General features: G+C 37.4%; 2 long non-coding RNA genes across 2 annotated transcripts; one reads left to right on the top strand and one right to left on the bottom strand.

Moving 5' to 3' along the window:
* Positions 1 to 33,310: 33,310 nt before the first annotated feature.
* On the top strand, positions 33,311 to 109,775 carry LOC124155057. Its single transcript, XR_006864114.1, has 3 exons — positions 33,311 to 33,382; positions 101,413 to 101,513; positions 109,737 to 109,775. It is a non-coding gene; the product is annotated as an uncharacterized LOC124155057 (long non-coding RNA).
* On the bottom strand, positions 72,770 to 74,264 carry LOC124155056. The gene is made up of 3 exons (XR_006864113.1): positions 74,178 to 74,264; positions 73,917 to 74,044; positions 72,770 to 72,796 (listed from the first exon to the last, which is right to left on the bottom strand). It is a non-coding gene; the product is annotated as an uncharacterized LOC124155056 (long non-coding RNA).
* Positions 109,776 to 121,896: the final 12,121 nt, after the last annotated feature.

Genomic DNA, 121,896 nt, shown 5'->3' on the forward strand with positions numbered 1-121,896 from the left:
GTTACGCCGCGTCGCGCGAGCCGCATCGCTAAGCGCCACTGTTGGCGCCAGGCTGCACGGGCCGCAAAGCCTAAATGGTGAAAGATACGTAAAAACCGATGACATTTTAGACATGTGGGACATAACCTACCCTGATTAACCGTGTATCCTTGTGTAACCGCCTATCCTTGTATACCCGGGGGTCATCGAAATCCGGTTGACGATTTTGAAATTTTAAAAAAATGTTTTTTTTTGGGACAGCCTGATGGGCTAGCAAAAATGGGCTAATATCCGTAACAGATGCATTTTCGTAGGTCTTTGGTGGTCCCAGAGGAAACCAAAGCGCCCGAAAGTACAGAGAGGTAGTGGAAGTGAGATTATATTGTGGCCAAGGGGAGTACATTGTATAGAGGACTCAATCCGTACCAAAGAAATTTGAATAATGCTACCACTTACAAATCGGATAAATAGGATTTAGATTAATCCCATAGCTTATGTGCATGGTGTGTGCTGGTGATGGTCGCATATTGATGATGGTTCTCACCCTGCCAAACATCTCTGCAGGTGACATGAAGGGTCATGCGTAGATGTAGATCGGTTTTCAAAAATGTCGCTACGATGACCGCTGAGCGATCCATTTTTGCGTAAAGTTTGCAATACAATATCTACACTCGAGAGGGTTAGCTTCAAAAAGCTACGAATTCGAAAGAAAACCATCCCAAATATAAATTTTGATGAACGGGTAAGTAAGGCATTATCCCTACTTTTCCCGTTAAATTCGGATCGCATCGCCGAAAGCGACGCGAGCGGTGAGGCTTTAACGCCGCGCGGCCTTTGGCGAATTGCTTGCCGAGGGCTTCATATTACATTCCGACCTCTTTGCCTGCTCCAACTAATAATTATTATTATTATATATTATAATTGAAAATAAAATGGATCAACCGAGTTAGTAACGAGGAAGTCCTAAGAAGAGTGGGAGAGAAGAGAAGCCTCATGAAAACCTAAACAAGAAGAAGGAACAACCTTTTAGGCCACATTTTGAGAAATGATGGCCTGATGAAGATAATTTTCAAGGGACAAGTGGAAGGTAAGAACGGAAAAGGAAGACCTTAAACAAAATATATGGAACAAGTGAAGAAGGATGTGAAAGATAAGAGATGCGTAGGTGTGAAAAGATTATCTGATAGGAGAATTGAGTGGAGAGCTGCGTCAAACCAATCCTAGGACTGTTGACCAGTGATAATGATGATATTACAATTATAATTGGCGCTGCTACAGAACAGTCGACGCATAGCTGAACACTTCCCTTCCTTCGTGGTCGCCGAGGCGCATCCTCTTATCAACTATAGGGCGACAGCAAAGTTAACGCCTGGAAGAATTTTAAGAGGACGCATACCTCCAATTCAAACGGACGCATTATTTATTCATCCTGACTGAATGTTTGTTAAAACTCATGGTATCAATGGTATCAATTTCAAAATTTCATGTTGCATAATTTACCCTAGAATGTGATCATAATTATTTTTTGTCTGAGAAATTCCGGCCGGCCTCGGTGGCTGCGGGGTAAAGTCCTCGCCTGCCAAACCGAAGGTCGCGGGTGCGAGTCCCGCCTGGGTAAGTTACCCTTATCCAGGGCATGGATGTTTGTGATTGTTAAATGTTATCAACCCCGATGTAAAGGCCGAACAGTGCTCAAAAAAGGCTATTCGGGCTTCCAGCCGGGTGGTCTCCCTCCATTCTGCCGACGTTTCGGAACACGAGTCGGGTTCCATCCTCAGGGCTAATGGTGAGTGGATGAAGTTTGCCAGCTTGTTTTATAGCCCGAATAGCCTTTTTTGAACATATTCGCCGGGAAAGCATCAGATTTTACTTCGCCGAACAGTGCTGTTTTCGGTGGTGTGTGAAATAAATAAATAAATAAATTCTGAGAAAGCAATTTTAATTTTGGCAAATGGACAATTCTCGACAAGGCCAAGTCAAAATTTCATAGTATATAATTTACCCTTGAATGTAATCATAAAAATGTCTGAGAAATTCTGATTAGCTATTTTAATTTGGGGAAATTATAAATTCTCGACAAGGCCTTTTCCAGGTAAATTAAATGCAAATTTATATTAGTAATTGGATAAGGAATAGGACAGGTTTAGTGGGAGTGGTGCATCGTCTTAAAGCGCGCAAAGACTCGAAAGTCTAAGAATTGCACTACCGCAGCACTGAGGATTAACGGGAGGTGGCGCAGTCCCTTGTTGCTAAATGAATACCTGGTACTTGACTCACTTTAACATCACTCCGTTATTTTGTACATTATATCTCTAGTAGCTGACCCGGCGAACTTCGTACCGCCTAACAATGAATTTAATTTAAAATTTAGTTACACCATTCATAAATCAAGAGCGGCTGTATCGTTTTTAATAATGTTTAATTTATTATATTAAAATAAGGATACAAATTCAATTAAACTTCGTAAATGAGTATCAAAATTTCTTGTTAGGGAGACATTTTCTTTATTTAATCTACATAGGGTAGATCGGAGCACGTTTACGCGGATTTTTTCAATGAATTTTCTCACGTTTTAGCTTAAGAAATTTTGGGCATTGTGGTTTCATAAAGCTGTCAATGAAATAAAAATTATACGGATTCAGTTGTTGGCTATTTGTGTTATTAACGGTAAAAATATTTTTAGGTCCAAGCCTGTTGCGTAAACTTGGCCCGTTCACGGGGCAGGTTAACACAACACCAGACTGACGCTTGACTGATTCTCAAAATCGTGTAAGAAAATCCCCTATGAAGCAGCATTCGTATCAAATGACTTTATAGGAGCACCAGTTATAGTATCTCTGCTTGGAAAAAATGCACTGCGTAAACGCACCACGGTTTGCCCTACACATTCGGGTCTTGCGTCAAGCACCTTCTGATAAACAACAGTTTTTGTTTTGTTATCAGGTGCAAGATAAAGCGGATGAAGCTCAACAAATATAGCGAAGCGAAGCAGTGACGCAGTGAGGGGGGTTTTTGGGGGTTAAAAGCACCCAAAGAGCTCAGAGAACTTTTTTTATGAAGCTTTTTCTAATATTAGGGGGATGGATGAGTAACAAACAAAACATATTTAACTATTCACACAGCCGAAAAACCCAGTATTTTGAACCATTTATCTTAAAAAATGTCAGGGGGAGGGCCCCCACACCTCTCACTTACTTTAGCGAGTTTTCTATATTCTACAGACTCGTAGTATTAGCTGCGCCTAAAACCCCCCTTATTTCCTAGCTTCACCATTGAAGAAATACAGCGGATGGTTTACCGACTCGTTAATATACCAGGTTTAATTGACAATGAGAAAATCATGGGTTTTCATTAGCACATGAGCACAAACATCACAAAAACTGAAAGACTGACCATGCGATTTGTTAATCGTTATCACGAATGCAGCACGAATTGGAAATTGAATACGTTTAAGCTCAAAAGGGCGTATAAGTTGGGATCATGGAATCTTCGGAATGAGAACTTCCTCATCTTTGAGTTTTCTTTTGAGTAAAGTCGCATGAGTCACATTCATTATCAATTTTATTTAATCACCAAACGCTTTCCGTTGGATAGTTTTGGTTGGTTTAGGTTTCGAAAGATCATGAACACAGAGCCTACCTTTAGCTGTAAATCGTGCCGTGGTAAGCCAGGTACGTCCAAGGACTTAAAATATTCAGGTAGATAGTTGGTGATTTCGTCTTCGTTTGCTACACAGTTAAAAGATTTGAATTCATGCAGAGTACCAACTATTTGATCCTTATTTACCTAGTTTGAGTAATCCACATCTTCGTTCTATGCCATCAAATTTGTATGCTCAATCAACCAATTTTGATTTTTGTGGTGATCAATCATATTCTGGAACACTTTGTTGATGAGCACACCTTCCGATGAAACTAATTTTCAAACATTCCGACGAAGTGAAATCAAACTACTCGATTTCTCGACAGGAACACGGACATTACCATTTGTCAACAGTTGCTTGGAGATTTGTTTACAAACACGATAGTAGTTACACAAGAGTCAGCTCGAGCTAGGCTTACAATTAGCTCGAATAAAATTTTTAAATGCAATTTCAATATTTTGAATATATTTAGTAATTAAAATGTTATATTGATACGAAGTTCAGTTATTAAATTGGTAAAAACAAAACAAATAACTTTATTTGTAGTTTTGACTGACTCATCAATTGTTGTTGCGGTAATAACTCCTAAATGTCCTATATGTTATGGGGCTGAGAAGAATCCAAGGAACCTAATATCATTAAAATCCGTGCAGCCGTTCTCGAGTTATAAGTGTTCTAACTACTTAACACAATTTTCGACTTTCTTTTATATATATAGATTTTCATTCTTCTCGACACCACCACATCTACCATTAAACGGTATTAATCAAATATGCTTTCAACGAAAGTCATCACCACTTCCCAATGAACCCCAATATGCGTATACATTAGGGGACTCGCAAGTTAAATCATAACATTTCTATTTACATGGTCAAAATTCTTAATTGATAATAAAATATGCATATGATGTATCCTAATATCCTATCATTATCTGATATTAATTTCGCTGAATGTAACAGGTATACGCTTCGAGCATTCAATGATTGCTATGTGAGGCAGTAGATAAGGTTGACAAGACTGGATGGGAGACAAGTTCTACTTTTTTCCAAGATATAAGTTTTTTCGCGGTACTTACACTAATTGTAAGTTAGCATTGTTCATGTTTTCCATCGAGGTAGTTGTTCCATAGTGTAAAGTAAACATTGTAGACTTACATTGCTGGAAAAATCCATTTTATTCATTTACATAATAAATTTTTGCATTGTATAATAAAACTCGCGTTGTTGTAAACGTTCTTTTTATTCATCAATATGGTAATTATATCGAGGATAAATAAGTTTTAATCTTAATTTTTGTGTAGTTACATGCACTATAGTTAAACCAATAAATGCATCTCAAGCAATATTGTATCCTTTAATGTGTAACTTTTTTTGTTTTCATTGCAATTATTTAACCTCTACGCGTACCTTCCCTTTTGAGCTAGCATATAGATGAGACGTTTGCTTCTGCCCACTGTTATCCTCGCTGCCCTTTATGGCCGCACAACAGGAAAAAAGAAAAAAAGCCGCGTTCCTTCCGCGGCTGACATATGCCGCGTGAATACTTTAGCGTATTGTCTGCTCCCAAATCATCTCCCCTTCATCTACGCCATCTCATTCCGCATGCAGCTGTTATTTTCATGGACTCCACTCCTACTGCCTTTTCTCCTCCATTATTCCAACGCTCTCATATTTTTCCCCACGTTCCTGATTAGTCTCATGCCTTTATTCCACCTGGCTTTCCTAAATGCCATCTCCGTTGCGGCATGTGAGTTTTTTTTTCTTGCGTGGAAGTAGAGGAATGTCGTCAAAGTTTAGCTATCCTTTGATCAAATTCCCGTCAAGGGAAAGTTAACTCCTTAAGTATGAATATCCCTTGATATATTGTTTAAATACCCTACTTTCACCTATCAGCTTCATGGTTTCCGTTGCATACCAAATTGATTAGTTATTTTGAAAATATGGACAAAAATGTCTGCATGTGAATGCGTACCGCTAGGAAAGCATTGTTACAAGTTGTGAGGCTAAAAACAGAACATTGCCATCTTTCTCCAAGTATTAATATTTGAAATATCTTAAAACCCAGATATTATTTATGCTCTCCAGTTTATCTTGAGCAGACCACAGCAAATTGTTTCCGTTACAACCTATGGAAAAACTACGTTTAGCTATTTTTTGTTCAATCAGCAAATTTTATATCACTAAATTTCGTTCGACTGTAATTAAAAAATTAGTTAACTTCTATCACCTCTTTTGAAGATTCTTAGACCTAACTCCCAATTTTTTGAGTCTGTGCACTGACTTTAAAAAGAGTCCAAATTATTTAGATAGTTGTAAATTACAATCAATATTCTTTAAATATTGACTTTTTCTTCAAATGTTGTCATTATCTAATTAAAACATCTATATTTTTCTTAAATTCATACCTGCAGCATTTACAACTACTATGTTAACTTTAAGATGAACAGTTTTGTCCTCTACGATCCCAGTATCAACTAATTATAATTTATGACGCGAGTCTTTTTCCACGAAATTTCATCGTGAGATAAAATAATTCTATTTTCTTCGAGGACTATAATAGAATAATTTTGGGAGTAACGTCCAACAACATTCCCAGAAGAAATTTTTTAATCGTTTCCTACGAATTATTCACGTTCTCAATAATTACCTCGCAATGGTAAAGTATAATGCATCATTACTCCGTCAGATTTGGTAGCGGCCGACCTAAATTTCATCACCTTGCTCGTCCACCGGGCTTATATCCCCTCAACGGCCGTCCCCTGCTTACGTGCTCGGCGCGAAAGCAGGGGATGGAGAGGGCCGGCCCCTCACCGCCTATGCTCACAGCTTTCGTGTCCGTAAACTCCAGGCGTCGCCGGAACTCGCGTGCATTGCAAATGAATAAGGCCGGACGCCCTCAGCGTCGCGTAAAGAGGACCTACGACCTGATATCCGCTCTCCTCGTGAAAGTGCAGGAATACGTGACGAGACGTGCAAGTATCATTTCTAATTATGTTCTAGCAATCTTTATCTGTAATAAATTTAATAAATGTTTTGCTCTTCCATTTCTTTCAGGAACAAATATGGAAAGTAAGTTTGTAGAACACTACAATTTCAAAGATCCGCTCTACTCGTGAAAGTGCAGAAAAACGTGACGAGATGGGCATAGATCCTCTATAATTATGTTCAAGCAATCTTTTTATGTAACATATTTAACCAGCGTGTTGCCCTGCCATTACTTTCAGGAACACATTCTTTTGAACATGTATAGAAAACTGCGATTCTTCATGCGTAAACACTATATTTTTAATTTTGTCGATCATCGCTGGAGACAATCATTACCGATGTACAACAAATGATATTTTGATCTAAATTTAATCGATTACTCTCATAATTTTTAAACGAACATGTCTCCATCAAATATTTTCGAATTTGAAGTACCCACCCTACGCGTTCAAGGGTGAAAATTGTGTCACTTTATTAGCATATAGGTTTTTTTAGAATTTAAATCGAAGGTTTTAGTATTGTAATTGTATAGGCAGTATAGTCCCTCATTGTGCCATTTAAGAGATACGTTTACAAAAACGTCAATTTTTTGCCGAGTTTAATGTGGTCTCCTAACTAAAACTAAATTTCAGCACACAAGCCGAAATTGCCTGAATCTATGGAATAGTAATAGCAATGAATCCATGGATTTTTTAAATGATAAATCAGGAAAGAAGAAAAAATTATAATGGCCATTATCCCAAAATAATAATCATTCAGGATGTTTACACACTCACTCAGTTTTTCACTCTGAACCATGATAAAGGTTGGTTTAGATGATAGGGTAGAGCTCACCGTAGGTCAAGCCAAAGTCGTGAAATTGTTACACACTCATGGTGATGAGGCCAGTTGCAGAAAATTTTCCTACGGTACCCATAGATTTCACCCGAAATTTGGACCTGGAACCCTCATAAAAATGTCCCAAGGCTCGATCAACGTGGCTACCACTTTCCTTTCAAGTATTTGTAAGTAAAAAACGTTATCTTATTACTCCCTATATATTATTAAGAATCAACATGAGAAATTTAAGAAAATTAGGAGTATCTAAACTGTGAAATTGGGCAATTAATTTCTGTTGAGGACCGTTTTGAACTGCTGAATGGATTTTGGAGCGACTAAATGAATATGAAATGGCAAATAGTATTACATTAGGCAGTGTTATTAAAAAAAACACCAATCTACATACTTCAAAAAATAAACAACCCGTACCATATGATTTTTGGGCAACGTTCCAATATAAAATAGCATAGAATATTCCGGGATGTCGAATCAGTTGTCCCCTAACGTGGTCCCGTAGAGGCGGTGACGGTGGGAGACGCATCCAAGGCGGTTTTGCGACCCAATGAATGGACTTTTCGGCAGCAGAGTAGCAGCACCATGAGCCAAGAGTCTAGGAGGGCGGACGGGAGAGCTGGTGTTGCAATAAACTTCAGAGAGATTTATGTCCCAGCTTCCCTTCTTCTCTTTTCTTGTCTTGCTCTCCTCCTCACCGATCCCTTGAAGTCGGGGCGGGGTTCTTTCTTGGAAGGTGAAGGCGCACAGCGACGCATCTCAAATGTTGGTTACTCCCTCTACCAGTGTCCGAAAATAGAAACTTCTTTTTTAATTACTGCTGAAGTGAAAGCGCGCCTCTCTCCCCTCCATTATCACCGTCTTGCATGGCAGGGGTCTCCAACCCCCCCTGGAGCCGGGAGTAAGACTGAAAAGTTTTTGCCTCTAACAGGATATCGCATAAATTTTTTAATGCAACCCTTAAAGAATATGATGTGGAAAACGGATGGTACATCTCTCATTATGAGTTCAGACTAAGGGTATTATTCATTATGTGCTGATTGTTAATTAGGGTGATATATGGTCGGGAATATTTTTGATGCCATGCTGGAATTTAGGGTTTGAGTTTGCAAATGGTGGTAAGTACCTATTTTTGCGAGGGAGAATGATTTATTGGAGGGCGAATTTTGCGTGCTTAAAAGCTAAAATGAATGGAATAAAAATGCTCATGAAATGCCTTTAAATTATCACGTCATCATTTATTTGATAGCTTTAGTTCCTATAATATTGTTTTGAAAAATGCATCTCATTGAAGAAATCCGTGATCGGTTGCCAAAATTGATTTTTTAACCAAAATTTAATGCCCAAATTTTTAACCAAAATGATTTTTTAACCAAATAAATTTTAACCAAATGTAATTTACTATCAATGTTCTTCAGTCCAGCCAAGCAGCACTCACCCAGTTGTCTGCCACCCAGCCAGCCTACCGTATATAAGCGAGGTAGAGACCACACGCCGATACCTTCGACGTGAATATAATGGCAGGATAGCCAGCAAAACTGTTGTCCACAACCCAAATGACGCGGAAGAAAACCCGACACAAATGCAGAGATCGATCCATCACCCTGGGAACTTTCGTTCTAACATTTCTGAATTAACTTAAAATATCCCAGCAATATATCGTAGACCTTTGTAAGCATTTGCTTACTTCTCATATATAAATAATTCACCCCATTATTTTCTCGAAGGTAAAATTTGTGTTTGAGAAAAAGGGAAACGACGACTAGAGTGTAGTTTACCTCTAATGAAAATTTAAAGTTTTGGTGCAATTTTAACGTGAGATGTACAATTACGTGTGGAAAGCAATCATGGAAGGAAAATTCTCCCGAGGGTGATCCTGAGATAAATACTTGGGACAGATAAGGACGAAAGGAAAAATAGAAATATGACGGAACTGAAGTAATCGTCTTGGGAAAGGGATGAATGGAAGACGGCAGTTCCACTACCACCTCCTATGGTATAGTGGTAGTATGTTATAGTAGTATGATAGTATAGTGGTTCACCACCTTAAGACCGTATCACACTAGCGACTGCGACTGCCGCTGCGACTGCGATTTCGGCTGCGGCTGCGACTGCACCCGATCACACATTGCGGCCGACGCCACGGTCGCGCATGCGCACGTATGAACGTTTCTGCTTGTGGCTTGTTTGTTTACGAAAGCCCAAAGAATGGATAAAGAGCAGCAATTGTTGAAATTGTTCCTAAAATATGTTAAAACGTACTTCATTATTAGTCACCTGTGTACTCGGGTCCAATATCTAATATGCTGGGCTTCCATCATCACTTTAAAAATCCGAAATTATCTCAGCGTTATCTCACAACCTTCTTGAACTTCCCTCGCTACGGTAACCAAAACAAACACGTCTGCCGCAAGCGTGCGAGATATAAATAGAGCTCTCTGATTGGCTGCGACTGCGACTGCCTCGCTCTGATTGGTCGACGGGCCAGTCGCAGCCGCAGTCGCGGTTGCAGCGGCGGTCGCAGTCGCTAGTGTGATACGGCCTTAAGAGGGTTTAGGAACGTATAATATCGTTTCTTGCTTGCGTGGAAGATCGACATATCCATTATGAAAGAACACAAATGGTATTTTCCAGACTTCTTTATTTCAAAAATAAACAACCGGCACAGGGTTCAACACATTGTGTCATTTTCAAGGTGATATCCCGGATGGACTTTACAATGATATTTTATTTTGTATTGACTCACTATTGTTAAAGTTAAGCATCCCCATGACGTCAAAACCCTGACCTTCACTCACGCTCCGCTTATTGTATGTTTTCTGTTATCGGCCTCAATTTATTTTTTCACCCAAACTTTTTCCCCTCCCACTCCCCCCACACCAATTCCATATGCCCCCACCTCCTACTTTGACTTTGGTATGAATACTGAGAGAATGCTGGTTATATCACCTTGAAAATCACAAAATAAGTTGAAACCTGGGTCGGTTGTTAAGTTTTGGAATTAAAAAGTGTGGAAATTACCATTTGTGTTCTTTCATCAGGGTTCAGGAAACTCCATTATTGGAATAAATACAGGATGTTCCGGGAGGAATATGCAATACTTCAGGAGTTGGCAGGGGAGACAATTTTAAGCATTCTTTGTCCTATAAACATTTGCTCGAAACTCCTTAGTTTCTGAGCTATGGCAACGAAAACAATTTTCGGAGTTACCACGAGAACATTTTTACTTTAGCTTTATCTAGCTTTTTCAACATTTTCTTTAATACTCATGATTTTTAAGGACATTATACAATTGTGGTTGTACGCAAATGTGCGATTATAATTGTCAGAAAAGATTAATTTTTGAGCTAAATTAAACGAGAGCTTTGTGCGAGTATCAACGATGCGATTGCGCAATCTCATTCATTTTTAGATTTTATGAAATGCTTAAAAGTGTTTCCACTCCCTGAAGTATTTGAGATTCCTGTGTATGCTTATGAGTAGAGTCGTATGTACGCAATTGTGCGACACGAAAAAATACATAAGACGACCGGTGGGGCGGGAGTTATGCGTCTTCTTAAGATTGATGTTTCACTAGGAACATCTTCCTTCCTCTGTATTCTCCGTAGTCACATGAGCTGCGTTCTCTGTTGTCCCTTCTCATGGAGTCCCTTTTTTCAGCTCGCGTTCCAGGGTAGTCGCGTATACTGTGCCTCGTCGCCATGAAGGGTCGAAAGGCCGCTACCGCCGCCGCCGGAAGCAAGGAATGCGTTTGCCCTCCCGCGACTTTCACTTTCTCAACTTGACCTTTCAAAGTGCCACCACGGAGGCGTAACGGCTCTCTCAATGCCACCAGGTAATGTGGGGATGCAACTCGCTTTCGATGATATTTTTCTCGGTCCATGATTCGTGAGCGCCACAATCAGGGCACATCCAGTGCTCGAGGAAGCTTCCTATAGATATGCATAAAGGATAGTTCATTGAAAAAATAACAGTAAATTTAACAATAAAACCTATACTCCTTACATGATGTATACTCCAGGAATTTTTGTTCGTTATTTAAAAGAGGTGAAGACAAGAGAAAAAAGAAAATCTAATTCATTTAAGGAAAATAAAAGAGTGAACTTTAATAGGTTCACTGATATCTTTTAAAAGCAAGTCCCGGCTTTCATTACATAGTTACGTCGTCAAGTTTTTCCTTGTGTCGTGCTTTTTTTAAACATATTAGTTAACCAAACAACGTTTATTCTTTCATTTTCCAGCTAAGCCTGAAGTCATCAGTTATGTAATAAATTTAAATAAATTATCTTTTCAGCTTTTAGTCGCTTAGAGCATAAAAATTAACGTATACTCTACGTCATCAATCTATCTTCTGCAGAGTTATGAGAGTAAACGGCCGTACATTGAGGTATTGAAATTGAGTTGGGCTGTTTGTCAGCCACATCAATGTCTTTTACAGAGTTTATCCCTCATTTTCGCATTATATTCCCGTTACTTTTGAAAACGAGATGTTTCCTTCCACGACTTATGACTACAACTAAAAAAATACGAACGAAAAGGGAATAAATAGTATGATTACTGCGTATTTCAAAGTTTCACGCTAATTATCTCGTTCATTAGGAATCAACCATGCCACTTAACTAGATTTCTCACAAAAAATTTTTCTGAAGCCGCAGAAATTGGCATAAAATTATTCGTCATATTATAAGTCGCGTAATAAGACATGAGTCGCGGGAGGGTGCTAAATTCCCACGTTAAGTGCTCCCTACGTATATTTTGTTGCTATTTTTTTCTTTATTGACTGGCCTTAATAGAGGATGCAACTTGTGGTGGAAGGTTAAAGAAAAGGAGCAGAGGAGACTAGTGAGCACGTGGTAGGCAGAATGACCAGGATAGCGGAAAAGCGATGCGGTATTTCATCACCATCACTGGTCAACAATCCTAAGATTGTTTTGACGCAGCTCTCCACTCAATCCTTCCATCATCCAATCTTTTCATACCTAGGTATTTCTTCTCTTTCACATCCTTCTTTACCTGTTCCAGATATATTTTGCTCGAGGTCTTCCTTTCCCGTTCTTGACAGCCACTTGTACCTCGACGATTGTCTTCATCAGGCCATCATGTCTCAAGATGTGGCCCATGAGGTTGTTCCGTCTTCTTACTGAGGTTTTCATGTGGGTACTCTTCTATTTATAGGTATACGGAACGGATTCGATAATTAATTATGCGAATGCATGAAAGAAGTATCCACGTCGCATCTCCGCCACTCTGTCATAAGGAACAATACTGAAGCTCATAAAAAACCGCAGAGAACAACTGATGACATTCAAATTAATTGAAAACATATAATCAATTTCAAAGGCGATGAAAATTGTAAATTAGAGCACACCACTGGTGCTACCGCTCCACCCACGGTAATCGGTTAGAGATTAAAAGTTCCCAGTTTCTAAATCACCTATGCATGATGACATAAGTTTTATCGAAAAATTTCCATTTAAGATTACATATGTAAAGATAAGAATGTATTAATGCCGTCATTAAAAGGCCCTGAAGCAATTTTTGGCAACAGTTTTCATACAAATCTGTCCCCGTGGGCGCTGTAAGCGCTATCAGTGTGGGCGTTCATGGGAGGACGAAATTATTGTATGATGGCATGTAAAGGGTGTTATGTAGGGCCAGGACTTAGAAAAAACAGTAAAAATGGCCAAAATCGCATATCCTATTTTTTTTTCGCAATGGTCCACCACCTAAACATTTTTTTCTAATTCACTAGCCGAAAGGTATTTAAAGACGCCACCGGAGAACATTTTTCTTTGTGGCCATCTCAAAAATATTTTTTTAACACGCGTTACAAATTTTAAAATCGACGTCATTTCTAATCATCTCGTTCAAAATTCTTGAAAGCAAATGGACATCTGCAGTATTAAAAAACCTATGCAATGCTAAAAACATTATTGCCGCATTAAAAAATATGTTTTCTAGTCCGAGATATCTAAAAAACAGCGAAAACCGTATTTTCGAGCTAGCCGGCCCTGGTGGGCCTCTGGTGGGCCGGAAGTGTGGGGACGGGGAGGTTAGTCGTATTTGTTCCCAAATGGTATGACCTTAGTACGGGAAAAACCCCGGGGGAGGAATTTTCACCCTCTTATTCAGCTATACCCTTTGGCGTTGAAAATTGTAAATTAGACCCCATCGCTGGTGCTACTACTGCATCCACGGTAACCGGTTTGAAATTAAAACTTCCCAGTTTCGAAATCGACTATGCGCTATAACATAGGTTTTATCGAAAAATATCTATTTAATATTACATATTTAAAGATTAAAATGTATGAACCAAAACTAACGCTTTTACCCAGCTTTTCAATAAATAACCATGCAGTACCGGCACTATCATCGATGATCAAGTAATATCTACAAGTACTGGTCATTTACTGTTGAATAAAAACAGCATAAATTACTGTATTTATTATGTAAAATGTACATTATTTAATATTTTAAGATATATATTGAGGATTTCATAGATGCTTACAATGTGTTATCGGCTATACTCAACGTATTAGTTGCATTATTCTTTGACATATTATGAATGCAGTTATATTGAGTTAGAATGAGGTTATATTGAGTTTTCATACAAATGTCGAGGCTAAATCGTTGATATTTATTTTCGTGAGAAACGCTTACTGTGTATGCAACGCGCCCAGTACCTATAATAAATCAGTAACAATCCTGAATACGCTGCCTCTAGACCAGATTTAGCTTTTTTAAATACCTCTCATGGGAACTACAAGATATATCCTAATTGGATAGTGCTTTCCGTGATATGTTTCATCACTTTGAAAATCCGAACTGATTACATTCAGCATTAAATTCGGAAGCCGTGCTAATATTCTTACATCGAGATGTGCACCTAACGTGAAAACTGGTTAACGTGAGTAAATGATGTCGTGCTTTAGCTCCCTTCTCCGGCTCTCAGTAATTCAAGGATATCAAGGATAACCCACCCTCGACTAATGCTTTAACGCTAGCGAGATGGGAGTGCTTGGAAAGTTGAAAGACTTGGAGATGACTGTAATTGGTGTGGGCTAATAGGATGAGGGATGGTATTCCGTGTGCTTCGAATGTAGGCCGTGAACGTGTAACCTCTTTTGCGTAGGTTTCCGTCGAAAGGGCCACATTTCTCATGAATCTGTTAGGATGACATAATCTCCATTGCTTCAATAACTTCTATTCATCGTTTTTCATTTTATAAAAATTCGTCTTCCTTTGAATTTAAGTCACTGGAGCTCTTTCCCCATTAAGTTCTAATTTCTGAGAATTTAGTCCCTCTAAAACTACTAGATCTAAAAACTCATTCTCAGCAATAAAGTCAAAAAAGTTAGTGCTTTTCACATTTTTCTCAGGGAATTTGATGGTTTAAAAGAGGTCATTCTTCTATACTCAGATGCTGTATTTTTATCCTCTTTTTCATTTATTCACATTACATGTTAGTAGTTTCAATAAAATATATAATCTGCATATTCAAGAAGATAGTAGTGTACTTATTAATTCATTTCAGAAATTATATGGAGCGTATGTACTTTCAGGACACAGAAATTTCCACTGCGGCAAAATTATAAAACTCCTATGTCTTTCATTTTCTGTAGGTACTGTAAACAAATGCGCAACTTCATACGAAATCATTATAGCACTACAGTTTTTAATCAAGGCGCTTTCGTGAAAAATCTCAGAATCCCGGTTTAAATCGGCGTTCACTTCAAAGTATTTCTATCCAACGTTATATTATCTTGAGCAAACTACAAGAAATTTCAAGCTGCCTAATTCGACTGACCACGCTTCCAATAAGTGATTTTTCTTTAAATCAAATCTCTACGGTATCCGTGTAGTTATTCATATTTATTTTGCCCTCACTCACTAGTGGTATGAAGCAGCTTTAAGAAGTTCAACGAACGCAATAAAACTTACAAAATTCTGCTAACTGAATAGGTTAAAGATTTCTTTCCAAATAGCTTGATTTTATTTCCTTGAATATATGAATAATTTTCAATCATTTAGAAAAGTTCTAATTTGAATCGGAGCCTACATTAGTGTTCTGAACACATATTGCAATATTTATGTCCGCATAAGGCTCAAATTGCATTCTTTCAATCTTTAAAGATATTTCAGAGGTTTACTTCCCTTTTCTTTCTATTACCTTCCTAATAAACTGATGTGGCCAAAAACGTATGACATACCATTATGAAACATGATGAAGTAAAAGAAAGATTCTATTTCGCGATCGTCAGGCCACAACTTAAATGGGTAGCGAGCATACGGAATTCGGCGCAGAAACACTTAATCCGTGAACTTAAATAAAACTCATAAGTAATTTGCACGACTCGAAAAAAAACGGAAAAGAGCGAATAATAAGCGCCATGAAGCTTTTATACTTTCTTAACCTTGTGCCGCTAGAGACTTGGAGGCTACATGCAAGGCTTTGATTGCTTGGGAAATTAAGAATACATATTTCTCATAGGGACGAGGAGAATATCATCTCACAACCACACTATTCTTCAAAGTCTGACAGAAACGATAAATTAAGGGAGATATTTTGCAAACCGAACAGGCGAAGAATTTAATAAATGACTTAAACAAATAATGGGTAGAACTCAATACGCGTCTCTCCATGTTTTCCAATAGCTAATGTCCAAATACACGCCGCGACACGCCTGTTGGGGATGCTGGCGGGGTAAAGCGTAGATGTAGGAAATAAATCTCGTTCACCCATTTATTTTTACTATTCTCATGAAACTATAAGGAATAGGGTGGTTTCCTTTTATTTTTTTATTGCCTAAATCGAAATATTATCACTCCTGGAGTACGTATTTCACGCTTTTAGATTTTTGAATGACGATATCTATTTTTCGCGATTAAATGAAAAGTGAAAAATTTCAAGCGCGCGAAAACGTGACGGCTAAGTATGAATGCTGGGAAAATCCCGTCTCCTATCTACTCGTTTAGAAACTAGGCCCCTGTGACGTCACGTGGAGTGGCATCGCGTGGGCGCCGATCTGGCCTTTTTCAAATGAGGATAAAAATGGACCATTGCCATTCGTCTAAACTGGGATTTCTAAAACCAATTAATTTGTATATTATGAATGCACTAATGGTGGGTAACGAATCGCAATCAATGCCTTTCGTTTTCTTTCATGAAGGAAACTACCCTATTAAGTTTCTATATTCATAATAGCTCTCAATTGAGGCCTTTCCTCCTTCCACGTAGAGGTATAGATTCTAGTCCAATAAGTAGAACTGAAATCATGGTCATTAACACGCCAAATTATTCTATTTCTGAAGGTTTAAAAGGCTCCTTGAATTGGTCCATCGGAACTCTTCTAGTTTTCATGATTGATGCTCGTTAATTACCGCAAGGACGAAAGAAATGGCGGCAAGAACTCCACGAGTCTTCACGAAGTTGCACCCTTGAGAATTTCCAGAATCACTTTTATTCCCCTTAGGCAGAGAAATTTATTGAATTTCATCGCGCCAATCATTTATATGAGCGATGCAGAGATTGAGATCAATCTTCCGAGTTTACTTGCTTAAAAACTTTTCCTCCAAGCCATAAATTCATCCTTTTTTTCGTTATTTATCCATCAAACAGTTTCTTAGAATTTCATAAAATATGCCCGCTTAAAAGGTTCACGTGGCGATAAATTTTAATTTAAGCCGCGTTAAGTAAATTGGGAACAAACCTCCAGGGGATTCTTTCCACACTTTTTTAGATTATTTTTCAAAAATAAGGGTCAAGTATGTTTTTAATGTTTATTACTCTTCAAATTTCAACTACATTTACTCTCTGGAGGTTATGCCTGGATAATCTATTTCCTCCCTCAATTTTTTCCTCACAAACGCCTGCATTCCCCCAGGGAAGACTCTTCTAATGAAAGATGAGGAACACGCTCAAGCTCTGGGATGTTGCTTGAATAATAGTTATTTAAAAAGTTTTCGTCAAAGAAACTTTTCCGCACATCTGCGGAGGAATAGTTTCTTGACTTCGGGGCGCAAGAAATCCCGAATAGTAAATATGCGCTTTACTCGGCTGACGAGAAGAAGAATTGAACTTTTCTTGATTTGTTCCATTATCTCACAGCGTAGGATGAGGATCAGGACTATGGAAAACGCCTCTTCCGCGACAACCACCGAGTCATCCTGCTTAGAAAATTAGCTGATTTACTGATTTAATGTCTGGTTCTTTCCCGGCGAGCAATGTAAGTGAAGATTTCTCAGCTCTCAAGCCGGGTAAGGCCCTCCATATCTCCAACGTTCCGACAAGCAACTCGCCTATCATCTTCAGAAATCCAATGAAATCCAAAAGGGTAGTTTCCTTCATCAAAGAAAACGAAAAGCATTGACTGCGATTCGTTGCACGCCATTCGTGTATTCATAATATACAAATTATTTGATTTTAGAAATCCCAGTTTAGACGAATGGCTATGGTCCATTTTTATCCTCATTTGAAAAAGGCCAGATTGGCGCCCATGCGATGCCACTCCACGTGACGTCACAGGGACCTAGTTTCTATACGAGAGGATAGGAGTTATACATCGTCTGAGGTTACCAATGCATGCATGAGGCACAGAGCTCAGGGAAACGTCTCTTAATAATCACCTATTATAACTGCCTATGGTCGGAAAGTTTCCTTCGTTTGATAAGGTATTAATAATCCTTATTTAAGCAAAGTGCTACCTGATAGCAGGGTAGTCTGCTATCTGTTAGCATCCTGCGTCGTATCAGCGCTCAAAGCCTCGCCCCAAGGTCACCTCACCTGCGGCAGCGGAAACCAGAACGACGTCACACGGGGTTTTCCCAGCATTCATACTTAGCCGTCGCGTTTCGCGCGAAAAATAGATATCGTCATTTAAAAATCTAATAGCGTGAAATGCGTACTCCAGGAGTAATAATCTTTCGATTTAGGCAATAAAAAAATAATAGGAAACCACCCTATTGCAAGCCCGAATCTCTGAAGACGATGGGCGAGCTGCTTCTGGAAACGTTGGAGGGAGATGTGGAGGTCCTTACACGGTTCGACACCCGAGAAATCTTCACTGCTTCAATGATGTCCTCCAAAAATACCTCTCGCCATATTTATGAGCGCCCGAAAAAAAGTAGCCAAACGTCGCGCCTTGGCGGAAGGCTCCTTACTTCTACACTTTATTTTTTCTTTGTTCTTCAATTTTTTCATTCTATTTATCACCCTGCAAAAACTCTTCCTCCCTCTTTTCTCATTGAATCGGCTGGGGAATACATATATCTCTCTCCCGGGCTGGCTCTAGCTTCTCCTAAGCGGACGTCCGCGACCGGATTTAAGAGGCGCTTGTCACTTGTGCCCCCTGGCAGCGAACAAAAGAGATGCGGAATGCGCGGAAGTGGTGACGTATGTAACACTAGAAAGGGCGGTGAAGACTGGAGATAGGGTGAGGTGGGAGGCAGAGAGCGTTTTGAGTAGCCGTACGGTGGAGGAAGAGATGGGGGGGAGAGTTCACAAACGTACGCTTTTAGGGTTTTTTTGTGTACGCTTCTTACATTATTTAAGGTCAAGAATCAGGTGGGAGGAGAGTCTAAAGGTCAGAAAGTCTGAGGGGGAATGGAAGGGAGGACACGACGAGAAATTTGCATGTTTTCAGTTACACACAGTGTGGGAGGGGGCAATTAAGTAGGTGCACTATATTTTCCCCAACAGCGAGAAAACTTTCAATACATTTCTACATTGTTTGTACTTTCAAAACTTTAACCATACCTAAAAATTAAAATGATTTTTGCTGTGTACCTGCAGGTACACAGCGAATATCATTTTAATGCGGTCTGTATTAAACTTGTTCGTTTAAACATTGTTGAAATGAACCACGGGTTATTTTATTTAATAAAAATTAATCCCCTCATATTATAAGACCCTCAATTTTTTATCGCAGAAAACTATTTAGATTGACCGAATTTTATATCGAGAGACCTTTGCTTCCATTCACAAGATATTATTTCCATCGAAACGTCCTATTTCGCGAGGGTTATACATATAAATACACCCTCCGATCGCGTCGCTGATTGGATCTTAATGAGGAGCACGTAGATCAGGGAATAGACTGTTTAATTGTTGTAAGCCGTGGCGAAAAGAGGGATGAAAGCTCTCAGGTGGGAGAGAGCGATGGGAGATTTTCGCTGCTGTATCCCAGCGTCACAGGATATTTAAAAGATTTATTAAAAATTATTTTTATTATTTATTTATTTTAAAGATATTTATTTTTAGGATATTTATATCTAAAAGTGTCGCTAACAGGCTGTCTCAATAAGTTGGCAGTAATCATCTAAGAGGACTTTGGTAATCTGGTCCAATCCAGTTATTCATACTCTAATATTTACATTGACTGTTGCTGATAAGTGATTTACATGTTTCGGCCTAAACAGAAATAGTTTATTCCGCGTCAAGTCTTATCGATATTCCCACCAGTTAATTCGTTGCATATCGCCAACGTTTCAACGGACAGCTCGTCCGGAGGAAATTCCGAGAAGATTTATCGCAAATAATTCGCCGGGAAGTAATTACTTCATATTAAAAAAATTATTTTTCTCCTTTTAGCTCTATAATAAGCGCCTCTTTAGATCTTAAATGCTAACCAGCATCTTATTTTCCTTTAAAGCTGCGCCCAAAATATCTTTCCGATATAATTTTCCACTGCAGCCCTTTCGATCTACATTTGTAAATGTGCTGTGCTGAAAAAAAGACTTAATTGTTTACGATAATAACAAGTTAATTTTTTTATATTTAGACGAAATCTCACAAAGGTGGCACATTGAAAGAAACCATTCACAACTTCAGAAAATGTATTACGTCTTTCTTGTTTGTTCAACTGAGTGGAAACTTTCAACACCATGTTACATCAAAGCTCAAATATCACGTAAAACCTGTAGTAACTACATTCCTTAGTTAAACATTAGCACGAATTGCGCTACACTAACACACCAGTCGAACTAATATAGGGTAGTGTGGCTGGTTTGAGGAGAGATTGCGCGTGGACTTGACAAGGGAACCCAAAACGGTCGCAGAGACATGAGGCGTGAAAATCGAGCACAATTCGTCATCGTAATCGAATGGCGGTGCTTTTGTTAAGAAAGACCTTATATTTTATCATCTCACCATCCATCAATCTACTAACTGCAAGAGATGGAGTTTTTGCCCATTACGAGATTTGACGTCTGATTATTTTTGGAGGCTCTTTTCCGCTGAGGTTTTTCCGATCTAAAAGCCAATAGGAATGACTGCTAAAGAAATATTATTTGAGGATTGATTAGAAGCTGCAGCCTCTTAGCTACTACTTCCATAGCGAAAAGAATTGATTGAACTATAGCTGGTCCTCGCGTCCTTCAAACGCAACACGAAACCAGGGAACTCCCAACGCTTGGGATCAACGCTTGGATTGCTAGCGGAAAATAATTAAGCGGAAAATTATATTTCTTTCCCGTGAAGAAGATTTTCTTTCATTCTCACCTATAACACTACTTATATATATTAGGAAATATAATTAATCAATGTATGAGAAACTCATGATACATTCACTGTGACTTCGGGAGTGATTTCCTGTAATTGACTTAATATAATGAAAAGTAAATCTTAATAATTCCAAATAAATTTATTGATGGACTACCTCGGTTTCAACGTGGTACGTCAACATCAGGTGATGTAAAGTTATTTTGGAAACAGTTGATGATGTGCCACGTCGAACTGATGGTCTTCCGTTAGTAAATATATGTGGAATTAAAAATATTTACTCCTCATTATATATTCATTGGTTTTTTCTACGAGCACCAGTACGTGATAATGGATCCAATTTGCAAGAACCTATGAAATAATGGTCCGCATATTCCCAATAAAGTAACACAAAAATTGAACCCCAGTCTGACTTCTAGGACGAATGAAAAACTTTCTGTGCGTATGCTTACTATGATGATCCTAAAAGGGTGCGCATAAAATAAGATTTACTTTTTTCCCTAAGACATATTAGGGAAATATTTGCCCGTCACATGGTTGTGATGCATTGAATATGGAGCCTCACCGTTTATTGCGGAACTCCTGCCGTAGCTCTTTGATCTATTTGCAACTTCCCCCATGGATGGAGATGGAACAAATTTCGGGACGCGCGAACTGAGTAATGCGAGCGATGGAGATCGCCCTGGAAGCTCTTTTTCCGCCGAGTCGCGGCGCCACTGCTCCCTGCGTCTGATATATTCGTCCAACGCGGACGATATAATTTTTACATCTTCCTCCGGGGGAAATATGCATCTCGAATACGGGCTTGTGAGGCGTGACTGCGGTTTATCACCAGTGAAACAGAGCACGTTCAGAAGTCGAATTTGTGAACTGAAAAAGTTAAGCTTCCAGCTCTAGCTCACTTCACTTACGGAATATCTCGTGGGCCTGAGAGATATTCTCTCTTTAAAAATTTTTTTTCCAATTTGGTAATTTTTTATTATTGTAATGGAATACTATGGGTTTTACACGTGACACTATTATGAACATTGAGTAAAGAATTATACTAATAAAGAAGAGTAGGAGAGAAGATAATCTTCATGAAAACCTATTTAAAAACCTGTGTATTTATCAAAATTTTCATGAAAACTTTACCTCGCCGCCACATTGTAACATATAGAAGTTAATTATGTAATTTGAAGCATATCCGCTACCAGCAACTTACTCCTACTCAGGGGGTTGAGATTATACAAGAGAGAAAAGATTCCCTTATGGGACAATGATCGGTAAACTATGCTTGATCATCGTTCAATGATGAGGTAGGTAACTCTTTCTCGAAAAAATATTAGTGACCTCACCACCACCAAGGTTTTCATGAAAACTTTGATAAATAGACGGAATAATCTAATCGTCCATATCTTGAGACATGATGGCCTGACGAAGATAATCGTTGAGGGACAAGTAGATGGCAAGAACCGAAAAGGAAGTACTCGAACAAAATATATGGAATAGATAACGTTGAATGTGACAGACACGAAATATGTAGGTTTAAGTATATTAGCTGATAAGAGAATCGAGTGGAGGTCGGCATCAAATCAATCTTACGATTGTTGCCCAGTAATGATGATGAGTGATAAATAAAGAGATTTTGATTATTTTGCAGATGTTGTAACTAGTCTCAGTGGTGGTGAGGTCATTAATATTTTGTCTTGAAAGAGTTACCCCATCATTGAACGACGATCAAGCATAGCTCACCACTCATTGTCCCATTAGTGAATCTTTTCTCTCTTGTATAATCTCAACCCCCTGAGTAGGAGTAAGTTGCTGGTAGCGGATATGCTTCAAATTACATAATTAACTTATCATCATCATCACTGGTCAAAAATCCTAGGATTGGTTTGACGCAGCTCTCCACTCAGTTCTCCTATCAGCTAATCTTTTCACACCTACGTATTTCTTCTCTTTCACATCTCTCTTTACTTGTTCCATATATTTTGTTCGGGGTCTTCCTTTTCCATTCTTGCCTTCCACTTATCCTTCGACGATTGTCTTCATCAGGCCATCATGTCTCAAGATGTGGCCTATAAGGTTGTTCCGTCTTCTTATTAAGGTTTTCATGAGGCTTCTCTTCTCTCCTACCCTTCTTAGGACTTCCTCGTTACTAACTCGGTCGATCAATTTGATTTTCATCATTCTTCTATAAGTTACAATGTGGCGGAGGGTAAAGTCGCCTGCAACAGAGGTCACGGGTCTGAGTCCCACCTGGGTAGGTTGCCACTATTCAGGACATAGATTTACACGTGCCTTTGATTTTTTAATAAAAAAAAAACGATATAAAAGGCCAATGAGTCTCTTTTTGGTGGTTCAGGAATAAATAAATAAAATTGAAATAAAACGGCTATTGTGGAACTTCAATGAAATCTAAGTTGGCAAACGTTTATTCTAGTATATTACGGTGAGAAGACAATGTAAGACCACATTGAAATAATACTGGTGAAAGGAAAGTCTTCCGCAAAACAATTTCCTTTTGAATAGGAAACTATCTTCGGAATACAAAAAGGGAATTTGTATCTTTATCGCACGAGGAAAAGAGATGCGAAAAAGAATTTCCGCCAAGAAATCATACATTTCATTTTTTAGGAAATTTGGGGAAACAGGTTAAGTTACAGATGTATTGGTTCTCCATTAGAATAAAATTTCCTGATACGAACAAGTAGACACTGAAGTGTTCCATAGTACAAAAATACTAATAAAATAAGATTCAGAAGTATAATTGGGTGGTTTCCTATTATTTTTTATTGCCTGAATCGAAAGGTACCTTGAGTACGCATTCCACGCTTTCAGATTTTTAAATGACGATATCTATTTTTCGCTATTCAACGAAAAGTGAAAATTTTCAAGCGCGCGAAAACGCGACGGCTAAGAAGGAATGCTGGAAAAAGTCCGTGTGACGTATTTCTGGTTCCAGCTGTCGCCCTGTGAGGTGACCTTGGGGCGAGGCTTTGAGCGCTGATACGACGCAGGCTGCTAGTAGGCGGCAAAGTACCCAGCTATCAGGCAGCGCTTGGCTTAAATAAGGATTATTATTGCCGTATCAAACGAAGGAAACTTTCCGAACTTAGGTAATTTTAATGGGTGATTAATAAGAGATGTTTCCCTGAGCTCTGTGCTTCATGCATGTATTGGTAATCTCAGACAATGTAAAACTCCTATCTACTCGTATAGAAACTAGGTCCCTGTGACGTCACGTGGAGTGGAATCGCATGGTCGCCAATCTGGCCTTTTTCAAATGGGGTTAAAATTGACCATTGCCATTCGTCTAAACCGGTATTTCTAAAACGAAATAATTTGTATATTATGAATACACTAATGGTGGGTAAGGAATCGCAATCAATGCATTTCGTTTTCTTTGATGGAGGAAACTACCCTATTAGTGAATGTTTTCTATTATTAGCGAAATAATGCCATAATTAACTTCTAACTGCACTAGTGTGCATATTGACATCGGGAAAGAGATTATCTGAACACAGGTAAATAATCGGTGACTTATCCACGTTTTACTCACCCTAATTTTCTTTCCTTGATGGCATCTTCAATGTTCAACATTGAAATAATGGTACACAGAACGCATCAAAAATACCTAATTTGGATGTTCCGTAGGGAAATCATAATGAGTGTAAAGAAATATAAAACCTAATATGAAAACTGTTTTTTAGGTTGCAATACAATCTTAGAAGGTAGCATGTAAGAATAGCTGGTTTCTTGTATTAGTTTTGAGGCGTATAGTCACTGTTGAATCGCCTTAAAGTAGAAAGCGGTTTCGTTTCTGAGCGGGCAGAGGAATCCTATGGGAGGAGTACGTCGTAAAAACGCAAGCGAATCAATGGCAAGACAAACAGTTTTATGATATCATCACCGAGGCATTGAGAAGGAAATGAAAGGACAATACGGCCTTCCCATCTCTTTTTCCGTCTTGCGTCTTCGCCGCTTTAAGCACCTGCGCGCGCAAGGGAAGCACAAGGGTTCCGCGGCGAAATTGGATAGTCCCTGGCCTCTTCTCCTTGGGGGTGGGAGGGAGGCGGGAATGGACGACTTTCGGAACATGGGAAACGAGAAAAGGGAAGAGCGATAACGAACAAGGTGGATTGGGGAAGGGATGAGTCTGCTGGTCGGACAAGGGCCGATTATTTTATTGGTCGAACTGTTGCAGTGATGAATGCGAAGGAATGCTGGAGCCAATTTAAACTAGGGGAAATTGTAAGGGGAACAATAGTTCCTTTATTAGGACCTCACTTAACAATAAGAATTTTATCTATAAAAACATGCTTTATTTCAGTTTCAAATAGTAAAGAATACTTTATTTGTTGATCTTTACAATGATATCCACAGTTGGATGAAACTCGTCCGCTATCAAAGACAAGTATTAGCGACATTCGTGCACAAATTTTTACTATAAACATGAATAGCAATAAACGTGATGTATTCAATTCACGTTGTAGTGGGTGTAAAGGTTTTTTAATTATTTTTAAATATTGCATAAGTAATTAATACTTGTATCAATAAGGTTGTCCATTTTTTTAATTTTATATAGATTCCTCGCTTCTACTTTACACCTTCACATAGCTCGAGAGAAACATATGTAAAAGAAATGTACTAGAATAATTGAGAAAAATCAAGCATCAAATTGAAGGTTCGATTTTGATTGAAAGGGTGAAAAAATAACAGTATAGTCTTAGTCAATATAGTCTATGCTGTAAATAAATCCTAAACTTGATGAATCTTTTTAATTTCCATCCTCGATCAAATCTCTTTTCAAGACACTAAGACACCAAAGGCAATAGCTCCCAAAATAAAATTATCGGTATAGCCTAGTTTGTTCATTAAATTAGTTTAATGGAAAAAATACAATTAGGTTTACTGAAAGATACATGCGCATTTTTTAAATCACATTTGGAACTAGCTGTGGCTTTTAATTGGGCATAAAAGGATATTATTTTTAGACAGACTATCGTTGTGGAACGTAAGAATTATATAGCGAGTCTATAAGTATGAAACTGGGAAAATTCGAATAGGTAACTGCTTAAATCTATGCTGCAATAATGCCTCAAATGGTAGTTGCTGCTATCGATCGCGTAAGAAATTTAATGATGGGACTTCAGGTATTCTCATTTCTTTTCTAAGATTTGCATGTTTAGAAGCTTAAGAGAAACAAAATTTTTACTTCATCACTTAATAAAAAAATCAAGCATCAACCTGTAACTTGGACTTTAAATGACATGGTTTATGTATGTACACCGCTGGTGAAAAACATGTAAAAAAATAATAACAGCCTAGTGCCGGATTTTGTCTTTGCATTTTCGAAAAGTAATGGACTATTTATTTTCCATGCATCCAAATCTTATTTTATATACTTATTTTTGTAATAAGACTTAATCAAGAATTCAATTTAGTGTTTATTTTTCAAATGCATTGGCATTGCGAATGAGATGACTGGCGGATTGGCGTCCGTAAAAGGCGTTCCTGGATGGCCCTCTAAAAAGTTTTATCCCGTCGTTTCGCCAAAGTAGAATCTACTAAGGAATAATTTCGTTTATACTGCCTTACATCTGCGAATAACGACAGATAGTGTAATCGGGCACGCTGCGAGGCATAAAATCCGGCAGCGGACTTTGATATTTGGGAGAATGGACTGGATACAAAATGAGGAAGGTGGACGGCTGATGGAATATGTTGGAGATATAGCAGCGCGCAGAGGCCTTGGACTCGGGAGGTATGATAACGCTGGAGAGTGGTGTCTTAAATTTAGTTTGTGAGGAAGATCTTTAATGTGACCATAGAATTTTAAAGTTTCCGTATATTTTGTAGATATGGAATATTTCTAGAAGATTATATGTCGGATACACTCAAATCAAATTGAAAATTCGACCGTAATTAACTTGAAAAGTTATGAATATCAAATAAAAGCTCATTACCTTTATCAATATTGTAAAAGCATTTGTCACAAAACTTTAAAACTGGTGAATCTATTTTTTTAACATTTATTATGATATTTTTATTTTACTTCGAAATGAATAAAGAGCTCGTAAATTAATTTTGTTAGCTTAAATGAATAAAACACTAAGGAAGCGTACATATATGGTGAATTCACCATAGATCTAATTGACTGGATTTTATATGAAAATTGTTCAGTTTACCCCTTTCTAACCCAGAGCTGTTTCTGGGAAAAATCAAATTTCAAGATTTTTCATTTTGAAAACTTGAAAATTTTACACTCAATGATAATTGTCCTGGCAGCTAAATATTTCGTCATTAAAATTTGCACTACAAAATAATATTTAGTTTAGATATCTCCTAATAAGAGCTGAAAGTTTAAACATTTTTGATGATGCTTAAAAGCAACGTTGGTTTATAAAGGGTTTAAGCAATAACAACATTTAGTATGAAATACGATAGAACTTGGATAATTCGAACATCAAGAGACCAATTAAAAACATTTGTTTTTCCAAAAAGTCGAATTAAAGAAGTCCTTAATAAATAAGTCCAAAACAATAAAATTCATACTTGCCGTTAAACTCTTTATTAAATTGACACTCTTGAAATATAAATACATTGATTAATGCCTATTAACAAGATTAAAGTAACCTTAAAACAGACATATTTATTTCAACAAGAAACGAAGTAAAGTATAGTAACATTTTTATTCTAACCTTAAAATCTCCTCAGCAACATCTGAACTGCTGTGCACTACCAACTTAACTCGTAATGGTATACGTTTAGACATGACGTCATAGCATAGTACAGTGCGATAGAATCATAATGACCAAAGGGTTAAAAACATCGAATAGGTACTTCATTGACTAACAAAATATTGAAATATAAACATAAAGCTCCTGGGATAGCAACCATAAAACAAAACCTGCTGTTTTTCAAAAAAGTATGAATTTTTTTTCCTGTTTCCTCGAATTAAGTCTCTCCTAATAATTAAGGCGGGAGGGGAAGGGTGAGTCATCAAACTCTACCCTGGCACGCATTTTGTCTAACACAAACCTTTTGGCAATAGCATTTAGTTAGTAAAGCATATTTTCCGATGGATTCACAATTATTTTGAGTTGCAGATTATTATGTACACCTTAATTTGGCAAACCGAAATTTAGAATTATCCAAAATAAAATTAGAATTATCCTCGATTTTTTAAGCATTGTTTGAATACAAAATGCTTGGGACCAAGAGAAATATTCGAATCAAAGAATATTTCGAATAAAAGAAGGTCGAATCAACCAGGTCCCACTATTAAACTTAATTCAAAATAAACAAATAGCTCGAAATTTTATATTTCTAGCTAAAATCCATAAAACCCTAAGGAATCTTACAAATATGGTAAATTTTACCATAGATCTAAATATATAAAAAATTCTTTAAAATCAGCCGCAGATATTCCAGTGCATATTATCGTGGACGGAAGCTATCTAAATTAAGGGGAGAAAAAAATACTATATTCCGCCTCGTGTCGATTATGGCAAAGAAGAGTACGAGAGAGGGATGCTAGTCGAACAGGAAGAGGTAAAGTAAGACGGACTCTTAGCCCAAACGATGTCGAGGAAGTTTCCAAGAAGAGTAAAGGCGCCTCCTCTTGAGGGATAGAGCCGTTTGCCGATGGAAGTAGTGAGACGCAGAAAGCCTCCCTTGCTGGTCTTCCCAAAGTTTCCTCGAATATTAAAAAGAACTCCGAGCGGAGGCGATTATGTCGAATCCCGTGAGGAGGGAAGATTTGCCGGAAAGCCCACTCCATCCCGATTTTCAATGAAAATTAATTCAGTTTCTCCACCTCGCATCTTACGTAGGGGGGATTGGAAGCTGTGGGTTCCCTCATGCGGCGGTGAATATAATACATATTTCCTCGGATATAGGTCTTACGAGTGGGTCCTTATCGAAGACACTGGCCAAAAAAGTCCGGAGCTGCTTGGAATGCCAATGACCGAGGATCATAAAAGTTATTATGGGTCGAGCGATTTTCGGATTCCAAAGATTTGGATTTCATTATAACAATTATAAATTGGTTTGGTTTTAGAAAAATAAGATTTGGAGATGTTAGTTTTATCAAATAAGAAATCATAAAAGTTTCATCCCCTTATAATCCCACAGAAAATCTCCAAAATTTGCTTGCTCCAAGTTAATACACCTGCATCTAAATACTTCTTGTATCTGTACTAGTATTTCTAAAGTAATGAGAAATGGTTTGACTAATATTTTACATCTGGAATGTGATCAAAAGTACGATAAATATCTCCAAAACGTGTAAACTTAAATTTGCACTCAGAAATCAATAGTTATTCGGTTGTACGTAGGTGACGAGGATTGCTATATTATGTAGTACCCCAGCCAGCCATTCACTTATTATCTCATACGCGTATTTTTTATTTATATAATGGCCATCTGTACGGTTTGGAAATGTAAATGTGTAATTTTTTAGTTAGGAGAGTGAATTTATCTCATAACTGTAACAAAGACCGAGCCTAGAGTCCGAAGGATTAGGTTTTTGAAGTACATACTTTTCTACTATAATAGATTTTAAAGTCAAGTTAATCATAAACCTGATTTCGTAAGATATTTCTTACTTTTCCCTAACTCCGTCTCTTTTTCTATTACCTTCTATCAACTAAGCTTTAATGCTTGCAAATTCTTGGTGATAACCGCAATGAATCGCAAAAAAATAGCTTAATACTAGTCAATTTCTAAGTCACCAACCTTATCTACAGCAGATATTATGGGTTGTATTACCAAACGACGATTTAATTCATGCCTTTAAAATTCTTATATACACATATGGCTAATGAAATATCATGTCTTTTTTAGCTCTGAATACTTAATAGTAGAACTTAGCATCTATACCGAATTGTACGGCCACATTGAAATCTTTTTAAGGAAAGCTCACTGCCTATGGAAGCGTAAAACTCGAGTGAAATAAGATAGAAGAAAAGCGCTATGATGACTTTTTAAGTAAGCATGATAGCAGTCTAAAATATTTTACGCATAAAAACTTTCAATTTAAGTGCAATTTTTTCATAAACCCCGAATAAAGGGTCACTAAACAAAGAATCTGGAAAAAGTCCCGTCGTGAAAATTCGTATGCACCGTACTGTAAGTTATATTTTTCCGTGGCGCCCTGGTGGATAGGGAACTAGCCTAATAATCAAAGAGTCCATGATTCAATCCCTGGGTCAGACCTTCGGACAAAACCAAATAAAAATCCGAATACCGGAAAATCCATCGGTGACGGCGAAGTAGAGGCCTGCTATCCCCGAGGTCTCGTGTTTGATTCCGCCAGGGTGGGTTTAGGGATGTGATAAATTTGCATGTCCAACAGGGTAAATGTAAGAGAGGACTTCATAGATCAAATTTCACCCGATGTATAAAAACCAGATTACTATTACTACTTTCACGGTATCGGCTATCCAGGGTTAAAACTTATGTTAGCGAAACAATTTTTCTCCACACTGTGCATCCGGGTGGAAATCTCCCTGTGTATGTGGAGAAAGGCCGATCGACTGACGAAGATCCAGGATTTACATTCGTGCATGTGTGTCAGCGGGTGAGAGTGTGTTTAGTTGGGGATTGTTTTCGTCTTCAACCGCCGCAATTGATGGGCATTCGACAGAATCTTCCCTCTATCACCTGAAGAAACAGGGCCCAGGGGGGTGTGACTGCGAGAGGGGGCGACAGATGACTGTGAGGGAGGGCGGCGATTGGGACGATCTTAACGGGGCAGTCCCGGATGGAACACTTGCGCCCCTCTCGGGAGGGACAAGACGTTCCAGGGAAAAGTGTACGGCCCTCTCCACTCCTCTTCCTACCAATTCCCTCTCATGCCACGCACGCCGGGGAACCAAAGTATCTTCACAGAATGACAGCGCGAAGTGGGTTTAAATCGAAAAAATAGCCGGCCAAAAATCAAAATTCCGGCATTTTTATTCTCGCCAGGATTTGAATAGTCATATTCAAGGAATTCCATGGAATGTTTAAATAGATGTAATTTTTTTCTAAAGAAAATATTCAGTTGATGCAGTCTTCCCGAAACCAATAAAAATCAATGAAATCTGAAGATTTCATGCTGCTTTATACGAGATATTTCGAAGTACGCTTTCCCCGGGAAATGGGATATCATGAAGAATTTCGGAGATACTGTCATAGTAACATTGTTTTTGGAGATATTTCAATAGTAAAATTCTTGTAGATATTGAGGAGGTTAACCATTTTGGTCAAACCTTTATTATATTAACCTTATGATATGTTTATAATGTCACTCTTTTTCGCCCACGATGAAGTTTGCTTCTCTCCTTTCCCTTCCAGTCCTTTTTACGCCCACACGCTGGGGAATCTATTGATAGCATGAAGTTTATTCCAACAAGTGAGGGGAGGATATTCTTCTGATATTTACTGATTGTATTCCAACACGTTAACATCAGCAAGCTACGAAATAGCCAGCACAAATTTTTCATCGCCTTTTATGCTGTGTGCGTTCATTCATAAAAATTTACCTACGCGGGCCATTAGTTATCCATACCACGTTGGTGATAAATGATTTAGAGCTATATTATGAAGAATTCATATGCATCCGTACTCGATACCAAAAGCAAAGTCGATTTTTCTGTTAACCTTCTACGACCATCCTCTCATTTCTCGCTTGCCGAGGGCAGAAATGCAGTTGAGAAGACAATTCTCTACCATATTCTAAGCTCGGCCCTAGTTTGGTGAAATTATCATGTAATTAATAAGCTCTTCTATAAGTCATCATTTCATCATTAGCGTTCCTCAAATATTCCTTGAAACACATCCATATTAGGATCATCTCCCTATAAACTCAAAAGATGTATACTGAAAGCATATACTTGGTCACATAATCATGCTCCATATTACGTTAATAACCCTGTGTGATGCATTCACGTCAGTCTCGCACACTATGTACAGTATGATAAATATTTGGAACCCTGAGTGTTCTAATTTCCTTCTGCATTAATAGTTCATTCCCCAAAGCTTCTTATTTTTCTGTCAAGCTTGTTTTTATAGAGGGAAATAAATTGAGGCAGTTGAAATAAAATTTCTCAAGAAATCCAAATAGAAACCAATTTCCATTCTTTAAAATTGAGCGTACAATTTTTCCAGGGATTTTAGAGTTAAATAATAAACCTACTGAGAACTGAAAGAAATTTGGAAGGATGGTATTCATTAAACGTAGAAAATACTAAATCATTCATAAAGGTTCAAAAGAAAAGTTTTCCTTAGCAAATAATGTAAAATAATATTACCTCAGCTTATTCTCTCGCTCCATTTGAAAGACTAGTTAAAGTGGAGTTGAGCCCCCCCTGACTCCATCTATTCCAGTAAAATACCAATATGAAGGCTAGTTATAAAGTATTAAATTTTGAAAATCATTCAAACTCGTCAAAGGAGATGCATTCGATATAAGTCAAAATGTTTTGAAAAACTTTTGAACGATATTTCATCAGATACAGCGGATGCGAGAACATTGGCAAACACTTGTTGCCCCACGTGAAATTCTTATAAACATAGACAGTCAATAGTTATCTATATCCCAATTCCAAGATGTTAAAAGTTAAATTTAACAAACTTTGGTTCTCTCCCAAGCATTTACTTGTAAATGAAATGGCCATCTCACAATTGCAACTCCTATCATGAAGAACTGTCTTAATTAGGTATGAAATATTTGATTTCATTCGTATATACATATTTTCAAGAATAATAAGTGGAGTTATTGTATATTTTCTGACTTTTTAGCTAATTCAACCATCTTTATCCTTAAAAGCCGCTAGGAAGAAACTACACTTGGAGTAATGCATACGTTTGAATACTCTGAGCTGTGAGAATTCTGATGCGGAAAATGAATTTCTTTCCGTAGAAATAGCAATGACGGCACGGTGTGTGCCCGGGATATAGCCGAGGCAATATTGCACACCTTCATCTTCCTCATGGGAGTACTTCCATCCCTCCGAGCACCCTCCAGAGAGCGAAGGAGGGAAGTTTCAAAAACACGAGCCAGAGGCACAGGGCATGCAGCGGTAAGAGTTCAATCACGAGGGTAAGTCAGTTACTATCCGTTATAAAATTTTACGTGCCAAATTCTACACTGTTGCTTAAGAATTTTACATACAATTCGTAGGAAGTATTATGTAAAAATTCGTAAGAAAAATCGTGACATATTTTCAGACGATATGCCACTTTGTCAATTGTTTGGTCTTCGCGCCCTAAGTCTATTTTACTTTTTGGCCCAAAGAGGGCAGTGAGGGACTTGCCCCTTATCCCGACACCTGCCGGAGTATTTCGTTGATATGTATTGCTTACCTGGGACCATGAGGCGACGAACCCGGCCTCACTCACGGACGAACCGTCGAAAAGGTATCACCATTATCATCCAGAAGTCTGACGGTGGAGCTTATAGCCTGGAGACCTGGGGTAAGTCACTCAGTGCTCTCCTGTAGGCCCATTATCTTTTTTTCTGTTTTTTTGTTTCATACAGTCCACTTTTCTTTCCGTAATAATTATGAAATGTCCGGCCTATCAATAGCTCACTCGAATTCCGCCCAATTGCGGACGGAACGAGAGACATATTATTATGGTCCTTCGGGCCGGATATTAATTATCGTGTGAGAGGCTTATCTTGGGAAAGGCAAGTTGGCAAAGTGGCTTCAGATGACGAAAGGCAAACAAGTGAGTCCCGATCTAATCGTACGATGAGACGGCAGTTTAATATCTTGAAACAAAGACGCGATGTCATAGTTAGAACGATCGAGCGGCTGTTAAAATTTCATCTAAGGACTTAGAACAAGAGAAAGAATTATCTATATTTCTAAGTAGATTTTCATCTTTGCAAGATGATTATAAATCTTTTCTTGGTCTAGCTAAGGAGTTGCGCGAGTTATCATGCCACTTTAATTTAGACGCTGAGGCATCTGAAGTTGATATCGAGGAACGAGTTGAATGCCAATACTATAAAATCAACGCGGTTGCGAGTCGAGTGGTAAAGGTGACGCCTGCAACCTCTCGTGGAGGCCAATCTACGGTACCTCCTCCTCTCCGCCTACCGAATATAAGTATTCCGTGTTTTGATGGGAACTTGGCAAATTTTAAGCAATTTTTCGATGTATTTACGAGTATGATTGGCTCAAACGAAAGTCTTAGTGATAAAGAGACGTATCATTATCTTATATCTAGTCTCAAGGGCCAGGCGTTAGCTCTAGTTTAAAGTCTTCCTATAATTTCAGATAATTATGTGATTGCTTGGCGGACACTAGTCAAGCAATTTGAAAATAAAATATTGCTTGCTTTTAACAATTTCGATAAACTCTTCACTATGCGTGTTCATAGTGATTCAGTTGACGCTTTGCATAACTTTTTTGATGTCTTTTCGGAAAATTGGAATGCGCTAAACGCGATGAAAATTCCGAATTTGTCTGAGTTTGTTTTGTTTTATGTAACGGCAAAAGCTCTTGACAAATCAGTGAAAAAACAGTTTGAAATGGAAAATCATGGCATTGATTTCCCCTCGATATCACCCCTGTTAGAGTTTGGACGTAAATATGTTAACATTCTGAGGACACCTGGTTGCAAGCAAATTAAATTTGATTTGTTAAAGAATTCCACTTGTACAAAAGGAATGTCTCAGAAAACAACATTATTCTCAACATCTCAACCGGATCGTGAACGAAAAATAAAATGCCAAATGTGTGATTCACATCATAGGCTCCATCAATGCCCACAATTTAATTCTTTAAGGGTATCGAAAAGAAGGGGCTTTATTAAATCCAAGGGCATATGTTTCAATTGTTTAGCCGGTGTTAACAAATCAGCAGATTGTGCGTCCAAGTACAAATGTAGGCACTGCTCTTCTCGGCATCATTCACTTTTATGCACAAAAGACAATCCAATGCGAGGTTCAAATTCCAAGTCAGATGAAGGCAGTGGAGTAACTAAGCACACGCATACTTCAAGAGAGTTTGTTTTGAGAGTCTGATGAGGCTCAACTCTTTCGCGACAAATAATTCAGTTGTGAATTCGATGTCTTGCATGACTAATTCTCATGCTCAGCCGACCGCGGTTCTCTTAGGCACCGCTCTTGCACTCGTTCAAACACGATACGATGAACCCATTCGAATGATAGTTGACCCAGCGTCACAAGCTAGTTTCGTGACAAATGATTGCCAGCAGCATTTCACGCGAACGGTCAATGTTTTCTTCATTAGTGGCGGTAAACGGTCGTCCGGCTTTCATCGTGTGTAACACTTAAGCGACCATTTTTGGAATGTTTCAATCCATTCCTAGACACCGAAAGTCTCCGATGAATGTTGGCTCCTGATACAGCTTCGGAACACAAAAAACGGATCTCTGAACGTTACTCTTCTTTGGCACAAATGGACAGCGGAGTCGCCATGATCTACAGCGCGGCAGCGATAACGAAACTAACCTCGCCGTTTGAGACTTAAGCAAAGGCATAACAAAAAATAAAGTAAGCATGCGTCATGAACGTAAAACGACAGTACTACCAAACCAAACAAAAGTATAACTAAATTGTGGACAATAATTGATTTATCCTCGTATTTAAGCATGAGTGTATCATGGAACAAGGGAAAACGATAGATGGAAAGAGAAGTAAGGAAGATGAAAAAGAGAATAGCGGAAAGAAATCCATTATTCAAGGATGATGCGGTGGCATTATGCGGACGTGCAGTTGAGAGTCACGGCTTGATTTCACGCAATGGGTTTAATAAAGGACACCGGGGAGATAAGTATAATGCCCGGTGCAAATAAGGGGTAGAGAGGGTAGAGAAGTAGAGTATCCTTCCGTTCAAGTGCTCGGTGGGAGAGCTGAAATGAAACTATTTGCGGTCAAGAAGCGGCGCCAAGTCGCAAGCCAGCGGGTGGTCCCGCAAGCCGCCGAAAAAGAAGAGTAATGCCTTGGACATGGGAAGCTTACCAAAATTTTGACCGAATTTGCGGTTCGCTTAGTATCAGCGTCGCACCGTGGCCCATTTGCTTCGAACGGAAGGCACTGTCACAGTTTTTCTTCCAGTCAACAATCACTATTAACTTTTTAAGGATTATTTGGGATTGATTTATAAAAAATTATTGATCTAATTGGGAGGATGGCCAAAGTTATATTTATCTATTTTCATAAATCTCGGTGATTTTTGTATAATTTAATGCCAGTTTTTTTCTGCTTATACCGATGTTTTAAAAAGCGTATGAAAAACAACCTAAATAATTTTTTTCAGTATTATATAAATTCTTGTTCAAGGCATGGCCCACATTTATCACATATCTTGTTACTAACATTCCTGCGAGCTCCTCCATATTTGGTAAAAATAAAGAAACAGTATATTAAGCTACCTCATAACTAACTCATCTCATTTCATTAAATTAACTTTTATTCCGTTCTAGTCGTAGGATAAATTTATTGTGTATTGTCCAGAAAAGATTCCTAGAAAAAAGGAAGGACATATGGATAAAATATTTTACTAAATATTTTTATAGTCGTAAATTTGAAATGTGGTATTAACTCAGGTAATTCTGCGATAAAAGAGTTCTTTGATCTAATCACGAATGGAAATGAAGTTCTCGTGTGCACTGAACCGTAAAAAAAATTAAAAAACCTAAATATTTTATCCTTGAAAAGCGGGAATATAGGGGCTCATGCCGTTTCATTCCGCTTGTTCTGCCGCTGCTCATACTATTTTCAAATTCAAATTAGTTCCTCGAAATTCCTGCACCTGTCACTAAAAAGAAGGATAAGCTGACATTAGGAAAGTTTGCTTTTAAAAATGTCATTTGGTGGAACCATAATATTGCAGCTCATCTAAATAGATGCATATGGTAATCCGCTGAAAAATTAACCCACGTGCATGTTGAGTTGAGGGAGAAACTACGCGAGAAAAGGCTTACGGACATTATCTTCTGGAATAAAAAGGATGCCCGCATCTCTAATTGGACAAAGTTATTTATAGAGCCTGATGTATGTTGCCATATTTTTATAAATTTCATTTCATTTACTGAGCAATAATATTTTAATAGTGACTTACGCAAAATGGAGAATTGCTCAACAATGGCTCCTTATAGTTGATCTATGCGCTAGATATAAATTCACAATTTGAAGACCACTCCTAAATTTGTCACCTTGATTACCAAAAATAATCATGACACGACTGTGAATAAACGCGAATAAACATTAATAGAATTTTTAAATTCATTCGGAGACGAACATAAAATAGAAAAAATAGAACTTACAGATTCATTTTTTCCTTAAAAGGGGCAATTGCAACCACTCGTTTTAAGAAGATGAAAGGCAAAAGAGTCAATTTTCAAGCCTCTGTGTCTTATATAACATTATAATCATACGAATTTTTATGTTAATAAATCGTTATAGCAATCAAAACAACTTTATCCTTCCTGTGCTATCCCAAACGTGTTAGTCTCCTGAGGTGAATTAAAGGTTAAGCAGTTTTGGTTGATTCAGGTTTGCTGAACTTTTTGTTATTATTATGAGAACTTGATTTATTAATGCATAATTATTTTTAAATAGTTTTTCATTATGATAATTTTCATCGCATGCGATGCGAAAATATTGCATTTCATTTAAACACACGCATTTGATAATAAATTGGTTAATAAAATAACCTTCATCCGTAATGAGCCAAGTGAAAAATACTTAAGGATTTTACGAGGAGCGCTTTTTTAAAGTAACTAATTGAACAAGGTGGGTAGACCAATATATTTAGTTTTAAGACCCCACTATTTCCTATTTTTCGACACCAGTTTTTGAACTGATTTGAAAGTCATTGATTTAAAACGCATGCTTCATGAAGATCTCCCCAGGTTCAATTCTCGCAACTAATCTATCCACTAATAATGATATCCCGAAGTGCATTTGCGGGTTCTCATAGCTACCCTACCGATAGGAAAGGACACCTCTTTTCTCCAAGATCCTTTATTCCAGTCGATTTACGGCAAGGAAGAAAAGACGAGCCGGGCGAGGACATCGGAGGCTAAGAGCTGAATTAAGGTCGCGGAGATGAGAGGGTATGCCTAGCATAGAGAAGGAGCGGAAGAATTTGCCTAGGAACAACCTGCGCGCTCCCATTATTGAGGAGGGTAAGGTGGTGTTTAACCCCTACCTTTCCCCCATCCCCTCCTAGGAGTCCCTTCCGTACTGCCGTGGGTAATTACTGCGGACAACGCATTAATTCCTAGCCTCGGCCGAGGACCGCAACCTGTGCACAAGGGTTCAAGTCCGTGCTCCAAGAAGCCCATTCCCTCCCATTACTTCCTCAGACATCCTTCTTCACTTTGCTCGTCGCATGGATTTTACCATTCGGTCGAATCCCCGCCCACCCGGGTCTTGATCCCACTTCATCCGATGCAGCCTCTGCGGTACTTACGAATGCAATCCGCTCTCCTCACGCCGCGCCGGTGTGATCACGGCGATGCTGGGCGAAGTTCTCAACCCTGGCATTACTGAAGAAGTAACCCACTTGTAACCTTTAGAGTGAACTTTTTAAATAATTTTGTTCCGCAAATGAAGGTATTATACTGAAGGGGGCGTATTTTTTATTGAACAATATTAATTATATCCAAATATTTTTCAGATTTGATCGCATATAATATCCAAATATTTTTCATACATGATCGCATATAATCCGTAAGAGGAAAACTTGGTCTTTTTTAACATTAAAAGTTATATGCGTGGCAATAATTATCGAAGCTGAAAGCTGAAACAGCTTTGAAACAAATATTTTCGCCATTTTTTTATCACATTGTCGGCCGTATAGTCTACAAGATCAAATTCTCGTGTTTCAATAATTTTTCATTTGTCCCTTGAAATCAACAGAGCTCTCATTGACTTAGCAATGGAAAAGAGACCACTGTACAAGAAAAACTTGTCGTGATTGTGGACTAAATAGCTATTCATTCAACTTATGATAACGTAGGTTTCCCATGAAGTAATTCATCCCACTTTGTTTCGTAAATTATGAGAAAAGATAATCAAGACCGTTTTAACTCGGTTATTTTTAGAAAAAAAGCCATTACAGTGCATGATTTAACTTTTTAAAGACGTTATTCAACTTCGAGCAATTAGCTAATTCTGTTTTGCCGTAGAGTCATAATCTTGCAACGGCTCTGGACGGTCTATGCCTTACTTTTTTCTTGCTAAACTAATGACAAAAATGACGCCACAATATTCAATCATATGATCACGATCGGTGAACACCTGGATTCTCGGAGTATTCCAGTCACCGAGCCTTAAGTTTCAATATCTTCGAGCAGTTTTGGGACCTCAAATGACATCGTGGAAATTCGCGATTATTAAGAGCTGCATAATGGATGGAACAAATTCCAAGATCACATAAGTTATCAATCCAATTAGTAATGTTGCTCTTTTCTCTTTTTTCCTTTGACTTAATCCGCTTCGTCCATAATAACCACATGTTTCTCAGTAACGGTTACATAAAATTTGAAACTATTTAATTTCTTATTTCGTCGTAAATTTTCCATTTGCGTAATTTTGTAAAAAGTATGGCCTGGTGTGATACAAACATATACCAAATGGTATAAAATGTATGACCTGGTATATATTTCTTAGTAAGATTTTTTGAACTTTTGCTTGAATTGAAATTTTATTCAAGGAAGTTATGAGCCAAGCAATTTTCACGAAAACAAAGCCTCGTAAAATTGCATCTTTTTGAAAGATATGGTCTAAAAATGAGATATCAGATATAATGATGATGATTTTATATTTTAAGAATATTTTATCGGCCACTTAAAAATACATAACTCATAAATAATTTTCAAGTTATGTAACTTTACGATATTTTTATAACTTACGAATCCTGTCGAAATCGTCGTCCAAGAATACGTTGCAATTATTATTGCAATATTTATAATGAAAATCCTTTCTTTCTGTAGTTTTCCAATGGGTAAAATAAATTTATTTTACATGGTTAGTAAACGCGAATCTGTCTATTTCCTGTGAAAAGTAAAACCTTTTCTAATTTTAGTGTTGCAAAAATGAAAGCTTGATGTAGATTAAATTTTATATACTTCAGAAATATTATGCAGTTTCTCAGAGCTATCAGCGTTACATAAAACTTGGAGTTCTTAGTTATGGTTGCTGACTTGAAAAAAAAATACACTGATGCACCTTGAGTTCATGAATAAAGTCAACCCATGAAATAGTACGTGTCGAGTTTAAATGCCGTATCTCGTATTCAAGCCAGTGATGCACAAAAATCCTTTAATACAAGCGCCGAGCGCGGATTTATTTACTTACAGTTTCACCGGAGATTTCTCCTGGGTAGGGATGTGTAATTGTATTGGCTGACCTGAAAGAGCTAAGACCCCAAGACCGCAACCAAAGCTTAAGTACCCATGTTGAACCATGGTTTTCAGCACGCTTCCCTAAGCATTAGCTAAGCTTAACAAAGGTTTCCGCGTTCCTGTTCCCATGTTTACTGTACCGTGAGAAGAGATAACCTGGAAAATTAAGCTGCATGATTAAGCTTAATCGTTCGGTTATTTTCAATAATTTATGCTCCAATCATGAAACAATCTGAAAGCTATGGAAATATCATATCTGTTACCGTAGGTAAAAATGATATTTTTAAATCAAAATATAGATCAAAAATTGTGTACTATTTCACAATTTATTTCATTATCTCCGTTAAATCTTGAAAAACCTTCACCGTATGTAATGCTAATAACTTAATCGCCTGAAAATACCTGACCTGGTCTAGTTTTCTTCAATGTGAAATAGGAAAAAGTTGTACAAATAAATATCTCATTGTTATCCTATGTTTTCTGTAACACGAGTAACCAAAGAATCAATTAAATTTGTATAAAAGCTGGTTAAATAAATATTTCGCCTTGATTTCTTTTTACTCATAAACCGATGTCTATATTGAGATATATTTTCATTACGGGGACGTTTTAAAAGCTGAAATAAGCGAAACACGTTCGTTAGGAAATTGTATAATTTTCTCTCTAATCTGGTCGTAATTCCTGGAACTTATGATAAATACGTGTCATGTTTTATTCACTTGAAGAGTCTGGAATATTTTTTTATATTTTGAGATATGATTGCGAATGTATACTACGATAGTTTTTCAGACCTATAGTTAGTTTTTGGTGCCGATTCCGGTTGATTACATCACGTGATGAAACCAATTAAGTCTTATATTTACCGCTTGAAGCGAAGTATCCAGGCCGCTCCTCAAGCGAAAATTACCGATAATTTCACCAAATGTAGCGCTCACATTTAAAGCCACTTACAAAATGTGTGTCAGTTGCTTGGCCAAAGCAAAATTGTTGGGCAAAAAACCATATTGAAATTAGCCATATTTTTAATTATACATAATCTATGAAATATTATAAACGGTAAATTCGAAGTCCATCTCAAGACTGCATGATATCATTGAATATCGTCGTGGGGTATACAGGTTTTACAATAATTGGTTATATTTTTACATTTTGAAGTAATAATTTTAACGATTGCCGCTTTCTTAAATTTAATTAACGTAAATAAGAAGAAAATATCTTCGATTGAGGATCATCCAGTCTTTTTTCAGGGTTAAAAATCATATTTACATTTCATTTCGCCGATGATACTCATATATAATGCTATTACTGCCAAGCGTGTTTCGAATACAAATATTCGCCCTATCGAGGAAAGTTCTCAGACTCATTCATTAATTTTTAAATGTATGCCTTGCACTTCATTGAAACGAGAAATTTGTATATCGATTCTGGTGCCTTATCGGAATGTCTCGCGCCCAGCCCCACGTACATTCGGTATTTTTTGCGATTCTTTGCTTCAAAAAAATACATTTATCTCACGAGTGCCTCGATTTCAGTTTTCGAGGTGATTAATTTCGGAGCGATTCACATTTTGCGGCCAACTTTCCATTAGCCCCACGGTTCCAACTCGCAGAAGTTGGTCCGCGGTTTTAATTTCAATGCAAATGCATCTCATAGGGAGCGGCGTCCTGTAACTTTTTCCCCACCGACTGCCGAAGCGCATTGGACGTCGAAAGCAGAGGGTGGGGGAATTCTAGGTCGCCGGATCGTTAATTAGTTCAGTTCCGCCGAAGGGATGCAATTCATAGCTTGTTGACGTGTTTGGTCTAAAGCCGTTTGCCAAAGAAATTACAGCGTTGTATGCATCTATCTATGCCTGTTGTCATCCACGTACCAATGTAAGTTACTTTCTTGTTCTTACATGTATCAGACTGCATGGAAAAATCGGTCATTGTGCGGAATATGAAGGACTTTTAACTAAATTTTGGGAAAACTACTGTTAAGTGGAATGTTCCAAGAAATGGGAGTTTCAGCGTAAAAGCTAAAAATTCTAGTTAAAATTATTGTTAAAAACCGAAGTTGCAGTGAAGTGTAGGAATCACAAAAGATAAGAGTTATTTTTACAATTGGCTGCATTGATACGGAAGGTTTTGCATTATCAAGATAAAGCCTCTTGATTTTAAAGTGGCATATTTTCATATTTAAAGGCATTTTTCCCTTGAAATTTAACATAATTTCAATCATAGTGTGACAATTTTTCTATTTGTCGTTTATTATTATTGCCGTTTTGATTTCATCAGTCATGAATTATAAGTGAAACAAGTGGGAAAGAGGTTACGAACATTCTGTTTGGTGGATCCGATGAACAGGGAGTTATACGAGAAAAGCCTCAGATGAATCATAAGATGCACTTATTGCTGAGGCCTTTTTACCCTCGTAGATTTCCATTTTAGTTAGAAAATATAACAACTTTGCTTTCAACAAATGAATCTATAATCATCGACTAGTTTCAATAGACGAAGAAATTAGTCTTATAAGGATACAGAGGCCTTGAAAATGATACAGTTAATTGAAACTAGTCGACGACAAAGATTAAGTTGTTAAAAGCAAAGCTGTTATTTTTCCTAACTTGGAACCATCGGAATCAAACATCAAATGATGCTAAATTTATAGATCCTGATAGCTATTTGGGTATGTATTTTTTATCACCTTTAAATCAGTTCTAATGCAACCAAATTCTTTTAAAGGTAAAGTTCATCATTATAAACGTATCATTTCAGTGTCAAATTCGTACTATTAAGTAATTTATGAATGGGTTACGGATTATAACGAGCCGAGGTACTTTTTTCGTGAACGACCGATGGCTTCTTACCTGTCCTCACCCCCGGAAGGCATAACTCAACCGTTGAGGGTGGGCGAAGTGCACGTTATCACTTCCTAGCCAGACCCTCTTTGAACCTCACAATCTTGCTTTCAACGCCTCATATTTATTTGCCACCTCCTCCCAGAATATCCAGAGTCACGGGCCAATCCCCTTTCATTCTCATATCTCTAAGCCCTCCGCACCATTCCTTGGCATCCTGCCCCGCAAGCGCTCCCGATTCGATCCTCCGCTAACCCGACACCGTAGTTAATCACCGAGTACCGCGGCACCTGCGCCCTCATCGGGAAAGGTAAATGGGGACGTTGTGGACTCGTATGGACGATAGGGTTTCTCCTTGGTTAAGCAGTATGTAGAACGAAAATCTTGCTGTCAACGCAGAAATTATATGCTCTTGGTTTTTGATTTGAATTAGAAAAAGTAAAGAAAATATAACAGAATAACTCATTTCACCGCGGCTCTCCTACTTAATTCTACATTTTGATGCCATAAAATTCACTTCTTAAAATCAGGGATGGCAAGCGAAACTAAACAAAAATGTTTCGTTTCGATCCGGAGGGAAACGAAAATGCTAAGCCTAGGTTTAGTTTCGTTTCCGCACGAAATTGAAAACACCAAGGAGTTTAGTTTCGATCCGGGACGAAACTTTACTTCCGGAAACGAAACTAAATTGATCGAAACTCCGCTGCACATAGTTAAGTTTCGATCCCAGAAGTTGAGTGGAGGGGGATAAGAGGGAACAGTTTTGACTCATTCCGTTTGACATACGTGTAGAGAGGTTTAAAACATTGAGCTCACAAGTTGAATGGTCACCTTGCGTTCACCGTTCTCCTGTTAGTGGTAAAAATATGAGTGCCCCATGCATCTAATGGCGGTAGGCCGAACCTGTAAGTCATTCAACCACACTTTATATCTACTGGGTGTGTGGGTCGGAAACTAAGTATTTGAAGGTGAAGCACGTGTTCTTTCCAGTGCGAAACATAATCCACGTCTCGTTTAGTTCCAGAGCTTTAGTTTATTTTCGGCCCGAAGTAGTTTTGACTCCGATTTCGTTTAAACCCTGAGTTTAGCTCCCCGGGTTTAAATCCAGTTCGTTTCTACATTTCGCACCCGGGAACAAAACTATTGAAAGTTTATTGGTTTTGAGTTTCGTTTAGTTTCCAGTGCCATCCCTGCTTAAAACTCTTACAAGTAGGAGTAATATTTTAAATACTGCTGCGAGAACGGCGGTCAAATATACATGAATTGCCATAAGAAAAAATTCCGCCATTCAGGTTACTAAACGTAAGCTTTCCGCGCCGTAACAGGATGCAGGCGCTGCATATCGTAGTGGTCTGCGCAGTGGCCCGGAAATCCATAGGTTCGTGATTCGATTCCCGGCCCAGGGCAGTTTTTTCTCGTGGCTAATCATGTATCATTTTAGTAGTTGTTTTCTCAATTGTAACGCTCAATTGTAAAATTGCTTGTTTCAGAGGGTTAGCAAAGCATCTGCACTGGTGACCGATAACTTAAAAAACAAATAATTCTATTTCAATCAAGTGCGCCACAACGAGGATGGAACTTATGGAGATATCACCACTTCAAATAACCATTTTGGGGGCGGTTATCTCCTCTTCTCAGAAATCAGAGGCTGTGGCTCACTTTTATATGGACTCCATCCTATTAGCAAAATGATTTGCCTGCATCCCTAGCAACTCCGCTCTGGCTTCGAACAAAGCATAAAATTTTATATAGAAAAAATAAAGTATCCCTCTCTTTCCCCCGAGCCTCCTTAGAGAGATTGGAAATCAGAAAAAATTATTTTCACTTTTATTTTATCCACGGGCAGATGAAAGTATTACCTATCTCCAATCCCCTGATTATAATCAGAATTAATAACTTGATATACATATTAAATGCTTAAGCATTGGATGCCTATTTCTTCCGAAAAAAACACTTTTAAAATGTCACTTCTCTCGCTCTGAGTCCCTTGTAAACATAAAGACATCAACAACCATTGAAAAAAATTGTCTTTGCATACCATATTCACCTTAAATCCACTGAGATAGTTAGTAGACAGAAAAAAACTTAAAACCGTCTGTGTATACAGCAAAAAATAGAAGTGAAACACTAACTTGCATTATTGGAAATTGCTTATTAGTAACTCAGTGGGCATCAGAATGAAAACGCTTCAATAACTGAAATTCTACCACGTCCCAGTCCCGTTACAATGCATCATACACTACCTTGTCCTGAAATGGACATTATCACTTTGCGTGCTATGGGCGTAATATTGCTCCACGTGAAATACTTCCAATTTTGCTGCGGGCGTAATATTACGCCATCCGTCTTTTGAAAAATCGTATTAGGAATTTTTATAACAAAAATGTACCAACCTATAAAAAAATAAAAGGAAAAAAAAAACAAAATAAAAATTCATTCTTGAAAATGATACTAAGCATCAATTCCTCGCATCAAAGATTGGTTGATAATTACTGCGGTACAAATCTATAGTACTAAATTCGGGACGGCGTGTTATAATAATAATTATTAATAATATATATTTTTATTTAATTAAATTAAAAGTTATTAAATTGAATAATTTACAAAAAAATAATAAAAAAATTTAGCATTTAAACATCATGGATACAAAAGCAATTTTGGAGCTTAAGGTGAACCCGGCCTGTTGCCTGTCGGAGGGATCAGTTCTTGACATTAACTTTCAGATTTCATGCTGATCAGTAATTTTATTACGTCTTAAGTACTTAATTTTGCAAAATGTACCTAAAAATTTAGGCAGAATGGAATGATATATAAAGTTTCTCTCGGAGAAACGTTAGCCAGTTAGCACAGCACGGTGAAGTAAAAAAAAATCGGTGCGATAACAGCGACGGTTCGAGTCACGCGATTATCTCTGGCGTGAGTACTTAATGCCAGTCCACCGCGGATTCCCAACCAGGATTGCATTTTACCGAAGCGCTCTCTTCTCCCATCCTAAAATTGAGCTCGCTTAGCTTGAACACACCGCTTGTGAAATGGAGGCCAGGTACATTTCCAGCCGAAAAAGGACTTAATCTCCTCAATCTAGCGTGCCTGTATTTTCATTCTGGGAAAATGGCTTATTTCACCATGAGCTTGGCAGACTATTTAAGGACCTAACTCACGTACACCCTATTTTGCGGAGTTCTTACCTTATATACCTCGTTAAGCGAAGTGAGAACAAGACTTCCGGGCTAAGGCGGTCACTCACCTCCGGCTGGAGCTTAAAAGATATTACAAAGTTTTGCGTAATGTTGTCATTGGTGACTAGTGTTATCTTTATTAGGTCTTCAACCAATCGCTTATATTAATATGTTTAACTGTTGATTTTTTATGACTTAAAACCTTAAATTCACTCAATTTGTAAATACATTTTTCTTTAATTTAATTTGGTATTGCATATAGGATCCCATTATTGCATTGGCTGTAAATAATTACAGTGTAATACAGTAAATAATTACACTGTAATTATTTACAGCCAATCAAATAAAAGTAAAATTTTACAATCCTTATATAATAAACTCTACATATAAACCGCAAAGTATACATATCTAAATACTTAGGATGTTACCATAAGCACTGCCTGATCAGACAGTGAATCAGACTCAAGAATCAGAAGTTTTAATTAAGCACTGATGTGAACAATAGGAAAATCAAATTTTTTAAATCCAAAATATAAAACGATTTTTCATATCACCAATAATTTCATTTCCATGGTTAACTTATTTATTTATTGATTGATTGGTAAAAATTTAGAGTCACAACCTGCAATTTCACACACTTTCAATCAAGGGTTTACATCCAAATATTTTTGACGGATTTTTTCTATTCGGTACTTAAAGATTCCTCGATATTAAATCAGGAGATGAGATCAAATTATCTTTCAACTTATAAGACAAAGATTGTTCAACGCCAAACACGCAAAAAAATTTAATTTCACAACAACATAATTTGAAACAGATTCTCATTACCAAGATGTTTTCCCGGGAAGAATGCACATCCTTGAAGTAATAAATCGTCTGGAGTTAGCTGCCGACTTGTTCCTCATATAACCCACAAGTGAAAGGGAAATCTTCCAGTTCAATGGTGACTGGTCCGATTCTTCTCCCATTATTTTCCCCAGGACCACGCCTATTTCTATTTCTTGCCGGTTTCTTGGCAGCTAGTTCAGCACATCCCACACTCCATTACGCTCGACAAAATCTTCGTCTGCCTCGAGTACAAACATTTTCCTGAGCATAGTCACCAGACCTTGCAATTAACAATAACTGCTTTAGAAAAAAGCAATTTACTCAACCTTAAAAGTTTACGGTAAACTCTTGAGTGGATAGGACATATTTATAAGAAAACGGTATAATCTGATGTTGTGGCTATTTTCTAGTAAAAAAATATTTCAAACAAAATCACAAGAAACATATATATCTTTTATTAGAAAATATAGGTATCTTCTATTATAAATATAGATAATATAAAAAAAGGAGATATTACGTAGCTCATAATCAAGGGTTTCCTTCTGCTGAGATATTTGAAAATTACACTTCACTACACTCACCAAATCATAGTTTTGTAGGGGAATTCGGTGTCATCATTGGTATCTATCATCTTGATTAGGGCCCCTACATGGAAAAATGGAATAAGGTGTGAGAAAGGCAATCAGCTTGTTTATCTACGTTCCTTATGGAAAAACGAAATCATAATTTTTGCAGGTGAGTGGTCCATCCTCAAATGTATTTACTGGCGCCTTTTGGACAAGACTGATAATATGTTTTAAAAAGTACCGGCTTATTTTTCCACGTTTTTATGTGTGTAACAAGAAAATAATTGGTGGGAATGGCACAGCTGCATCGGCTAGTGGAATTAAATCTTTTTTGGGTCAGTTTTCAACCTTTCTCCGGCAAAATATTAAATATATCGGTCACTGGTGAGGAGGATATCTGTTGAACAGTACCGTGGAGCATGGAGTAGGATTACATTAAGGTTACACTAGCCTTGGTTGCGAATGAGAGGTCAAGAAAACATTTCCTTGAAATTTCATCAATTGGGCAGTGATATGTGTTTTCAAATACCTTCCCTTATGTCACAGTATTACTTATGGCCCCATTCTATTAATTCAATAACATATACATCTACATAATACCCTCCGAGCCGCCTCTAGGGTGTTTGGCAGGGGGTGATCAATGATGGCCTGATGAAGACAATCGTCGAAGGACAAGTGGAAGGTAAGAATGGAAAAGGAAGACCTCGAACAAAATATATGGAACAAGTGAAGAGAGATGTGAAAGAGAAGAAATACGTAGGTGTGAAAAGATTAGCTGAAAGGAGAATAGAGTGGAGAGCTGCGTCAAACCAATCCTAGGATTGTTGACCAATGATGATGATAATAATCTCTTATTGATCGTGGAAAAAATGACATTCGGAAATGTCTATTCTACAATCTATCTCTCTTATTTTATTTATATGATCTGATCTTCCGTAGTATGTTGGCGTCCGTAAGATATGGTTAACTTCGTCAGAAAAGACACTGCTCTTGAATTTATCTAAAAGGTTTAGTCTATTTTTCAATCTACGGTCCGACAGAGATTCCCATCCGAATTTATCTAAGAGGTCAGTTACACTAACAAGTCTATCGTAACGACCTTTCACATACCTGGCAGCTCTTCTTTACACGCGTTCTAACTCTGTTATTAAGGATTTTTCATGAGGGTCCCAAACACTGGCAGCGTATTCCAAATGTGGTCTAATATACTTCTGGTGCGATTTAAATAGAGGGAAGTCTCTTAAAAAACGCATTCTTATTTGATGACTGGAGAAGTGGCTTGATAAATCTATGGTTCTCCCACCGGTAATAATTCTGGGTCCCAATGTATATTAAACATAAAAAGGGCACTTCGAATCTCATAAAAGATCATGCGGCAGGGGTCTAGACTAGGCGTGGAGGCTCTTATTATTTGAGTCTCATTCCGAGTCTCTCAACGTGGCAACATCAAAATTTTAAAGTCACCGAGACAACAAATATATAAATTGCCCAGGAAACGGTTTGATTCTCGTCACGCCTGCAGTATGAATTTTGCTAAATTGCCGGCGAGTGGCCAGGAGATCCAAACGGCTTACTGCCAGTCGCACCGCGACATTGCGTGCCGCGTTTTAGGTGCCCACAAACCACCGCCAAAGTGCTAAAAACGGTGAATCCGTGGCTTAATAGTCTCATATATGGCAAGATGCACGAAAACTTTGAGCTGAATGGCCGCAACTCGGTAAAATCTATTAAGAAAGGCTCTCAAATCCTCTGGAGTTTTACAAATCTCATAAAGGCTCGTGTGATGGGGGTCTAGGAGAGACGTAGAAGTGTCTAATTATTTTAGACTCGTTCCGAGTCACGTCACCGATTTCTTGTATGGGATAATATCCCCGACAAAATTGACTTTTACGATGCAGCCTGATGTATTTAGGTCTGTCGACATTGACGTCGATGGAGGTCTGTGAGGTACCCGAAGGAGGAGACGCACTTTGCCGAGGAACCAGGGATGGCAACGGAAACTTAAGGAAAGTCAAAACCAGTAAAATTTCAATAGTTTCGTTCCCGAGAGCGAAATGTGGAAACGAAACGAAATGGATTTAAACCTAGAGAGGGGAGCTCAACTCAGGGTCGAAACGAAATCGGAGTCAAAACTACTTCGGGTCGAAACTAAAGTAAAACTCTGGGACGAAACGAAACGCAGATGTTTCACACCGGAGGGACCACGTGCCTCACCTTCGAACGGTTTAGCTTCGACCTACACACCGAATACGAAATGTGGTTGAATGAAGTCGAGGCTCGGTCTACCGCCATTAGATGCATGGGACACTCATATTTTCACTACTAACGGGAACGCAAACTGGTCATTAAATTTTTAAGCTCAATGTTTTAACCTCTGTACACGTATGTCAAACGTAATGGGTCGAAACTATTCTCTTTTATAATACATTTTCGTTTCGTTTCACTTGCCATCCTTGCGAGGAACCGACAGTTGACATCCGAGTTGCCTTGGAGTGTATGGGGGCACGCCAAATGCCACACGAGTGACGGAGTCATCGCCTTTTGTTGGAATAAAACATTAACTACCTGAATGGCCCATACCCCATTTCTAATTGTGGAACACCTATTCAGCTGTTACGCTCCCATAAATTCACTAAAAAAATTGTGAGGAATCAACCCCATGGATGTCCGAATTACTCAGCCTAGGGAGTAAATATGAGCGTTAAGAATACGCATCACTCCCGCTCAAACAGTATTTTTTTGCGACTCACTACTATGTAAAAACCTAAGCTGCTATCTAAAAATTTCAGGATACACATATCAGATGCGTCAAGCCAATATTAGGAGGGCGTCATATTAATCTTGTGATTGTAGACCAGTAAATACGATAGATCAGACCCATAATCAATACCTGCCAGAATCTCGAACTCAACAATGCAACCTTAGTTTTTTCTTAGGTAACTTTTCTTTTATATTTGAGAAATAGGCAAGTGTTGACCAAGTTCAACTTCAATTAACAACAAAATTTTAATATGACTACTGACGTTTTTAACAAGTAATTCGTCGCGTAAGATAGCATAATACGATTGGTCAAGAAGGAGTGATATGTCCTCCTAACAAAATGAAAACGTATTTTAAGAATTGACTTGTGCGATCCCATTAGTTCTATCCGCGAATCTTGGCCGAGCAATTGCAATTTCCGTTATTATTTTTTTGTCAAATATCACTTATTTAGTAAACACCTTGAAATCAGAAAATTTTATTACTTCCAGTTTAGGTGAATAAATGCTCCATCGCTCCAAAAGGAATATTTTTCATTAAAAGTCAGGAAAATTTCAGGTAAGTCAACATACTTCTTTTTACATAGTCTAAAAATAATCAAGAAAAGCCACATGTTTTATCTAAAATAAACTTGTTTAATTTTCCTGTTTTGCTAACAATTTTGTACAATACATGGTAGAAAAACAATGCCAAGAAATATTCAATTGCATTTAAAGTGTCATTAGAATGGAAATATAAATTATTAAAACCGTTTATCGACGATAAATCCCCATCAGTAATTATATGATTCTGTGCAGACATCACGAAATTCTGAGAAATCTTTTCACTCTTGAAAATAAGTTTAGGGCATGATTAAATTAAGCAGTGGAACTGGCTCACTCTTTTATACTGAATATAAATCACAGGGTAAAATGAGGTCCAAGTTGTTTCGATAAGGTTTCGTACCAGCAGCCTCAGGAAGTCACTTTGTAGACATTTAAATTTGAATTACCAAAGTCAGTCATTTCCAAATCACCGTAGGACTCGTTGAGTAAGAAGTTTTCCTAACCTCGGTAGGAGACGCATGAGTAGATGGAAACGGCGGTATGGTGAAGCACCACGTCCATGTAGAAATTTAGAGCCATTAATTTTAATGGGACGCGCTTCTCAGAACTTGCGGTAACTTTGCCTCCCTCAAATCAAATGACCCTATTTCATCTTATATACGCATGGACGCAAATTTTGGCGTACTTTGAAAGCTCGACGGCTTTCTTTTACTCATACTTCGTACGAGGAAGTAATTCGGCTTTCAATTTGAAGGGTAAATTTAAGGGTCTACATGATGCGATGCATTGATGGTTTGGCGTATAATACTTTTTAAATACAATATGCAAACACCGCCTTTTTTCCCGTCCTTAACATCGTATCTCTTACCGAATGTTCTCAAGAGTTTCTGTCTTGCATTTCAGTCAGTACCTGCGCTGAGTGCTCTGTATACATTTCATCTAATGGAGAGCCAATTACTCTAATAATTATAGGTTCTTTTATTGCCCCATGAGGAAAGTTGGCGAGTTTCAATAGACTGCTCTGTTGTGCAATAATCATGGTGAAAAAAAGTAATCGAAGTATGCATATCAGTATTTTACAACACATCTCTAAAATGAATTAATTAATTCCACTCTAAATTCATAAATTATCCGCATGACAACAAGGAATATTAAAAGAGATTTGTAGTGGATTTCAGCATTGAAGGACATAAATCAAAGGCATGGAGACGTAGTTTAGAATAATCAGAAAATCAGTATAAAGATGGAAAGAAGAAATGGTTGATTGAAATCGAAGTTTAAATAGGTATTAATCCTCAGTTTATAGCTACCTTAGCTGAAGAGTATTTCCTCTTGACTTGAGTATAGAGGTTGTCGAAACTGTTCCGAATACAGCTGAGCAGAATAGACAAGTTTATCAGTATATTTATTTATCAATGAGCAAGTTACACAAAGTTAACTCGCAAAAAATTGAATAATGGTATTCACTTTGACAAGTCTAGGTAAAGGTTTACGTTAGAAGCCTTTGGCGTTTTAGCGCTTTAGCGTTATGAGTAGCACCACCATTTAAAAAGGGAATCAGGATTTTGTTTAAAAAAAAGTAGTGATCATACCGGATTAAGAGTAAGGTAGTTTTCTTTAGTCATTTGCCAAAATAATTTATAGAACTCATTTTTCAACGGATATAGAATTTAAAATTTTAATGGCATTATAATAATAAATCTTTCAGAATGAAAAATAGGCCACTGCTTATAACAAGAAGTTGTAGTTATTTCACTCGACTCTACGGCACATAAAGTTACCTAAATAGGATACCAGTTTTTAACAGACGATTGCTAACTCAGGTATTTATTTTCTTACGCCCAGGAACATTAAAAAATTCTTTTGAACGGTTGCTTCTTAATTTATGTGATATCTACCGCGGGAATTTATGGATACGAGTATGCTTATGAGGTTTTAATTCATAAAGGCCTTATGTTTCGCAAAATAAATTATAAGGACGCCGTCTCGCATCATTCCCTTTTCAAGTTTGCATACCCCATATTTTTAGCGCATTATTATTTTTTCGTAAAGGATATTGTTATGCAACTAGCTAACTGAATAGTAAAAGGACTTGCATTTCTTATGGTGTTCGACTTCAAAATATTTTTGTCACTAAAATATAACTCTATCTGTAAAAAAAATATTTTTTATTCAATGACTTTTAGAGAAAATACGTATTCAATACTTAATGAAATTTTGGCATCGAAATTCGGCATAAATGTTGGTCCAACTCCACAAAATGGTGCTGGACCAGTGGATTGGGGTTCGACTCCATGTTGTAGCGTATGATGCACCACATGTTCCTGAAAAACATATTCGATAAAACTCTTTTAAAACAAAATACATTTCTAAATTAATGAGGCATGCTAGGTGGAAATAGTAACAAAAGTATTAAAAATATAGGAAAATGTTACATTTTCTTGCATGCGACTAAATGAAATTAATTCTCGAAAGAATTAATGCTTAAATGTTCAGGAATTTCTCCGATATTCCGCATGAACTAGAGCGATGATGCATCTGGGGAATAAGGTTTAAAAGGCTTCCTCACTGCAATAGTCTTTCAAGAATCCTCTCTATTGGATTTTCTCTATCGGCACTTACGCCCAAGTTGGACGTTTAAGCTTCTCAGCATTGATTTAACCCGAATTTAAACATAATTCCTCCCCAGTGACTTAACCCTCTTAACATCGTATTTGATATGGAAACTTCGTTATCTGTCAGGCTCGTGAAATTCATCCGAGCCTCATTCAGCGCCGTAATGGACGTGGAGGGATTTTTAAGCCGTAATCGATTCACGTGATTCGCTTCACTTACACGCTTAGGATTATTACAGACATTCTACGAGCTACAATCCTATCGGCTGCGATTTTTCGGCTTCTGCCGGAATTGTGACCAAAAAAATAACGTTTGAAGTAAAAACGTGTGCTGAAATATAGGCCACGCGGGTGCTCGTGAGAGTCTCAAGCTTATAAGGATATCTTCATTCGTCTAAAACGATATCTAAACTCTAGTTCTTAATTCTTAATCAATGGAAAATTTATATCTAAGTCCCTCGACAAATTACTTGTTTCTCTCTCGCTATTCTTAAATATATACTTGTTACCGAGCGAACCATCTCTACAGAGGCGTAACTAGGAATATACTTTGGGGGGATTGAGGGATACCACCACAGACGACGAAATCTCAAAGCCGAAATAAGGGGTCTGGAAATTTTTTGAAAGATGACATGCCTGTGAGTACATCATTTTGGTACTTTAACTTTAAGCAGATGCAGCTATCACATGTCAAAACTAGACGATAGTTTTAAATAATATTTTATTTTCCTGTGTGTCAAAACTAGACGATAGTTTTAAATAATATTTTATTTTCCTGAGGCTTTGGGTGGGATCTATCCCCTTAGCCCCTCCCCCCATAGTTACAGCATTGCATCTCAATGGTGTTCGGCAGGGAGGGAGTATTAATTCCCAACAGACACTATGCTGTATGTAGGTGCTACCACAGTTACACGTACACATATGTGGTAAGTATTGGCTCTCACTTTCCATGCCTCATTCATTCCACCACCTGCGCCAGTATTTAAGTTAAGAACTATATGCGTCACAATCTTTGAGAATGCTAGTTAGCATATTCCACAATTTTAGTATTACCTACAGTTTTAACTTAAAGAAGATATAAATCATGAAAATTTCCCTTATATGGTAAATGCGCTTATATCGATATTGGTGAACAACTTAAAAATGGATGTTTTTACATGCATGAAAATCTATTGATTTATAAGCGTTTCATTGAATTTGAGGCGTATTTCACGAGTTTAAGAAATATGTTCCTATTGCATATTTTGTAGCAGACTGCACTGTTAGTACTACAAGGTATACAATACGGTGAAATTGAGTGAAAAATAAATTTATTATTAGTTGCTAAAATTTCGAACGAATGCCCTGTTTTTTTTGTTTCTCTCACACGCGTAGTGATATTTTGTTATTTCATCGCTGAAGGCTAAGAGAGGAGGCCCTCATCTAATGAGTGTCCTAACTCATGTAATTGATTCGGCTAATGGGATTTTGATTGTTGGCTTGCCTATGGGCTAAGGTAATTTCACCCGAGGGAAGCGTTCACTCAGGCCTGTGAGGGCATTAGTATTCATGCGCCCAGGTAAGTCTAAATTGATTTCCTACGAATTTAATACTTTATCTATATTCTATAAAATCCCCTAACGACCACTCATTCATTCATTCATTCATTCATTCACTCACCTATACAAATGTTTGGGGTGAACGAGACGAGATACGGCAAAAAGTCTAATGAAGAACCCCTCTAAAATTGTCTGAAACCCCAGGAAAAATTATGAAAACACTAAATTTACAATTATTTATCCGTCTATTCAATTAAAAGTGAGTATAGGGATTAGTTCAAAAAATGGCCACCAAATTCCAATGGCGGCGCGGCAGTCATACAAACGAACAATCATAGCAACATATTTGTTTATGCAAACAAGAGGAGCTAAATTGGGAAAGAAGATAAAGGAATTAAAACGAAAGGATGATAAAGATAAGGAAGGAAATTAAGAAAGTAACATTTGAAGCGTCTATTTCTTTGCGTCTTCTTTCCGCAAGAACAAACATCTGTTTAAATCAAAGCGCATTCAAATCAAAAGCGGAGAAATATAAGGTAGGAAATTAGTTATTGTTTTTGGTATATTACATCGAAAGTGTGGTGGTTATTAATTTCAAAGTTAACAAGTACACTAAATGCCATTTTAGAAATAAGATTCGTGCTGTTGACTATAGTTCGTATCTTGTTGGCGATTCACGATTGTGGTAGAAAGACTTTTAAACAAGTCTTACATAATATAGGTAGGTAAAAATGATTTTATTTTCATTTTTTGTGATGGTGATAACTTATTATTTTTGTTTACGTTCTTTTTTCCGTTAATGTCCTTTTTAATGTACAATGTTATCCGTGAGCTGCAGGAGAGAATAGGCAGTGAATAATACAATATGGAAGATAAGGGCAAATAAAGATATTTCTTATTCAATTATTTGTCTTGCGAAAATCACGTTTCCTTGAGTGACTAAGTTGTACTGTAAAAATTATCGAAATCTTGACATTCACAATGTCTTGTACACCAAAGGCAGTGATCCGTTACTCACCAGATTTATTGCGCATTGCGTTGGATATTAAAGCTGAGATATTTGTGTATCCCGATTCATTAAAACTTTAAATAGAGGTATTTCTGAAGTGAAATCATTCGCGATCACGATAAATAATATTTTGATAAAATTCGTTATACTAGCCCCAATTCATGCTAAGGCGCATTTGTTTCTAGATATTGATATTCAGTCCCAACGTAATTCGCTTACGAAGGGGAACAGCTGTTACATCTTATTCGTATATCAAGAATTTGGTTGAGTTTTGTGGAAAATAATTAATAAACACGTTTTTCATTGTAATTCGTTAAGTGGTTATGTTATGATATTACGTATGCATTGCGTGTTACAGTGGAATGTGGTCTCAACGTTTTTTGTATTTGAATTGAATAAGTTAGAGAAACTCGTAGAAATTTATTTTACTTTTTTAGCCCCTCAGAAAAACGTTTCTCTTTATAAATATTTACATTCATATTGTAGCCTACGTACCATGCGCTCGTTTTACGTGAAAGTGGAAATATTGCTTATACCTAAGCTAGCCAGCTTAAAAGTAAACGATCCTTAAGTAACAAGTAGCAAACAAAAAGTGTAAGACCCCCCACAGTGAGCATAACAGGCCGCAGGCCTTTTTCGGGGGGGCCTAGGGGGGGCAGAGCCCCCCCAGCGAGCAAAGCGAGTAACAATACATAACACTGTTCTGCAAAAAAAAAAGTTCAAAAAATGCCCGGCTACAATTTAGGGTGTTTCTGGCTAATTTTGGGTCACTGAATCCGAAAATGACCTCCGTTTTTTTCTATCACCCTCCATTTTTACGAGCAACCCCTAAATTGGGGAAAACAGCCCCTTATCTAAACTTATCGCTTTTCAAGGGACTTTTACTAATGTTCTGCTTCTGATTGAAAAAACTGACCTTTTAAGGCTATCAGGGTCAAGAGAGAGACAAAGTTGAGTGGGGTTGAAAAAATTTAGGGGGTGAAAATTGAAAAAAAACTTTAAAAAACATTTAAATAACCATTTTTCATCGCTTTTTATTGCATATGATATGGTAGCTAGTAGAAAAGTTTTTAAGGGATGAATACACAAGTTCCCTCCCCATTTTGCAAAGGATTAATATAACATAAAAAATAAGAGGAGAAGGGGGGTGTACGAGTGTTATCGGAAGTGGTATAAAGAGCTAAATTATAATTGATGAATCACGCTCTCAACATCATGCACGTAGTTTTATTAGTTTCATTCCTTACTGTTTTCACGAAAATTTTCGTAGCGCAGGATACCAATGATGAGGATGTCTTTGTCCTGAGCAAGGGCCAAAACAGTCGTTGAAGGCGAGTATATCTTGATAGGAGAGGGATTACGAAACCCCTGACACTCATAAAATGACTCGCGGCCTATTTTAATTTTTAGGAAATACCTAGTAAAGATCGGATTCATAAAATGCATAGGTTATATTTCGAAGCCTTACGCGTGAACGGCGGTCAAATACGAATGAAATGTCATGAGAAAATATTCCCCTGAAATCGAAACACGGATCGAGCTTTCCGGGCCACTGCTCAGAGAACTACGCTATCCAGGTTTTTGGATAGGTAACAAATATATTTTCATCTAAATATTTGACTCATTGCCATTACTTTTAATCATGCAGCCGTTCAATTTAAATTTTATGTTTCATATTTCATTAGAGATAAAAATTCTATGACTATCCCAATGTAATACTCTCTTTCTTCACTCCCGACGTATTTTCTTAAAGTAGAAGTGTAACCCCCTTGTTCATATTTTTCCTTTCTCAGTTTCTTCGACGTGAGTCGAATGTATCAAAATCCCCTCTCCCTCCAATTACAGGTGTTTCGCCTCGGGCTGGATTCCCGAGGCTCAGCCCAAGCGATATACACATTCCCCACTTTTCCTTCTGCTTCGTAGCTCGGTTGAAGAGGAGGATTTCATCTTCTCCAAGCTCCATCTCCCTCCCGTCTATCCCCTCGTCCCTCTTCGTCTTTGCTTTTCTAAAAAGGAAAGAAACGTTGACACGTGATCGGCCGCCCGCCCGCTCTATTCCGACCATTGTGGGTGCTCGACAAAAGAGACGGTCGCCTTTCCATCTTTTCCTCCTGCTCGTCTTCATCTCACCCCTCTGGCGAGACCCTCTTCCCTTTCCTCAATCCCCACTCTTTCATCTTATTTTCCTCCACCAAGGTAAATGGTCATGCATGAGCAGAATCAAGGAGAGTGAAAATTTTGCATCAGCATAGAGTGAAAGTTATCATGAAGGAACCTTTTGTTTTTTTACCTCAGATTTTTCGACTGTCCCATTATTTTTAACCATGCAGCCGTTCAGTGTAAAAAGATATGCTTCAAATTTGACTATAGGTAAAAAAATTCTATGATTATTACACTGGACAACTCTCCATCTATACTCCCTGTATCTATCCAAAATCTCCATTCTTCCGGTTGTTTCTTGATGACAACAGTTTCGCTAGCACTGCTGCCAGCGTCTTCAGGTCGAAGATGCCGGTCCACGATTTTTGTCCTCCTTATTTAGGGGATCAGTCCCGCCAGTTGTGACTGCTGCTCTCCGATTGGTCCGTTTGATTAGTCTCCTCCAATTGGCATCCAAGTGGTAACCATCGTCTCTATTGAAAGTGTCCGTCCGGGCTATTTCAATTGCTCCTCGGATAAGTCTGGGATAATATCTGCCTTCTTTTACTATTATCCTGGCTTCGTCAAATTGAATGTCATTCCCCGGGGTCCAGGCATGCTCCAATATGACCGACAGCTGGAATTTCCTATTCTTCGTGGCCCTTCGGTACTCTTGTATTCGTACCGGAAGAATGAAGATTTTGGAACCTCGAAACCGCGGAAATCTACGTAGTCACATCCCGATATCTATGTATTCCTCTCACTTGAAAAAGATGGGCTGCGTCCCATCGAAAATTTGTATAAACAACCTTTCCCCTTAAGTTCCTCACTTTTATTTTATTTTTTGTTTTTCTATCAATCTTTAAGTTTTTTGTGTGCCCTCCCTAGGGCAAGAAGAAGTTTCTTTATATTATTTATAATGCTCGTGTGAGTTTATTTCAAATTTAACCTTTTGTTTTTTATCTCATCCGGTGAAGAATGAGATGAAGATGAAACTTGGTGCGTTCGTTTTGAGGGAAATAGAAATCTCGCAATCCAGTACGCTGGCCGGAGCATAGAATTTAAAGGTAAATTTCTGGGTTTTCCGATCCGGATTATGGCGAAAATTTTCCACTAAAATATAGTGAAAGTTTTCACCTTGGTGGGTTCGAGTTGGCGGAAATAGAAAACTGTCAACCCAGAACACAGGCTGAAACCGGGAATGTACAAGCAAATTTCTCGGTTTTCCATTTGTTCAAAGGAGTTATCTCCGACAAGTATCGGCAGATTACTCCACTGCAGTCTTCCGGGATCCATAATTAATCTCTGAAGGCGATTGCAACGGTAGCAATGAGAATTGAGAACCCTCTTCAGGGATACCAAATTGAATTAATTCAGGTATTTTCGAAGTTTACCTCTGTGATAAATTAATTTTGTGATATTAATTTATTGCCAGATATTTAAAGAATATTTTTGAGAAACTCCTCCCCCTGCGAGGTGGTTTAGGGAAAAGGAATGGATTTCTATCCTGAATATTTGAATTTCATGTCTTAATCCAGGGTGAGCTCTATTCCTCGCCAATCCATCCCAATCACTAACGGAGTGAGATTTTATGACGTACCCTGGTAACTCAGCCATTATATGCCTGTATAGCCAACGTTGTTTAGCTTAAATTAAAGGCTTATTAGTATTTCAAATTTCTAGCCATATTTTTAACCGTGCCTTCCTTCATTTCTCCACTAATCCAAGGCAGCCAACTTCATATCGCCCAACTTTCGGCTGGTGAGAATGGCCCCCTCACTTTCTATCTTGATCCACCGCGGAAACCTGAAAAGTTCCACACTGCCATTTTATCCGCTATTACGTCCCGCTATCCAGCGTGAGCGGATCAAAACGGAGAAGAAAGTCTTTAAGAGAAATTCAGAAGGAAGGGATGATGCTTCTCCTTCGAGATATCTACGTTTTATTTTATTTTTTTAAAAAAAGGCTGAAAGTTAAAAGAATTTATTTTCGCCACGAGTAGTAGGTATCTCCATTCTCTCCCTCCATATCACTCCTTCGAAGACATCGTCGGGTTGGAAGAAAGTTTTTCTTCGGCGAAATCTTCCCCAGTATGGGATCAATACTACTTCCCCTCTGTGAGAATGTGTCTCTGCCGGTGAAGGAAGAGATGAAGTCCCCGGAGTCCACCCATTTCTCTCTAAAGCTTCTTCTTCCTGCGATTCCGGCTGAGAAAGAAAAAAAAGAAGAGAGAGACGCGTCTTATTGGCTCCATCTGGGGGATTTCCCTTCACGCCGGGACATAATGATGATTTCAGTATCTTAAAACGCCGTATCTTAAAATACTGTTCCGAGAGCGGAGATAACGTCGTTTGCTCAGTCGGAGAGGAAAACCCCCCTCTTGAGTCGAAACGGGATTTCTCAGCCTGTTACGGGAAGATGCGATTTCCCCTGGAATGGTACAGTGACGTGAGGGTTTCTCCCATGCCGTCGGGAGTTATTCTACTATTACTATTACCTATTTACTTCAAGTTCCTACTGTTGATGGTTCGGCAAAAGTATCTGATCTCTCGTTTCCTCGGCCGGTTTAGGTGGCGACGCGAATTGAGCAGATATAGGAATGTGATAGAAAAAATTATAAGATAACGGCAAGCTAACGTTATTCCAATTTATGTAAAAATCATAAAAAATAAACATCTAAACTTTGGCAACGCAAGGGCAACCAGACTTAGTAAGAATTCTGACCTTTGTTAAAGTTAAATTATAGTATCATATCAAAATATGATACTTTTTCATCCTATAAATACATTAAATAGTGTAAGCAGATATAGTACCTATCTGCAAAATTTTCCAAGAAAATTGAAAACAATAAAAGTTTTTGACACTTTTTTTTCATGTTTCCAAAAAATAACAAATGCATACGACAAATGACTTTTTTGGCAACTGGCATGCCTTAAATTGAATAACATCCACACTTTGGTATGTCCGCAAAATTTCAAGTATTCATCTTTACAATTTCGTTATTATAATTATTATATTATTATTTAAATAATTTTACAATTATCCATCTATTTCGATTAATCTGTGCGGAGGAAAGAAATCTTCGTGTGCAGAAAACAAAGCCCATAGATTCAATTCCAATCTGCCCGAGGAACGGGACTGCGGATATTTTTTCCTAATTTGCATTACGTGCAATTAAAACGGCATAAATCGATAGTAAACTCGTGAAAAAAAAGCCTTAAAACGGTTATTTCTGACAAACAATACCTATCCCAAGCCTATTAGTACGTTTAATGACGAGGTTATAAATATACCTACCCCTTTTTTTTGCATTTTCTCTGAGAAAAAAAGTAATGTTTTGTAGGTTCTCTCCACCATACAATCAGCCAGCCAAATTTATAATCATCAATTCATAAAAATCTTGAATTAAATAGGAAATTTATAACTCATATTGCGCAACTCACGTATTTATTACTCTTTTCTTTATATTTAGAATGGATGTAATTACTCAACAATTTGACAATATGAACGTAAATATCACCATTATTGGTTAGATTTTAGGTCATACATAAGTAAAAAGGAGTTGAAGTAGACAGATGGTGATGCCTTTTGTAGTATATCTTTTGTATTTACATTTTTTCGTTCGTCATATAAATTTATACACACCTAACCTGTAAAAGCTATAACAAAAGTTTTCCTCATGGATTAACTGCGAATATTCTCTGAAAGGACGAACGCCAAAAAATTGGCATGGGTGATTCCAGGTTAAAATGAGTATCCCCGGAATAAAATCCAAAAATATATTTTATTTCGTTCATAATATTACTTCTGGAGCATTACTGGAAGAACTGTACATTATTGGCTCTTTGTGCCTCAAAAGTTGATGGGAGTAAACATATATTTTGTTACTCATGAAATAGATGTAATTCTGAAAGATGTTAAAAAGTTTTACGAGATAGTCAAAGCATATCGTAAAATTTTTTCCATAAGTATTTTAAAAAAGGAAGCTGTAAATTGTTTAATTCCAAGTCTTTCGTTTTATGACATTTTATCAAATTTTTAGATGAGACCGGTGTTCTAAATGCCCATCTGTGTGTCATATAGCCATTCATTTTATGGAGATAATATTCATTTTTTGGGGTATCCATTTTTGCTTTTGACTCTCTATCCATTAATAAAGTAATTAATATGGCTTAAAGCATACACGCATGTTAGTGAAGTAGGGTAGTGAGATTTATCGGGCATAAATATTTAACTTACACAAAAAATGCTATATGTCCTCTGTTTCCTCTCCAACCTCTGCAGTCAAATCAGTCTCAATCATATTATAGCTGTCATCAACATAGTCATAAAATAATATTCATTGAATAGCAGTGTTATTCCTAAAGTTACAGAGGCCAGATATATCGGACATTCATTTCAATGTCCACTGTGTAACACCTTCATCAATAATACTTGAAATAGAGCCTACTCATCGGTGCAATAGCATATATTGCAACTGTATATATTGTCTTCGAGAAAATTTACTTGACTACAAGATATTCACACTTTGATATAAAAAAGGCTTTATAAGCGTACCCCACCCGTTCGAGCATCTTTTCAAATGAAAGATTTCGTGAATAATTTGCAAATGAAACATATTACGCACAATTTTGCGAGTTGGCGGAATATTCTAAAAACAAGATTACTTTGGTCTCAATTTTTTTAATTGTATTCTTCGAGTCTTTTTACGTATCCATCCTTCAGAAACGACATTTGCATCATAAAGGTTGACTAATTTTGTTCATACTATGTATCAAATAAGCCTAGAAATATATGACGATTACAATTTCATTTAACTTTCAAGGTAAACTTTGATTTTAAAGATGTTGCAAACATTGCCATAAAAGGCGTAATTCTCTTAGTGCCATATTCATAGGCAAACATATTAAAAATGGAATCTTAAAAGAACTGAAGGAAATGAAACGAATGGCATGGTGAATTATAAAAACAGAGACCTACTCTTAAAAACATAAATTCATCAACTTCATAGTAATGATTCATCAAGAGCATAAAATAATAAGATCATTCGTGACAAATGTCTGTCCCTGAGATATACGTTGGTCCTAAGAGGTAGGCGACTAAAAGGATGGATTTAGGGCGGCACCGGTGACTCAAAGGCGAGCGAGAAAAGATATTCCTCGTAGGAGTTCTTTAGAGAAGGGTCAAAGGGATGAAAAGGGATACAGGAGGCCTGAAGGTTCGCCTCATTATCGTGGCTTTTTTATATCCCTTCGGTTTTGTCGGAGCAGTACTTAAAGCGGACCCAGGGAAGAGATGTTTTAGGCTGGAATAAAAAATGTCCTTATAATTATTTTGAGGCAGAGATGAATAGAGGTGCATAATTATTTTCACATCTATCCCGAGACGTCCTCGGGTTTATGTTTCTAGTTATAGGAATGAGCATGTCTCAAAATCCGTCCTCATACATTTACCAAGTTTCTCCACTCTAAGTCTAAAGAGTACCCTTTTTGTTAATTCATTTTGTGCTCTTTTTGTCGATACTTACCATAGCTTTGAGAGATATTACTGAGAAAAAAAGTATTTTTTTCTTAACACTCATCATATTAAACAGCTCTGAAATTATATTCGTGTGAGAAAGGTAAAACCTAGTTATCTATGACAAAAACACTGCTAGAATGAATTTTGTTAACACCATTTAGCTATTATATAGTTCTAATTATAAATTAATCTACCATTGTGTATGCTTTTATTTTTTTAAATGTACCGATCACTCTAAAATGAAGAAAATAATTTAGAAATTTGCCATTAATTTGGAAATATTTTTTTTCAAATCGGTTATAAAATTGATCCGTGGCTAACTTGCTTGAATACTATAAACAAAAAAATGGATGGATTTTGAATTTATTTAGTTTTTATATATTTTCTTACTCCAGTTTTCTCCGAGTCTTCAGTCAACTTAAGTATAGTTTACAAGAATGAGTTGTCCAACCTACCAAATTATCGAAAAAATACGTGTGGCCATGTATGTCCACGGAAGCTGGACTTGTTAACACAGTTGATGCCTTTCAACAACGTGTGCATTATTTTCGAATCTTCTGCTCCATAGTAAATATTCTCAGCGATGGCTTGTAAAACTTTGGCTTTAAAGTCTGGTTATACACACAAGTGTATCTTTTCTTTCAACCAGGAAAATGGAAATTATTAAAATCTTTCCTGATAATAAAACGTTTAAATATTTTTCTTCTATTTTAAGTTGAAATAAACATTTATTAAAAACAATTGCACTAATGTGTCAATGAAACAGTTTTTCAATGCCTATTATACAAATATGCTACAGTAAAAACTGTATTTTACATTTTATCATTCAATTCAACATATTTAAAGATGAAAATAGTTTAATAATTGCAGACATCAAGTAAAATTATTCAACGATCGTGTCATCAATTGCTTAAAAAAAACTAAGCGCATTGCACGCGGTGCAAATTGATGTTTCAGTGTTAAGGTGGAGTCGATATTTGGAGTCCACAAGAAAATGAAATAGTAGAGAAAAGGGGAAGAATAGAGAAAGGAAGAAGAAGGATAATGTATCGTATGGAGAAGGTAGGAAGGAGGCGGGGGGATAATCCCTCTCCACACCTCATCCCTCGTCCGGCAACGCAAGGAATTTTCACTCTCCCGGGAAAAAAGGGTCGACCGTTGAGGAGACTAAAAATCCTCAACGAGGTGTGGAGAACTTTCTAAAAAAATAAAAAGTTTCTTTAAAAAAATTAGGGGATTGACCGGCTTTAAAAGTGGCCTGGCCGGAGGTAGGCAGTCAGGCAGGTAAGGTTGATAGCAGAAGAAGAATGAACAGACGGCCTGAACCGTGAGGGGAAACGAGGACAAATGAATAAGAGAGAGGAATCCGTCCATTGAATAGTGCGGAGCTTTCAAACGAAGCCCCTAAATTAAAGAATGGAATAAATCCACTCCTCTCCCTCTTTTCCGCAACTCACACAACTCCTCCGAAAAACGAGCACACTCCGTCTCCTTTCCCGCATTGAGTGGGCCCCGGGCAAGGTGACTTCCCTTTCGTAAAGCCTTATAGCGCATATGCCTACCTACGCCTTCCCATTGGACGTTCCCCGAACGAATAAACGGGCCGCGCGGCCCAGGTCTACTCTTCCAGCTGTATTTCCCCATTATTCCTCATAACTTTCGCCTACGCCCCGGATGATTTAATATTTGGTTCCCATTTTTTTTCTCTCCTCGAAACCTTATTTCACCCCTTTCACGTCTTTTCTCCATCTCTCCCTCTCTCTCTATTTCTTTCTGTGTATCTCCAAAAGGGATGTCCTATAAAATCGAGCCGCGTTGCCTCACCCTTCTCTTTCCCTTTGGAGAGCACAGAGGAGCTTCCGCAAACTCCTCCTTCAACAGGTCCCTTTCAATTCTTTCCCTCTCTTCCAATCCCCATCATCCTTTAAATTACTTCCTATAACGATTCTCCCGTCGTCTCCGCACATTCATTTCTCCTCTTTCTTGTCCTTTAAAAAGTTTTTTATACTCTTTCTTTTTTGTTCATTGACTCCATATAGATCAGAGATCGCCACCAATCGCCCGTGGTACGAGAGCGTTCACAGATACATGACCATGGTGTCCGCAAAAGTGTAAGCAGCAAACTATTTTAGAACAAAATATTAAAACCATGATAAAAACAGAAATGGTAATTTCCACACTATTTAATTTTACACTCAACTACCGACCATAGTTTCAACACTTTGTGTCATTTTCAAGGATGAAAAACTTTGAAAATGACACAAAGTGTTGAAACCATGGTCGGTCGCTGAGTGTTAAATTAAATAGTGTGGAAATTACCATTTCTGTTTTTATCATGGATATAGCAAACTTCCACGAAATCGAGCTTGAAACGATTTTATACGAAAATATTATAGTTTTTTACAATGAAATGCAAAAAAAATCGTAATTCCACATAAATTTAATTTTGTGCGACCAAGGTTTCGGCGTCGTTAGTCATCTTCTGGTAAGTACATTTGCATCTAAGACGGAGAATAATAAGTAATAATAATTTTCGATTCAAATGCACCATATGATGACATGCCACGTCGAAATCTAAGTCGTGCAGTATTAAATTTATGAAGGATTACAAAGTTTTTACATTTCACTGTGTTAAGTTGATTCCATGAGACAAAGAAAGACATAAATGTGTCACTTGAGAAGGCATATTAGTTATTTAGCATTATATAGGCGTTTAAATTTGGGTATTTTTGTCACGTTTAGCTATAAAAATTCGATGTCCCGGGTGAGAAAAGTTTGCCGATTCCTGCCCTGGCCTGGGATGTGATTACATCTTGAGTAAAAACGTACACAATCCCACATTTCGTTGCATCAAAATATATGCTTGGTAACTGTCATCCTTATAACATATAACTAATATATTTTTATAATATTTCGTAAAGGTTTCTTCATACGTAAAGTCGCATTATTATTGACATTTCGGACTAAATATAAGCTCTGCCAAAAACGTTTCAGTAGACATGTAAGTGATAGTGGGCAACCTTTCATATAATGAATGACACTTTGCAATGAGTCCTAATTTAGTTCTCATTCATTTGAAGCAATATTTAAGAGTTATAAATTAGATTGAATGTCACTGCGATTCTCCATCAATAACTTTATTTTTTGGAGGTTTTTCTTGCTTGTTCTCGACGATCGTTCTTCGGACCTCGTTTCCGTTCGGTGAAAATGTCACAATGTCATCCGTTTTTCTACTATGGGGTCTTCAACAGATTTATATCTTGCTGAACTAAGCATGATCTTCTGAGTTGCCCTTTTAGGATAATAAAACGTAATTTTCCGTTCCAAGGACGACGTTACGACCTTTTTTCCTCTCAAATAGAAATGTTTGGACGAAATTGCCCACCTCAATATCCTTGCTTTGGTTTTTTTAGCTTGCTCATCCTTTTCTTCATTTTTATGCCCATTCAAACAATCAAGCATTGCATTGGTCGCATCTCAAGGCATCCACTTCTCTCTACATTATATATTTTTAATTGCAAATTATGATTTTTTATCCACTGAATTAATACAAAAATTAAGATCTTAACGCTTTTTTTGACATTGAGTTTCGATAATATGACTATTTTGAGTCATTAGCGTCAACTTACTCAAACAGTTAAGTATTAACGGTTACTTACTTCAACAATTACATAAAAAAATGTGAAATCTTTCTTGTAGTAGTACCAACTTAAGTTTACCTGTTAAAATCAAACATGCTCTGTGACTCCTTTGCCATGTCTTTTTTTTTTGTATTACTCTAAGCTATCTCTTGCGTTGATTTGCTCATTAAGAGAAAGATGGTCATAGTTTTCTAAGATTCACTTTTTCACATCAATTCGCCCCATGCAAGATTTTCTGAGCTCTTATGAGGAAAACTCTATCTCAAACATACTTTTCCGAAAAATTGATGGCATGAGGCGTGATTGGGTGAATTTCTGCATGTCGTTGAAATGACTTTGTAAATTTCACCTTGTATAATTCATTTATGTGAAATTCTTAAGACTTACTCCGTGTTAAAATGCAGTACTCAGGATTATTTTTCTTATGTATTATCCTCAAAATAACCCAAAATAGCCTAATTAAACTCAGTAGAGTCATCTCCGAGCCATTTACCTCGTAAACTTCAAAAAGCTTGAGTGGCCAGTAAAGGATAATATATGGGGTGTATTCAGCGTTGAGAGCAACTATGATTGCTTAGTCACTCCTAATACCACAAACTGATGAATAATACTGCGGAACAAATTTAAGCTTATTTTCTGCTGACTTCAATTTTTGAGTTGGTTTAGGATAACATAGGCATGCTGATTTCAAAAGTATAGTTAGTTTTCTTCAACTATGTCAAGTTTTTTTTAACTATTCCTTGTGTAATTGTGACACTGCTTGATTGAGCGTCAGTCACAGGCGGCATCATTGCTCTCCAATTGGCTGGCATTAACCTTATGCGACTGTTGCCAGGTGACTGACAACGTAGGAGGCCAGCGAAAGATGCATATATCTCTCGTTTTGCAGGAGATATTACAGTGAGATGCAGGCACGTATCCGAAATGTGCTCAAAAGGGAGCTACAATGTCCAGCGGGTTGCATACACTGATATATTGTAGCCAATTCATAACCATATCTTTCAATATATCACCAATAAATTTCGTTTGAATATTGCTTAAAGTTAAATTCATCGTTGGTTATTGGCAGGCACTATGAAATGTAACTGTATCAAAAATTGGAGGGTCAGGGACGTGCTCCTGGGCTAGGTTCTGACGTGGATTGTGAGTTTTTCCTTCTGAGCAGTGTTTAGTTTTTACTTTTACCATTATGACCTTAAAAAATTCCTGTCTTAAATATATTTATTTCAATATGGAAAAATTCCACCTCATCAAGCTTGGGTCTTCGAATTACCTGTCTGCCTGTGCGAGTCGGAATCAAATGACAAACATCAATGCAGTCGTCATGCAAGCCAATTTTGCCTATTTCAAGGTGAAAATTGCATCAAGGAAAAAATGATCAAGATAAATCAGGAGCCCTGCACAAATTGAACAAGCAGTATTTCAAGAGTAAACGGACCTAGAGGAAGGGAACACGATATATTTCTATTTAATATACCCATGATTTGGCGAGACCCCAATGATCACTCATGTTGCTTTTTAATAAAACTAAAGTCATTACACAACAGGAAAATAATATGTATCCCAGTATACTAGAGTATCCCAGTTAGTTATCATCTTTATTCCCAGCGCTTCATCTAGCTGAAATCCCACTGCCAGTTTTCTAAGTATTTCATTTCATCTCTTTGCGAATACAGGATTATGAATCTGGTGAAGACCGAAGTGAATCCAATGACGAATATATTAAAATTTAAGGTGATTCCGTTTGTAAGGGATTTGCCAAGCATGAGTCGAAAGATTTGGAACGAGATTTGAGTGTCTCTCAAATAGATTGTCACAGATAAATTTCCACGGATTAAGCAGTCCAGAAAAAAAACTAGAAGCGAAAATTTTTACCTTTATATTTATATATAACATTGGTAAAAAAAGTCACCATTCAATTGATCGAAATTTTAACTTGCAGTAACTGTATATAAGCCTTGTATGAATTAAATCATTCAGTATGGGCAGTGTGTAAGGTCAGATTTACCTTTAAATTTCTTCATATCCAAATTTTGTATAACATGTGAGACAATAAGTTGACTTGGTATGTAAAACTAAGGCTTCTTATCCAGAAGGCAAAAAATGTTCCAATCCAAGTCTGAGATTTTAGAATACAAAATGGCTACCTTTCAAAGTATTTATTAATTACGGGAAAAATTATTGATTGATGAATGATGTGACTACTTATTCCATCTGTAACAAATTTAAAACTTAAGGCGAGTTTAGAGTATCTTTAATCAGTGAATACGTAAGCGCCCTCCATGAAGGCTTGACATTCGTGATTTCCTCCATGGTTAAATAACATTTTAAATCGTTGAAGAAATAAATCGACCATAACTTCTGAATCATTACTAATCAAGATACCTACATAAATTTTACGAAAAAAGTCTCCCATGTATTTTCCTTGACTCGTGAAAGGCAGAGACCTCTAACCTTTTTTATTTAAAACACTCCACATTCTTTATGTCCCTTTCTCTTGCCCAGCCCACCAAAATACATTCTCTTGTTCTTTCTCCCCGCGCCATCGATTTTCGTTTGTTTTACGCCCGCCGAAGTAATTCACGATTCCCTTAACGACGATACGCATTAATGGTGTTTTTGTTCCTCATTCAGTTCTAAGCTACAGCGCAAATGTTTCCTTTGCACCCGCGTATAATTTATGTCCGGTCCCTTCCATTGTCCAATCAAGATCATTTCGTATATTATTCCTCTCTCACTATTCGGAAACCAAATCACCACTAGCGGCGCTGTCGTCGCTGACGTCATAATCCAAATTGGCCGTCAGTCCGGGTATACTTCTCGTGAATAACAACACATTCCAATTGCAATCTCCGTGATTCTCCTTATTGCTGTGGATTCGATTGCGCATATCGGCACCGTTCTTCCTTTTCGGACTAAATTGTATTCTAAGGAACATGAGTAGCAAAGTTTTTGTGACCTACTAAGAAATTGTGCGATATTTGGATGAAAAACGAAATATCTTTGAAGGGGAGAGCGTTTTAAACGTGGGTTTGGTGATCACTGTGGGGTTGCACCAAGGAAATGGCTGTCAATTAAAAATAATGGCTCTTGTTCTTCAAACAAGTGGCCTTACCAAGGAACCGCTTCAAATAAACGGTCTCATTAGCCTAACAATTGATGAAAAAATCGAGATCCGGAAGTTTGATTGTTCTCGCAAAGCGGGAATTGTTTAGGAATAGGTAGAAACCATTCGTAGACAACCCAGTTACATTAGTAGCTATTAATGGTTAATAATTTTATGCTACATAAATTTAACCTTATTATTCATGAATAATAATGCAAAAAATGCAAAAAAAGAAGAAAGCTAATATGAAGGAAAGAAATTTAACAAATAAGCAGTCATAAAGGAGAAATTTCAAGCTTCTTACTAATTTCAAAATAAATTAAATTTACATTAAAATTGTTTTTGTTGGGATATAACTGAATGGAGAAAACTTTTTTGTCAGGTACCTTAAAGAGGAGCTGTTTTAACCATAGACCACGACCTTTTTGGGCTACACTGACCTCTTTCTCTGGTACATATCCTTCAATTCTCTATCCTATGCCTCGAATAAAAATAATAAATGGAGTTACAGCTTTGATTAAAAACTATAATCAAGCCGAAAGATAATTAGTTAGTTAGGTATTACCTAAACAATTCACTGGTCGTATATGACTGCAATTATACATGTAAATACTTAGATTAAGGATTAAAATTGAAAAATGTACAGAACTAACCTACCTGTATGAAATCATCAATTCATCATAAATGACAGCAATACAACCACATACTGACTCATAGGCGGATTTATCCCCTCCCTCCCCAGACCCATGAGATACCAGCAGCCTCTTTAGCTAAGACCAATTATACCCCCAAAGGTTAGACCAATGCTTTTCCATAATGGCATCTGTTTCTCAGAAAATATGCGCAGATAAAAAGAAATTCATGTATTTTATGTACGCCCATTGTCCCTGCATGGAATACGTACCTTCTTCCCTCAAAAGGAGTATGGAGTGAAAAGATGTCATTCACAGTAAGCTATATAGAGAACATAAGAAATACATTCTAACATGCAAAAGAGGTAACCTTGGTGACATGGACAGCAAGCAACTGGGGTCTTGAAGGAGTTAAATGAAACAAGATAACAAAATTTATATCAGTCGATATATGTTTTCCAAAGAAGTCGGAGACATCAAATGGGAGATGTATACAAAGATAATACACAAATGACATGATTAGCATTGACAACATTCATTCATTCATTAATGGTACACTTGATGCGGAAGTACGTGGTTTAAGTACATTATGAAACCATGGAATAAAAAAATATAATACAAAGCAATACAATAAGTAAAATATGCCCAAGTGGTGTAATATCCAACAGTTGTAGTCATATCTTGGATGATTTGCAATGTTCAAACTAGATTTAGATTTTAATAACAGCCAGTTTGCAAAATGGAATTAATGATATTTATCCTTCTTTATAAGGAAGGCAAAACAATGCAAAAAAATACATTTGATATGGAAGTTTGTGGTACATTAATGAAGGCAGAATGACAAAATATATAATACAGTGCAATACAATAAGTAAAATATGTCCAAGTGGTGTAACTCCCCACAATTATACGATGGTAATATCTGGGCTGATTTACAATGTTCAAACTAGATTTAGACTTCAATAACAGCCGAGTTACACCATGGAACTAATGTCATTCATCCCCCTTTTTAAGGAAGGCAAAACAATGCAAAAACAAATAAAATTACACTTGATATGGAAGGATGTGATACAAGTACATGATGAAGCCATGGAATGAAAAAAATTATTATATACTGCCATACAATGTGTAAAATATGTGCCAACACGGCAAAGGATAAGTTTAGCTTCATTTTCGTGAGCGATAAAATTATTTTGCACTTGTTGTTTAAGAAGTACCTCATGTTGTCAGGCTGAAGTTCCGAAAACAAAGTAAATAAACTGGCTAATTGCAGAAAGGAATCGAGGCCAGTCATCGTGTATAGGTTCCTCTCACTGACGATCATGTCAGCCACCGTCGAGTGAAAGTCACCACTAGTTACCTGGCACCCAAAATCCCTTGTCTCATTCACACATTGAGTGCCAATACTACATTGTACACCCCTAACATCTCCATTTCCAATGGATATCAGGGCCTAAGCAGCTGCAACCTCTTGAGTTTACCTCGAAAAATCTTTAGTGGGCTCATCAATGGGGCTTGCAATAATCTGGTGGATATCGGCCTCATCACACTCAGCAACTGCCTCCACAAACCCTCCACTTTGGATCTAAATAAAAAATAACCAGATTACAATGATTCAAAACAGTACTTGGCATTGGTAAAAAAAACAATAACACGGAAAAGATCCCTCATAGAAGAATGGTAAATGACAAATGTCCTCAGTGAAACTCTTTCCAAATCTCTATGAATTCGGGCAATTGAGACAACTAAAAAGATGAGGCCAAAACGAAAAATTTCCTGTTCCCCTTCCTCATTGTTTAAGGTAAATGACGCATTAGGGACTTTTAAGTATAAATTCCATAAAATTAATAAAAGCTTTTAATGATCATCATTTGTAAGTGAAACTGAGTTTGTTACTGTGAGACACATGAAATGCTAACCATCTTTCAGTGCTGAATTTGGTAATACTTAGCTAAGATGGACCAAAGAAACGACTGAAGATTTAGTTCTCTACAGTAATATGTAAACTGATCTTTATCCAAATTATAAGAGATAAAACGATAATATAATATATGAAAACATTTTTTCAATCCGATAAGTTGATGCCATAGAAATTTGGCCAAGAGGTAAACAACCAAGTGTATGGCCTTAGTGGAAACTTTATTTTTGAATAACCATATATACCATAATTTCTTATTTTTCTAACAATTTCTCTAGTGTTACTCACGCAATTACTCAAGATTGACCGTTCCCATATTTATCTAAATTACATGCCTCTAGTTGAAAACCTAAAATATCTAAATATGGTGGTGGACTGCAAGATTTCAAATCCATATACATTTTTTTCAATAGCTGCATCACATCACGCTGATATAATGCAACCTTTTGCATGATGTATGCACTTTTATTTATCGGCAGCGTTTTTAAACATCTGTAAAAAAATAGGGCTGCACTTCCAAGCCACATTTCATTCGAAAAAATCACAACTTATGTAGTGTCCCATTATACTACCACAACCACTAAATACGAGAAAGATAGCAAGTTTTAGCACTCTGTAACCAAAACAGCTAATAGCCACTTCCTTGTTACTACTCAGTTAGACAGTTGGCCCACCTATGCTCGCATTAGTTTCAGCCTTAACTATGGTTGCTAATCAATGAATTTTGATTTTTAATATACGGCTGAAAACTACAAGATTAAATAATACATTCCTTTGAAATACCTACCTTAATTGGCTCTCCTCGTCGTCCATGCCGTCTGTGTACTCAAACTGGAGATTTTTATATCGACGATATTGGTGAATTCATAGACGGGACAGCACATCTCTTCAAAAATCGATGTCTTGCTGGAAAATCTATTGAGAAAGAACACGTTAAAACATAGATAACTACAAGGAGGTTAACATTCGCATCGACTCCAGAACGTGATCTCAGCCACGTTGAAACAAATTAAGAGAAAAAAAGTGAAATAGAAAAATGTATACGTACCCGGTAATATATAATCGTTCTTTATGAAGTGCAAAGAACACACCACCATGCTCTTCGTCACGTTTTTCCCGATTTTCAGCCGGTGGATCCACAAATTCCGTCGATCGACCTTCTCCATCTCACACCAATCATTCCTGCGATAGAAAACATCGCCTGGCTTTGGACATTCGTGAAATCGAACTACTGTGTCCCTACAGGCCTTAAAGAACACTGTGGCACACGGCAATTCTTGTTAGATTTCCCTTTTCTTGGATAAAAAGTCATCGGAATATTCTCCATCGCAAGCAAACGACACTACTTCTCCTCAGAAGAACCTTTTCAGAATGAGCCGTGCGCAAAAGTATACCCGGACCAGTGATTCTACTTTCGCCCGGTAGTTGGCGTGTAGTTGGCTGGAATCACGAATAACTCACATCCGGATCGTATTTACTATTTTAAGTTAACCGCGGTTTCGAAATTCCATTCCCATCTATTCTCACTGGTTCGGAAACATTTAGTCCCCACCCCATCATTCATTTATCGATCGGCTCCATGAAATATACTTACAAAACGGGTGCCGGTATATTTCGTATAGAGAGGACGAATTGAGACGTGAGCCGTTTAAGTGGCATGCCCTTTTATTACGCTCAGAGTTTATTATTATTATTATTCATAGAAATTGTCCTATTCCTGTGATATGAAGTCAATTGAATTTTAATATATTACAATGATCTTTAAATTGATTAGTTAGGCATTTTACAAGATAAAGAAAACTGTGGCCACATTTTAGGAACACATTATCAAAATATACAACGATTCAACTTCAAAAACTGACTGCTCTATAATTATCAAGCATATTATTATGAGAAAGATACTGCAAATTAACGAAATTTTGTAAATACTTATAGAAATATTGATTCGGGTATTTAAGCCGAAAGATAGAGTGAGAAAAGTGGCTACTTCAAGTCCAGAACACGCTACACTCGTGACCATTCTCACGGTTATGAGAGTGAATGGCTGATTTTCTTTAACTTCCTAAAGCTGAATTTTGATGAATATGTATTTTTGCACCCTTTATTAATGTATTTTATTTTATTTATTTATTTTTGGGAAAAATCCTCAAGTATAAGCGCAGCATATTTTGCAAAAGACATTCCTCGAATAGAATGTAAGGTAAATTTTATTGCTCATTGCAGAAATTGAGTTTGCTTCCAATAATTGGAGGAATAAAAGTATGTAAAATTCTCTATTTTAAATATACTTTTACTATAATCCGAGGAACAAAATTCTTACACAATACTAGCCAAGAAGGTCAGATTTGACGCTGAATCGGCTGAACCATGCCTCCACATCGGAAAACATCTAATCCACCGAGTTGGGGAGCAAATCTTCGGAGCGGGCGAAAAGGAATATTGAGGAAGGGAATTTGACCAGAAAAGTGACTGTTTTGTTTAGGTGCTCACGAGTCTTGGCCTCTGAGTGAGTGTGAAATCCTCACGGAGTGAATAACAAAGTAATCAAAATATCTCATTTCCTTCACGGAAAGCATTTTTGTATGTACTGATGGGCGGGGCATGTCAGAATACAATAGCAAAGCCATTTTGTTGCAGCGATGAGATATGTCATATTAAATACTTCTAATAATGCCCTCACTTTGTGGAATATCTGATGGCTATGCTTCATCTCTCATAGAATCTAAATTTTAGTAATAGCGACCCCTTAAACAAGGGCTTAATATAAGGTCATACAAGCGTGTCCAAGGTTCACCTGAGAATTTTCAACTTCTTAAGCAAAATTCCAAGCTTTTTGTGTGACAAAATGTATCTTAATGTAGTTCTTATTATTTTTTCGGACCTTGAATTATGCAAATTCACACAAATGGGCTAATTATAATTTATTTCCGTTCTCGTCACTTGCCGTTACAAAAGAACCGTTTGATTTTTTACTATTTCCGCATAAATATCTTTTTCAATCTGGCTTTTTTTTCTATTCAACTTTAAAAATGAGGACTTTGCATTCAACATGTTTGAGTAACGACGTGGATGAAATAGCTGGAAAAATTTAGAACTGAATATAAGAGAATGGAACAACTTTTTTGTGGATGTTTTTTTTAATTAACTCGCCTACGACGTAATTTATTTTTGCGCGTGGAGAGATTAATGGAAGTGCGCGGAAAATTATGGGTTTGGGAAGTTAGGTGCGAGTTGCTCGTTGAACCAGTAGTAAAGGCAATAATAGCCTCAGGTGCGAGTTGGGTGTGTGAACATATTTAGGGGAGAAAATGAAAGGTGGGAAGGGAAGAGGGTGAAACACTTCCACTAGGAAATGCTTTGAAGATTGTCAGTTCGTGCCAAAAGTATTTCTGCCAAGAATTTATTTCATGAGATCACCCCCTTAGCCAACCTTATGTGGGTAGAATACACAATCCACAGCATAAATGAGCTGCAATCTCATCGAAACCATTTCAATGGCACCAAACTGGTAATACTGACATTTTTGAGAAAAGAGAGAAGACAAAGTTGCAGATGTATACATATGAAGTTGCTAAAACACATATTCTACGTGACAGCAAGTGGGTGGCGAGCATCTCACTCAGTATTTTTTGAACTTCTATTATTTTTAAAATCATTCATGGAAAATTACTCATAAGCTTCAAAAAAGATAAGTTATATTTAACATATCCATGCCAGTATAAGTTAGCGTGAATGCATCGAATTGATAATTTTTTAGCTTCTTAATTTTAAACTAAAAAATTTTACCATGTCGTTCAATTTTTTTATCGCAAGTTAATTGTGTCATGCTGGCATGATGTTACGAATTTTTCCTATCCCTTGCAATAAAAAAGGAGACTAGTCGTTTGCAGCGAAGTTGAGTTAGAATGGCCTTTTAATCCCCATTAAATATTTCCATTTGATAATGCAAATGACCTTCTTCCTGTAGTCCCCTCTGATCCTCCTTCAGCTTCACTTCTTTTAAAACTGTCATATTATTCTCATTAGGTGCTAGGATTTTTGAAAGGATATATACATTGGAAACTGTTCATGATCCCTGGTATTGTGAAAAATACTGCCAAAAATAATTACTTTAGCTGGAATGGAATGGAGACAGATATTGCTAAGACCCTGATCGTTAAAACCCAAATTTTGAGACGATTTGACGACAATAATTAAACTTTTGGGAAAAACAAATCCTAATATAAGCAATATCGCAATCGATCAAATTATCTACCTATTTCCTTGGCTTTACTAGCAAAAATTAAGAAAGTAAGTTAATAATGGTCAATTATTTAAGCTCAGTGGCCATTTTATTTGGAGATAATACCAACTGAGGTCCTCGGATTAATTTCCAATGATAAAAAAGTATTATTCATAGCTTTACCAGGAAAAAACACAGGGATTTTAAATGTGACTTTGTTCTATACAACAGTCATGTTTCCATAATTGACACATTATTTTGTCATTGGATGTTCATTTTTTGATGAAAGAAATAAATTACTAATCTTGCATATTAAAAATTTACCATCCCTTTGATTAATCATGTTTGAATGAATAATAATCATGCGCACTCGCTAAAAACGATGCCCTTTGCCAGAAACGCTGATGTAATTAAGCGTAATTTTAAATGCATGTTAATATTCGCGAATTTGACGCAGCATTAAGTAATTAAAAATTCTAGAGAGCATGTGAATTCTTTCCATTCATGGTATTCCTCTTATTTTATGCAGCTTGTCCACCCTCGTTCTGCTGAAGAAAATAAAAACGTAGTTTAGCTCTATGAAGCTTATGATAGCCTTTCATTTGGTATTATTTGTGATGTGATATAGGCTGTGTTACTTCAATACTTTTATTTTCATATTTAATTCATGATATCATGAGGCTTAACTTTTGTCACCTCTTCAACGGCTCATGCTTTACACTATGAGTTCTATACATAATAACAGTTGTAAAAGTTATTCAAATAATAACTAGAAATTGGACATATAGAAAAATTTCGGTTCGGAATAACGCAGATAATTTTGGAAGGGAAAACATTAATCGAAAAAGAGGATGTTGAAGTAAAAATAAAATTTGATTGGACCTCATTCTTGGTTTTTAATGCAAGGAATTGTATTTTTCTCACACCACACTCGATTTTTTTATGAGGTACGACGTGAAAAATGCCAAAAAAAGTCGAAGTCAATAAAATATTTTACTCTTGGGTTGGTCGAAAAGATTTTCCCATTGCTCATGTGTTCCAATTCGAAATAGAACTGAAGAACTGATTCATAGCATGAAATTAAAATGTCATAATGGTAATTGTACAAGATTGAATTGAAAATCACAAAGATTTTCCACATTCACGCTTCATCGTGTATTGGAGACTGATATAAATGGATCTTTCATTCTCACAAAAAATAGCAATTCTTTAATAAAATTCGGTAGATCCAAGGGAATGGTGACTTATGACGAAAAAAAGCTTTCCTCATTCAACCATCCTCTCATCACTTATAAGAAAAATTGTTAAAATTACCGCCCACTTTTCAAGAGTTGCTACGTTATAATAGTTCCAGCTCATTAACTCGTTCATGGTGATAAATTCTTTGAGGAAAGGAGCCGCTCACAATTGTGTACAGAACAACAAACTTTCACTTTGTATGACCTGTGACATCATAGGGAGCCATAAATTACTCACGATTCAAGTTTCATATTTTCCAGGGAGAATATCAATTAAATTTGGTCCGACAGAAACGATGAAATAAGAGGAATATTTTGCCCAATTCATTATGGATTGATCCCCGATCAATAAATTACTTGAATAAATGCTAGGGTATACCCGTAAGCAAATATATGTTATGTGGACTCAAAAAATATAATTTTTTATATTTGTTTTAATTTAATTTCTTTATTTAACGGCTGTATTCTAGTTTATTGAGTGGTGTTTAGATTTATATGTTAGCGAAATCTTCGTTTATTTTCTAGGAAGATGCCCGAGTTGAATTATTAATGACATTATGTCGATATGTCACTATGTGGAAAGAAAAATGAGGGAGTTAAGAGGATGGGTTGGAGCTAAAGCTCGCAAGTGAACTAAGATTCCCTTTGGGTGACGCCCACTCCCTGGAAAGCCCAACTGAGATCAAGAGAACCTTCGGCTGGGAAGGCAAGCGCCATGACGGCCTTCGCCTTGGGTCTTGGCCAAATACTCTTCTGGGATCAAAATAAAATATTCTATCGAAATCGCGTATTTACCAGGGATGCATAGCTCACTTTCTTCGAATGTGAGTGGGAGTAGATCGGAAACGTGGATATATTTCCTAACAATGAATCTTCGCCACACCTGCTAATTTTTACTGATAATAATAATTTTCCCATTTAATTGGTGACGTGGATGATAAAAAAATAGCGTGCGAAAGGCTGAAAGGGTTTAATGAAAGGAGACTTCTGTATACCCTTATTGTTTAGAGTTTTTATTATTATTATTATGGTTTGATCTCGTTGCACGACTGAAGGCATATTAATAACATACCGTTCAAATTCATGGGCATAATTTTCATCGTTACATAGCTACGATAGGGAAATATTGGGAAAGCGGTAATTATAATTTCATAAGCCATACAAAATTTACACATGACCGTCTTTGGTTATAGACCGATGTCGACCCATAAAATAATTTAACTGCGCAACTCGGCACAATGCGCTACGAAATATTGAACGATGGTTAGCCTCCATAATACATTAGATATGTTGTCACGGACCTTTCTATTCTCTTCACAATTCATTTTTTTTAACATAACATAACATCTTCAATCATTTTCGTGGTTTTTCAGGTCATCAATTTTTAATTCCTAATAATAATCAGCCAAGGTTTGTTACGATACCGCAATATTTCCATCTTTTGATAATTATTTGTCTTAATTACTAAAATGCTTTTACTTTAATTAATGCCTCTCACCACATAACCAGCACATAAGCAATACCTTCGTAAGGTTACAGGGAAATATATTAATTTATAGCCAAGATTCAAATTCCTTTACTCTATTTGTCGTATTTCGTTACGAGTGAATTTCATTTCACGTTTCATCTTTTCTTCAAAGGATCAAGCTTTCAATCGCAAGTTAATGTCCACAGATGTTCTGGTGTATGTATGAGAATCTGTTAGTCTTTCGAAGATAAAAAAAGTGTTTCTGATGGACTTTGAAGATACATAATATACTACTCTCACGCTGAATTAGTAGGGCACTCCAGTTTTTCGGAGTGATCCGCATGTCACTGGAGCCAACTGAAATTCGCTCTAAAATGTTTTTAGCGCTTCTGCCATCGCGGACGCGCGCTACTGTGAGATGAGAAGTCTCTCTCTACTGGACTCAAGTTGAAAGCTTTTGATCCTCAAATTTTTAAGAGAAAATTCCGTATGTCATGGAGAGGTGGGTCCTGTGACGTATATTTAATCCTCTATGGGCCGTAAAGAGCACCGACACTCTGTATTCGAGGCATAATCCGATGACATTATCGGAAGTCGCTGACCCAGTCCACCAAACTGTCAATTCTTGGTAGCAAATAAAAATACAAACATGCAGATATGAAGCGGACTTACGTCGGTTCATGGGGCCAGGATTTCTGCCTTTTGCCTGACGACACGGACTGTGATCACAGTTATGTTAGGGAGGTGACGAATGCACTATAACTCTCGATCAAAGGGCATTTATATATGCCTTCCCTGAAGGATGAATCAAAGCCCTTTGTAGCGTGTGCCGAGTGTCAAGTTCGTGTGCAGCATGAACCGAGGCACTCGAAGTATTTGACTGTGACAGCCGGGAATGAATTCGTGTAATTTTCTTGCGTGGTAGAGACCTCTGTCGGAGCAGAATTTGCGTTCACTCTGACACAGCAAGATCTGCCATAACAGTTTTTTTACGATACAAGAGGATAGATTCACGAGATTTGAATCGAAGCACCAGTTCCGTTTGTCCATTGAACTATTTCGAAGCGATAGAGCAGGAACAGCGCTGTCAATCAAGTGAGGAATGTGCCGGAGTGGATGCTAGTATCAATTCTGCGGCGTGGGAACGTCCTTGGGACGTTATTGAACGTTGATGTGAACTTGGAGAGAAATTGAGAATGTTAGGTAGAGGTGGGAAATGCGCGGACGAAACTAAACAAATTCAAACAATTCATTGCAGTGAACAAATTGAACAACATACACTATTCTACTGGTGAATCGCTGTGACCTTAAACTCCATTTTATGCCCTCAAGTTGTTTTTGGATATTATTTAATTTTTAATCAGAAAAAAAAACAGTTTAGACTGTGATGGTGACACTAGATTATTAAAAATCTTTATCTTTCATATCTATAGTTTAATTTCATATCTCTTAAACGAATTTTAATTCAATCGGTGACATATATAATTTCAAATTTTAAAAAGTATCAATTTAATCTTAATTGAACTTTGTGCATATATTAAAATAAACTCCTGCACTACGCTGATCATATTTCAAACAGCCACAGGAATGGTGGTAGAATTCACAAAAATTGACAAGATTAAGAAAACTTCGCTGGACTGAGAGTCGAACCGCGGACGGCTTAACGGCCCACGCGCAATACTCTTTAAGGTCTCTTTACTCCCATAAAATAGTTTGGTTCAACTGGTTGACCAATCCATTGTAAGGAAATTTGTGATTTATCCTCTACTTCCAAAGTTGTGAGTGATCAGTTTCAGCTTGGAAATTAAATAAATATGACCATAAATTCCGGCATGAACAGTTTATGAATGATGAGGTTATCTACTTTTTCTCTAGAGATCAGCATGTAAAGATCGTTCAGTGCCTGAACGATAACGCTTTATATAGCTTAGGCAAAAGCTCCCCATTGTTTCCCCTGGAAGATTCTCCTGCCACGGGAAAGTTGATGCTGACATCTAAAAAAGGTAGCCAAAACCCCAGAAAACCTATGTTTTACGCGGAAGTTGAAACTTCTCATGAACATTATATACTAATCTGTTCAAAATATTCAAGTGACTTCGTTCCTTCTTCTTTCAAGCCATGCGTCTAAGAGGGCCCTGTTTGATAATTAATAGAATAAGGTTAATTAGGTAATTAATCAAATTAACGGAATCGAGGGATTTGAAGAGCGTTACCAATAACAGGGTTTGTAGTGAAATTGAGTGATTGTGTGTATGCATTTTCTTGTGAATATAAACTAAATTAGTACTTTGGTTAGGGATACCTAGTTTAGTCAATTTATTCAGTTAATATAACGCTGCATTTACAGTGGTAAGTGCATTTCGTGCGTAATATTAATTTACAATAGACTGAAGGACTGGATAGGATAAGCTTCTTTCTACCTCCAACGAATGCTGATTCTTAAGAAATTCGTAAAACTTGCTCATCTTACGCGAAATTCACAGGATAACACTCCCTGCGTGTACACTAAAGAGGTCATGAATGCCAAGCAAGATAAATTGAATCAATTAAATTAAGGGTTCCAGCAAAAGGTGAAATAATTTGACAGCTTTCATAGCTCTCTGCGTGTCATAATGACATAATATTATAATGTAACCACTCAATATTTATGTGAGTTACGTAAACTCTTAGCATTCTTCATTCCTCCTAATTGCCTTTATAAGCAACATAGTCACAGATGTGTAATATTTCAAACCCTGCCGCGTGAACGGCGGTTTTTCTCATGGCAATTCTTGTATATTTCACCACCGTTCACGCGGCAGGGTTTGAAATATTACACATACCGCTTTGCGCGGCTTTAGCGCAGGTTTGAGGCTCTCAACCGGTTGTGGCTTCTTGGAAGTCCTTTCTCCCTCGCGGTGCCATCCTTGATGGACCGCGAGGGCCTAACACCTAGTACCAGAGTCTCGGTATAATTGCCATGGGAATTAAAAAACCTGGATAGCGTAGTGGTCTGCGCAGTGGCCCGGAAAGCCAAAGGTCCGTGGTTCCATTCCCGGTCCAGGGGAATTTTTTCTCATGACAATTCTTGTATATAGTCACAGATGATTATATCCGTTTAATGGCTGTGTATTGGTAAGATAAAACAACGTGGTGTAGTGGGTAAAGCATTACGAATTGAGCCAAAGGTGTCTTAGATCAAGTCTCACAATCCGTGAAGGATGATTTGATACTGCACTCACACTGTGGACATTTTTCCGAGTTTCTTAAGACTTGGCAAAACCTAGCACGAGGTCTAGAGAGTTTTGCATGATTATTTTCCACTTACGTTCTTATTTATTTGTTGAAATTCAACTCCTATCTTGCATAACGATTTATGTAGTTGACTGTAGAGTGAACTTTGACTACCTTTTCCGTCGTCCAGCCCCTCTTCAGCGCCCCTAACTATTAGATGTATACATTGTTGTTTAATTATAGAGCATTCTTTTTCTATTTCATTGTCAGTTATTTCATAAGCGGTGCTGCGTAAATGTGATTTAACTGCTAGAAAAACTCCGCCACCAGATCTATCGCTTCGATCGTCAGCCAACTCTGTTTCTACGACCACGTCTGCGCCCTGAAATTTATGCCCGATTTTAGCGCTCTTAAATTCAATGCTACGGCGATTAACTACGACAAAGGTAACGCTTTTTTATAGTTAATGTTTTTCTTGATTTACTTTCTGTTGGTTTTTTTCCACGCTTATCTTTATGCGGTGGACGAATTACACTGGAAGTGCTTATAACATTTGATAAAATTGCTTTCTCTGGAGTACGCGTTTTGGAATTTTCGTTATTTTCCGGCATTACCACTCCTAAGTTTACTTTCATGTGGGAATTTTCGCAATGCTGATTACCTCAGAGGCTACTTCTAGTTAAATAACTTTGGTCGTTTAGGTGAAAAAAAAATCAGCATTTACTTTTTTTTGAGTCATCTGCATCGATTATGCAGATTTTAAGAATGCCTCTTTAAAAAAATGAAAAAAGTGTGATCTTTTCGGATTCGAGCACTCCTAGAACTTTACCGCAACTACCACGCATAAATTGGACCTGCTTGGCAACGGAGCCATGTAGTAGTGAGATACGAATGGTTAGTCCAAATATGAATCCAAGGATAGGAAAAATCTCGTCACGGAGCCTGAAAAAAACACTTGGACAGCCCAACGTGAGCATGGACGTGAGTTTCCTCAGTGCATTCCTTCCGCTATCTTAATTCTGATTTGGATTTTGCTCTTGGAGTTTGACTCCAGCTATGGTAGCTCCATCGCGTCCACGTCCGTCCTCTTCGGCTCTAGGTGCCGTAAAGACAAGGATGCAGGTCGCTTTATGTGCCAACCTTCAAAGTTTTCTCCGACCCGGCCCCATCGGTTAAGTGGGACTCGTGGGCATCTCCATATTATTGAAAACGATTGTGCATTCTCATCGGAACAACTAAGGGCTACATTTAGTTTTATTTTACATCATATTCAGCCCAAATGTTTAGCTTCACATTGAACCAAACTGCAAGAGGAGAAGACTCCCTACGTTTTGTTCGCTGCCTGATCCATCGGCCGCGAAGCTCAGCCGTCCATCTTCGATTCCTCCAAATATATAAATTTACCTGCACTTACACTTCATATCAGGGCAAAAGCGACCATTAATTTTTTCATGAGCACTTGATACCTTCACTTCCCTGATGAGCACTTACTCCTGTCGTTGAGTAGCATGGTAGATACTTCTACATCTTTCCTTGTGGCACTAGTTCAAAGAATAGTGTGACCGATGTTAGATACTCCGAACTTTGAGCTGAAGGCTTGAAAATGAAGAGTTTAAAGCTTAAATTTAAGCGTAATTCAATCTACCTTTCGAAATATCTAGAAAATAATAAACAGCTCTAAGTGATAACAAAAAAGGGATATGGTATTTTTAAAGACATTTTTAAATTTCGAGGGGAATTTTTAGTACAAAATGAAGAAATTTATAATTTAAAATGACAGCGAGAAATGAATTTTATATACTTTGTTTTACATGGAAATATTTTAAATTGTTCCTTATTTCAATTGGGTTGTTTCAGAATCACGACACTTCCTTTGGTTTCCCACATAATTGTTAAATTTCCCTGGTTGTGTATGGAAGACCACCATCATTACACGGACAACTTTGATGAGTGGAATCAGAGTGGGGGCTCAGAAGTAAAGTATCCCCAACGCGTACTCATTTTGTTTTAATAATATTCAATTCTTTATTGATGGTCATCACGACCCCTGCTACGCGCTTTTTGGGGCAGCTTGCGAGGTAATAAATAATGTTTGTGCCTTTTTCTTCACACGATCGGCTGAGGTGTCCGTATTTTTGATGGTTAGATTGACTCGGCTCCCTGGGACATCAAATCATCATTTATAGACTTCGGGGAAAAATTAAAACTTGACTTGGCAAGCCTTGCACCACACTTGCGAGGCAGCCGACCGCTCAGTTGGCATCTGATAAGGAACCTTATGTTCCTTCCTTTTCAATTGTCTTCAGAGCCAAGGACCGCGGAACCGTGGAAGAGGACATGGAGGGGGCTGGGACTTGGCGGAGTTGGAATATATGAAAGAGACGAGGACAATCGCTCATCTCATCGCATCCCCAACCCACCACCCAGAAGCGTGTCATCACTCGAGATGCGGACCCTACGTTAGCAGAGCTAACTCCCACCCTCCCCGCAGCCAGCTAACTCAATGCAGAAAGTGCCAGGGTTTCGAACACTTTGCACAAGGTTACAGGCTTGAGTCAGAAGATATCTATGTTCACATGAATAATGATTGAAAATAAAACAAAAAATGTCGATTACTCTAAAACAATCGCAAAACGTTAACCGAAAGAGTTGGGCTAGAAAGGCGTTTGTTTGGAAGAATTACTAAGGAGGAACAGCTTAGGCACGACATGACTTCGTAACATATCATCATCAATTGATTTTCTGCGCAGAGTTATGTCCCAAGCACCAAAGTTGTCTCCGCCTCCTCCTGTCCTGTCCTCTTTGGTTTCCTTATTCCTTCCTTTATAAACTCACTGCGTATGTCATCTTCAGCATTCTTTTTCCTCTTCTCTTTTCTCCTTCCACTGTTCCCTTGACTACAGTTTTTAAAATCCCCTTCCCTCTTAAATATACCCGATCCAATTCCCCTTTTATCTTTCGTATAGTTCTCAATAGTGTTTTTTCCTCCACTACTCTATCCATCACCTCCTCATTCCTCACTTGATCCACCCACATCACTCTCTCCAGCCTTCTCCACATTGTAACTGCGACACTGAATTTGTAACTTGACTTTTTTCGCACCACCCTACTCCACAACCACATCTCAAAAGCGCTGATCCTATCCCTATCTCTTCTTCCCAATGTCCACGTTTCACATCCATACAACACAACACTCTACACATAGCATTTCACCAGTCGTAACATATGTGGAAGTCAAATCAAATTTATATGCTGTAATTTTAAGTAGGCTACAGGCCGCTTTACGGAACCTGTGCATCCTATAGTTTAGTTTGCATCAATAAAAGATATAACACGATAACACAAATAAATATGCATGCATACTTTATTTCAAATTGGATTTATAAAATGTGATTTTCGAGGAAAATGAGTTTTTTGGCGTTCCCTTTGAGGGATGTATATCAATTTAAAATCCATTTTCATTTAAATTATTCCATTTCATGTTAAAAAGAGAACTCTTTGATGAAATTAAACTCTCCAAAGAGACAATCGAAATTTCATATTTGTAATCCTTCATTATTTTGCGTTTCAAAATGAGCAAGTGGATTTATATTTCGGTTACGGTACATATCATTTTATTAAAATTGGAAGCACCTTAATAATCGGTAGGTTTTTCAATAATTTATAATAATTGTTGATGGGCCTTCGCAGCTATGAGCATCAGGATTATTATTGGACGCTATTTCGAGTCGAGAGCCTCACATTTTCATTTTTTGCTTTGTCTTTTTATGCATTAATTTATGACTTCGGCGTCCCCAATTTCACAAGTAGGAAATTAAGTCACTTCAAAGGGAATATTGTTATTTTCTCTCATTAAGATTTTTCCACATCTGTCCTAGTTCATAAATTGATAGTACATCTGATTAATTTCATTAAGTTTAAGTAGAAATTTTTGCCATGTATTCACTATATTAAGGATTTTAGTTACTTCCATATTTGCATGACTACATAAAGGTAATTTGAATGAAGGTAAACGATTCGGCGAAATATAGACTTAATAACAGTAATTCACCCAACTGCTACTGTTTAACTAAGCTATTTACACTTGTTTTGTCAGAGTTTTACTCTTATGCATTTGTTAACGAGATTACGAATTGTTTGCTACACAAGTGAGAAATTCTTGAGCGTTCTCATGGTATGAGCGTGGAAGCCTATCTCAGCAGCTAAGAGTAAGTTTTCGTTTGATAACCCTCCATAGTGTCGCATTCTAAATTATAAGAGGCATTTTTGCTTTATCAGATACAACATTCAAATCTGTATGACTTACTAATCCTAAGACCTTCCTGCATGCTCCTCTTAGGGGAATAATACATTTTAATACATTGATATATTTTAAAGAAATAATACATTTGATACGAGCAATTTAACCGCAAATCATTCACACACATTCTACTACTCTCAAAGTTAACGTGATTACAATTAATATAACTCCTCTTACTCTCCTGTATTGATACAAATGAAGCTTAAAATGGTAGAGGTTTTATATTTAATAAAGTGGTTAATTTTCACAGTGTAAAAAACAAATTGTCTTCGGTAGCTTAACAAATACAAACAATAGAGTTTATATTACCATTAGTAACAGTATGAAAGAGCAGCATAATATATCCTATTTATTACTCAAAAAATTATTCACCCACGCTAACCTACCATAACCTCACACGTACATATGCCTCAACTGATACTGGTTCCTAGAGGCCATCTTTCATAGCAGTTATTTTTACCCAGTAAAACAGCATCTACTTCTGTTCATTTTCACTATACCTGCTCGTCATTATATTCCTTTTTTTCTTCCCGTTCATAAAACAATGCTGTTTTCTCTCTAACGATGAGGACTAATGTTTTATAATTAAAAGCCGTTAGAAACTCAATTTGTGCATACTGTTACATGTACTTTTTTGAATAAATGTTTTTCGCCATGTGCATTGTAAATCGAGTTATCTGATAAAAAGGACAAAATTTCAAATAAAAGTGGCAATCTGTGTTCCTCAGGCGGAAATGGGTTTTCCTCAGATGGGATGGATTCTGGGTTAAGATGGAAGGGAGCGTATGAGCCTACTAACTCGTCTCATCTGATGGTTGAGAAGCACCCTTATTTCCTCGTGAGGAGAATAACGAAGTTGGGAAGGAAGGGATGAGGCAAGCTTCTACCTTTCAGCCGATTAGAGTGCGTGAGTATGTTCGGAATTCAGGAGGGGAAATTTGTTAAAAGGCATATATACATGTACACACCAAGCGCATATACACGTATTCACATTGGGGCGGGTGTGCTAGAAGTTGCCAGCATATTTGGCGATGAGTCAGTTGTTTTTTCGAAAAGTTCTCTGAAATGAGGTAATCTACAACTCATAGATGAAGTGAAATTCATTCTTTTATCCAAAATTCTATAAATTTGTTATTTTGTACTTGCTACTTCCAGGTTTATGATCCTCAGGCTTCACTTTACTTGCTTATTTGACAATGAGTCAGATTTTTTTGTTTTAATTTCTCTGCAATGAAGTAAACGACAATTCATTCACTGTATTACATAATAAATTTGATGTTCTACTTGCTTAGTTTCTCAGATGCATCTGTTCACCCGACGTAAAACTACTAAATACTTCTCGAGGTATGACCGTGGCTACCTCTCTCAGCACTCAAGTCTACGTTTGATTGCTTGATGCTCGTTTTTTTCTAACCCATTCACCATGAGAATGATTTCTGTACCGATTACAAAAAATCAAATGAAGCAAATATGACCTTTTAAGAACAATAAGTCTAGAGTATTTTTACGTCGGGTGGACACCAACTCTTGATTTCGCTCGTCCAGAAATGCATCCGAGGAACATACCAAGTGAAATATCAAATGCATTGAGTAACATAGTGAATGAGTAGTCGTTTGCCGCATCTCAATCGGAAATTGCAATTGGAGAAAATTTACGAAGGCTGTACATCTTCAATCTAAATATGACTTTCTCACCCTCGTTAAGCTTCGAGCTTGTCTTTCAGCCGATTACAGCAAGAGAGTATTTTAGGGAGACAAGCGGGTAATTGGGCTTATACATATACGTGCAAGAATGCATACATGTTCTACATAGGGCGGTTGACAAGGTAAGAGAATGCTAAGGGATTGGATGGAGGGAAGACCTGAGGGAGTCTCTCATCCTTTTACGGATTATAATGGGAGCAGATGAGAGTTAAGCGACGATATCTAAAGTGAAAGGGCCCTCGGCCTTCTTCCCCGCTCCCTATTCTTCAATCAGCTGATTCCATTCCGATCCGTGGAGTCTTGTACTGCGAAATACCTCGACGAGAGGGAGCACGGTTGCCCAGATAGCTCCCTCCTCTGTCAATCCTTGAGGTGGCACTCGCGAATAAAATTGCGCAGCGGCGGTGCTCACTTGGTTGGAAACGTAATCTGTTCTGGCCTTCAATTTATTTCTCAGCAATTGAAATTGACAGTCCAATTTCCTACAAGTTAAAAGGATGGCTTTCTTTGTTTTGTTTTTCTTATGAGATTTCGGAGATGCTATGAATGACCTACGATGAGTCCTTTTTTTCCAAGAAGACATCGATCCCTTTGACTTAAGTACTTTCTCCTTTTCATTAGTTTTCTTCTAGTCTAATATTTCCTTTCCTGTCCCAAGATTTACATGAACTAACCAATGATATTTTTAATACCATTGATCGGTGAAATGACATGAAAAATCCTCCTCTTTAGGATTCTAGGGGAAAATACTGGACCCCTTGTTCCTCTTAAAGACACATACCATTTGCTAGTATTGAAATTTTTAGCTTAGAGGGAATTAATTGATTCATTAAAAATTTCAAGCAATTTTGTGTATTTACCTGTTTCCCAAGGAAAGAATCTTAAGTAAAAATGGGCTTCATAACGTTAAATATGGAGAATTTATATGTATCATATCTTTTATAGTTACATCGGGACATTGATAATTTTTTAGACTGCCAGACTAGTAGAACCTTTCCTTCAGGGAGGGCGGATATAAATTATTAAGACTAACTGGTTGAATTTCATTTGAAATTTATATGGTTTTCACTTGTATCATTGGAAAAGATATGAAATCTTTACCATATGTCGTTTATTTGTTTTAATTCTTTAACTTGCTAAATTAAATTATAACATATGCATTCATCAAATCCATTTAGCCGATTTTCAGTGTATCCGTTGCTTCAAACCTCAAACGTGCATTGTTTTCCCTTTCCCCAAAAATTGTTGATACCAGGATTGGATTCGAAAAAAGAGCTTACAATATCAATAATTTTGATTGACTCTTTTATTTGCATTTTTCAAACTTTTCCCTGCTTGCGGCATTGGCAAATCCAATCGTCAGAGTCCAAAACAAACCCCGTAAAATTACTGAAGACTCGATTTTAATCCGTGTAAATACCCGTTATATATCCACATCCCTGGCGTCACAGTTTGTCCACGGATGATCACGAGGTTTTCCGCGTTCACTTGTTTATTTTTTCACCCCGAGTGAGAAAAATGATGAAAAGTAAACCCGCGTGACGCACAAAGGCCGTCAATGATTTGCCTTGGGGGTGCTGGCTTTCTGGCGATCGTGTCACGTGCAGGGGAAAATTTCCCATTCTGTTCCGACGGCTGATTCCATTTCCATCTGCTTACTCTATTCCACCATTCTCCACTCAGCACACACACTCTACTCCAAAATATATATTCCTTGCAATTTCTCTACCCGCTCCTGAGTAAATTGTACAACCACATTCGCCTCCCCGAATATGTCGCGTCTCCTTAACATTCAATCTTCTTGTACATACCTACTACTTTTCTCCACCCATTCTCCCTGATATCATTCTGACAATACCTCGCCCTTGCGTCACCTTAACATTCAATCTTCTTGCATACTCTATTTTTCTCAACCCGTTCTGTCTTATATTATTCACACACAACCTCAACATTTTCCTTAAGGTTCTGTTATGTTTTGATGTGGTCAATAACCTCTTATATTTAATTCAACAAAACTCATGGTACATATAATGTGCTCACGGAAATGATTATGTGTTTGCATTAAATTTTAAAGTAACCTTATATTTGAAACCCCACGTTATTATTTCGCCAGTCGATTTTTTGATCTCGTCCATTCATGCAAATTTTGCTATGTAATTGTGCATCCGACTCTTTTTTATCATATTTTTATAATAGGTATTCTGAATTATTTTTAGAGCGCCTTTATTTTGATTCTTAGCGTACGAAAGTCACGTATTGGTTTGATTTAGATATCTTAAGGTAGATGCCCTGCGGAACAAGGCCCTAGATAATAAGGCCCAATACATTTTTATTCATCATTTTTATTTCTACTCCATTATCATTATTTTCCCATATTACCTTATGCAGACGTATCTATCCATATATATGAGAAAATTATTTCATTTTCCGTAAATATTGTTCACCTAAGTACTATTTTTGGGTAAGTATGTTGTGTGATTATTATTGTACCAACTATTTCAATGCAAAAAATATTTCCAAACAGTTTCGCTTTTGTTATGGTGTCCGTATTAGCCCATGTGAATACAAATTACAATTATATTGCTTGGATTCATTAAAAAAATTTCTCCATTACACTTGTACATACTTTTGCAATTTTTGTATCAACTATGAAAGCGGGTGATTATGTTATTGCCGATGGTTATTATGCTGTAATGGAAACATTGAGTTCGTCATTTAAAATGAGACCCTTGAGCTTTTTCTTTTAACATTTTATTGAGTAATTTTCTCAACGCATCATGCGCCATAACCTAATTAAATACATCCAGTTTACATTTCTCCCTAACGAGTAGGTAGGCCGCATGAATCTTCGTAGAATATCATCTTTTGACCAAGCAACCAAAAAGAAGGCGAAAGTGCCTCTTCGTGCACATTCGGTGATCGTTAATATGCCTCAGCATTTGTGCGCACCTTCTCCCTTCGATGATCCATGTTCATTCCAAGCGTTTTCATCTCTTTCGCTTTCACATCCACTCTGAGTAGGTACTAGAAGTAGATGATCGGAATGTAATTTTTGGGAGCAGCGACTTGGAAGGAAAATGATATTGGACCCCATATACCACAGTATATATAGCAGTTTATTCAGTAAAAGCACAGTTTGTGAATTATATCGTTCATAAATTATCAGTACTGATACAGCAGTTACTAGAAGTTGGCCAGAAATTACTGATTCTTAATTAGGATATTTCCATGCACACTCATTGGTTTTAGGCAATCATTCAGTGAAAATTTTGAACCTCCTAAGCTTGATGGCTCCAAAAAGAATGTAAATTATATATTAGGTAAAGTCAGAAAATGAATTATTTTTACATAATTAGTATTTGATGCAATGTGATATTTTTCAGTAAATGTGATATTTTTCGGTTGAAAGTATCATTTCACAGCGAGTTGACATATACACCTAATATCCTCGCGGATAATAAGAATAATATATCCCTATCCTTACATCGTCGCAGTTCGAAACTATTACTTTTAGTCGTAGGTAATAGCCTCGAGCGTATAAATCCGTTATATTTCCGTCTTTGCGAAGCAAATAACACCCGTCCTACGCTTTGCCAAGATGAATGAATCCTCTTTAAATAATCAACAACATCTCTCCCGATAACTCGTATACAACGAATAATATCTCTTTCTTTCTTTGTATTAATAACTATAATCTCTTGGTGGTAAGCCTTCCTAGGGATACAGCATCTTTTTCTTTGGTCCTTTAAGAGGATTCAAGAATGATATCCAATCTTAGCTCCTTAATGGGACTCCGTAATAATCCGCTTCTCGTCGCATTAGGTGTGATGGGTATCCCAAAAGGTTCATCGGATTCAAGGGTGTTGCCAAAGAGGAGGAAAGGTAAAGAGATGCTATTTCAGACTTCCACTCTACGGATCAACGCGAGAAATACGTCCGGCGAGCCCTGAATAAAGTACCACGCCAAGAAAAAAGAGAATTTTCGGTTGAAAAGAAAACGCTGTTTCTCTGGCCAGAAGCAAGGGAACTAACGCGGTTAGCTAACAACTACATAGCTCTTGAGCTTCTTCAACGTCCACGTAATACCCTGTGAGCCACCTCTAGGGTGTTTGGCAAGGAGATACCAATCACCTGCATGCAGTATACAAAAGGATCCCCACATGCACACCGTCATAAAAATATTACCCATAATAACAAAAAAAATCTTGCACATTCATTCAAAGGCAAAACTTGGCAGTGATTAATAATTCTAAGAGAAGATCCATGTAATACTAGGGCAATGGAAAAATAAAAATATGAAATAAGTCGTCGTAGCCTGTGACGCCATAAATTGTATTAATCGAGCCACCGTATAAGTGAGCCTATACCGTACGGTATACCGTACCTATATAGGTACGTAAAAGTGCGATGAAGGAATGACATTTTAAATACTGACATATTGCAGTCTATATTCTTTATTTTATTCTTTCCATCACTTCTACCACAGTGCGACGGTAAGCGAAGAATATATTTCACGTTATCTAAGAAAAAATCTCGTATTTAGTTGATTAATTTAGCCTATATTTTGCTCCACGACCCTGACACTGTTCCTAACTCACCTAACATCGTGGAGGCGCTGCACTTTTTGTCGGTACAACTCATCTTGAATCTGAATCTGGCCGACGTGTGCTATAATCTATTGATTTTAGATATCAGCCCTACTTCATAAGGGTTCCACACCCTAGCAGCATACTCCAAGTGAGGCCTTACTGGAGTCAGGAAGCTTGTACCCTTTAACTCTCTATGGCATATACCGAGAATTCTTTTTATAGATTCGAGATCACGATTAGCTTTCCCGTATACTTCGCATGCGTGTTTAACCCAAGAGAGATAGCACCTGAATACCTATTTTACGAACTTAGCATTCAATATTTAGATCCCTATAGCGGTGTAACTTCTCCTTGAAGAGATATTCTTTTTCCCAAAAATTCTTCACCATACAATTCTCAAGATTAATTCTAACTCCCAAGATCTACATCACTCCTTTATGACATCGGGGTCCTGTTCTAATGCCGATCTATTGCAATGGCCATAATTTTTTCTGTACACAGCTACATCATCACAGAAGAGACGGATTTTGCTTGTGACCGCGGTGGCAATGTCATATTTGTAAAGAAGGAACAAAAGAGAACCTATGGCACTCCCTAGGGGCACACTTGATGTAACTTGTATACTTTGCCAGCTAACTCCAACCAAATAAGTTTAAGAACTCCTTGATCCAAATTATTACGTGCTTACCTATGCAGTATGCTTTCAACTTAAAACCAGCTTTGAATGCAGAATCTCTTCCGATGCCCATCTGACGTTTTAAAATTATTGCATCAAATTTAACACATCAGTCCTCCGCAACGAAGATATCATGAGCAAAGAGTGTTAGCTGGGTTTTACGAGACTTCCCTTTTCTTAATCCATGCTGTTCCTTTGCTTACAGATTTTTCGCAATCTAGTGGGCCAATAATCGAACTAAAAATAAGAATTTTCAACATTTTGCAAGAAATGTAATATATTGAAATAGGCCTGTAATTAATAGGCTTTCCCTATCCCCACCCGTATATATTGGGGCGTGAAATTTGCGGTTTTCCAATTTTAAGGGGCAATATGTTCTGCTAGAGATTTTTCAAACAATATCTTTATTTAAGGCACCTCTTCGAAGCTGATTTCTTGTCTACACGAACTAGAATGTTACCGGTGCCTTGATACCTCTTTGGGTTAACAATTGCCAGTGGTTTTTTGAAACCACTGCACAGTGGTCCCAATTGCGAATCTAGCGGGACAAAATTATTTTCCCCAAAAAACTTAGAGCTTTTGTTGTGAAAACATTCAGAATTGCCAAATTATAGACAAAAATACAAAATAACGCTATCATAGGTTTTTTCAAGGTGGTTTTTTTTTTAAATAATTTAAAATTTAATTTACAAAATAATTTCGTGTTACTCAACACTTAGAAAAATTGCAGAAAATCATTAAAAATCTATAGTAATGAGCTTTTCTTAAATTAATGAACTAATCACGTTATAAATATACTCCTAAACACAGGATTTGCACAGAGAACACCTCTATGTGTTCAAAGTTCGGGCTTTACTCCCCGGCTGTGGCGCCATGCGCACGATTTGGACTGCTCGTCGCATAATATGCTCGGCAGTCCATACCACCATGTCCGGTATAGCCCACAAATTTCCGCAGGGAAGAATGACGCCTCGGTAGCTTAACTGGCTAAAGCACTCGGCCGGAAATCGAGGGATCCGGGTTCGAATCCCGGTCAAGGCGAATGATTTTTTCTCCGTGGAATTTTCGCACAGAGTGGAGAACCTCTTTCACCAGTCCAGCCACTGCATCCCTGCCTTGAGCACGGAGAGCCTTTTCGGTCGCAAACGTTAGGGCCGGTGTACTCGTAGTTGCCGTCATTTCCTCCACCATTCTCATCGTACTGCGGTAGCTACTCTCCTCAAAGCCTCTTCTTGGCCGACCACTGCCTGCAAAAATTTAATCAGCAATTTGATTGAATATACAAATACATTATAGTGAGCAACAGTACAAGTAATATATCGATCAAAATATTTTAATTAGAATCTAAATACAAAATTATTACGTAGAAAATATTATAAATACCTGAAGTTTTTGTGGTCGTTTTTGTAGTTCCAGGAATATTAATTACAATTTTCGCATCCAGCCAATCTCCATGGTAGCGAAGAAAGTCCTTTTCAATGCGGTGAGATTCCATCCATTTCTTTCGCACTTCCCCACAAAGCCGCCGCACCGTCCTTTTCATTTTCTCCTCTATCACATTGTCTTTGGGAAAACCAAATACTTCATCCAAATGAAGATATACGCGCGCGCCGCGGAGCGCTTACTAAAGTAATACACAGTTGCACTCTAAAGCAATTATCTCAAAAACCTGCGCGAATCAGCACCCAATTTTTTTCTGGCACTTCGAGCACATAACAACCATTTGATTCAAAGTAATATATCGATCCGACATCGTTAGACATTTTTTGTAGCTCAAGTGACATTTTGTGTTATTCTGAAACTTGTAGCACATGTTATGAAGGCCCAAAAACTGACTACTTCTAGAAGTACTAGGGCCTGATATTTAAAGGTACTGGTCATCAAGTATTGGTTATCTCGTGGAGATAAACACTTTTTGCTGGTACTTAGCAGTGGCCGTGAAGAACTTGACGAATAAAACCAAAATCTGCGCGTGCTGGCGATGCATTTCTGCATCACTCATGTTTGTAGGGTTGCTGTCTCTACATTAATGATTGAAACGGAAATATTTCTTAAGATTCCATTGCTCCTGACATTATAATACCTAAGAAAAAATTTAAATAAAATCCGGACATTATGAATTTTTGGGTTTTGGCAGACCAAAACGGTTTTCGCCCCACTGTGGCGTCGTCTAAGGAAATGCCCTCAGGCCCGCGTCTCAACGGCTCTCGTTTGTTAACTTCATGGAATAAAAAGGGCATTATTGTCAAAAAGCGCAAGCAGGCGCAAAATGTGATAAAAATATTTATAACTATAAGGACGTTTCCACATGTCTTTGAAGGTTTCGGAATCCTACCTCGACATATATTATTTATAAGTCAATTTAAACAATTGAAGTCGATAAAAAACGAGGTTTTAAAGACAGAGATTGCCGTTTAAAATATAGAATTTTAAAGCAATTATATTTGAAGAAAAATCACTCTAAATAATGCTATATACCGATGGCTATAATATCCCGTTATAAATTGTCGTTCCTTGCGTTATTGCTATCTAGCAGGTACATGTTAATGCTAGCAAGTCAGCCACCGTCTGGGTGTTGGCGGATGGTAGGTAATCTCAACACGTGACTTTGCAGCTGCATAACATTGTTATAACTTATATAAACGTTGTAAAAGTTACCAATCATGATGAAGCACTTGATTGCGGATATCGCTACACCTACGGCGACTTTATTTTTAAAAGTTGCAAAAGTGACTTTTGTCCCACTAGATTAGCGATTGGGACCACTGTGCACTGCTTGAAATACAGAGTGCATTTATTCTTGGAAGAGTTGAAGTAAAGGCTTTGATTATCGTCGTGAAACTAGTGAATACGATATGAAAAAAGTTATTTAAGAGATTAGCTTTATCTTGATTGTTGATCACTCTATCCTTCCGTCTATTTATAGTAAGTGAAGAGACAGTAGCGCTATTTCCCTGCACCTCCCTTACGTACGACCAGAAAGCTTCAGGGTTGTCGTCTTCAGCGTTGGCCTTATTCGATGAACATAATTTTAGCACAAAACAATCGTGGTTTTCGGACTTTTTCGGATCCCAGTCCCCGTCAAGGTGAATGACTTTTTCTCTGTGGATTTTTCGCACAAGATATGTCACCATTAGAATTCTTATAGTATGCTGGTCATGAGAATAATTACAAATGGGTAGTCAGAAAATTTCGTCATTACATTAGAAATATAACCCGCTTAGCACAACACAGCATGAAAGCGCCTAAACATATCTTATGCTTCTTGTTGAAGTTTATTCGGGATTGCCATCGAAACGTCGGCAGAGATGGAGAACCTTATCCGGTGGCAATCCCGAATAAACTTCAACAACATCATACGCCGGGAAAACCTCAGATCTTTCTATCTTATGCTTCCCTTATATATGCAAAGATATTTGTCAAGTGGTTGACATCTTCCACATGTTGTGCACACATATGAATATATAGAGAGATTATATTTAATACTTACGTCGAGGTCCTATTGAATATTATTGTATGCAAAGATAGAATCGCATACAATTCATTATGTCGCTCTTCTTACAAAATAATAATACAAAAACTGAAAGCATACATTTACTAAAAATTATTGGAAGTGTTTAGGACAGGATTTTGTCTACTTTTTTCTTGTCTTAAGGCTCCCACTTGCTTAGGTGGAGACGGATAGAGGAGGCTAAGTTATCTATTGCAATTTCGTGGCACTCTGCACTGTCTTAGTCTTCACTCGCTTTATATTCCCACTAGCGTCAGCTGACGCATCAGGTAGACTGTCTGCTCGCTTATGAAACTTCTTTGCCGAGCATAATTCTCCAAACCCCGCTTAGTTTGATGTCGTCATCTCAGCAGGTAAAAACTTTCAAGCGTGACTCCAGCGAGGGTCTGAGAAAGTTGTAGGAGGGGGTTTGTGCTTTTAGGGGACTGATATGGAAAAGGGGTTTGGAGAAAAGGCAGCGCAGAAAAAGTGAGCATGGTCCGATGGGCGAGCAAGTGATGTTCAATGAAAGTGGAGGAATGAGGGGTTTGGAAACCGGCAGTCCTGGATGACTAGTTTCCTTCGCGGGTAAGAAATCGTTCTCTTAGAGTTTTTCTTTCAAGAAAGGCCAAGTTACCTTGCTGACAGTCGTTCAGCAGTGAGCCCGATTCCCATGTCATTTTTCTGCCAAAACATCCAACTATTCAATCTAAACCGATAACCAAGGAATTTGTGGGAAGGTTAACACTACAAGTTCCGTTTTTTTCTTCCGAGAAAAACACGCTCTGCTTGTTGTGCGCTGTCCTTGTTTATTTCCGCAGCAGTGCCTGCCTCTGGAGGAAATAAGTTGAGCACTGAAGAAAATCAACTTTTTTTGTAATGACCCAAGTCATTCAGTGATGGACGAATGTTTTCCCGCTGTTGTTGACAATGATATATGTAGGTATTATGCGTTCTTGGCTGCGTAAAGTTTTTTCTCATTAGTGTATTGCGTTGCGTCGACAAATAGTCGGAATGTGGATTGTAGACATTCATTCCTCTTTGATTTTGACGAGAAGAATAGAGGATAACTTCATTGCAGAGGATGATAGCCAAATAAAAAGAGTATTCTCTTATTTTTGGTTGAGTTGATGTAAAAGCGTTGATTTTCTTCGCGAAATTAGTGAAGACGATATTTAAAAATTTCTTTAAGAGATTAGCAAGTGACACGCTCAAATGTTCAGTGAAAGTGAATGAATAAGGAGTTTAGGACCCGGCCGCCCAGGTTGGCTAGTTTCCTTCCGGGAAGGAAATCATCCTCTTGGAGTATTGCTTTAGAGAAAGGCCTGCCCTATTTTCTTCTTTTATGATGCGATAAAGTTTAATATGGAAAAATAGCAGATCACATAACCCCTGACGAGTTTCATTGGCTGAATCTGAGGATAGTTTTCATTTAATTGCGACACATCAATAATAATTAATTCCCACGGCGTCCATATTTGAACTCCTTCAACATCTATATTAGATCGAATAAATAACGATTTCTCTATTGGATGACATCGTCAATCCCTTCGTACACACATTGCAAATATTAATATACTTGTGCGCATCCTTAATACATTGTGAGGTACGATCACAACACAAGTGGCTCGATTGAATGTGAAATCAAATGGAAGTGTAACATGTAACGCTTTAGGATGCAAATAATTGCCGCAACGGAAGAGTACTCCATTTTCAGGAAGAAAAAATTTAAGAGTATTTTTTCAAAATACTGTCTCCCCCAGGGATCGAACCTGGGATCTTCCGAGTGTTTGAGGCCGACCGTGTTACGAGCGTGACGATTGGTGAAGCGTGGCAATGTGACGGATCCTACAATTTGTAACCCATGTACTGCATAATTTTAATATAGCCACCTAAAACACCTAAATAAGTATTAACTTCAAAAAATTTTAAAATTCCTTGATAGGCTTTGGGATACATACCAACAATAATACCCAGCACAGGGACCAGGCTTAAGAGAAAGCCAGCCTTTGAAACGACTTAACACCAGCCTTGCCCCATGGGCCGCCCCGAAGGCCCTCGATACGAAGTAAAAAACCCGAAGATAAACCTCGTCTGAAGATCTCATGAGTGCAGCAGCAGACGATGGCAAAAATAAGCTTGGCCTTAAATAGCATGCATATACCGTGCACACGGTTCATCGGTTTGACTGCGTTAAGGAGCTGCGCAATACCCATTACTTGCTAAGAAGGACAAACTGCTTAATACCAAGGCGCACTTCTTAAAAATTTTACGTAAAGCTAATCGGTGTTAATATTCGACTGCTCTTGCAGTCAACTTAAAAGTGTCAATCCAGCTTTCTTAGCTAAAATCACTATGAAAATGTAGATTTATACTCTTTTTCTTACATATTTTTCCTATCCCCAAAATTTTTATCCCTTTTTTCTCCATGGCATACCTTGCAACTAACACCTATTGATGGCTCTTTAAGAATATATACCGAGAATTGAAAAATCGTTTTTGTGAATTAATAAAATCTTCTTCACAGAGTAAGACTAATTAAGGCCAAATTTCAAAGGCAGTTTAAGACTGACACTAAGTCTTAGCCTTGATGATAATGTAGGGGTTTCTATTCGAAACGTTGGCATTAAATAGCCTTAACCAGTACCAAATCCGAGAATATTTTTGTCTAAAGTATTCGCCGGGAAAGCCTGCGATCGTTTATCGTTTTTGAAGGTTCAAAATGAAATTCATAACCAATCACAAACATTGACGTGAAATTTATCCTTGGTCACGAAAACCTGCGAGGGCATAAAAGCCATCTTATCCTCATTGGAATGTAGTGCATGCGAAGTTAGAGTTCCTGAGCAGGGTAAAAAAAAAACAAACGTCGCCTTCATAAATCACCCGCCTCCCACGAAGGCGCTAGGATCGCTAGCGGAACTTAATATAGCAGAGAAGGTAAACATGTAAACGTGGATTTTTATTTTCGGCCTATTGCTTCCCCCTTAGGGGTTGGACGTCTGCGAAGGAGGCTGTACCCTAAACCAACCCCTTCCGTTACCACCACCTCGTTGGCCTCCTCTCTTTCCCCATCTCCAAAAACAGCCCCTATTTTTTCCCTCTTTTCCCCCGAAAATAAACGTCTCTTCCTAATTTATTGTAACACAAGGCCCGTACAAGAGCTGCCGTCCTTCCCCTTTTTCAAGATAAATGTGATTCCCTCGGAAGGTCTCGCCCCGTACAAGAGACACAAAAGCTCTCCCTTTCATCCATTTTCAACGCCATGACACCAAGATGACCCATACACCAGTCACGTCTTCTCATATACCCCACGTGTGTGTTAAGTTTTCATTCTCTAATTTTTCATCCGACGGGTTGACACTTATTTTTCTTTGTTACAGGAGATGAGGGCGGCGTTTATGCATCGAGACTGCAAAAAATAATGTGTACAAGCAGGGTCGGGACGGTATCTTTGGAGTCTGTCGGCTGGGAGCAAATTTTGGTAAGCCTCATTTTATTATAGATTAAATGGATTTGAGGTATCTCCTGTGAGGACGTATGTCAAGAGTTGAGCTACCTTGGACCGCCAACCGAGAGAGGCCTATCCTATTCATACTCACAAGCTTTGAATGGTGATTATAATAAGAATTCTCGTCAATGAGCTCCAGAAAGAATGATTTCTAAACCAATTTGCAGCTAATTTTAGAAAACCAACGCTGCCTGAATGAGCTCATTTTCTTATTAGCACAGATAAATGGTGTGAAATATTCATGAACTTGATAATTTCCTTCATTTTTAAACTGATAATTATGTAATTAATTGTGATATGTGAAGAATGCTTTGTAACTATGCTGGTTCCGACATGTGAGAATGTAGATCACCTATAGCACCATAAGTACACATACCATTTCCCTTTAAAAAATATGCTCATTCTTATCATATTTTTTGAAAGTGATCAAAAAAAGCCATTTTGATTAGAATGAAAGTGATATGATGAAAGTAATCAGCTTTCAGCAATCAGCAAAACACCTGATCATTTTCCAACCCATATCTCCACTAATTTACGGCCTTGTTTCTTCAAGCTACGCTACCGAGTCAACGCAGTAACTTTATGAGTAAAGTAGAAGCCAGCAGTATTCAAACAAGTTTTGGAAGATTTAGCCTTCGGTGCATGTCTGCCAACTGATCCCCTCCGCAGTACATTCCCCTGCCAAACGAATCCACCGCCCTCAATTCACCTTTACAGAATCATAGGGGTAGTTCATTTATCGGCGACTTTTTACGCTATTCTTTCTGTCGCAATAATACAACGATATATTTAGCTGAGGAAATCCAAGAGAGCGTAGAGGCATGGTGGTATAGTGCGTAGAACACATAGGTACAGATTCCCGGGTTCATATCTATGAAGCCTTTCGTCATCCAATTTCAAAAATCCTTGCACTGCGAAATCCAGAAATACCAAAGTTTCCAACACAGTAGGCATGGCCATTAAATACCCAAATACTTATATTTTTACGGGTTATTTTCAAGACTTTAAAAGAATAAACAAAATTCAAGCGATTATTTCCTGTACAAGCATTCTCAAGTATGTAATTGCAGTGTTAACATATTTAAAAGCCGGTAAGAGCGCTTGAAAATTTTATCCCATCCATTTACCTACTTTCTTTTTAATATAGATCTGTTACTTAGCAATATTATAAAAGAGGGGAAATCACTGCCTGCAGCAATAAAATTATACATGGAAAAAGTAATTTACTTCAAGCGCTCCTAATGAATATCCCCTCGCAGTTACTGATTACAGCTAATAGTAACTGAAATCTCTGGTGACCCACGGACTGCAAGTTTCCGGCCCCTGGATTAGTATAATAAACGGCTTCAAGCATCGTTGGAATAGGGCTCTATTTGGTACTTACTGATCGTGAAAATAGTGTTCTTTAAAATTACTCTTTGAACTTCGTAAAACGAGAGCCTTGAAAAATAATAAAAAATGCGGTTGCGCAATTCCACCCATTTTTGGGTTGTTTCAGACAGTTATAATCATACATTTTCATCCAACCTTAATTATTTAATGCCCTAAAAAATTCAGAGTGTTACATAAAATGTTAAAAAGGCTGGATTTCCAAGAAAAACAGTTTTCATGGTGCTACCGTATAGTGCATTAAGAAAAATGTTTGCGTTTTCATAGCTCAGTAACTAAGGAGATGCGACCCCATGTTTATGGACAAAAAATGCTTAAAATTGTCTCGTCAACCACCTCCTTAAGTATTACAGATTCCTCCTGAAACACCTTGTTTATTACTAATAGAGAGAAAAGCGAATCAACAGGCATACATAGCTTCAGAAATATATTTTACTCGTGTATATTCCCAGAAGTACTAGTTACCTTTCCTCTCCACTCCGAACCGCAGAGACTTACTCGGGAAAATGTGACGCCGCGTGGGTTTATCTCTCGAGTCTTGGAAATAGAGCGAATCAAAGAAACACAGCCCACATCTATCCAGTTGCATGGTATGCTGCCATTAATCTCCTTCACTGTATCTCTTATTGAGTAGGCAAAGAGAACGCACGTAACACGCACCATCCCTCAATGTTTTGGCGAATGTGAGTGTCCCAGCGTCAGATAACGCGAACATACATACGGTTAGCTCCGCCTGTCACCAAATATGCATTCTCTGCATGCGATCATAGGCCATGGAAGCATCTCAAAGCTTATCTCGCACCTACACCATGGAAGCGAAGTGTAATCCCTTCTTCCGGGCATCGTGATGTCAAACAATAACGACGGGTTGCGTAGTTTCAAGTATACTTGCCTCAGACCATCGACTATGCAAACAGAAGATGCTCTGTTCATTGGTCTGAAGATCAAAGCTTTTTCATGAGGAGCTTTCCTTATACTACTAACGTCACAGGCCTCATGAGACTCGCTGCGTACCCGAAACAACCAGCCTCAAACCATGTCATGATAAAAATTCAAGCAGCGTAAGTTGAGTGCACTATAGGCTTTGAGAAGGGGCCAACTGCCTTATTCCGACTTTTTACCAGAAAAATCTCACTTTGAAGAACCTCAGAATTTCTATCTACGCTACGTAGTACCTACACCATATTTTCATACTTTTATTGCTTTCAGCAAAGAGTCCACTGCTCAAATGTATGTCGTATCATGCTGGTTTTTCTACCCATCCCCTGCCGATCTACCCTTGTATATTCTGTAATAATCGAAAATTGGTATTCGAAATTGCGTCAAAAACATAGGTTGATTGAGACACTAGTGACGCATGAGGAGATCAAATGAATTTTTCAAATGCTGACGTGCTGCTGACACCTCTTTACAAGTTATATAGAGGCTATCTAAAACAAGTATATACACTATACACTTTGTCATACCGACGAACTCCTTCGAAACTTTCACGTTATTAATTTAACTATCGTTTGTGCAGTTTTACTGTGACCTCATTTTTTTAGATCCGTTCACCGCTAATGCTGTACACCCAAGTTAAATTAATTACTTCGCGAACGTTGGAACCTTGGAAAAATCATAGAGGTAAATAGCTCATGTGCTACAGTTACACAAGAAGTGGCACACATTATTCCTCACGTCAGTAACCGAGATACCCTTGAAGAAATGTAAAGAATTTTAAATTGAATAAAACTGATTTTGCAGATAAAGAATAATCATGAAGGTAACGAAAGCCATATGCACCCTCTCTAATGTAGTGATGATTAGAAAAAAATATAAGCGTAGGATAACGCAAAAGTAGCCCGCCCGCCTTAAGGGTCTTATAGGGCCTACTGAATTATACCTACTAAGTACTAAAATTATATTTTTCGTCTATCTGCAAAAGTAAGGAGGCCATTGGTAAACAAATTCAAGTGGTAGTATGAATGATTCCGAGAATATTATAACACTTTGGCATCTCTCCCCATTGCATTTTCAATAATAAGACGACATTATATTGGGGATTGATTATGAATTTAACTTAATTTTGCTTATTTTTTATAGATGAAGATAAGTTTCTTATTGTAATTTTTAAACTTCGAAACTTATTATTACACAATCCAGTATTTTCTCATCCCATTTGTTATTTACTTCTCTAGTTCACTTTAGGAATATCAGTGAGTGCTTTGATGGCCCATAAGTACTCAAAGTCAACTAGAGAGATGCAAGATGCTAGGAATTATTGATGAGGGACTCTAGCTAAGAGACTTCAAGTCGTAACGCTGCGAAGGGTCATTATTGTCAAAATGAGGATGGCATTATGTGGCTAGGTTATCTTCTCCTCGACTTCATGCGGTGATTTTAGCCACAATGTGCTCGAAAGTTCGCACTCATGGCCTCAGTATTGGCGCGCGATGTGTGTTTGATACTGCAACGTTCGCGTATACGAAGCAAAACTGATGACCTGATGGCCCTTATCCTAGGTCCTCGTCTAGATGAGCTAAACGCTTTGAATCTAAACGGCCAACCCGAATGGACTTCATCTCACGTTGCGACGTGAGATGAAAGTCCATCGTCGCGTCGTGGGCTTAGCATCGCGATTTCTCACGTTCCAAGATTCAGTTTATATCGGCAGCACAGTTTTTGGAAAAAAGTTTGCGTTGATACGTTCTTTTTTAACAATTAAAAATGATTCAAATCATAGAAGAATTTGTGAATATATTTATATTGTTTGAATATACAATACTTCCATATTACTTGATTGGCAATACTTGATATTTTTAACAGGTGATGAAGAGAGCACTTCGAAATGCAATTCTTTTATCATCACGCTTTTTAAGCACACATACATTTTTTATCCTCGACTAATGTCTATATCTACTCATAAATTTATGTCACTTTTTATGTTATTTGTTCTGGCGGAAATTCACATTAGTGACTACGAACTCCCTCATGCAATTCCTTCATTTAAGAATTGACGCCTCCTAAATAATAAAAAAATATAATGATAACAGTCATGTTAAGTTTTTGTCTCTCGATATTAAAAAATGCTTTAATTTTTTAAATAAATATTGGTTAAAATTTTTTGATTTTTGCTCATTCCTTCACCATATTTCGGAATCACGACTATTATAATTTATTCTCGATTGGGTGCATGTGTTTTTCACTCCAGCTGAGGTTTGTGCTTCCTTTTCTATGAAAATTCTTGGCGTATTTTTGCAAATGATTGCGCTCCACAAATGCCACTTTGCGAGTCTTGCTGTCACTCTCACCGAGTTGCTGGCCGAACACTTCGTCAAATGGCGAGTAGATTCGAGCGAGACTATTCGATCAGACCAACCTCATAAAATATTCATTCGTAGTTCCTGGAGGCGCATTTCTCTAACTTTCACATTTCTAGATTTCCCCCTCGAAGTTAGCCCCATAACCGAAGAAGTCAAAAAGTAAAATGTGATGTGGGATTTCGTTCACTCATAAAGTTATTAGCTTTCAGGGTACTTCGAAGTTAAGCTCGTCCGTAGGTTCTTAGATTGAAAAATACCCTGTGACGGTTAACCCAATATAACTCAATGCTGCTTCTAAGTAGCATTAAAAAATTATACATTTTCGGCTCTATTCAGGAAAGATTTAAACTCCGCGTTATTTTGTGCTATAAAGTTTAATGACGAAATATGTAGCTGCTACGATAACTATGATTAAGTAGGACATTTTCACATTTTTAGAATGAGAACTTTAATTTTAATTTAATGAGTCTTGAAATTTAATTTCTACCAGGTGCAGCTTTGGTTTAGAAAGGGTTAAGAATGTATCGGTAAAATGGCTGAATGGGGAGGTTATGAAAGAGTGAGAGATAAAGGGGAGATGAGTGACTTTTAGAAGAAGTTAATGGGTGGAAGAAAACTAACGACCGCTGCATAAAATATCTTAATAAATAAAAAAAATTATTGTTGTAAAAAATCCATTTTATGGTTATTTTCAGTTGTAGCATGTAAACTTTCCCAGTATTAAGTCTGGAATTAGCTATATTGTTTCATGATGAAGATTAACAACTTCCACAAAGTAACGCCTAAAATGATTTTTTCTATTCGTTCGTAGGTCATTAATTGAGGTTCGCAGGAGAGTCTCTTCACGTAGCCGTTTGCCTCTTCTTCTCAGAACTTGCATCTAGTAGTTTTGATTTAATATCGTGTAATTCCAGCTGAAAAAGCAATTATCATTGCTAGTGGGCTTACGGAACTCCTAAAATCTGCTTTTTGCACGTCCAAAATCTTATGGTTCAATGTTTTATGCGAGAAGTACGTAGTATTACTCTAAAAGTGCAGAGGAAGATTAATGAACAGTGCCTTCATTAAAATTTAATGGGAGACTAATCCTATTAACCGGATTGCCTCCTCAAAAATACTCTTGACAAAGTCAACCTATCATTTTATCCGTCTTTGGCCGTTCAACGCTTCCGGCATTTAAAATTCATCAGACTCCCTTGATCACTCTAATGAGATTACTCCATGTGCAAAGTCTCAGTCATTAGTCCATGATGCAGTAGATCATGCAACAGTTGAAAATGCTAGCTTCTTCAACTCTGCTTCTGGGGAAGGTACTTGAGTAATAATCTCTGGCATTATTGTCACTAATTGGAAATCTACAGTGAATGCCTTCACGATACACGAGTACTATCTTTATAGTATTTCAGTTTCAATTCCACAAATGGGGCTCCTTTTCCTTCAACAAGGTGGAAAATACTTAACGGAATTACTCCCTGAAGCAAGTCATCAATCTCAGAGAAAACTTGTGTATCTTGGGAATCTGCAAGGTTTTAAGGCACTAATATAATATTCACAAAGATCGATAAAAAATAACAAATTTTCTTAATAAGTATGCTTAGTGTTTCTTGCTTCTGTTGCGGAAACTAATTGGAGTTATAAACTTCTTGGTTTTTCAAATTTCTTCAAATTTTGGAGCAATGAATTCATGTCTATTTTAAATGACGCAAAACTTGATAAATATGGAAATGAATGCATTACAATATTTCTAGCTAAGATCATATCTATCCTTATCTTCAAACGATATACTGAAATTTTAATTGCAATAATAGAGTTTTTAGCGTTCAAAATGCATACTTGGATTTTTTTGATGGGTAACAGATCTCAAAATCTTAGTTGAAAAACCTCTTATTATTCTTTACTTAATATGCATGAATATCTGAGAAAGTATCGCCTTAAACTCTCGTCCCGAAAAAAAACGTATAAGCATAATTTACTGAGAAAAATCACTTTTTTCATCAGATCAGTAGGGTTAATAATTAACTATGCTGGTGATCATAGGCGGATTTAGGGGTGGGGCACGTGGGCACGTGCCACCCTCGGACGCTTAAAAAATGGACAAGATTTTTTATACGGCTATCATTGCGTACCTTTTATTTTGTATTACGGAGCCTCAATCATTTAATTTAGTATTAATAACTTTCATATCGATATAAATGGTATATTTTCTACAGTAATTGTTGAATTTTGTTTTTAACCTCAAATATGAGAAAATATCCGCCCCTACTGGTGATGATATTTAACCTACTTCGCTTCATCTAATTCTACCCTGTTCACCCTCTTGGTATGCTTTCTCCATTATTCGTTTATTCACCATCATCCAGTTCCTTTTTGATTCCTATATTTTTTGATAGCTTGATCACAAGAAATCCACTCTGTTGAGGCCCACCATTTTGGCTTCCCGCATTAATAAAATTGCGCCATGGCTCAATTACGCCTTATTTCTCTCATTGCTCATTTCACTCTCACACTCTGTCCCTGTAATCTTCCCCGCTCAGTGGCCATTTTCATTCCGACCACGTTCAAACTCCCGCCCACTGTGTCAGGTTGAGGAAAAGGGAGACCAAAGCCAGATGCTCGCCACGCCATCTCTGAACGTACATTGGCCTCGCAAACGGTGTCGTTATTGGCATCGTATAATCTCTCCTGAACCTCCACCAAAATAGCTTCCATCGTGCGCCAAGCAATTTTTTGTCTGTTTTAACAAATATTTCGACGATTTTAATTTTTCCTTGTGAATAATATTCAGGAACTCTTTTCGGGCTCTACCCATTTTATTATTTTAACCAGGTTGATTAATTCGTATTGGTCGACATTTCGGAAAACAACTCGTCTTCGATTCTCAAGGAGTGTCACTGTTTGAATGTTCAATTTGAAACTGAACCGAATTGACCGTTTTGCGAGTACAATACAAGGGCTCAGGTGTCGCCCGATTGGCTGATGGTCTTTTGAAGTGCTTTATGCACAATGCTTGTGTTTTTTTAATTACAGGTTTCTGTGTTTTGCTAATATGAAAGCCAGTATCACGATTGATTTTTTTATTCAGGCGGATTTCGATTACTTCCTTAATTATGCGGTTCCAGTAAAGTTGTGTACATCTATTTACGAGCAAAAGGATCCATTTGAGAGGAAACATTGTAGATTAAATTGCAATTTCAAGCACCTCACCTTAAGACATGATCAGTTGCATCTGAGTGGCATCGAATTTATCCATCCCAATTTTACTAAAATTTAAATTCCAGGCGAGAAAATTCCATTTCGTTGGTGTCGAATCTTTCCATTTTTAAGTGCAAACGAAATGTTTTTAAGTTTTCCAGATACAAGGGACGTTATATCTTACAATTAGTAGTTATATTTGACTTCAATTTAATTTCCTAATTAATGTTATATTGCATCACATGCCTAAGATTTGCATTAAATAATGCAATTACTATCATTAGGCTTTGTGTTAATTGTAATCAATATTCAGTTTCAGGTGAAAACAGAGACCAAACATATGCCCGACATACTGCAGGCATGAATTGGAATCTTGAGCACGAGAAGAATTGATTTTTTGGAGGAAAATAAGCACAACTTTCTCAATATTCTCCTTGAATTTTCCTTAAAGTTATATGCAATAAAAAATTGTATATAGTAGGATATACAATAAATAATTGATAACCTAATGAATATGTAGTTAAGGGTTAGAAGCGCTTTTTAATTAGTCTTTACAGGCACATCACTGTGCATCGAACGTAAATATTGATGAAAACTACAGGAAACGAGTAGCACATGAGAGGAAATCGGGAGATCGGGGTTTGAATCCCGGATGAGCCAAATGATTTTTTCATGCCAAATTTCATCCTTGGTGTTACTTAAAATATTGATTGGATTGTCAATAGCAATATATTTTGTGTCTGTGATTTGGCTATTTTATAATCCAAGTGTTTTGTTCTGTAGCACCTTGTGCTCTCCTGTAAATCGCTACATTTTCCCTTCAATAGTTAATCCAATGGTCAAATGATATTAAAAAGTTATGAGTTTTTAACTTAAGTTTCATTCGTGTTTTTTTCATTTGATAAAGTCCTTAATCCAATGTTGCTCCTAAGTAAGATCAAAAATGCATAAATTTTCTGCTGTATTCAGGAAATATCTTAACTACGAATTATTTTGCAGTGTAATTTGCAATGACGAAATCAATAGCTGCCTCAACATTTATGATTGAGTGCAAAATTTTCAAGTTTTCAAGATGAAAAATCTTGAAAGTTGATTTCTTCCAGAAGCAGCTCCGGGTAAAAAGGGTTAAATGTTCTGAACTTCATAAATAGACTGCATTTTTAATATAACTCTGATTGCCCACCATCGCGCTCGGATTTTCGGAAATTGAATTTTGGATTTTAAGTTTTTTAAACAGAAATTAATGTTTACTATTGTAGAATCAGAAATAATCTGATGTGATATCCACTGATGTGAGGAATCTGTAGCGTCTTCATTGTTTCAAGTTTTCCTTTTCGGCGAATATATCACTATTAGCCATAAGACACACGGCTATTGCTTTCGTGAGGTGTTTTGTACAATACAAACTTTATAATTGCCCCCGACAACAAAGTGGTATATTCCATCGAATTCAAATTATATCTATTATTATCCCAACAATTCAATCGAATCGGCGTTTAGCCAATTCTAAAAACTTTCATTAAATTAAAATATGAAGTCTTTGCGAGATATTTTTCAGCTATTTTTCCTGCTTTATGACTGCAGCAAAATAAATTTCTTGGGTTCCTCTCTTCATTTCAGTAATAGCGATTTCTACGCTCCTAGTATGTCCTAGATGGTAAAAAAGCGCATTTATGAAATGGATTCGGGCTTTTAAAAAATAAAGGAAGCTATTCTGTTCTACGAATTACACATAAGAACGGGAATGGATATATTGCTTCAGTTTCTTTTCATCACGACTATTTGACTGAAATCCTGGAATTCCGATGAAATTCCTTTCAGTACAGTATTCATCCACTCTCAATCGGAGGCTCTTTGAGAGCCTTAGCAATCATTTCTTTATTGAAACTCATCGCAGACGATAGGGAGGCGTTTTCCTTTTCAAAAGAAGAGTGTATTTTATATCGAAGCTTTGCTCCACCTTGTCTTCGGATCCTTTCTAGTTCCGATCGCTCTCATTGAAATATCTATTTCAGCACTTAAAACGTATATTCCACTCAATATCGCGTGGCTACTCTCTTCCTCTTTGAGAAGAATTGAAATAGAGAAAAAAATGTGTGTACTCCCGAGTATCTTCGCGAAAACTTGTAGATTACCTTTCCGGTGAAGTTCTCCGTCGCTAAGTTCGTTTTCCGATGTGGGCTCTACCGGTCGAAATTTTTCATCTTTTCCGCAGCTCCGTAATTTTTGATTCTGCACTTTTGCGGAACACATTGCTCCAATTCCGGACTCAACTCTCTTCCGATGCTATACGACGCTCAATAACGATTGTGCGGTGATGGCGGATGTTTGAGAATCGCCTGGAGGGTTTCATTAGTGGAGGTAAATATGCAAACTTTATAATTGTCCCGGACTACAGAGTGGCAAGCATTTTCAATGCACTTTTTTTCACAGGTTTTCTGTGTTTTACAATAAGAATAACAAATCTATCTATCCATACATTAACTTCCTTGCGGCATAAGTAAATATTGAATTTACGAGATACGTTTATGAATCTACGTCATATTACTGGAATGAAATTATATTGTTCTGGAGATTAATTAATTGCTATACGCAAATACGAATTTATAAGGTTTAATCCATGATCGAGTGTTAATGGACGACTCCAATGCATTTTTGCATTCAGATACGCAAACTTGCATTCAAATACATTCAAGTTTTCATATCTGAATGCAAACACTTCAAAATATCGAAGTAAGGAAATAATTAATAGTATCTCTTCTGCGCATATTTTTGCTCAGAAAATATGGCAACTATAATGATATGTATAACAATTGTTCGAAAAGCTAATAATATTGTTCACCAATACTTTCAATCATTATTCTTATACATAATTTTATTATTTAACAAGTCTAGCAGCCAAAATAAAAAATATTTTACTTTTAGCTAATATTTGGTTTATTTTGTCCTTCATTCAGTTTGGCACGGACAGCAAGCATAGCTCAGTCTATTTTCCTACATTCAGAAACGAAGATGCATTATTTGCTTTTGTTGAAATGTCCTCACCACTTTCAATTACCGCCGAAGTGGTTTTCCTTCATGATGAATCTTAATGAGATCTTTTAAAATGTGGTTAAAATCATTCAAGCTTTTTTGAAGCAAGCGCACCATTTCCTTGAAAGCTACCTTTTTCTCTCCAATTCATTTCATTCTGGTGGATGAATCCAGTAATCGCTAAAATTACTATCTGCAATGTTATTTTTGAATGAAGCTAGTATTAAAAATTTCACTATAATTATAAAATTATTTCTTTGATAACTATCATCAATAAATTCTCAATGTATTAGATGAGAGTCAAAATGCAATATTGATCATGCATGGCAATATTTTGTGTGATTTGAGGCACGATGTGATCGGAGTTCTTAATATTAGTAAAATTGGACATTGTAATATTTCCACACTCACAACTTTTATCACTTCCAAACTCAGTGGAAATATTTCAATGTCCAATTTCACTAGCATGGCAATATTGCCTTATCCCCCATGTACAAAGCAATTCTATGGCGTCAATTTTCTTCGCTCCATTTTATGAAAATGGTTTCAGTTATTTCTGCCAAGCCGTCCATAGTGCAGATGTTTGACGCCAAACAATAATAAAATTTTCAGGCTGAGTATATCCTTGAAAGGATATCACGTTCTTTTGAAAAGTACGCAGAGACGATAGTAAAAAATATGGTAATATTTTTTTGGATATGCATTCTTCCATGTGAGCTTCCTTTTCGAGATATAGGATGCAGCATTTCCCAAGGGTTTAAGGTATCCGGAAAGCTTTGAGACCTCCATTTTCCACTTGAATGCGTTCTGTATGGATATATGGAGGAATTTCTTTGAAAAAGAGCTAAGGGTCAGCTGCGGGTCCATTTATTCGAAAGGAGGCTAATGCTTGAGTGCATTTTAAGATGACCGCTCTTCGTTATCATTTTTTAGAACACTTAGGATAATCCAGATGGTGCTCAAACGCTCCGAAGAACATATATAAGATAACAGACGAGTAGCAAGCGCAATAGCCAAGGTCACCTTTGCAACATCTGTGTTTTACATGCAGTAACAGATGACGTTATTCATACTGCCTATTTGCATTGATTTTCGATCATTTTTTTATTCTTTCATATGCACACTCCAAATAGTGTAAGTTGTGAGCAGCCGCATTCGATTCAATTTTCCTAAAATAATCATTAAACATAACGAAAGTTTAAATACCATGCATTTATATAATAATTTTCATATAACTTTTAAGAATAAAACGCCTTATGTAAAACCTAAGTAAAATAAAAGTAATTAAGGCCAGGAATTTGAGATCTTATTCAACCGAATAGTTGATTTTATCGCTTCCCTAGACTGACTATGGTCAATGAATAATGTTGCAGAGCAGGGGCAGGGAGCAGCTATTTCCCACTACCAAACCCAATTTGCGATTGTTTTAGACTCGTGAAAAGGAATTGATAGTTATATTAGAAGGAAATTTTTCTAGAGCTATAAATAGTATATTAAATACATGATGCAAGTAGCATTTTCACTGCCGAAATTGGTATGAAAATAATGAGCAGATATTTTTCGCGGTAGTTCTAACTTTTCTCTCTTAGGTTATATGTAGTAATTTATTGCTTTGATTTTGAAGGGCAATTGAGACAGTTCGCAGAGAGAATAATTTATCTTCAAGATATTCATTACGCGTACGTAAGACTTGAGAAACGGTTCATAGAGAGGCTCACTAGACATTTCTTGCTGCTGTTGAAGTATTTGGTTCTACAGATCTCTGTATAAGTACCCCATCCACTCTATTACGAAGAAGAGAGCCATCCGTTCAGAGAGAGCTTAACCTCGTAACCCTATGGTAAGGCAGGGAGTTCCCCAGGGGCACTTAATTGGTCCACGGGAGTGTTCGTGATGAAAAGCAGCGGAAATGGAGACACAAGGAGATAATGAGCAGATACTTTTCGCGGCGATACCAATTTTTCTCGCCTTCCTTATATGAAGTAACTTATTACTTTGATTTTGAATGGCAATTGAGATAGCTCGCATGGGAAAAAATTTATCGTCGTGATCTGCATTGCGTTCAACTTGAGAAGCAATTTAAATAGGTGTCACTCCGAAATGTCTTGCTGTGGTCGAAGTATTTGGTGAAACAAATCTCTGAACAAGTACCCCAACAACTCTTTCACGGAGAGAAACATCCGTTCAAAGAGAGGTCTCCCTCGTTCCGCACCACCCAATGAGCAAGCAGGGAGTTCCCCAGGGACGCTCACTTGGTCCACGGGAGTGTTCGTGAGGAAAAGAAGCGGGAAAAGGGGACGCAAGGAGATGGGAGAATCGAAACGTAGGCGCGTGAGATGTTGTGGCGAGGATCGGCGAAAGGTACGAGAGGGAGGCAGGAGGGGTTGGTGATCGCAATGATTTCCCTTTGGAGCCTTTTCTCTCGCACACGACGGTGGCTCCACCCGGACCGTCGCGGTGTTCGCTCGACTCAGGGTCCGAACGAAACGTCTCCGTGAGCAAGGGTTGGGTGCCAGGCACATACACTACATACCTACACAGACACATATGTGTGCGCTCGAATTGGGGGCGGCCGCAAGGTGGAGGATGTTCCATGAATCCACTCGTAAACCTCGGGGAGAAGGTCTTGCGGGTGGTCCAGGGAGTGGTGCCCGGGGTAGCCGTTCGAATGACTGCCCGCTGAAGCATTCATCGAATAAGTAAGGGCCCGTCTGGTAAGGTGGAGTGAAGTATTGAAGGGAGAGGGAGGCGGAGTGTGGTCTGGTTGAGGAGTTGTGTCCGAGGAGAAAAAGAGCACTAGAGTGGGTTCTGCGAAGTAGTGGGGAGGAGAATAAAAGGGGAGTGGTCGACTGAGTGGGCAAGCGATAAGAAAGGTTGCAGGAAGGGTATCGAGATTGGAACGCGGGGGGAAAGAATGGTTTTTACGAGAAGGCGCAGAGGTGGAGAAGAAAACGAAAGAGGGGTCCAGTGTAGTATGGATAATATCAAGTTAGGAAAGAAAGGGTGAGAGGAAACATAATCATAGATGCACTTACATTTTCTAAATAAGAAAAAGACCGGGACTACTTAGTTGGTCACATTACGATCGATTGAATCCAACAGTAACTGTTGAATCCAACAGTAACTGCTGAATTCATCAATAACTGTTGGATTTATCTGTTACTCTTAGAGTTAACAGTTATTATTAGCTATAACAGTTACTTACCGTTAGTTTTAACAGCTACTTTTAGTTGTAACAGTTAGTGTTAGTTTTAGCAGTTACTGTTAGTTTTAACATTGGTCCTAATTTACTGTTGAATTCAACAGTTACTGTTGGATTCATCAGTTACTGTTGAATTCAACAGTGGTCCCAATTAGCTGTTGAAATTTCAACAGTTTTTTCGCTAAGAGGAGACATGATGGCCTGATAAAAACAATCGTAAAAGAACAGGTGGTAGGGAAGAAGGGCAAGGGGCTCGAATGAGTTACGTAGGACAGGTTATTAGGGATGTAATAAAAGAGACGAAATATGTTGCAATTAATGAACGGTAGGGCTTCCGGATACGAGAAAGGAATGAGGAACTGCGTCAAACCAATCATAAGATATTTGACTAATGATGATGATGTCACTTATATTGTGTGTTCTACAAATATTTAATGGTCTGATCCGTTTTTCGACACTATACACCGGTGGCGTAACTAGGAATAAGCTTTGGGAGGGATTCGATGGCCACCCCCACCCTCCACAAGCATCGAAAGGTCCGGGAAAAAGTTTGAAAAATGACATGCCTGGAAATACATTTTACATAACTTTGGCACTCAATATTTAACTTTAAGCAGATGCAGTCATTCCATGTCAAAACTATACAATAGCATTAAGAACTTTGTTTTATTTCTACGAGGTTTTGGGGGTATCTATCCCCTCATCCTCCCATAGTTACGCCACTGCTATACACTATGTCATTCTCAATGGTATTTCACTATTTTTACATCATTTTGGCACTAAATATTTAAATTTAAGCAGATGCAGTTATTTCATGTCAAAGCTGGAAAATACCCTTAAGAATTTTATTTATTTGTATGAGGCTATTGGGCGGGAATCTATCCCATCATCTAACCCATAGTTACGCAACTGCTATACACTGTCATCCTCAATGGTATTTGAAGAATGGAAAAAGGTATTTTAGAATGACATAGTGTCAAAACCTGGATTATGCCGTTAAAAAATTTGTGGCAAGTAAAATTTTAATGTATCTGTGATTATGTTTATTGTAACACAGTTCCACCAAATATCGTCATCCACCCTTACATTAGAAAGGGTGAGGTTTGGACTGAATAAGAAAAACTAATCACCGGTCGCTCCCATAAAATCATGAACACCTTTGCTAAAAGTATTATTACGAATGCCTTTGACTATGAATTGATAATGGGGAGTTCTGGAAATCTTCATGAAAGTCGAATCTTTTGAATTTTTGGAAAATTTTATCACTCGAGTAATATAATTCTGATACTTATGGGCAAAATTTAGGTCATAATGTACCAATAATTTTTCGTGTGCAAACGTATAAGTCCATTCATTCCATATATTCAATTCATTACATTACATTACATTCAACACGCATTAAAAACGGGTACCTACTATCAGTCAACTAATGAGTATATTTTGTTAGTGGCAGTTGCACTTTATTTATACATTATGTAAGTTTGATACACTTTTTGATACCGAACTTTAAAGAAACTAGTGGTGCTAGTGATATAATTAAGCATAAAATAACGCATAGGAGGATAGAAAAAATAAAACAGGACCCATAAATTTTAGAAGGGAAAATTGGATCGTATAAATGAGAATGTGACAATAATATGCATGTTAGGAACACAAATTTCTATCTTGTGAAAACCTCAACCCCTCCACAACTCGTGGTGGTATTAGTATTAGAGCTATTAGATTCAGAGGGAGAATAGCTAGAATATAAGGCGCTACTGAGATAATCTCTTGACCGAAATTTATTATTTAACGCGTCTTTGGTAGCAAAAAGTATTGAATAGATCGTTAGTTCAATTTTTCTTTCTGCCTTAAAAATATCATATGTAATACTGAGTGCTTTAGTAATGCCAATTCTTTTGATATCAATATAAATAAAAATATTTGACGCATAAATGCCCTCATGATCTTGTTTTACCTTTGCACCATTGCTTGTATCTTCAGCCAGTATATGTCATAGGGATTTTGGCGTATTCATTGACTTCTCAGCTGGAAAAACGTTGGTTCACCATGCATTAAAATGTGTACTTCCTTAGACAGGGAAAATTTTTTATGACTGATAATGGGCAATTCATATATTTCAAAGTGAATTTCCAGTTTCGTACATTTAAAATCCAATTTCTTAATGTAGCCTTACCTATTTCACCATTCGTCGCATTTACTTTACTTGCTTTTCGTCCTCAGTTCTTTCAACTGCTTAACCTCGTAACCAGCGTTTATCACATGATGAAATTTAATATCGCGACATTTTATGCGGTTAACAAAATGTACGCGGTCTCTCTTTTTTCAGATGTCAAGAACGTACAAGCTATGCGTTCGAGTTCCACTCTGTCGAGAATGAGAAAAAGATCTTCCAGCTATAAACCCTCATTTATTGAAATTTTTTCTCAAATTATAAAGGAAAATGATTCATAACGCATCGTTTTACGTCATTTCAACCTTCAAGCGACGTAATTGACTCATATCAAATACTGCCTTGAATACCAAAAGCAAAAATACGGTACGAAAATATAAAAGAAAAATTACGTATTCCTTACATCTTTTTTGTGATTCATGAATGCTTTGATAAATATGCATCAATTTTTTTATCGATTCATTAGAGCCATGACAATAATGGGAGGTGCATGTAATTTTTTTATGCAAATCAATTTGTCAAGATTTATTTTTGAACTCAATATTAGCATTAAAAAGGAGGTTCATTGACCACAATGTGTACTTGAAAAAGCATTTTTAAATTCATTGGTATACATAAATGCATAATGCATATGATAAAATGTTTATCGTAATGAGTTTGGACAACCAATAAAATAGAAAGATCCGTTTCGATATAAAATTCGATTTTGGACCAAAGTTTTGCAAATATTTAACAATTATGCATCTCTCTCCTGTGCGCGCAAATATTTTTTTACATGTTAGTGCTTGTTCGGTTACAGGATAGAATTTATATTTACTGGTATTTACATTATCCCCTATAAAATAATGGTTTTAAAAAGAATTTCTTCCATCAAAATTTCTGTGTGAGTTGAGTTATCGAAGGAAATAAATATGGGTTAAAATTCTTTACATAGTAACAGAAAGATAAGATTTTGCAATCATAGCTGTTTTACACTCACCCGAAAACCACGTTACCTCATGAATATTGACCATCAGCCATGATTTTCTATAGAAATTAATAGAGCACTTCGAAATATTATTTTTCATCGACGCCACATCCTCTATTTTGAATAATTGTTTCAATTTCTGACCTGAAGGATTTAGTTCATATGATTAGTGAATCAGAAACCAAAATAGTATTCAAACAGCAACGTCATAGAGATATGTCGGCGGTATGGGTATTCATAAGGGTATATGTGTTTCTACTTACAAAATTGCCTTGTTATAATACCTCTACGACGTAGAGGTTACACGGAAGACAAAAGATCCTCGTGTGCATGTCAAGAACAAACATTCCATCACAACGAAAACAACTCCTTCAATATCTGTGTAAGTTTAAAGTAAGCGCAATTAGCTTCATCATTGGGGGAAAATGATAACACCAATATTGGCTAAATGTCTTCATAATCTTCCGTTCTGATCCATAATTGACTCGCAAGAAAAAATACAATTCAAATGATTGCCTGCCTACTCTTCCCAGAAAAATATGAAGTAGTGGTCCATTAAGACATAAATCTAGACCATGGTCAACAATTTCTCAAAACCTATAAAACTTCGTTTCAAAATAATTATTCATTTATAGAAATAAAATCCAAAAATTTTAAGTAACACTCCACGTCTTTCCTTTTCAAGCAAATTTCTTCAGTCATCTGATGTTCTTTTTCCTTATATCCCTCTTTATCTGTTTAAAGTAAACATATACTAACTCTTCTACTTTTACGGTGAAATTATCCTTCAATGTTTCCCTCCATTAAATTTCTCATCTGATTAATACATAAAATTGATAGTGTGAGGCGTGACTTCGTGCAATGTAGTAAAAACGATGTGAAATTGAATAAACTTTGCAGATTTCTCTTAAATAACCGGAGATTAGATACTTTATATTTAGAATAGATAACGAAGATAACTTAGTAGTTTTACATAGGAAAGTTATGTAAAATGTACACAGCCCTTTCCTCTCAACATACTCATTATATCTCATGGCATTGAATAACGTCCGCGTTTTTCTCTGGAGCAAGATGCTCACTTCATACTAGTATTCAACAGTATTGAAAGTGTAACTGACCACCTTTTATATGTTTGTGCGGGTAGGAAAAGAAAACAAACCAGCCAAGCTAGAGAGCAGAAAGAACAGGGGAACATGATTTTCGGCTGGTGCGCATAGCTGCTGCCTTCAGAGAGTTTTATCGAATGGAAGATTGAGATTCACGCGGTTAGTTAGATTGAGAGTTGGTCTATGGGTGGGGGGGAGTGAAGCTATTAGTCTTCTCCACCCAACACCGCGGCTGGATACCCTTTCTTCCCATTCTACCTCACCGACTGGCTTTCTACTCCCATGGCTCAACCCTCGCTATCCTCACGCACAGTTTGTCTCGTTCCCTCAGTCCCGAGCTTAAAAAAATATCCACCCCCGGTTCTAACCTACGTTCCACCCCCCCTCTCTCATCAACCCGCCCAGTGCTTCCCGTTTGCTTTCCGCCGAAATACCGCTGTGGAGCAAACAGATGGTTATGCTAATGTCCGTATTCAAACAGATTCGCCAGTCGAGCGGAGAGTGCCCAGGGGGCAAGAGCATTTCGCCACCCCTTCTGTACATGCTGCACCAACGCCCGCGCCACCCCCGCATGATAAGCCAACCAACCCCCACCATCTGGGCCTGATTTAAACCAACAGTCCCCGCAGGAATTTGATCCGCGTCCACTGAATTTTTTGTCCGAGTCCATCGTTTTTATTAGCATCAGAATTGTTTTCTCTTTTTCTTCTCCAGAAAAAATGGAATAGTTCTCTCTCGGAAATTTTGAGGATAGACCTGATACCGTCAGTGTGTGTTGTGAATGTACAAGGTATTGAAGGGAAAATTACCGAAAGTATTGTTACTGGTGGAACTCTGCTGTGAGTGGCGTTTGTACCAAATGAATATTTACCCGTCTTTCCACGTCTGTTATGGTTGGTAAATATTGCGATTTCATGCAGATATTTTACTCATTTATTCATCCAGCAACGTATAATAGCATTGAAATTAAATACTAGTGCACGATGAAGCTTCTTTTAAACGTAGAGGAAATTTAGGGGTAGGCAAGAATGAATGATATTTAGGCACTGTCCATAACGCTCTATAAATGGCATGTGCTGAGGTAAAACAAAATTGCTCATTTACAGGCTCATGTCCATAGATAAATCTCAGTGAACTTTTTTTGTCATTTTTCATCGAGTTGGGCCTAAATTTTCCGTAAAATTGTTTCACCAAGGATTGTTTTCTCTACTTCCCTGGAATAATGAAATATTTATCTCTCGGCAATTTTGAGGATATTGTCATTAGTGTGGGCTATGAATGTACTAGATATAGATACGAAAATTACCACAAGTATTTTTACAGGTGGAACTCTGGTGTAAGTGGCGTTTGTACCAAGTATATTTTACACATCTTTTCGTGTTTGTTGTGATTGGAAAATATTAGGATTTCATACAGAAATATAACTCACAAATTCATCGAGCAACGCTATTCTAACAGTGAAATTAAATAATAGGGGACGCAAAATCCATTTGTAAGCGTACAAGAAACTTAGCGGTAGATAAGAACGGATTGCATTCAGATGCTGGTCATTATGCAATATAAAATTCATGAGCTGAGGTTAAACAAACTTGTTCCTTTTCAGACTTTAATTCATAGATAAATCCCTTTTTTTTCATTTTTCATCAAATAGAGCCCACGTTTCTCGTTTCTTTTTATTTCAATGAATTAATATTATTTACAAATCCCACGCAGAGTTATTACTTCAAGTTTTTTTCATGATGATCACTTTTCACCTCAGATTTTTCTTCTTTGGAGATACCGAATTGTTCAACATGTACCATTTACAGAGCATTTAAGACCGTATTGCTTTCATTATTTAAACTACATTAATGATTATCCCTTCGGCTACAATTTTGTCTTTTAGAATATACTTTCTAAAGAAAGGATCAGTTATTTACCGGGCCCATGCCTTTTATGTTGCAAAGTAATAGCTAGTATTTAGATTTAACGTTTCCCACTAATTTCTACAAA

Source organism: Ischnura elegans, chromosome 3 (assembly GCF_921293095.1).
Source record: "Ischnura elegans chromosome 3, ioIscEleg1.1, whole genome shotgun sequence".
Taxonomy (NCBI): domain Eukaryota; kingdom Metazoa; phylum Arthropoda; class Insecta; order Odonata; family Coenagrionidae; genus Ischnura; species Ischnura elegans.